General features: G+C 48.1%; 3 protein-coding genes across 3 annotated transcripts; all 3 read left to right on the top strand.

Annotated features, from left to right (window-relative positions):
- The first annotated feature begins 31,227 nt into the window (after positions 1-31,227).
- On the top strand, positions 31,228-53,922 carry LOC119842293 (WAP four-disulfide core domain protein 5). The gene is made up of 5 exons (XM_038370235.2): positions 31,228-31,421; positions 32,240-32,380; positions 51,678-51,818; positions 52,788-52,975; positions 53,768-53,922. The coding sequence occupies exons 1-4, from the start codon at positions 31,340-31,342 to the stop codon at positions 52,946-52,948; spliced, it is 525 nt and encodes a 174-aa protein (XP_038226163.1). The 5' UTR covers positions 31,228-31,339; the 3' UTR covers positions 52,949-52,975; positions 53,768-53,922.
- Positions 53,923-62,164: 8,242 nt separating this feature from the next.
- On the top strand, positions 62,165-66,905 carry LOC122456386 (elafin-like). The gene is made up of 3 exons (XM_043495482.1): positions 62,165-62,306; positions 64,154-64,297; positions 66,882-66,905. The coding sequence occupies exons 1-3, from the start codon at positions 62,204-62,206 to the stop codon at positions 66,884-66,886; spliced, it is 252 nt and encodes an 83-aa protein (XP_043351417.1). The 5' UTR covers positions 62,165-62,203; the 3' UTR covers positions 66,887-66,905.
- A 1,577-nt stretch (positions 66,906-68,482) lies between these two features.
- On the top strand, positions 68,483-77,221 carry LOC119842372 (antileukoproteinase-like). The gene is made up of 4 exons (XM_038370400.2): positions 68,483-68,672; positions 69,777-69,920; positions 75,529-75,681; positions 76,819-77,221. The coding sequence occupies exons 1-4, from the start codon at positions 68,570-68,572 to the stop codon at positions 76,821-76,823; spliced, it is 405 nt and encodes a 134-aa protein (XP_038226328.1). The 5' UTR covers positions 68,483-68,569; the 3' UTR covers positions 76,824-77,221.
- The last annotated feature ends 23,960 nt before the right edge of the window (positions 77,222-101,181 follow it).

Here is a 101,181-nt window from a genome sequence, read left to right as displayed (position 1 = left end):
CAATAATAACACTGCTAATGGACTCACCCCTGTGGGCACAGGGGAAGATGGAGTTTTCCTTGGCCATAAATGCTACTTGCAGCAGTTTGAGCTCCTCAGGAGAAATAAATGCTTACTGGTAGTGTCACTGCCACCCTGACTCAGAGCTAGTGCCTCCTTACTGCGGAGACATCAAAGGAACAACTTGTGGAGTAAGTCTGAGTGAGCAGGACGGGCAGCATCTAGCCCCCTCTCATCAGCAGTGGTGGCTTGTAACTAGTAAAGGGCCTGATTCGGATACGCTGACACCGAGCAGTACCTTACTCCAGAAGCAGTGGCGCACACTGCCATCAGAGGGGTGATTGCAGCAGGAGCAGGCACACCCCTGCTAGCTTTCATCGAATGAGTGTGGTTCAAAGGAGCAGAGAAGACATGGGCTTCAGCACAGACTGCACAAACCCGCTTAGGACCCTGAGTGTGGCCTCCTATTGCTAGCCTATGCTGAAGTCTATGCCACTGTGTCTTCCCTGCCCTTTTTAGCCATGCTAGCTAGATTAAAGCGGTAGTAGAGAGACAGCCTGGAGCATGGGGCCTTGTGCAAGGCCTGAGGCCTGAACCAAAGTCAGCAAGAGCCATGCTATGAACCAAAGTCAGGCCCTGTCCTAATGCAGATGCTTGCTTACACGTTCACTGACCAGTATAGGAACTTGGCAAAAAACACAGCTAGCATTGGTAAACCATGGGCACGCCTAAGTCCTAGGCACTGGCTGTTCATGTAAACACATTCCTGGGAGATGCTATAGGAACACATCAACCCGGAATCAGGACAAGGATGGAAGCAGGGCCGTCTTTAGGCATAGGTAGGATACAAGGCTGCATAGGGCACCTGTAAATTTGTGGCAACCCTGGGTCTTAGTGTCCACCCTTCGGCCTCTTCCTATCCCTGTTCTGACCCTTCCTGCAGGCTCCCAAAGCTGGCTGCTGCAGTCCGGTGACTCTTACTCCAGAGGGGATCTAGTAACTTAAAAGTGAAAGAGGCTTGCAGCTTGCTAGACTGGCACAACACTGAAACTGGTAAAGAGCCATTCAAGTGGTAATGAAGCCATTTAACAGGCATTTGCCAACCCCCAGGTATATACTGTCAGTTTCTGAATTTACTGACAAAAGCAGTTGTGCATTACTGTAATATTTACTAAGAACATGTCAGTCTACAGGACCTTAGTTTATAATTTGCTTTAAAAATATTTCATTAGTGTGTTGCTGCAGATGATAAAATCACATCTCTAAAAAATCCTTGGAGAGCCCTTAAAGGGACAACACCCCTTTCCTGCCAGATAGCTGGACAAACGAGTTTCCCTTTCTTTACTTCTGACTGTTTGATGAATGAGTTTTAAGAGAAACCTCTAACAAAATCAGTACCTAGTAAGATATAACATCCTTTGTTATGCCGAAAATCTTTGGAAACATATTTTTTGAAGTTGATGAAGTTTCATGAACATGTGTATTGTTATGGAGATCACACAAAGTAATCTTAAAAAGAAAAGGAGTACTTGTGGTACCTTAGAGACTAACACATTTATTTGAGCATAAGCTTTCGTGAGCTACAGCTCACTTCATCGGATGCATTCAGTGGAAAATACAGTGGGGAGATTTATATACATAGAGAACATGAAACAATGGGTGTTACCATACACACCGTAACCAGAGTAATCACTTAAGGTGAGCTATTACCAGCAGGAGAGCGGTGTGTGTGTGTGTGCGTGTGCGTGCGTGGGGGGGTGGAACCTTTTGTAGTGATAATCAAGGTGGGCTATTTCCAGCAGTTCACAAGAACATCTGAGGAATAGTGGGGGGTGGGGGATAAACATGGGAAAATAGAAAAGGAGTACTTGTGGCACGTTAGAGACTATCAAATTTATTTGAGCATAAGCTTTCGTGAGATACAGCTCATTTCATCGGATGCATTTGGTGGAAAATAGTTTTTCTTTGTGTAATGACCCATCCACTCCCAGTCTCTATTCAAGCCTAAGTTAATTGTATCCAGTTTGCAAATTAATTCCAATTCAGCAGCCTCTCGTTGGAGTCTGTTTCTGAAGTTTTTTTGTTGAAGTATTGACACTTTTAGGTCTGTAATCGAGTGACCAGAGAGACTGAAGTGTTCTCTGACTGGTTTTTGAATGTTATAATTCTTGACGTCTGATTTGTGTCCATTTATTCTTTTACGTAGAGTAATCTCAGTGTTCCCTTTTTCTAAAAGCAGTGAACATTGTTATGAACACACTAAACCTCTGTGATTGATTAATTTAAAATAATGTCTTTGTTTCAGTGAGTTAAATATGTAGTAATCTGGAATGATTACTTTATGAAGGTTTAAGAGTACATTTAAAATATAAAATCAGCTTAGGAATTCTGATTAAGAAAATGTAAAACAGAGAAGAGCTGTATCATGTATTCCTTAACATTTAATGTAGTCAGCAGGACAGCTGACTTGCCCTTACTACAAAGTTTTTGCAAATTAATCTCTGACAAACTTCAGGGCATATCAAAACACCCATGCCTGACATTTTTTTATTCCCAAGTTTAGTGCTTTTAATTAGGTACCTTCTGCATGTCCAGTCTTCACCTTCTGGCAGGCAGTGGGAAACATGCTCCATTTTCTTTAGAAAGAAATTGCAGAAGAGTGTTTTTTTCAAATGTCATTTGCTTTTTTTGGGTTCAGGGATTTGGCTGGTAGGGGGTGATCAGGGAGGGGGAGGGAAGAGAGGAGGGAGAGAGTGGGGAGAGGGCGGGGCCTGGGCAGAGTGGGGGCGGGGCCCAGGGTGAAGTATGGGCGGGGCCACAGGCAGAAGAGGTGGGCTGGGGAGCTAGCCTCCCCAAGCGGCAGCTTCTTCTGCTGCCCATGACAGCAGGTAAGAGTGGGTCGGCTCCCGCACACCCAGTGCGCACTGCAGTGTCCTTAGGCAGGGGCCATATTCACAGAGCCGAATGCATCAGCGCCGCACATTCTGCGTGAGGGAGAGGGTATGGGCGTCTCTGCAGGGAACTGTGACTCTGCCACCGTGAGGCAGGCCGAGCGGCTCAGTATCCTTTGCTGCCTCGTCCCTTCACCCTGGGCTGTGAGCCCAGGCTTCTGTCGGGCATAGGGGCACCAGGGAACGGCCACAATGACCTCAGCTGGCCATGAACACGGGGCCTCACTCTGGGACTCTGCAGCCTAGGATCTCAAAGCCCTTTGCAGCCATTATTGAATCTGTTCTCACAAGCCCGCTGTCTAGGCAGTCAATATCGTTATCCCATTTTACAGATGAGGAAACTGAGGCGCAGAGAGTGGAAGTGACTTCTCAGTGCCATGCAGTGGGCACTGGAGGTGTCAGGAATAGAACAAGAATCTGCTTTACCCACTACATTGTGCTCCAACTCAGAATCCAGCCAAAAGCATATTGCACTGTTCCCTTGCCCCTTCCCTAGCTCCTGTGTCATCTGCTATGTAACTGGGAAGTGTGAACTCCTGCAGCTGGCTCTTGTCACCATAACTAAGAGTTTCTGAGTTTAGAAGACACATCCATTCTGTTCTCTGCTTTAACCCCCACAGAGCTTTGGTTTTCAGAAAAAAACCACAGATATTCTATCAGCCAAACTAAAGACGCCTTGCAGGCAACAAAGCAAAATCTTACAAAATATGCATACTCAGAAGCAAATGCCAACAAAGCCTATAATAAATTGGAGGGTCTTATACTATGGAAATAAGGAGTACACAGATTGTTCCTCCATTTCCTGAAGGCAAAGATGAGGCAATCTATAATCTGGAAAAGTACATAGACCAACATTTAAGAAAGGCAATACAAGCTCTACTACTCTCAGAAAAAAGACCCACCTTGGCGTGTAAAAATGAGGCTGGGGTTGAATTTGGGCGAATTAAAAGTCTCTTCAAAAAAATTATTTTGAGTGATCGCTAAAGCTGAAATTTGGCCTCTCAACCAAACTTCAGCCCTGTAGACTGTGATATTACTTCAGCATTATCAATTCGTAGTGCTGAGGGAACTCTCTTCCTCCCATATGAGTGGGTAAAACAGAGTACCACCTTGAGCAAAGCTAAGGATCTTTTGTTTTAAGTCTTTATGATAAAGGAACCAACAGCCCAATAGTTAAACTTTATTCCTAAATAACTAAAAGCAGAGACTTGTTCTACAAGGTGGCCTTCTAACTTCCACTCAATTTTTTGAGGTTTCTTTCCCAAAATCATGACCTCGGCCTTATTGAGACCCAGGTCTTGAGAATTACAGGAAGAAGAAAAATGTGATAGTAACTGGCAGAGGCCTCTTGGAATTTGCGATAAAACAACTATGTCATTAGCATACAATAACATTGGCATAGAGCTACCCTTAATTTGCAGTGGAGAGAAATTATCTTCCTTTAATAGCACAACCACATCATTAATATATATATTAAAAAGAAGAGGCACTAGGCTGGCATATGCCCCTAGAAGTAGGGGAAGTGTTCATACATTCTCCTTTGACTTTAGTTTTTACCCTAACCATATTGCCCGGCTGTAGAGCACCCGAATATACAAAAGTCTTATATTGATACCCATCCTTCTTAATTTTGCCCAAAGTTTGTCTCAATTACTAGAATCAAATGTCATCTTTAGAGCTATGAAAGCAGCATACAATCTAGTACACTCAAACATAGTATATTTATAAATCATATAGGATAAAATAAAACAATTACGAATTGTAGCTCTACCAGCCCTCAGGCCAGACTGCTCTTCATATAATAAATTAGCCTCTAAAGCCCTTATTTCAAGTTTATATAGTAAAAATCTGGAATAAATTTTCCCTGTCACTTCTAACAAACTAATAGGTCTATATGAAACAGGATATTTTTGTCCCCCCCCCTTTTTTTTTTAATAATGGGAACTATGATACTAGACTTCCAGCCAGATGGAATCCATCCAGTATGATTAATGACAGTGAATAATTTAAGAAAGATTGGACACCACCATCAAGCCACTCCTGAAAACCTTCAGCTGGGAGAAACCTTTTTTGCTGGAGCTATTTTCCATTGTTGGGCTAAAATAAATGACTGCACTTCACTGTCCCCTGCTGAAGCCCAAAGTGGTAGATCAAAGAGACGCTTTTTCATTTCATCAGCTATGGTAGAATTAGATTAAAAAACTGGTTGGGGAGAATCATTAAAGACCTGGCCAAAATGTGCTATCCAGGCTTCATCTTTAATATGGAGTTCCTCAATTGGAATATATCTACCAAAACCCAATCCACCGTCTTCCAAATCATGGAATAATTTCTTGCTTTAGCTGCTGCTTCAAAATCCTTCCACAAGTATTCTTGGTTTTTATGATATAATGAACCTTTGTACCTTCTTCTGGCAGCTACTAAATTCTGAAGTAAATTGGGAGAGGAATTGCATCTTACCCTATTAGCTATACATGCCAGAGGTGGCTTGCATCAAGCCAGATGCATTTATCTTTGAAAGCATTTTTTGGATAATTAAAACCGAAATCAATTTGTTTGGAGACAAGTGGTTGTAAGGACTTTACCAACAACTCATATGATTCACAAATTTGAGAGGAATTCTATGTCTTAATAATTACATATCTGAGAAATCTAACATCAGAGTCCTCCAATATCCTAGATAATTTATCACAGATGGCTGGGGTCCATTTTGGTCTTTTATAGGGTTGCCAGTTTTGGCTGGACATACTCCTGGAGATTTCATCACATGACATCATTCCTGGAGACTCCAGGACAATCCTGGAGGGTTGGCAACCCTAGTCTTTTACAGCCACATTATTCTAAAGAGATAATTAAGGCATTTTCACCCATTGGAAATAAAATCCTCTCTAAAAAGGGAACATCATTCATAATAATAGAGAGTTGGTAGTCACTATCTGGGAAAGAAAGTATAGAGAAATCCATATAGAAGGGCCAATTAATTTTAGGGATAATTGTATAATCAGTAATACTACACCAGTTGATGAAATACAGGTAAGATGTCCTTCTCTATCCCGCACACTTCTTCCATTTACAGGTTTCAGGTAAAGTTTATTTAATAAAGCCTTTAATTTTTGTCCAGAGATGTTAACCACCTGGTCTCTAGAGTTTGGAAGAGAAAGTTAATAAATCTCCTCAATGATTTCTTCCCCTGCTACTGACTATGTTGGAGGACTTAGTTGAGCATTAAAATCTCCCAAAATAATTAGATGAGCCATTGGGAATTGAAGACCTATCATAACAAATTGCTTGTCCAAGTGCTCCCACAATGACTCAGAATAAAATGGGGAGGATACGGGGGGAAAATAAACATTTAATACTAGAAAGTGGAGCTCAGGGGAAAAAATTACAATATAGCCTGAAGGCCCTGCCACTTTGATTCCAAAGGATTTCAGGCATAAAGAAACCAAGGTGTCAAATCCTCCTGCTATACAGCCCCTTTTGACAATTGACTTTCTCCTGGGAAAAAAGATTGAAAACCAGGAAAGACTATAAATTCAGACTCAGCTAACCATGTTTCTTGTCAAAAAATCAAAACAAAAATTTCCAAAAAATTAAAAAAAGCTCCGTATTATTCATCTTATTTTTCTTCCCAGATAAATTCCAGGATAAAATACAAAAATTGTTCTGGCAAAAACTCTCCCTGGCTGGGGGAAAAGAAATCGGAAAATCTAGTTAAATATAAGAAATGGTCCCAATAGCTTCATTGTAAGAATTTGATTAGTCTCCAAATACTACGTTATTTTGATGAGTGTCGTCTGCATGGGAGATTGTGAGCATAAAGTAAGTGTGTGTGTGTGTGTGTGTTGGGGGAATCCTCTTTGAATTCTATCTCAAGACCCCCATAAAAAAATAGCACCATTTTGGGATGGGGAATGATAAAGCTAGTGGGTCTAATAGAAGAGACCAGAGGGTCAAATTCAGGAGACCCAATTAAATTAATAGTATGAAAAGTTTTAGGTATACCTGAGGAAGAGTTGATTAAACTTCTGAGATATATTTTGATAAGATCAGTAATAAGAACCTGCCTCTTCTTATAGACCCAAAGATTTATACCTTATATTATTTGAGAATGTCCCATAGAATAAGGATCTCATGAGAGTGTTTTTGACTGTAGAGAAGAAGACACCTTGGAGCCTTAGCTGTTTCCTCATATTCCAAGTTCTAGGAACTGTGTGCCAATAAGATTCCATCTCCCACCTCTCATGCACATTTTGAGAATAAAGGTGCCTTTTAATCTTAACAGAGTAAGATGGTAAGTAAAAATGAACCTTATCAACCAATAACTGATTTACATCAATATCTGTAAGGGGCTGTCTGTCTGAACATATTCCCCTTGAAAAACTAAAACTCAATGCAGAGGGCCAAACTTTTGGCATTTCCTGAGACTCAGCTATTTCAAAGATGTGTAAGGAAGGGGGAATTATGCTTGGAAGTATTTACATTTAAATTTCTGAAACCTCAGAGATCCTGTCTATGGTAAGACAAGAAGAAGAGTCTATTTCTCTTCAGTTAGTCTTTGGAGCATTAATGAAGCTCTGTATATTCCTATCCTGAGTCTGAGTCAAATTATCTATAACTTTAGGTGCTTTCTTTTCCAGATCAGACTTATCTGGGTGGGGGAGAGGGGACATCCAGTTTGCCAGTGAAACCACTCCTCCCATAATCCACCCCACCGAATTTTAAATTCAAAGAAACAATTCTTAATACGCACTAAATCCTCCATAAGAAGTTTTAACAAAGGGAAATAATGGGAACTGAGAATCATTAAAAGAAGGAACGTCATAATCCACTAAGGCTGATGATATAGACTAGTAGATTTTGCTCCCTCTATTCACAAGTTCTAAATCTGGTTTCCTTTCCTCAGACTTCAAAGAAGCAGGTTAAAAATAACTAGTGTGTGCCAAATTCCTTGTGACTAGGGGAGTGTGCTTCTTGGAGAAGAAATCAGTTCAGATTGCAGTGGATGAGGATACATAGAATGGAGGAGGAGCAAACAATCTCCAAGTCAAAGACTTGGACCTCCCATAACTGAGGGGAGGGTGGAATAAAGTTCTCAACCTTCAAATCAGGGCCATCCCACTGTTCCCAGAAGAGTGGGAGAAAGGGCTCCTTCTCAGATCACTCCAGCTTGTTCACTACTAAGCAATAATTGCTGTGATATTGCAACTCCCTATAAAGGGGAGAGGGTGAGTTCCTCTCCAAATCAATCAATGCCAACCAACTCTCAATGTAAAAGTTTTATTTAAGCTTCACAAACTGCTGCCACGGAGGAGAGACTCCACACCAATCAGGTCTCAGGCCAGTGTAGATACTACCGCTCTCAGAGCTCTCCGGGAAGGAGACTCCCTACTAAAACTCTCACCTCCACAATCTTCACCTCCTCCAGTAGACCCGGGATCCGAGGTTCACTACATCTGAGGTTCACTACATTCTCCAAGGTTACAGAGCTATATTGCTACACAGAGGAAGATGCCGTTTGTTCATGCAGCAGCACATCAACCACTCCCTGGCCAGGTGCGCTGGGCCCCTCAGGTGCTGCTCTCCCTGCACCCCTCCCCCCAGGCAGCTCCTCCTTCCTGGTGCTGAGCTCACCAGTAAGGGGTGGGTTAGCGTCTGCTGTCCTGGAGCAGCTAACTCTTCAGGCATTCAGAATACCACAAAGCAACCATGTGACTAATTATCAGGCCATATGCACCCATCTGTGTACACCCCTATGTATCATACTGCCCCCCATCTCAATCAGAGTCCAGAATCCCATTACCATAGTAAGTGATCACTTCACAAATGTAGTGATCACGCAACAACCCTGAGAGGTAGGAAAGTACTACTATCACCAGGAGGAACTGAGGCACAGAGACTAAAGGGCAGGGCTGGATTAACCCATAGGCTAATAAGGCTATAGCCTTAGGCCCTCCTATTTTTTAGGCCTACTGGTTAGACGGGGCCGTGGCTGGGGCTGGGTGAAGGGGAGCGAGCTTGCTCACACAGCCCTGCTGGAGCGCTCCTGCCAGCAGGAAAGGCAAAGCAACCCCCCATGGCTTGGAAGGAGCTCAGCCGGTAGCCTGCTGCGTCACCCCGTGCTGCAGGAACACACTGCCAGGGATCCGGTTAACACTGGTGACCGGACACTACAAATCCAGTTACCACTGGAACCCGTGGCAGCTGTGGGTGTAGTTTGAGCAGGCATTGTCCTCCCAGCCATAGGTGCCAACTTTTCTCAGTGCTCTGCCCCGACTCCACCCCTGCTCTCCCTTCTCTCTGCACCAGCCTTAAACAAACACCTAATTTGATGTAACAAGTGTGTCACTACAGCAGCCTTGGTTGGACTGTTCTTTTGAAAGATCCTTATGGTTCTTTTAAGATGCTGATTTTCAATGAAGTCTTTTTATTCAGGGGGGCAGATAACACAACAGGGAATAGCTCTGTTTTGTCAACTCCTATTCATTCAAAAGCTGAAAAGCTTTAGATTAAGTTTGTTTAATGTTTGTACGGTGATTTTGAAGAGCTAAAATAGTACAGAAGGGCTAAATATCGTGACTGGGCAACCATCGAAAGATCTGTGTCATTTCTAGCTGTTACCTTTTTCTTACAGAAAGCTTAAAACAAACAAATGCAAACTGTAGGGGGCTGGTGCACACAGAACTCATGCTTAAAAAACCTCAGGTCAGAGCTGCTGATCACACATTCTAGAATAGATAATACTTAGTCCTACCATGAGTGCAGGGGACCAAACTAGATGACCTCTCGAGGTCCCTTCCAGTCCTATGATTCTAGTCTATGATTCTAATTGTGGAAGAGCTTGGTGACAGAATGGCCTGATGTGGTGAGTCACTGGAGATTTACTACACGAACTGGGTATCAGCCCACAAATAATATTTGGATTCAGTGTGAAAACAGTAATTCATTGTCCTCAGCCAGTGCAATACTGGGAGGCAGCTTTCAGAGCAAGACAGCCTACAATACAATGCCACCCCATGTAATTTTTCCACTACTACTTCAGTGGATTTTACACCTGGGTGGTTTTCTTTTCCATAATAAAAGCTGGCTGCCTCCCAGACTGTAGTCAGAGTGAGATAGGGTGTGTGGTGTAGAGTCCATAGCTTGTGGGAAACACCTGCAGGGCTTGGCTTTGCCCTGTGCCATGTGGAGAGCTGAGGGTAGAAGCACACGGTTGAAAGAGGTGAACAGGATGGGGGATGTTACAGAGTTCATCTTCCTACAGATGAGCCCCCCAGTACCTAGGAGGAAGGAGGCCTAAGAGAAGGACAGCATAGCATCCCTTATACTACCTGGCTTTATCATAGAATATCAGGATTGAAAGGGACCTCAGGAGGTCATCTAGTCCAACCCCCTGCTCAAAGTAGGACCAATCCCCAATTTTTACCCTGATCCTTAAATGGCCCCCTCAAGGATTGAACTCATAACCCTAGGTTTAGCAGGCCAATGTTCAAAACACTGAGCTATCCCTCCCCCCAACTCTTCCTCAGAAGTATATGTTTGAAGAATGGAGTGTAGTGAGAGTAGAATAAACTTGTTAATTTTACATAAATATATAATATGTAAATAGGTATGTAGAGACATGTTTGATGACTTCATAATTGTTTTTGCAACACGTAATTCATACTTAGGCCCTTCCCTCCCACTAGCCTTAGGCGCCTCATAACCTTAATCCGGCCCCGCTAAAGGACCAGATTTTTAGAGTCTGGGAAATAGGCGCCTAAATACATTTAAAAATCTGGTCCAAAGTGACATGTCTAAGGTCACACAGGAACTGTGAGGCAGACTAGGTCTCACAGGCAGGTGTATATTCTAACCACTGGACCATCCTTCATCTGCTTAGAATCATAAGCCTACAGTCAGGTACCTAAATAAGGACCTGGTTTTAAAAAATGCTGAGCACCCCGCAGCTCCCGTTTTGAAAACCAAACCACTGACTAAGGTGTGTAACTCTGGATGTACAGGGAGCCTACCTATAGGCACCCATTTTTCAAAATCCTGCCCAATACCCTGAAGACTTGATTACTAAAATAGGATAATTAAAAGACATAAATCCAAAGATGGAACTTATTTATGTGGTGATACAGTAAAGGGCTTTTTCATTTGGAGCCTTGTTTGCGTTTCCCTGCTATGCTGACAAGGGCAACGGATGACTTTCTGATTGCTCAGGATTTGTCACCGCAGAGTGTTGCACAGATTTGAGCAACTCTGGCAGGTTGTTTGGAGACCAGTTTTATGTACTGGAAAGTTTTTCCTCCCTTCTTGGACCTGCCCAGGAAGGTGTTAACGACAGGAACAGATTGTAGTCTTGCCTGATGTGGAACTCTTGGGATCATTTGTTGCGGGAGTAACCTGAATTTCAGGTTACAGCTTTTCACATAAGACTAGAGATGGAGAAAACTAAAACAATAAAGATCCTGATGATGGATGAAGGAACCCTGCCCATACTTCCATGCCAGCTGGGAAATCTGATACACACACAGCTCCTTGTAATTTACTCTTGAAGTGTTTAAATGTGATTTTGCAATGCTATGATCTACTTAGTTTCTTGAAGCATAGAAACTAGAAAGGGAGACAAATTGGGCCCATTATGGCCCCTTGGCACCTAGGGAGTGCCACAAAGGAGCTGGAAAGCTGCCTTAAATGGGCAGCTGAGAAATGTCCCCTGTGCAGAGGACCCACTAGCTGTCGTAACAGACTTTTGGGGGTTACTGCAGCCAGCATTCATTAGGGCAGCTTTGAGGCTCCTCTAACTTGTGTCAGGGGCTGAACCAGTCCCCAGCATCCCTGGGAATCAGTGGAAAGCAAGGATGGCATATAGGCACTTTTGCTTCCATGCTGAACAGAGCTTAGCTGTACCCAAGAATCAGGCCCAGTGCGTCTGCCCAGCTCAAATGCTTAAAAAGATTAATGCCAACAACAGCTAAGACCTCAGCTGATATCAGGGTGCCAGCAGAAGCTAAACAGATTAAACGAACAGCACCATCCAAACAGGTCTGCAAATGTGTGTTGTGCATGCAAGCACACAGAGCTAACTCTGTGAGCAAAGCCACTCAGAAAAAACCAGCCACAAAATTTATCCTGCTATTTTCTCCAGGGAATTTCTAAGGGGAAAGAAAACCAGTTTTTCTTCCTTGAGTCCACAGAAGAACTAAACAATTGGGCTGTTTGACTGCGGATGAATGTGGGGCCTGTGAAAGGCACCGGCCCTCTACAAGGAAGTTCAGGAATCAACCTTTTACCCACTCCTAAGAACAATCCTTGTTTTCACAGGCGAAACACTGAACAGGGCATTAAACTCGAACTCCCATTCATGCAGACAGTCCCTGTTAATCCATTAAGGGCTTGACTCCCACAACACACTGAGCTGCCTGCCCGGCTCAGGGCAGGGGAACACTGCTCAGCACCGCAGGAATCCACAGGCAAAGCTGTGCAGATTAGTAGCTCTGTGTATCTCTGAGCTGACACCAAATTCAAAAATTAATTATTCCTCTTTGGCGGTGCATAGAAGAGTCCATCTCCCATAGGTTTTTCAATCCCAATAGGCCATTCATTCCCCAGCATATGACAACTGCTCCCATGATTGGTTAGGATTAAGGCAAGGACTCCAGATCTCCCTGATTTCATCCATATGCCCTCCACCCAGGCCTGTTCCCTCACCCAGGCCTGTCCCCTCTATGGGCAGAATCAAAAGGTGCCCTGTTGAATACAAACAAACAAAAAAAAAAAGACAGTCTGTGTTTATGTTGCTCTGAGCTGGTTAGAGAATGCTGCATCTCTGAAGTGCCAGGCAAGCGGCCTGTCCCAAAGAGAGCGGCTTTGAGAGAGGGCACAGATGGCTCATTGAGCTAACGGGAGGTTATTCAGAGATGGTGCTAGCCACAAAGGGAATGTGGGCTTGGCTTGCTGGGCGGCAGGCGTGTTTGTGGCAGGGAGGATGGCAGAGGGGTGAATTGAGGTACATCATTTACCTCAGCCAGGTCTGCCTCGGAATTTCCCTTTATGTAGCTGTTCAGGGGGAATTCAGAGCCATTCATGACCCGCTGGGCTGGTACCCCAATAGTAGGGTGATGGCCACTTTAGAAACACCTATGTAGGAAGAGAAATTAGGTAAATTAAAGCCAATTCGGACCATAGCCCGGCAAAATATCAGATGAGAACATACAGCCTGACTCTGAGCTGCCTTAAAGAATAACATGAGGCCAGTGAGCAGGGGGTGGATGTGCCATCGCAGTGCTGGGCAGCACAGTCCTCTCTCAAAGGCATGGGCAGTGGCCTGGCAGGCTTCTCCACACTTCTCTGCCAACATGCCTTACCCCGACCTGGAAGAGCCACCTCCAGATGCAAGAAGGGCTTAATCTCCCCAGCCCATGTAGCCCCTGGCCTCCTAGACAGCAAGTGGAGTGGAGCATAGGCCAGAGGGAAGGATCCGGCCAAAGCAAGTTTCAGGGATTGGCCTCCCCAAGATGTTTTGAAACCTTTAGGATGCTGGGTAAGTGAAATGAACCTTGAGGCAGCAGTACACAGCGGGGCTGGCACTTCAGCCAGGTCAGCCCCGCAGCCGTGCGAGCAGAGCAACGGGGCAGCGGCAGCACAAAAGGTGACGAGGATGCTGATGGATTTGGAGCCCTAATGATTAATCAGTGTGGCTGGCAGAAAGGTGACCTCATTCACCCCCCCATCCCCTCCATATGGGGAAAGATGGGAGTTTGCAGGGGGTGTCTAGAAGTGCTATAGTGCTAACAAGTTAGGGGCTTGATAGAGAAATTACTGGATGAGGTTCTCTGGTCTGGTCTATGAAGGAAGTCTGATTCAGATGATCAGAACGGTCCTGTCTGGTCTTAAAATCTGTGGCTCTAGAAATCTCATTATTGGACTTGTTCTTCCTCTCGCCTCGCCCATCTGCGCCTGTTTTTGACTCTCCCTTGTTATGACATGTCAATCTTACAGTCTGTGGAGGAGGGCTGGATTTGTGTTTGTTTCAGGAGTTGCCTGTAATGACGCTAATTTGCGCAGTTGAACCCCTCCATTCTCAAAGCCAGAAGCTTGTCAAGAAAATTTGCTGTTGGTTCAGACGAATAGGCCAACCTTGAGGCCTCTGGTCTCTTGTATTCACACCAGGCACAAGTTGCCACGGATTCACTCCGTCTTAGATTAACAGTCTGTAGCACACACCACACAGATTCACTCCAGCCCAGAGGGTCCCCAACTTTCCACTTCGAAAGGGCTGTTGTGAAGAATTGTCCTCCCTATTCCCCGGTGAGCGCACGCTTCAGCCTGGCCCATGGTTAAGTAAATACACAAATCAGGCAGGCTCCTGCTCCTTGGAACTGCAGGGTTCATGTTTCTCTGGGCTCCTGTGAATTACGCTCTCCGTGTTTGGATAAAGAGGCCCCTGCGCAGACCCGACCCCTGATCATTTTAAAGACAACAAATAGTTTCCTTGCTAGCCACACAGGCTGCCCCGCAGAGCAGTCTGCCTGTCAGAGGCGTGTTGACAGCAGTCCCACAGGGCTGTTATTAATGGAGTCCAGGAAGGAGGGGGACCAGCATGAGTGTACAGCTCGCTCTCCTGGAATCCTGTCTGCTTACCACGAATGTGGCAGTGACAAGCAGCCCAGAGCACTGCAGACAAAGGGACTGATGAGTCCATGGCATTCTCTTTCTTGTTTTCTGCAAACAAGACACAGTTGTGCACCCACAGACTCCAGTGCAAGGGCAATGACAACTGGAGTTCTCTGAGGGGCAGCACCCTCCCTTGTACCTGCATCACCTGCATTGCTTGAGGACTTGCCCATCCCCAGTGCAACTCTGCAGGCATCAATGGATGTGACTTATAGAGCTGGACGTCAGTGGCGTTACACTAAGGACAAATCTGGTCCAATATGTAAACAGCCTAATGAAATCCAGAGCAATAGCACATTCTCTTATGCCATCCTCTGCTCAGCCATGCTGGAGCCAGTCCTGGCCAGCCTACCCTATGCCTTAGGATGGGGCTAGTACTGAACTAACTCCCAAACCCCAGCCTGTGAGACTGGCTTGTTGAATTAGCCCCTCCACAGTCTGTCAGGTAGAAAGCTGATCTCAGGCATATGATCATCTTTGCCTTGATGGATCCTGAGACGAGGACACTGGTGAAAGTTACCATTTGTACAAACAAGTGAAGCATTTGGGACATGACAGCGGAACTAAAAATGGACTAAATGGACTGATGTGGTGCGATTTAACTGCAAATGCAGAGGGAGTTGGGCTGTTAAAAGGGACTGCACTGTTTGGGGATCCTCTTACAGGGCAGCCTTCAAAAAACAACTCTTGTCAGACTCCAGTTTGGACCCCCAAGTAGAAGCAAATGAGTCCTGAGTCTGCTCAGGGGACCCTGCCTCTCCTTTGCTATTCAGGCACTGATGGTGGGAGCCCCCAAAATGTGACGTATGCCTCCACCCAGCACAGAAACCCTGCTCAGAATGGGTCAACCCAACTTCACAACAAATCCTCACAGTCTCTTGCCTTGCTGGGCTGCCCTCCCTACCCGCAGTGGCTACTGGGACAAGAAAAAACATGTGTTATGGATACTGCACATTGGAATGAGCTAGAGGCCAGGGCTATTTATGGGGGTGGGGGGGTGAGGACACATCCCGCCATCTCCTGACCCAGCTGCACACTTGTGAGCATAGCCTTCGATTAATTGAGGGTGCAAAAGGCACAAGTCACTATTAACAGGTTCTTTGCTCAGGTAGCTATTTGAGATTTGTTACAGGAAACTAGACTGGTGAGTTACGTACAGAGAGGCACGAGGACTTTATTCAGTGCCCAAATAAAAACAAATAGTTGAAAAATAAGAAATATCAGAACAACAAGATAAGTGGAGCAAAGCAACCTCCTACACTGCACATACTCACAACCTGGGAGGCCATCAGAAATGCAGATGGAAAGAACAGAAAGTAGAGCAGGCCCATAATGGGATTGACAATAAGGTTTCCGCCATCCTGTCATCCCAATGTCCCAACTGGGGGTTGGTTTGACAATATTTTATATCCATGTTTCTTTATATCCAGATCCATATTTGATAAGGTCTCACCTCTTGCCTACGTTTCTTATTCTGGGTTGGCCATAATTAGGGTTCCAACAGTTTACGTAAACTACTATGTCAATACATTTCCCCATGGTCTGGATACGTGAATGTGGTTTCATTCCATGGTTGCATGAACCAAAAAGCCTCTAAAGATCTGCTATTTTAAGATCAATCTGTTATTTTGCAGTTTATGTGTTTATTACAAGATACATGTTGCTAAATCTTCTGACCCTACATCAAGCACTTAAGCTAATTATTTAGCCTTATACTAACTGTTAGGCCCAGTTAGGTGTCAAGCTTAGTACAAAGCCTATTTCAAATGCTTTTAAATCTCGTTTTCCCCAAGTTGCATTACAGTATAGCTTTAATTGTTTTTATTATCACTTCCATCCTACCCTATTCACTGGGGGGTGGGCGGATCTAGTACCAAGGTAACTTCCAGACCCCAGGCTGTGAGATTATGAAATTAGCCCTCCTTAGTATGTTTCGTAGAGAGCTGATCTCAGGCATATGATCATCTTTATCCCATTGGTTCCAGACACAGGGACCCCAGCTCCCAACTTCAGAGGCTCCTGTCAGTTTGCCAGGTTGGGTTTCCTGGACTTCCAGGGCCGTTAGTGCCAGACTGGGGCTCCCAGGCTCCAGATGAATGAGCGGGAGGTGTCTCAGACATTAGGACCCTCTCCAGCAGAAGTAGAAAGCATTTTTCTCTGCTGTAAATGTCATCCCAGGGTAAGAAAATCCCTCCCTTCCTCCGTCTGATGTGTTTTTCACCATTCTCTCCTTCCAGTTCTCAGCTCCCCATCCAACCAGACAGGACTGCCCTAGATCCTGGCTCGCCCAGAGAGCAGGGAGAGGTCCTCAGATCCTCCCAAAAGGGCAACCCCTCCCCGAAATCAAAATAAAATTGCCACCCATGTGAAATCAAAATAAAATTGCCACCCATGATTTACAAATTATAGTAATCTCCAGCCACTCAATCCAAAACTCCCTTTGCCTTATATGGGGGTTTTGTAATGTTAGTTGAAGGTTGAGTTCACAGCCATGAATCTCAATGAGGTTTGTGATTCATCCAGTCATTAGTACCTCCCTGTTTAACAGTATGACATAGCAGAAGGAAACTGTATTTGGGAAGCCTGTGTCTCAGGAACCGCGAAGTCAAATGACCCCAAGTTTGAATCACTAAAGCGGTCCTGCGCCTCCATGAGACATGAAAATTTTCTGAGCAATCTGAGTAACCATTTGGATAATAGAGCACTTACAAGTATCCCACTTTAAAGCATATAAAATGGCAGGCCTGGAAAACCTCTAGCTGTTTTTCTGTATTGGCGCATGTGCACTGTAAAAATACTGTTCTTCAATATCATTCTCAATTTGGGTCCACCAAAGATATAGTGGGTGCCATTCCTTCCCTTGGGTAAAACTCCACAGACTGAGACCATTTTGACCTGCATCTGAACAACATTTTGATCTCCAGGGCAGCACAAAAAACAGCACCACATAGAAACTTTTTGGAAACTGGCTATTTTTTTCAGGGCTTATAGTACCACAATTCCTATTTTAAATGGCCCCAAATTTGGGTTACTAATCCTACTCTGGGGCACACCAAATTTCAAAGGAATCTGACTAAGCATGGCGATATTAGAAGACTAAGAAAAGTCGACCTTTAAGCAGAAGTTGAGATGCAACCTTAACTATATTAGTGCTGCTGTGCCACACTAAACTGAGCATCTTACATAATTTAATGTATTTATTCTTTAGTTTTCAGCCTGGCTTCTCATGGCTGTAATGGGCCATTCTGACAGCCAGTGGTATGTCCATGTCACAGAGGACTTTGATATTTCAAAATCTGGTTTCATTTCAATTTGGATTGAAAAGCAGAAATTTCCAAATTCTCTGTGATAGAGAATGGCGCCCAGTGCCAGGGCAATCAGCCTCGTGGGCTGCTCCTTTTAGATACCAAAGCATATACCAGGGTCTTCTGGTATTTTATAGATGACCAGTCATTATCTACTATTCCTTGTCAGTAGCCAATGCTGTACTCTGCCCTGCACAAGACAAAGGCAGTGCCTGTCCTGGACAGCTTGTTGAACAAAACCATGGTAAATCAGGCCAGTTGGGGGCTGTACTGGAGGCAGTGGCTACATGGGGTGTGTGCAGAATAACATTTTCCTCTGTGTGTCTGACCATTTTTCCATTTCCCAGGCTAAGTTCCTGCTTCACTGACAGGCCAAAGGGGTCCCCAGGAGAAGAACTGACAGCTCCTGCCTGTGGCCAGGACCCCCAGGCCACTGTCATTGCTTACTGCAGGAAATCATTTCCACAATTACAGCTTGGGAATGACAGGAAGATCTGGGTTTCTGGGCCTTTCTGGTCTTAGCCTGGGGAAGAGGAAGCTTGTGGATGGCTGGGGATAAAGGTAGAAAAGAGTCTAGAAAGGTGTGGAAAGTTGGAAACTGCCCAGCGGAGGGACCGTCTGAACCACAGGATGTCCCAGACTGCTGTTGAATAATGTAAAATCTCCCCTTGCAGCATGGCAGGGCTTTTTTTTTTTTTTCTTGCCCAAGAATGGTTGGGACGGACATGTGAACCAAATTGTGAAATGAACAGGGAAAGGTCAGAATGGTGGCAGACCCCCAAGCACCTCCATCCCCTGCCCAGCCCCACCCCTGGGAGCATTTAAATCCCAGTTGGCTCAGCTCGGGGCATTCAGACCCAGCTCTCCGACAGCACCATGAAGTCAGTGGGCATCCTCCTCCTCTTGGGGCTCCTCACCCTCTAGACAGAGCCCCCCAATGCACCAGGATCAGTTTCAGGTGGTGGCTCTCGGCTCTTTGATTCAGTTGGTAAATCCAGTCCCGCTTCACCTTAAGATAGGGTGATCAGATGTCCCATTTTTAAAGGGACAGTCCATTTTTTGGGACTTTTTCTTGTATAGGCGCCTATTACCCCCCAACCCCTGTCCCGTTTTTTCACAGTTGCTATCTGGTAACCCTACCTTAAGACAAACACACACGGAGCAGGAGTGAGAAAAGAGAAGCAAAAGGGGAGGAAAATGCAGCTTCTGTCTGATGGCTGTGGGTCAGTTGCTGGAAGATCATGGCACATGAGCCAGTTAACCACTCCCATGCGCTGACCCCACTTGGAAAATGTGTGGCTAAAGTTTACTGTTTTCCTCCGGCCAGTCTGTGCTGGTGACGTTTTTATTAAGACCCTTCCCCACGTCCCCTGATGCACCAGGAGTTGTCTCCAGGATTCAGAGCCATCTTAGGTGGGTGCCTTTAGGGAGTTCAGTGAACAGAAAAATCCCTGTGAAGCCCTGAGTAAGAATTCCACCAGTCTAGGTGACAGCTGGTCACCCATCCAGAGGCCTTGGTGAGAACCAGACATTGAATGAGAGGAGCTGTCTAGGTTGAGTGGGGTTATGAACAGCAGTTGGAAGCTCCTCCCAGAGCAGCGGAGGGTACAGCTGGACAGACCCAACCCCTATGATGATAGTTTCAACCTCATAAGAATGTAGCTGTGTCTCTGTCACTGCAATGGGAGTTCATGAGTGGTGTAGAATTAAATAACTCATTGGAGGCTGGAGTTAAATGTGTGTTCGGGGGCTGACTCCAGTCCTGCCTGGCCTCATCTTTCTCCATTTCCCTCATCTTCAGGTGGCAGATCCATTGTCACTGAACTGCTCAGCACTCAGGGCCCCTATTCTGGGCTTCATTTGAGCTCATCACAGCTCATCAGATGAGGAGGATGGAGTGGGGGTGGATCTCTGCCACCTTAGTCCCTCCTGGATTCTAAAGGTGGAGGAGTGGACCCAGATAAGATGCTAGATATGCCTGTAATGAACCATCTGTGTGTGGCTGTCCCTGTCCCTGTCCCTTCAACAGCCACACTTAGGCCAGCAGCTGCAAAGAGGGCTGCATAAAGCCATTCCACTGGCCCTGTATCAGAGGAGAAATTGCGCTGTGGGGAGAGCACTGGGCTTGTGGCCCCTATATACCCACAGACCTGGCACAGACACCCTTTAGTGGAGGCCAGAACAAAGGCTAGGTTGTTTTATCAGAGTCTGATGGAGTAACGAGGAGCATTACTCATCACAGGGGAGTGCCTACCCATGGAAAGGGAACTACAGCTCTGGGCTGCAGACACAGAGCGCTGTACTGACCAGAGCTCATGCCCAGGGTCAGAACATGCTGCTTTAGCTGTGAGGGACTTGGATCCTGGCTTCCCGGCTTCCCCAGCACTTGTCACGCTGGGGACAAGCTGATGCTAAACCTGAACCTGATTAGATTTCAAATCCAATGGCCTCTCAGTCCTGTTAGACACACTCTTTGTGCACTGACCTCCCAGCAGCCAGCTGGGAGGAGGCAGCAGAGCTGGTAATGGAGAAACAAGGAGGAGGGGACAAGCATGAGAGCAGGAGCTGGGGGGCCCTGCCAGGAGGGGAAGGGAGAAGAGCCTCTCCCACTGTGAATTCTGTAATAGCGGGATCCTGAGGATGCATGCAGCAGACTTGGCTTGTGGGCAGGACTCATTTGTTATAAGCTCAGCTCTCCAGCACATACATAATCAGGTACAGCCAGCCAGACCACCTGGGCACAGCGCCTAGGCTGTCATCTGCCATGGACATTACAGAGGCTGTCAGGGTATGGCTGCCCCTAATGGGTTGCATGGAGAACATGCTCATCCTTATACAAGATACAGTCCTGTACAGCACAGAGCCGAGGAGAGCCTTGTAACCCAAGCCAGGCCAGTAGCTGGGCCCTCCTGGTTGTCGGCAAAGCCTGGCCAAGGGCAGTTGGTACAAAGCAAGATTTTCTCATGGTGCATCTGATCACTTTTTTCCCCCCAGCAGAACTCCCTGCTTCATGGATAGGCCGAGGGCATCCTGAGGACAGCGCTGACCCAGATCCCTGTGTCCTGGACTCTCCAGATCCCTGCAGGTTGTACAGTGGGGCTCGAATCGAGCCTCTGGTACAGTTAAAAGTAAACCTTGTTTATGCCTCAGCTTTGCCACTGGGGATTCCTGAGTCTCATTGTTTCTCCTTCAGTTCTCTATTGAACTATTTATTAATAATGAATTAAGGAATGGCAGGAGCCAGGGGTGGGAGGCCAGGAGGTACATCAGGAACTGAATGTGGCTGATTATTTCTGCTCCGGAGCCAGTTACTGTAGATATGGGGCCAAATGATCTTGTTACTGCCAAACAAAAATTTCCTGACAGTATCTCTAGGCAGATCTCACAAGGGGTGTGAGGTTCAAGATTTCCCTGAGATCTAAATGATCCTTCTCCAAACGTCTTCTAGTACCAGAGATATATAAGGCCCCATTCAAAATGTAGGATTCACCGAACACAAAGCCCATTAAACTGAGAGCAGTGTCACTTGTGACATATTTCCAAAAATGAATGCAAAATGAGAGAGACAGAAAGACAGACAGAAAGACAGACAGACACACACACACACAGAGCAAAGTCTCTCAGCTGGCAGCTACAAAGCAGCTCCAGGAGGCATCCAGCCATGTCCCTCTCTCTCCCAGGGAACTTCACAGAAGAAGCAGGTTTTATTCCTGGAGTACACAAAAGAATTAAACAACTGGGCTGCTTGTCTGTGCTGTGAAAGGCAAGTGCCCTCTGGTAGGGAGCTCTACGTGCTGACTTTCCCCCCATTTTTGGAACATTCCTGGCTTCCACAAGTTAAATACTGAACTGAGCATAGTCTGAAAAAGTCCAACTCCTGTTGTGCCCAGGGGCTTCCCACATCTCCGTGGGGAGAACTGCAGAGCTCAGCAAAGCTCAGGGAAGCTGGAGCCCTGAAGAATTCACAGTCACATATTGGCTTTTCCTTATATTTTCTTTGCTCAGCAGAATCCCCCTTGAACCAGCCCACAATAACAAAGGGTTGAAAATTCTCCTGAGATTGACCCCTCAGCCAGTCCCAGATAGACACATTGCACAGATACATATGCTACCAACACAAGTCGGTCCCTGCTGGGCCCAAGAAAGAACCCAACTGGCCTCCCCAGGGATTTAATGAAATGTGTGGCATGGCTTCAAGGCTCAAGTGACAGAAATAACCCAGAAGTCAGACACACAGCCAGGAGCAGAACCAACATCTGCTACCAGCCATAGAAAGGTGTTTTCACCCAGGACACCACAACTGCTCCCCTGAAAGGCTGGAATTCAGTGGGAACAACCCTGATTTTATCTCAGACCCTCCATCTGTGCCCGCCCCTTTGGGAGCAAAATAAAAACACAGAGAGAGAGAAAGAGAGAGAGGATGACTGTGTTTGTGTTACCCTGAGGCAGTTAGAAAACTGCATCTCCGACCTGCCAGACGAACGGCCGGTCCCAGAGAGAGCAGCTTTGAGGGAGGCAACAGACAGCTTGTGGAGCTATGTGGGAATTATTCAGAGATGGTGCTAGCCACAAAGAGAGTGTGGGCTTCATCTGCTGAGCAGGAGGCTCTGCCAGACCAGCTCCCCTTTCCGCTGAGGTGTGGTGGAGGCGGAAGGTGAGCTGCGATGCTTCACATACCTCAGCCAAGCGTCCCTGGGAATTTTCCTCCCTGGCGCTCTTCATGGGAAGGATCAGAGGCACCTACAAACTGAGTCACACTGGCACAGGCAGGAAATTGTAGCATCCACTGTCAACCTCTGCAGCGATGCACAGTACAGGCTATTTGGATTTAGGGGAAAGGTCCGATTTGCTAGTAGGGAAGGCAACGGATAATGCTGACAAAGCAAGAGGATCAGTTTCAGGTGGTGGCTCTCGGCTCTTTGGTTCAGCTGGTAAATCCAGTCCTGCTTCACCTTAAGATAGGGTGATCAGATGTCCCATTTTTAAAGGGACAGTCCCGTTTTTAGGGACTTTTTCTTGTATAGGCGCCTATTACCCCCCAACCCCGTCCCGTTTTTTCACAGTTGCTATCTGGTAACCCTACCTTAACACAAACACACACAGAGCAGGAGTGAGAAAAGAGAAGTAAAAGGGGAGGAAAATGCAGCTTCTGTCTGATGGCTGTGGGTCAGTTGCTGGAAGATCATGGCACATGAGCCAGTTAACCACTCCCATGCGCTGACCCCACTTGGAAAATGTGTGGCTAAAGCTTACTGTTTTCCTCCGGCCAGTCTGTGCTGGTGACATTTTTATTAAGACCCGGCTGCTCAGTATGGCTGGTAGCTGGCTAAACTGGTCGCAGCAGAGTGTTGCAAGGCTAGATTTGTCCTAGTGACTCAGCCAGGCATGTATTAGGCAGAAGGCTAAAAGGGAGAGACAGAGAAGAGTCAGGAAGAACAAGGTGGAGTTGCAGCTGTCATGCCAGGGAGGGAGAAATAGAAGACACCTTTGCTTCACACTTCAGGAGCTGCTCAGGACACAGCCAAGGAGATGGTGAGGTCATTCAGCTCCTCCTCCTCAGCTGGTCTGCTGAGGGCACCTTTCAGACTCAGGAGAAAGGAGGCAGTTCAGGCCCTGAGTCCCAGCCTGATGGTGACACTGGTTGATGTGGAGAGGCTGATGCTGCCCAAAGGGAACCCATCCCCTGCTGAATAAATTGCCAAATGCTCCCCCAAAAGAAATGACCAGAAAGCATGGCCACTTTGTGCCATGAAAAGTGTCCAGTCAAAACAATTTTCCAGTAGCCCACATGTAACCAAGTCCTCTCATCTTGAGAAGAGTCTGCTCTGTTGTTCTAACAATTAGGGAACCTCACCAGATGCCTTCAAAGGCCCTGCTCATCCATGCTCTCTCCGCTCACACCAGTTCTTTAACTCGACCCTGAAGTTCCTGACATACTTACAGATCACAGTGACGGCCCGTCGCCTTTCACCTGCTTCGGACAATTAGAGATTTCAGCCAAGGGGAGCGCTCAACCCAACAGCTCCCAGCTATTCATAAAAGCAGCAGCACAAATTAAAGACTATGAGAAATAAAATGTTACACTGACGATGGCAGCGCTGCACGTGTCATGGTTGGGAGCCTCTGGGACTGCACCTTCTGATCGGGTGTGTAGAGGGACAAATGTGTCTTTAAGCCACCTTGCTGCTCCTCTGATCTTTGAGCTGATGCAGCTTCTGGCAAAACTTAGAACAGCCAAAGAGCTGCTCTACATTGTGCAACCAGAAATCACTCTGCCAACCAAGGCTCAGTTGGAGTGCAGTGTTCTGCACCCACCCTCTTCCAGCCAGCCCTGAAACTGCCCCTCTCTGCCCCCTATGCAGAGGCTGGCAGAGTGGGTGGCAAGGGCTGGCTACATCAGCTGAAGGTCCCTCTGGACTCTTCTCCATTGGGGGAAGCCTCGGCTGCCCCTTTAGGCCAGCTTGCTGGGTGCTTTGCTCTGCCTCAATAGCTCTAAGTAGCTGGAACAAGGGCCAAGGATTTGGCTCCCAGTCCTTGAGCTATAGGACTTGCTTAAGCTAATGACTAACATGCCCCATGGGAAATCCATTCATTTTACATACCAGTGTCATCTCTGTTCACCAGCAAATGCTCAGCTTGATTAGGATGGTCAAGGGACATACAGCAGGGAAGCACTAAGTAAGATGTCATCAGCAAACCATGTAAGTGCTCAGATTTAGAGATGGAATCACTTCTGTTACCATTACACTGCATACCCATCAGCTCGGCTGGTTGAGTCAGATTTCCAGCTGCTACCAGGATGACTTTGCTACGTTCATTAAAATAAGAACAAGGCAAAGCAGGATCTAAAGAAGGCTACATTTTACACTCTATACCTGCAGGAATTTTGTACAGCAGTTAAAAGCGTGGTCCTGATTCTTCATGGCATTACACCAGTTTTACACTGCTAAGGTTTTGCTCACTTCATTGGAATTACATTGAGGTAAAAAAGCAGAGAATCGGGCCCAGTATATTGTATTGGACTTTGAGAGATCAGTGAAGCTAACATTTAAATATTTGTTCTACCACTCTCCATCTGCACAGGATTCTGATCAAGCAACTGGTCCCTCACGTTGCACCAACAGGCAGGTGTAGAACACTGATCTTCTTAAGGATCTTGCTCAGAGGGAAGCCACATCTGGTTCATTTCCCAAGGTATCAGAGTCTGTTTCTTAAAGCTCTCACAGCTTTTCTTTCACATTTCTCCCTGTCATCTTGATGGTAAGCAAGGTCTTCCATATCAGGAGTGCATGGCGGGAAGTCTTTAGGGAGAGGAAGAGATGGTGTTAGCTTGTTCCTTTCCTTCTCCATTTTGTAACATACTAAAGTGTAGAATTAATAAACACCTGAAAATATTAATCTATATAATTGCTTAAATAAATGTGTATCCTTCGAGGTAGCAAAAAGATGTACCAAATATAGTGCAAAGGCTCAATTTAGATGTCAATCAATATGTTTTAATGGTTAGTTCAACCAAGGAAAATGCAACTTTCCTCAGAAAATAACTGAAGTACAAATGGAAAAATTGATTAAAATCAACAACATAAATCAAAGCTTCCACTTGGTGATTTACATCATTATTTAATTTGCGTCCTGGGTGTCAGAGCTTGTCATGTTTCTACACCATGCCGTACACATTTTCTGGTCAGACATGAACCCTACAATTTTCCAATTAATGTTCATCCAGCATTTTGTCATGGTTTCATATTGTTGCAGTAGCAATTATTCAGATGCTCAGCCAAACCAGAGAAAACTATCACAGCCCTGGACACGAATCTCTGATGCCATCCAAATCTGCTCTCACCCATTGTGTGAGGTGCATGCTAGGGAAAAAACCCAGATCATTTCCACCTGCATGAATCACCACCATGTCCAGTAAATCCCAACCTCGTAACTCACTCTTTGGATGCTGCAGAGTGGAGAAAACATGATGCAATGGAGGCCACCGCTCTCTGTCCTCAGCAATCCCCATGTCATTGTGTACTCCTTGCTCTCAGCTGAACTTGTACATGTTTGTGATCCAGGACTTTCCTAGAATCCACATGCTGCCTACCCTGGCAGTGCAGTGCACTTATTTCTTTTCCCTAAGCAGACAAAGGTGCATGTGCTGTCAGTTCCATATCTCTACACTCTGAGCACCTTCCATTCTTTCATGTATTTATTCTACAGATTCCAGCCTGGTTTCTCATGGCTCTAACAGGCCATTCCAACAGCCAGTGGTACGTCCATTTCACAGAGGATTTTGAGATTTCAAAATCTGGTTTCATTCTGATTTGGATAGAAAAGCAAAAATTTCCCAATTCTTTGTGACAGGGAATGGAGCCCAGTGCCAGGGCAATCAGCCAGGTGGACTCCCCCAGAGCCACAAACCCTGGAAATTCAGCTTTTGAAAACTTCCATTGCAACTGCATTGAAATCAAACCGTCACCACAAAGCGTTTCAATTTCAATGAATTGGCACCTTCCAACAATAGATGTTTTGCTGGTATTTTTTTTGACCAGCTCCCCAGTGTAGGCTTGGAACATTCATACCTTCTGCTAGATTTTGTGTTTAGTGGGGAGAGCATGTAGCGAGCCAAGCACATAAATTCCTGTACACACATTAGCTAATTAAGTCTCACTAGGTGGCACCACACACCAGGACATGCAATACTAGCTTGTAATTAGGCTTTTAAGGATTATATTTTAATTGGTAAATACTCGTAAATATCAATTTCACTGTACACACACAACCAATGAGGAAAAAATCTATAATAATCAAAATATACAAATGGCCAAAGTAAGAGAAATAGTACTTGAAAACTTAGAGTTTGATTTAAGGCTATTTACTGTGTATATTTTGATCTGTGATGATGATGATTTGTGTTTTAATGGTTATAAGGGTTTAACTTTTGGAATCTCATTTACTGTCATGAAATAATTATCGCATAACCCCCTCATTGGCTGAACCCCCCCCCATCATTTCCCACATCTGTGAAAAAGTTAATTGATAAAAATAGCAAAAATCCTTAAAATTAAACATTATCAGTCAAAATATAAAAATATAAAAATTGAGTTCTACCCACCCTCCTTTTAAATACCAATGCATATTCCAGCCCTGGGCTTCAGGCAGAGATCACAGCACTGACCACACCTGATGGCCAGGGGACCAAAGTGTCACTCTATCAAAGGAGTACCCGGATACCTGGCATGTTCCTTTCCCAGTTCCCCATGCCATTGTTACACTAGTATACCATGGACAGGCTGGTCCTGATCCTGAAATGGCGCATTCACATTGTTCCCAGTACAGAGATCAGCTCAGGGCTGACATGGACCTGGAATGTTTGGGAAACTTGGTGAGTAATGGAGGCGGTAGCAGGAAAAGGAGGGGAAGAAAATGCAGCTGTGTTTTAACAGAAGTCTGCAGGGTCATGGGCTGAAAATGGTGGGACCTGCTCTGAGGAGCTGCGAGTGAGAATTTCATGAATCGAAGGAATCATGCCATCCAAGGCTTTCAGAGCACCTGGATCGGACTGGCTGGGGGATGTCCACAGTTAGAAGCTTCTCCAGGAGCAGCAGGTCCAGCATCTGTTCCTCGGGTGTAGACTTCCTCCTGATAACTGACTCTTCCACTGGAAGAATGGGTGTTGGTGGGCTGTGTATAAATAAATAGCTCCCTGGGTAACACAAAGCTGGGACTAAAGGTGCCCAGGGGCCTCAGCCCAGCGCTGCCTGAGCTCGTTTCTCCCCTAATCATGCATCTTCTGCTCATGGGAGTTCAGTCACGGAATCCCTCTGCTTACCAGCAGGCCCTGCTGAATCCAGCGAGTGAACTTCAGAGCCCCTGTCTGCAAACTACAGTGTGCACTAGGTGGCACCATGTGCTGGAGTTTAGTGCATGGTCTCTGCAGGGCTTTTGAACTCTGAGTGGCAGTAAAAGACCCAGCCATCAACAAAGGCAGTCCTAGAGTTGGTCCTCATCATGACAGTGAATATAACCATGAGCATCCAGCAAAGAGGCAGTAACAGCCAGAGACCCTGGGAAAGATGAGGCAGACTGTTGTTGTTCTGTGTCAGTTCTCCTCAGTCTTCTCCTGCATGCCTTTGGACTCCTTTCTGCCCCTCACATTGCTATGCCTCCTATGTCTTTCCTCCCCACATCCTGCCAGAGGGTCTCGGGAATGGCTGCTTATTTTATAAAAAGAAAAGGAGTACTTGTGGCACCTTAAAGACTAACAAATTTATTTGAGCATAAGCTTTCGTGAGCTACAGTTCACTTCATCGGATGCATTCGGTGGAAAATACAGAGGGGAGATTTATATACACACACAGAGAACATGAAACAATGGGTTTTATCATACACACTGTAAGGAGAAGCCCTTGAGGAATTCCACCATGATTTCAACAATTTCCATCCCACCATCAACCTCAGCCTGGACCAGTCCACACAAGAGATCCACTTCCTGGACACTATGGTGCTAATAAGCGATGGTCACATAAACACCACCCTATATCGAAAACCTACTGACCACTATTCCTACCTACATGCCTCTAGCTTTCATCCAGATCACACCACATGTTCCATTGTCTACAGCCAAGCTCTACGATATAACCGCATTTGCTCCAACCCCTCAGACAGAGACAAACACCTACAAGAAATCTATCATGCATTCTTACAACTACAATACCCACCTGCTGAAGTGAAGAAACAGATTGACAGAGCCAGAAGAGTACCTAGAAGTCACCTACTACAGGACAGGCCCAACAAAGAAAATAACAGAATGCCACTAGCCATCACCTTCAGCCCCCAACAGAAACCTCTCCAATGCATCATCAAGGATCTACAACCTATCCTGAAGGACGACCCATCACTCTCACAGATCTTGGGAGACAGGCCAGTCCTTGCTTACAGACAGCCCCCCAACTTGAAGCAAATACTCACCAGCAACCACACACCACACAACAGAACCACTGACCCAGGAACCTATCCTTGCAACAAAGCCCGTTGCCAACTGTGTCCACATATCTATTCAGGGGACACCATCATAGGGCCTAATCACATCAGCCACACTATCAGAGGTTCGTTCACCTGCGCATCTACCAATGTGATATATGCCATCATGTGCCAGCAATGCCCCTCTGCCATGTACATTGGTCAAACTGGACAGTCTCTACGTAAAAGAATAAATGGACGCAAATCAGACGTCAAGAATTATAACATTCAAAATCCAGTCGGAGAACACTTCAGTCTCTCCAGTCCCTCAATTACAGACCTGAGGGTGGCTATCCTTCAACAAAAAAACTTCAAAAACAGACTCCAGCGAGAGACTGCTGAATTGGAATTAATTTGCAAACTGGATACAATTAACTTAGGCTTGAATAGAGACTGGGAGTGGATGAGTCATTACACAAAGTAAAACTATTTCCCCATGTTATTTCTCCCCCCCACCCCACCCCCCACTGTTCCTCAGACATTCTTGTTAACTGCTGGAAATGGCCCACCTTGCTTGTCACCATGAAAGGTTTTCCTCCCCCCTTGCTGGTGATGGCTCATCTTAAGTGATCACTCTCCTTACAGTGTGTATGATAAAACTCATTGTTTCATGTTCTCTGTGTGTGTATATAAATCTCCCCACTGTATTTTCCAACGAATGCATCCAATGAAGTGAGCTGTAGCTCACGAAAGCTTATGCTCAAATAAATTTGTTAGTCTCTAAGGTGCCACAAGTACTCCTTTTCTTTTTTGCGAATACAGACTAACACGGCTGCTACTCTGAAACCTGCTTATTTTATAGATGACCAATGCTGTACTCTGCACTGCACAAGTGAAGGCAGTGCCTGTCCTGGACAGCTTGTTGTAGAAAATCACTGTAAATCAGGCCAGTCAGGAGCTGTAGTGGAGGCAGTGGCTACATGGGGGCCGTACCAGCTGCCAGGCTGCACCTGCCCAAGGGTCATACCAGGGGGTGCGCAGAGTAGCATTTTCCTCTGTGTGTCTGACCATTTTTCCCTTTCCCAAGATAAGATTCTGCTTTACCAACGGGCCAATGGGGTCCCCAGGAGAAGAACTGACACTGCCTGTCTGTGGTCAGGACCCCCAGGTCACTGTCATCGCTTACTGCAGGAAATCATTTCCCACAACTACGGCTTGGGAATGACAGGAAGATCTGGATTTCTGGGTCTTTCTGGTCTGAGCCTGGGGAAGGGGAAGCTTGTGGGTGGCTGTGGTCCATGCTCCAGGCCTTGGGGAGGGGGGATTATGAACGTACAGACTCAACAGCACAGCAAAGACATGACAAAGCCTTGCACTCTGATTCCCCAGAGCAACATCACCCATAGTCCCACTGGGATGTGGAAATGAGGCTTTCCCGCCTGGCTCTCATTGCCTGGGGAGGTGTGGATGGAGGGAGGCAGAATCTTCAGGTGGGGCTGGGTGTTCTCTCCTCATTCTGTCCCTGATGCCATACATTGAACTTTAACGAGAGCATCTTGGTCTGTTAAAAATAAACTTGTTCCTGCTTGTTCTTTCTCACTCCTTGGCCAACCTTAAGAATTATTTTCTTAACTAAACAATTGCTTCACTCTGGGCTCAATGGGCATTCTTTTTGCTTGAATGTTTGCACAATTGCTGGTGTTTTCTTTGTGGGGCGGATCTGGGAGGGGTTCCTGGATGGTAGAATTTATAAAATGCCCTGTTTCTTCCTGCCAGAACATTAACAGCATTTGGGACGTGGGAGATTCTGGTGCAAGGGATTGGATTGTGCTCATAACAAATCTTCTGTTGTTCAAGAGATGTGCATAGTCTTTTAAAGGAAAAAATCTTTGCTAGAAATTCTTTTAAATGGCACCAGATGCCCTTGTTGGGAAAGAGGGAGGGTGAATTACCAGTGGGACTCTCAGATTTCAAGTACTGTTCTGCTCTTTCCTCCAAAGACAAATGCACACAAAGGGGCTGAGAGCCAGGCAAAGCAAAGGAGAGGAATATGCAGCTGATGTCTCTGATACCCACAGCTAGGTTTCAGTCCAATTAAACCAGGCAGCTAAGTCAACCCTTACTAGACAGAGGCCAAAAAGATAAAGATAGAAAAGAGTCTAGAAAGGGGTGGAAAGTTGGAAACTACCTGGGGAGAGATTGTCTGAACCACAGGATGTCCCAGGTTGCTGTTAAATAATGTAAAAACTCCCCTTTCAGCATGGCAGAGGTTGGGGGGTTTTATTTTTCTTTCCTGCCCAAGAATGTTTGGAAGAGACACGTGAATCTGACTGTGAAATGGACAAGGAAAGGGCAGAATGCTGGCAGGCTCCAAAGCACCTCCACCCCATTCCCAGCCCCACCCCTGGGAGCATTTAAATCCCAGCTGGCTCAGCTTGGGGCATTCAGACCCAGCTCTCCGACAGCATCATGAAGTCAGTGAGCATCCTCCTCCTTTTGGGGCTCCTCACCCTCTGGATGGAGCTGCCGGCTGCCTCTGGGCAGCAGCGAGGTTAGTACAGAGGGTGGCTGTCTCCAGGCCTGCCCTGGGGCAGAGGGCAGCAGACTCCAATCCCACTGGAGGGCAGAGAGCAGGGGCTCAACTAGGGTCTGGAATTCAGTGTGTCCATGGGCTGACTCATCCCTACCTGGGTTTATTTCTCTCCCAGTCTCTGTTTTCCTGTGAGTAGGGGGAGAAATTATTTTCTTAATTAAACAAGTTCTCCGAGAAATCTGTGCCGCCTTCTGTTTGTCTACTGTGTCTCTTTATCTAATAATGCTAAGATACCATGACAAGAGGTATTATATAAAAGCCTAAGATAGATATGTACCTTGATAGTCATACTATTCTCCTGATCTGTATCAGAGCACCTAATAAATAGGCTTGGCAGAATTCAATTTCTATTTTTGAATAATTTTGACAGATAATATTGATGTTTATTTTTAAGTATTATTTTCAATGTCTTTGTCAGGCTTGGCAAAGCCCTGGCTGGGATGATTTAGTGGGGATTGGTTCTGCTTTGAGCAGGGGGTTGGACTAGAAGACCTCCTGAGGTCTCTTCCAACCCTGAGATTCTATGATTCTATGATTCTACATTTTTACAGTTGCAGAAAATTAAGGGGGGGAGGGCCAGCCAAGAATATTTAGTGATACTAGACATTCAAAAAAATAAAGCTTTATAACCATTAAAATGCAAATTGTCAACATCAAATGTGAGCATCCTAATAGGACAGTGAATGACATTGCCACTAGCCTGCTGGGTGGATTTCAATCAACAATCCCCTCAGCCAATAGCAGGTTCTTCATACTGTGGCTTTTTTCTGTTACAGAGAAACCTGGGAACTGCCCGCCAGATTACATAAAGTGCATTCGGGCAGAGCCTGATGAGTGTGCCAGGGATTCTGAGTGCGGAGGAAAACAGAAGTGCTGTCATTTCTTTTGTGCCATGCGCTGCGTGGACCCAGAAAAAGGTACAAGATACAGCTAATGCAGAGTGTATGGTCTCATACAAGGGGAGACTCTCCCCCACTCCCGATGCGCCACGAGTTGTCTTCAGGATTCAGAGCCATCTTGGGTGGGTGCCTTTAGGGAGTTCAATGAATAGAAAAATCCCTGTGGAGCCCTGAGTAAGAATTCCACCATTCTAGGTGACAGCTGGTCACCCCATCCAGAAGCCTTGGTGAGAACCAGACACTGAATGAGAGGAGCTGTTTGGGTTGGTTGGGGTTATGAGCAGCCGTTCAAAGCTTCTCCAGGATCAGCAGAGAGTACAGCTAGACAGACCTAACCCCTGAGATGATAGTTTCAACCTCATAAGGATGCAGCTGTGTCTCTGTCACTGCAATGGGAGTTTATGGATGGTGTTGATTTAAATAACTCCCCCTGGTATCTGGATGCTGGAGTTAAATGTATGTCTAGGGGGCTGACTCCAGTCCTGCCTGGACCCATCTTTCTCCAGTCCCCTCATCTCAAGTTGGCAGGTCTCCAGTCACAGGACTGCTCAGCACTCGGGTCCAACAGGGCCTGGCTTTCTGCCAACCATTCTATGTTCACTGTTCAGCTGTATTACAACAGCAAGGAAGTATGATCCTGATGGATTTCTGCAACACTACAAAGAGGCCTAGCACCCATGGAAAACTGATGTTTGAAATGCTTCAGGCTCATGCTAATGTCAGGCTGCCGCAGAAAGGGCCAAAAGGTGGAGACCATTCTCCCAGGCTGCTGTTGAGGAATGTAAAAACTCCTCTTTCAGCATGGCAGAGGTTTGGGGGTTTTATTTTTCTTGCCCAAGAATGGTCAGGACCGACATGTGAACCTAATTGTGGAATGGACAAGGAAAGAGCAAAATGCTGGCAGATCCCTGCCCAGCTCCATCCCTGGGAGCGTTTAAGTCCCAGCTGGCTCAGCTCGGGGCATTCAGACCCAGCTCTCCGACAGTACCATGAAGTCAGTGGGCATCTTTCTCCTCATGGGGCTCCTCACGCTCCTGACAGAGGTGCCGTCTGCCTTTGGGGAGAAGCAAAGTTAATATAGAGAGTGGCTGTCTCCAGGCATGCCCTGGGGCAGAGGGCAGCAGGCTCCAATCCCACTGGAGGGTAGAGAGCAGGGCCTCCACAGGGGTCCTTGTATTGTGACTCCTCCAGGGCAGCAGCTGAAGATGTCTCATTTGGAAACTTACAGGATAATACTTTGCCTTATTTGCAGCCTTTGTGCCCAAAAGCATGGGGCCTGATCTGCCAATCAGGCTTAAGGACAGATTTTAACCCTTTGATGGCTGCACCCAACGTTTTGGGTTCACAATTGCTTTTTAGACCATGGAAAGGAGCAGCCCCTTTGTCTTTGCTCTGACCCCTGAGCCCTGCTCAATCCATGGGGGCAGAAATGAAAACTCCCTGTTCTGTGGCATTTAGTCTAAACTGACAGTGAAGGATGATGTGTAACTAGGGTGACCAGACAGCAAATGTGAAAAATCGGGATGGGGGTGGGGGGTAATAGGAACCTATATAAGAAAAAGACCCAAAAATTGGGACTGTCCCTATAAAATCGGAATATCTGGTCACCCTATATGTAACTCCCCTGGGTAGCAAGGGTCTGGAATTCAATGTGTCCATAGGCTGGCCCATCCCAGCCTGGGCTCATTTCTCTTCCAAACTTGGTTTTCCAGTGAGAAGCGGGAGAAATTGTTTTCTTAACTAAAGAAGTTCTCCCAGAAATCTTTCCCCATCTTTCTGTCTCCTCTGTGTATCTATCGAATAATGCTAAGGTACCATGGCGAGAGGCACTATAGAAAAGCTTAGGATAGATCTATACCCTGATAGTCATACTCACCATCTTATCTGAGCAAACAATAAATGGGAGGGTCGATTTTCTTTTTGTGTAATATTGACAGAAAATATTTTTTTATTTTTAAGGGTTTTTTAAAAATGTTTATCTATTTACATTTTCACAGTTGTGGAGAATTATGGGGGGGTGGTCGACCAATAATTACTTAGTGATAGTCGACATTCAAAAAATTAAAGCTTCATAACCAATAAAACACAAATTGTCAACACCCACATGTAAAAATATCCAAAATAAATATCCTTAAATCAAACTCTAATCAGTTCTCAAGCTCTTATTTTTCTGATTTTGCCCATCTATAAATTGCAACTATTGATGGAAATATTTTTTGTTGGTTTGTTTGTGTACAGTAAAATCAGAGTTTACTGACATTTACCAATAAAATATTAATCCTCCAATCCTGCTAATAAACATACATACATCCAAACAGATGTTCTACATATAGACTGAGATACTAGACTTTGGGCTGAGAGGTATCATTTGTTTTTCAATGGAAAACCCCATGTCAAACAGAGTCCTGGCTTTTGTCCTGAGGTTGCAGGGATTGTGGTTCTGCATTAGCTCTTATGGGAGGGGACTCTATTGCCATGAGCTGGCCACTGAAAATGAGCTGTACAGCACAGAGCCGAGGAGAGCCTTGTAACGCAAGCCAGACCTGTATCTGGGCACTCCTGGTTTTCTGCAAAGCCTGGCCAAGGGCAGCTCAGTTTGTACAGCGCAAGATTTTCTCATGGTGCACCTGATCACTTTTTATTTTTCCAGCATAACTCTCTGCTTCATGGATAGGCTGAGGGCATCCCGAGGACAGCGCTGACCCAGATCCCTGTGTCCTGGACTCTCCAGATCCCTGCACACCTTATACTGGGAATGAAATGGAGCCTCTGGCATGATTACAAATAAACTTGTTTGTGCCTCAGCTTTGCCATTGGGGATTCCTGACTCTCATTGTCTCTCCTTCAGTTCTCTGTTGAACGGTCTATTAATAATGAGTTAAGGAATGGCAGGAGCCAGGGGTGGGAGGCCAGGAGGTACACCTGGAAGTGAATGTGGTTGATTATTTCAGCTCCAGAGCCAGTTATTGTAGACATGGGGTGAAATGATCTTGTTACTGCCAAAGCAAAATTTTCTGACAGTATCTCTAGGCAGATCTCGTAAGGGGTGTGAGGTTCACGGTTTGCCTAAAATCTAAATGGTCCTGCTCGAAATGTCTTCTAGTACCAGAGATATAAAAGGTCCCATTCAAAATCTAGAATCCACCAAACACAAAACCCATTAAACTGAGAGCAATGTCACTTGTGACATATCTCCAAAAGTGAATGCAAAGTTTCTCAGCTGGCAGCTAGAAAGCAGCTCGAGGAGGCATCCAGCCATCTCTCTCTCTCTTCCGGGACTCTTCATAGAAGAAGCAGATTTTATTCCTGGAGTACACAGAAGAGTTGTCTGTGCTGTGAAAGGCAAGTGCCCTCTGGAAGGGAGCTCTACGTGCTGACTTTCCCCCCATTTTTGGAACATTCCTGGCTTCCACAAGTTAAATACTGAACTGAGCATAGTCTGCAAAAGTCCAACTCCTGTTGTGCCCAGGGGCCTCCCACATCTCTATGGGGAGAACTGCAGAGCTCAGCAAAGCTCAGGGGAGTTGGAGCCCTGCAGAATTCACAATCACATATTGGCATTTCCTTATATTGCCTTTGCTCAGCAGAATCTCCCTTGAACCAGCCCACAATAACAAAGGGTTGAAAATTCTCCTGAGATTGACCCCTCAGCCAGTCCCAGATAGACACATTGCACAGACACATATGCTACCCACACAAGTCAGTCCCTGCTGGGCCCAAGAAAGAACCCCCCAGGGATTTAATGAAATGTGTGGCATTGCTTCAAGGCTCATGTGACAGAAATAACCCAGAAGTCAGACACACAGCCAGGAGCAGAACCAACATCTGCTACCAGCCATAGAAAGGTGTTTTCACCCAGGACACCACAACTGCTCCCCTGAAAGGCTGGAATTCAGTGGGAACAACACTGATTTTATCTCAGACCCTCCATCTATGCCCGCCCCTTTGGAAGCAAAATAAAAGGTGCCCTGTTTAAAAACACAGAGAGAGAGAAAGAGAGAGAGAGAGGGTGACTGTATTTGTGTTACCCTGAGCCAGTTAGAAAACGCTGCATCTCTGACCTGCCAGATGAACCCCAGAGAGAGCAGCTTTGAGGGAGGCAACAGACAGCTTGTGGAGCTATGTGGGAATTATTCAGAGATGGTGCTAGCCACAAAGAGAGTGTGGGCTTCATCTGCTGAGCAGGAGGCTCTGCCAGACCAGCTCCCCTTTCCGCTGAGGTGTGGTGGAGGTGGAAGGTGAGCTGCGATGCTTCACATACCTCAGCCAGGCATCCCTGGGAATTTTCCTCCCTGGCGCTCTTCAGGGGAAGGATCAGGGGAACCTACAAACTGAGTCACATGGCACAGGCAGGAAATTGTATTATCCACTGTCAACCTCTGCAGCAATACACAGTACAGGCTATTTGGACTTAGGGAAAGGTCTGATTTGCTAGTAGGGAAGGCAACGGGTAATGCTGACAAAGCAAGAGGATCCATTTTAGGTGGTGGCTCTCAGCTCTTCGGTTCAGCTGGTAAATCCAATCCTGCTTCACCTTAAGACAAACACACACAGAGCAGGAGTGAGAAACGAGAAGGAAAAGGAGAGGAAAATGTAGCTTCTGTCTGATGGCTGCAGGTCAGCTGCTGGAAGATTATGGGCACAAGCACATGGCACATGAGCCAATTAACCATTCCCATGCACTGACCCCACTTGGAAAATGTGTGGCTAAATCTTATTGTTTTCCTCTGGCCAGTCTGTGCTGGTAAAGTTTTTATTATGACCTGGCCGCTCGGTATGGCTGGTAGCTGGCTAAACTGGTCGCAGCAGAGTGTTGCAAGGCTAGATTAGAGGCGGAAGGTGAGCTGCGATGCTTCACATACCTCAGCCAGGCATCCCTGGGAATTTTCCTCCCTGGCACTCTTCTGGGGAAGGATCAGGGGCACCTACAAACTGAATCACACTGGCACAGGCAGGAAATTGTAGCATCCATTGTCAACCGCTGAAACAATGCACAGTACAGGCTATTTGGACTTAGGGGAAAGGTCTGATTTGCTAGTAGGGAAGGCAACCGGTAATGCTGACAAAGCAAGAGGATCCGTTTTAGGTGGTGGCTCTCAGCTCTTCAGTTCAGCTTGTAAATCCAATCCTGCTTCACCTTAAGACAAACACACAGAGAGCAGGAGTGAGAAACGAGAAGCAAAAGGAGAGGAAAATGTAGCTTCTGTCTGATGGCTGCAGGTCAGCTGCTGGAAGATTATGGGCACAAGCACATGGCACATGAGCCAATTAACCATTCCCATGCACTGACCCCACTTGGAAAATGTGTGGCTAAATCTTATTGTTTTCCTCTGGCCAGTCTGTGCTGGTAAAGTTTTTATTATGACCTGGCCGCTCGGTATGGCTGGTAGCTGGCTAAACTGGTCGCAGCAGAGTGTTGCAAGGCTAGATTAGAGGCGGAAGGTGAGCTGTGATGCTTCACAAACCTCAGCCAGGCATCCCTGGGAATTTTCCTCCCTGGCACTCTTCTGGGGAAGGATCAGGGGCACCTACAAACTGAGTCACACTGGCACAGGCAGGAAATTGTAGCATCCATTGTCAACCGCTGCAACAATGCACAGTACAGGCTATTTGGACTTCGGGGAAAGGTCTGATTTGCTAGTAGGGAAGGCAACGGGTAATGCTGACAAAGCAAGAGGATCAGTTTCAGGTGGTGGCTCTCAGCTCTTCGGTTCAGCTGGTAAATCCAATCCTGCTTCACCTTAAGATAGGGTGATCAGATGTCCCATTTTTAAAGGGACAGTCCCGTTTTTAGGGACTTTTTCTTGTATAGGCGCCTATTACCCCCCAAACCCTGTCCCGTTTTTTCACAGTTGCTATCTGGTAACCCTACCTTACAAACACACACAGAGCAGGAGTGAGAAAAGAGAAGTAAAAGGGGAGGAAAATGCAGCTTCTGTCTGATGGCTGTGGGTCAGTTGCTGAAAGATCATGGCACATGAGCCAGTTAACCACGCCCATGCGCTGACCCCACTTGGAAAATGTGTGGCTAAAGCTTACTGTTTTCCTCTGGCCAGTCTGTGCTGGTGACGTTTTTATTAAGACCCGGCTGCTCAGTATGGCTGGTAGCTGGCTAAACTGGTCGCAGCAGAGTGTTGCAAGGCTAGATTTGTCCTAGTGACTCAGCCAGGCATGTGTTAGGCAGAAGGCTAAAAGGGAGAGACAGAGAAGAGTCAGGAAGAACAAGGTGGAGTTGCAGCTGTCATGCCAGGGAGGGAGAAATAGAAGACACCTTTGCTTCACACTTCAGGAGCTGCTCAGGACACAGCCAAGGAGATGGTGAGGTCATTTAGCTCCTCCTCCTCAGCTGGTCTGCTGAGGGCACCTTTCAGACTCAGGAGAAAGGAGGCAGTTCAGGCCCTGGGTCCCAGCCTGATGGTGACACTGGTTGATGTGGAGAGGCTGATGCTGCCCAGAGGGAACCCATCCCCTGCTGAATAAATTGCCAAATGCTCCCCCAAAAGAAATGACCAGAAAGCACGGCCACTTTGTGCCATGAAAAGTGTCCAGTCAAAACAATTTTCCAGTAGCCCACATGTGGCCATGTCCTCTCATCTTGAGAAGAATCTGCTATGTTGTTCTAACAATTAGATGCCTTCAAAGGCCCTGCTCATCCATGCTCTCTCCGCTCACACCAGTTCTTTAACTGCACCCTGAAGTTTATTTCCTGACATACTTATAGGTCACAGTGACGGCCCATCGCCTTTCACCTGCTTCGGACAATTAGAGACTTCAGCCAAGGGGAGAGATCAACCCAACAGCTCCCAGCTATTTATAAAAGCAGCAGCTCAAATTAAAGACTATGAGAAATAAAACATCACACTGACGATGGCAGCACTGCACATGTCATGGTTGGGAACCTCTGGGTCTGCGCCTTCTGAGGGGGTGTATAGAGGGACAAGTGTGTCTTTAAGCCACCTTGCTGCTCCTCTGACCTTCGAGTTGATGCAGCCTCTGGCAAAACTTAGAACAGCCAAAGAGCTGCTCTACATTGTGCAACCAGAAATCACTCTGCCAACCAAGGCTCAGCTGGAGTGCAGTGTTCTGCTCCCACCCTCTTCCAGCCAGCCCTGAAAGTGCCCCTCCCCACCCCCTATGCAGAGGCTGGCAGAGTGGGTGGCAAGGGCTGGCTACATCAGCTGAAGGTCCCTCTGGACTCTTCTCCATTGGGGGAAGCCTCGGCTGCCCCTTTAGGGCAGCTTGCTGGCTGCTTTTCTCTGCCTCAATAGCTCTAAGTAGCTGGAACAAGGGCCAAGGATTTGGCTCCCAGTCCTTGAGCTATAGGACTTGCTTAAGCTAATGACTAACATGCCCCATGGGAAATCCATTCATTTTCACATACCAGTGTCATCTCTGTTCACCAGCAAATGCTCAGCTTGATTAGGATGGTCAAGGGACATACAGCAGGGAAGCACTAAGTAAGGTGTCATCAGCAAACCACGTAAGTGCTCAGATTTAGAGATGGAATCACTTCTGTTACCATTACACTGCATACCCATCAGCTCGGCTGGTTGAGTCAGATTTCCAGCTGCTACCAGGATGACTTTGCTACGTTCATTAAAATAAGAACAAGGCAAAGCAGGATCTAAAGAAGGCTACATTTTACACTCTATACCTGCAGGAATTTTGTAAAGCAGTTAAAAGCATGGTCCTGATTCTTCATGGCATTATACCAGTTTTACACTGCTAAGGTTTTGCTCACTTCATTGGAATTACACTGAGATAAAAAAGCAGAGAATCGGGCCCAGTATATTGTATTGGACTTTGAGAGATCAGTGAAGTAAACATTTAAACATTTGTTCTATCACTCTCCATCTGCACAGGATTCTGATCAAGCAACTGGTCCCTCACGTTGCACCAACAGGCAGGTCTAGAAGAACATTGATCTTCTTAAGGATCTTGCTCAGAGGGAAGCCACATCTGGTTCATTTCCCATGGTATCAGAGTCTGTTTCTTAAAGCTCTCAAAGCTTTTCTTTCACTTTTCTCCCTGTCATCTTGATGATAAGCAGGGTCTTCCATCTTAGGAGTGCATGTCGGGAAGTCTTTAGGGAAAGGGAGAGATGGTGTTAGCTTGTTCCTTTCCTTCTCCATTTTGTAATATACTAAAGTGTACAATTAATAAACACCTGAAAATATTAATCTATATAATTGCTTAAATAAATGTGTACCCTTCGAGGTAGCAAAAAGATGTACCAAATATAGTGTAAAGGCTCAATTTAGATGTCAATCAATATGTTTTAATGGTTAGTTCAACCAAGGAAAATGCAACTTTCCTCAGAAAATAACTGAAGTACAAATGGAAAAAATGATTAAAATCAACAACATAAATCAAAGCTTCCACTTGGTGATTTACATCATTATTTAATTTGCGTCCTGGGTGTCAGAGCTTGTCATGTTTCTGCACCATGCCGTACACATTTTCTGGTCAGACATGAACCCTACAATTTTCCAATTAATGTTCATCCAGCATTTTGTCATGGTTTCATATTGTTGCAGTAGCAATTATTCAGATGCTCAGCCAAACCAGAGAAAACTATCGCAGCCCTGGACACGAATCTCTGATGCCGTCCAAATCTGCTCTCACCCATTGTGTGAGGTGCATGCTAGGGAAAAAACCCAGATCATTTCCACCTGCATGGATCACCACCATGTCCAGTAGATCCCAACCTCCTAACTCACTCTTTGGATGCTGCAGAGTGGAGAAAACATGATGCAACGGAGGCCATCTCTCTCTGTCCTCAGCAATCCCCATGTCGTCGTGTACACTTTGCTCTCAGCCGAACTTGAACATGTTTGTGATCCAGGACTTTCCTAGAATCCACATGCTGCCTACCCTGGCGGTGCAGTGCATGTATTTCTTTTCCCTCAGCAGACAAAGGTGCATGTGCTGTCAGTTCCATATCTCTACATTCTGAGCACCTTCCATTCTTTCATGTATTTATTCTACAGATTCCAGCCTGGTTTCTCATGGCTCTAACAGGCCATTCCAACAGCCAGTGGTACGTCCATTTCACAGAGGATTTTGAGATTTCAAAATCTGGTTTCATTCTGATTTGGATAGAAAAGCAAAAATTTCCCAATTCTGTGTGACAGGGAATGGAGCCCAGTGCCAGGGCAATCGGCCAGGTGGGTTTCCTCAGAGCCACAAACCCTGGAAGTTCAGCTTTTGAAAACTTCCATTGCAACTGCATTGAAATCAAACCGTCACCACAAAGCGTTTCAATTTCAATGAATTGGCACCTTCCAACAATAGATGTTTTGCTGGTATTTTTTTTGACTAGCTCCCCAGTGTAGGCTTGGAACATTCATACCTTCAGCTAGATTTTGTGTTTAGTGGGGAGAGCATGTAGCGAGCCAAGCACATAAATTCCTGTACACACATTAGCTAATTAAGTCTCACTAGGTGGCACCACACACCAGGACATGCAATACTAGCTTGTAATTAGGCTTTTAAGGATTATATTTTAATTGGTAAATACTGGTAAATGTCAATTTCACTGTACACACACAACCAATGAGGAAAAAAATCTATAATAATCAAAATATACAAATGGCCAAAGTAAGAGAAATAGTACTTGAAAACTTAGAGTTTGATTTAAGGCTATTTACTGTGTATATTTTGATCTGTGATGATTTGTGTTTTAATGGTTATAAGGGTTTAACTTTTGAAATCTTGTTTACTGTCATGAAATAATTATCGCATAACCCCCTCATTGGCTGAACCCCCCCCATCATTTCCCACATCTGTGAAAAAGGAAATTGATAAAAATAGCAAAAATGCTTAAAAATAAAATAGATAGTATCAGTCAAAATATAAAAAAATAAAAATTGAATTCTACATACCCTGCTTTTAAATACTGAAGGCTGCAGGCAGAGAGCACTGCACTGACCACAGCTGATGGCTAGGGAACCAAAGTGTCACTCTACCCAGACAGAACCTGGATATCTCATGTGACGGGTTCCTCTCTGGGGTGCCACGTGGAATTGGGGTACCACTGAGCCCCCTGATCCATCAACCTGGACTGCTTTTTACACTGCACTGCTGTGACAAGCTACAATGTCTTCCAGCCTGCACTTTCACCAGCATACATACTGGTAGGAACACACCCAGCAGCAGTTAGAAGCAGGATCTCTGACCAGCCTGGGAAAGCTACTCCCAGTTCCTGAGGCATATATACCCTCTGGAGTATAAACCCAAAATTATACTGTCTTGCGCTGCACAGAGAACTGTACAGTATAAGCTCATAAAATTCCCCCTCCTCCCAAATGTGGAGAGAAATATGCAACAGCCTTTTGTCCCTGAGTTATTATGACTCCCACACACTGATTTAGATAAAGCAAAAATAAGTTTAACAATTAAAGATAGATTTTAAGTGATTATAAGTGAAAGCAAACTGATCAAAGCAGATTACCTAGCAAATAAACAAAACTGCAGACTAAACTTCATATACTAAATAGATTGGATATGAAGAGCAGATTCTCACCCCTAAGAGATGATACAAGCAGGCTGTAGATTCTTAAGGGGCAAGCTGTACTTGCGTACACTTGGAATCCCCAGGTGTTCCAGTCACAGGCTAAAAATCCCTTTAGCCTGGGTCCAGCACTTTCCTCTGTTCAGTCTTTGTTCCTCAGGTGTTTCCAGGAGTCTTCTTATGTGGGGAATGAAGAACACCAGATGTTGTCACTCCCTGCCTTAAAGAGCTTTTCCATATTGTGGGAAACCTTTGTTTCAAAGCTTAGTTCCCAGACCAGTCTGTTGAAAAATACTGGCATCCCAAGATGGAGTCTAGAGACATATGGTCTCATCACATGTCCTTGTAGAGTCATAGCAGCCATCACTCACAGGCTGTTTGGAGTGTTAACAGGAAGGCTCACCAGGTGGGAGATAAGCTTCTCCTAAGGCCTATTGTTTTTCCCTAATGACCATTCCCCATCCACTATCTAGAATGAAAACATCTTGGCTAGTGGGCATTACCCAGGTGTAACTACATTTGAAATACAGGTACATAGCCAATATTCGTAACTTCATGTTACATGCATACAAATAGGATAATCATATTCAGCAAATCATAATCTTTTCAATGACATCTCACATGACTTATCTTGCATAAAACACATCACAACTATGTCATAATCATATCATAATAATATCACTATGAAGAATATGGGGTGCAGTGTCACACCTGGCATGTTCCTTTCCTAGTTCCCCACACCATTGTTACACTGGGATACTATGGACAGGCTGATGCTGAGCCTGAAATGGCCCATTCCCATTGTTCCGAGCACAGAGATCAGCTCAGGGCTGACATGGACCTGGAGTGTTTGGGAAACTTAGTGTACAGTGGAGGCTGTTAGCAGGATTTGTTGTGTCAAAACCATCCAAGAAAGGTACTATCTGGCCTCCTTTTGAAAACCTCCAGTGAAGGAATTTCCACGGCCCCCCTCGGCAGTCTGTTCCATTGTCCTACTGTTCTATCAGCTAGGAATTGTTTCCCAAGATTTAATCTAAACCTGCTATGCTGCAGTTTCTCACTCATCTCTGGATCCTTTCCAGTTTTTCTACATCCTTTCTATTAGGGCTGTCAAGCAATTAAAAAAATTAACTGTGATTAATCGCTCTGTTAAACAATAATAGAATACCATTTATTAAAATATTTTTGGATGTTTTCTATATTTTCAAATATATTGATTTCAATTAGAACACAGAATACGAAGTGTACAGTGCTCACTTTATATTTAATACACATATTTGCACTGTAAAAAAACAAAATAAATAGTGTTTTTCAATTCACCTAATACAAGTACTGTAGTGCAATCTCTTTATCATGACAGTTGAACTTACAAATGTAGAGTTCACTACAAGTTCACTCAGTCCTACTTCTTGTTCAGCCAATTGCTCAGACAAACAAGTTTATTTACATTTGCAAGAAATAATGCTGCCCGCTTCTTGTTTACAATGTCACCTGAAAGTGAGAATAGGCATTTGCATGGCACTGTTGTAGCCGGCGTCGTAAAATATTTACTTGCCAGATGCACTAAAGATTCATATGTCCCTTCATGCTTAACCCACCATTACAGAGGACATGCTTCCATGCTGATGACAGGTTCTGCTCGATAACGATCCAAAGCAGTGCAGACCTATGCATGTTCATTTCATCATCTGAGTCAGATGCCACCAACAGGGTTGATTTTCTTTTTTGGTGGTTCGGGTTTTGTAGTTTCCACACTGGTCTGTTGCTCTTTTAAGGCTTCTGAAAACGTGCTCTACACCTTTCCCCTCTCCGATTTTGGAAGGCACTCAAGATACTTAACCTTGGGTCGAGTGCTGTAGCTACTTTTAGAAATCTCATATTGGTACTGTAGCAAGGCCAAGACTCACGGGTGCAGCGCCTCCCGCTGGTCATCCTGGGAATTAGCTCTCCAGCCTCCGGAGCACCCTCTGCAGGCTGGTGTCCCACTTGCCTCAGGCCCCCATGTCCCTCCCAGACCCTGGTGCCCCTCCCTCGGGGTCCTGTCCTTTGCAGTGCCCCCACAGTCTCTGGGTCTCCCCGCCCCAGGGAACCCCCAACCCTCTATCCCCCCTTGCCTCAGTGGCTACTGCCAGTTATCATCTAGCCCCCGCTCCCTGGGGCAGACTGCAGTGTAATGGCCACTCATCATCAATGGCTGTGCTAGAGAGAGACTGCCTGAGCTCCTGGCTCATAGCCTTTTATAGGGCCAGCTGTGGCCTGATTGGGACATGGCCCCAGCTGTGGCTGCCTTCGCCATCAACCTAGCCTTTGGCTCCCCCGGGGCAGTCCTTTCCCTGGGCTGTTTTAACCCCATCAGGGCCAGAATAGATGACCACCCCACTACTGGTACATTCTTTGCGTTTTGTCAAATCTGCAGTGAAAGTGTTCTTAAAATGAACAATGTGCTGGCTCGTCATCCGAGATTGCCATGACATGAAATATATGGCAGAATGCAGGTAAAACTGAGTAGAGATATACAATTCTCCCCCAAGGAGTTCAGTCACAAATTCAGCTAATGCCTTATTTTTTTAATGAGCACCATCGGCATGGAAGCATGGCCTCTGGAATTGTGGCCAAAGCATGAAGGGGCATACGAATGTTTAGCACGTAAATACCTAGCAATGCTGTGGTGCCACGCAAACACCTGTTCTCATTTTCAGGTGACATTGTTAATAAGAAACGGGCAGCCTTGTCTCCTGTTAATGTAAACAAATTTATTTGTCTTAGTGATTGTCTGAAGAAGAAATAGGACTGAGTGGACTTGTAGGCTCTTTTTACATTTTGTTTTTGAGTGCAGTTATGTAACAAAAAAAAATCTACATTTATAATTTGCATTTTCATGATAAAGAGATTGCACTACAGTACTTGTATGAGGTGAATTGAAAAATATTATTTCTTTTATCATTTTTACAATGCAAATATTTGTAATAAAAAATATAAAATGAGCACTATACGCTTTGTATTCTGTGTTGTAAATTGAAATTAAATATTTGAAAATGTAGAAAAACATCCAAAATATTTAATACATTTCATTTGGTATTCTGTTGTTGAACAATGCAATTAAAACTGCGATTAATCGCGATTAATTTTTTTAATTATGATTAATTTTTTTGAGTTAATCGCATGAGTTAACGGCAATTAATTGACTGCCCTACTTTCTATACATTGGTGACCAAAACTGGACACAGTACTCCAGCTCAGGCCTAACCACCACTGAGTAGAGCAATACTATCACCTCCTGTGACTTACGTGCTCTGCCTCTGTTACTGCAACCCAAAATTGCATTTGCTTTTGAGTAGCAGCATCACATTGTTGATTCATGTTGAGGTTGTGATCGACCACAACTCCCAGATCCTTTTCAGCAGTGCTGCTGCCAAGCCAGTTGTTCCTCATTCTGTATTTGTGTGTTTTGTTTTTCTTCCCTATGTGTAACCCCTTATGTTTGTCTTTGTTGAATCTCATTTGTTGTCCATTGCCCAGTTTTCTAATTTATAAAGAGCCCTTTGAGCTTTAGCTTTATCCTCCAAAGTGTTTGCAACCCCTTTTAGCTTTGTCTCATCTACAAATGTGATCAGCATGTCTCTATTCTTACATCCAGGTTATTAATAAAGATGTTAAATAACACCAGACCCAGAACAGAACTCTGTGGAATCCCACTTGAGACCTCCCTCCAATCTGACATCATTCCATTAATAGTTACTATTTGCTTGCAGTTGTTTAACCCATTACGTATCCATTTAATGGCTGTTCTGCCAAGCCCGCATTTCCCCAGCGTACATATCAGAATGTCAAGTGTGACTGTATCTATGAACTTAACATCTGTCCCTTTATTTCCCCCGTCTCACACATTGTCTTTCAGGGGTGTTGCCCTGCAGACTCAGACGCTGCCCAGGCAGCACTGCAAGGCCATAGGATGGCCTGATACTCTGGTTCCCCTGAGCAACAGCAGCCACAGCCCCACTGGGATGTGGAAATGGGATTTTCCCCTCCTGCTCTCATTGCCTGGGAAGATGTGGATTGGGGACAGCAGAATCTTTAGCTGGGGCCAGGTGATCTATGCTCATTCTGTTCCTGACACCATACAATGAGGTTTAACTAGAGTCTTGCTCAGTTATAAACAAACTTGTTCCTGCATTAGCATTTGTTCTTTCTCTTTTCCTGGCCAGCCTTGAGGCTTCCTCAATTGCTTCACTAGCAATGTGTGATTCTGGGCTCAGTGGGGGTTCTCCTGGTTTGACTGTTTGCACAATTGCTGCTGTTTTCTCGGATGAGTGGATCTGGCAGGGGTTCCTGGATGGTAGAATTTATAAGGCACCCTGTTTCTTCCTGCCAAAACATTAACAGCATTTGGGCTTGCAGGGGTTCTGGTGCCAAGGATAGGATTGTGCTTGTCACAAATCTTCTGTTGTTCATGAGATGTGCATAGTCTTTTAAAGGAAAAAATCTTTGCTAGGAAGTCTGCAGCTGATGTCTCTGATATCTGCAGGTGAGTCAATTAAACCTGGCAGCTAAGCCCAACTCTTACTAGACAGAAGCCAAAAAGATAAAAATAGAAAAGAGTCTAGAAGGGGGTGGAAACTGCCCCAAACAGAGGAACCGTCTGAATGGTAGGATCACATTACAACTCAAGAGATGATCAGGATACAGCTATGGGGAGGGTGATATCATTTAATTCCCACTCCTCTCCAGAGCAGGTCACATCATCTTTCAGGATGAAAGAGAAAAAAAGGTCCCACATTGGGCTTGTCAGTCCCTGGGTCCCAGCACATGGCAGCAGTGAACAGGATGGCAAGGCTGCGTGACGGGGTGGGTGTGACAGTGCCCAAAGCCCCCTGCCACACTGAGTGAACTGCCAAGTGCTCCAGAGAAAAGGACTGTCCAAAACCAGGGGCAACCATTTCTCATCAAAAGTGCCCAATCAAAACATTGCCTGCATTAGAGAGGAGCATTGGCTAGTGGCTGGTCTCCCTTAGCGGTTAATGAGCAGACTACAGCTCGTAGGTAAAGGAGATAATCCTTTAGCTCAAGCAGTAAAGGCTCATGCAGACAGTGCAAAATTCAAACCCTGTGGACAGCCAGAGGGATTCCTACTTCCAAATGATTTTCCCAGGGCCACTTCCTTCTCAATGTGGGAAGACCCTGCTCTGCTGTGCAAACACCTGGGTATCCTCACCAGAAGCCTTAAAAGGCCCTGCTCCGCCATTCCATCATGCCACACAAATGCTGCTCCCCCCAGTTTTTTAACTCCACTCTGTGGTTCTCTCCTGACATGTTTCTAAGTTACCATGACATTCCCGCCACCTTTCACCTGCTTCAGACAATTCAGCCAAGGGGAGACCGCAACCCAACAGTGCCCAGCTATTCATAGAAAAGCAGCAACACGAATTACACACCATGAGAAATAACACAGCTCCCTGAGTTTGTCAGCACTACAGGCATCATAGCTGGCAGCTCCCAGGCTTCAAGCGGTAGAATCTGGTTCAGCTAATTACTCACATACCCCCCTGCGTGAACCATTTCATTCCCATGGATTGTTTAGCAGAATTTTAAGCCAAGGTCCATTGTACAGGCCTCTGGGTGCACACACAAATCAGTAGCAAACTGCTCCATACCAACAGCAGCAGAAAATCAGTCGAGTGCAGCGCTTCTTGGGCACATGACCCTATTCCAAAGGCCTCAGAAACACTAATCCCAACCCGTCACATAGGTACTGAGAGTCTCCCATATAGCCCTGCCTGGCTAACCTGATGGGCCTGCACTGACCAGCAGCAACCTCAGACAGTGATAAACTGACAAGGGAAGAAAGTTCCAGTGACCCCCTTGCTCTCAGGTCAATTCCATCCCCCCACCCCCACCCCGCCCCCAGGATTTCCCCAGCATCTGGGGCTGCTGCAAGGCTGGCTCTGCCACGGATGGCGTTGCCTCTTGTGCTGGGGGAGTTCCCTGTGGAGAGCTTGGCACAAAGGGGCCACTGGGCAACGATGAATTGGGCCCAACAGTGCCTGGCTCTCTGCCGGCCATTAAATGCTCACCTTTAGTAACTCAGCAAGGAAATACCAGGCTGATGGGTCTCTGCCCCGCGCCTAGGGAAAACTGCTGCTTGAAACGCTTCAGGATCATGCTAATGTCAGGCAGGTGCAGAAAGGGCCAAAGGGCGTAGGCTGTTCTCCCAGGCTGCTGTGGAGTAATGTAAAAACTCCCCTTGCAGCATGGCAGGGCTTTGTTTTTTGTTTTTTTTTTCTTCCCCAAGAATGGTCAGGACAGACATGTGAACCTGATTGTGGAATGAACAAGGAAAGGGCAGAATGATGGCAGGCCCCCAAGCACTCCCTCCTCCCCCAAACCCCACCCCTGGGAGAGTTTAAATCCCAGCTGGCTCAGCTCAGGGCATTCAGACCCAGCTCTCCGACAGCACCATGAAGTCAGTGGGCATCCTCCTCCTCCTCGTGGGGCTCCTGACCCTTTGGACGGAGCTGCCAGCTGCCACTGAGCAGAAGCGAGGTTAGTACAGACCGTGGCTGTCTCCAGGCCTGGCTCGGGGCAGAGGGCAGCAGGCTGCATCCCACTGGAAAGCAGAGAGCAGGGGCTCCACAGGGGTCCTTGTACTGTGACCCCTCCAGGGCAGCAGCTGAAGATGTCCTGTTTGGAAACTTATTGGGCAATGCTTTGCCTTATTTGCAGCCTTTGTGCCCAAAACATTGGGGCCTGATCTGCCAATCAGGCTTAAGGACAGATTTTAACTCTTTGATGGCTGCACCCAATGTTCTGGGTTCACAATTGCTTTTTAGACCAAGGAAAGGAGCAGCCCCTTGTTTTTGCTCTGACCCCTGAGCCCTGCTATCTATCCATGGGGTAGATATGAAAACTCCCTGTTCTGTGGCATTTAGTCTAAACCGACAGTGGTGGATGGTGTCTAACTAACCCCCTGGGTAGCAAGGTCTGGAATTCAATGTGTCCATGGGCTGACCCATCCCTGCGTGGACTCATTTCTCTCCCAATCTTGGTTTTCCAGTGAGGAAGGGGAGAAATTATTTTCTTAACTAAACTGGTTCTCCCAGAAATCTTACCCATCTGTCTGTCTCCTCTGTGTCTCTATAGAACAATGCTAAGGTACCATGATGAGAGGCACTATGGAAAAGCTTAAGACAGATGCACATTGTGATAGTTATATTGTGCTCCTCACCTTCATATCCGAGCACATAATAAATAGGCTTGGCAGATTTCAATTTTCTTTTTGTATAATTTTGACGGATAACACTGATGTTTATTTTTAAGTATTATTTTCAATTTGTATCTATTTATATTTTCACAGCTGTAGAAAATTAAGGGTGGTTCAGCCAATAATTATTTCATGAGAATAGACACTGAGACTGAAAAAATTAAAGCCTTATAACCATTAAAACACAAATTGTCAACATCACATGTCAAAATATCCAAAATAAATATCCTTAAGTCAAACTCTAATCAGCTCTCAAGCTCTCATTTTTCTGATTTTGCCCATCTGTACATTTTGATTATTATTGATGAAAATATTTGTGTTGATTTGTGTGTGTGCTGTGAAATCGATGTTTACCGACATTTACCGATAAAACATGAATCCTCCAACCCTGCTAATAAACACACCTAAATCCAAACAGGTTTCAGAGTAGCAGCCGTGTTAGTCTGTATTCGCAAAAAGAAAAGGAGTACTTGTGGCACCTTAGAGACTAACAAATTTATTAGAGCATAAGCTTTCGTGAGCTACAGCTCACTTCATCGGATGCATTTAAATCCAAACAGACATTTTATATATAGACCGAGATAGATCCTTGGTCCTTATTAGTCTCAACTTTATTGATGAAAATCATCCCTGAGGATTGACTGCAGCTTGTGCGTTAGCTTTTGGCCATGTAAGGAGAGATGGTATCTGAGAGAGCTCAGCCCATCGAGAGCCTTGAAAAATCAAGACCAGGACCTCAGACTAGGTCAGTGCCTGGTGGACAGCTAGTGCAGTGATTGCAGCCCTGGACAGAGGAGCACTCACATTCCCATCTCTTGGCACCTTAGAGACTAACAAATTTATTAGTCTCTAAGGTGCCACAAGTACTCCTTTTCTTTTTGCGAATACAGACTAACACAGCTGCTATTCCCATCTCTGTTCTGCTCCATCACAAAGGACCTGGCTCACAACGGCCCTCCCTGTCACTACTGCAGATTGAAAGCAGCAGCATCCAGAGCTAGGCAGCATAGCCCTGTGTCCTGACTAGTGACTTTTGTTCAAGTCTTGAATTCTGAACCTCACAGGACAGCAAAGGACATTGCCTCTAGCCTGCTAGGTCAGTAGTTCTAAACCAGAGGTCCGGGCCCCCCTTAGGGGAGCTTGAGCAGGTTTCAGAGGGGCCTCCAAGCAGGACCAGCATTAGACCCACTAGGGCCAAGGGCAGAAAGTCAAAGTCCCACTGCATGGGGTTGAAGCCCAGGTCCCTGAGCCCCATCACCCAGGGCTGAAGATGTGAGCAATGTAGCTTCATGAGGCCCCTGTGGTGTGGGCCCTAGGCAATTGCCCTGCTTGCTACCCCCTAACACCAGCGCTGGCTTTTGTATTCAGAAAATCAGTTATTGTGACACAGATGGACCGTGGAGTTTATGTAGCATGTTGAGGGGGGCCTCAGAAAGAAAAAGGTTGAGAACCTCTGTGCTAAGTGACACTGCAGGGTGGATTTCAATCAACAATCCCTGCAGCCAATAGCACAGTGTTCAAACTGTGGCTGTTTTCTGTTACAGTGAAAGCTGGAACCTGTCCGCCGGATTACATAAGGTGTGTTCAGGCAGAAACTGATGAGTGTGCCACTGATTCTGACTGCAAAAAGCAGGAGAAGTGCTGTTATTGCCATTGTGCCATGCACTGCGTGGAACCAGCAGAAGGTACGTGAGAATGCTCACATTGACATTTAGGGTCTCATGCAGGGGAAGTCTCTTTCCCCATACCGATGAGCCAGGCTTGTCTGCAGGATATGGAATGATCTTGGGCAGGCGCCTTTGGGGATTTCAACGGAAAAAAAAATCCAAGTGGACTCAGAGTAGAAATTCCACTAGGTGACAGCTGGTCACCCCATCCAGAGGACTTAGTGAGAACCAGACACTAAGTGAGAGGAGCTGTGTGGGCTGAGTGTGATTATGAGTTCGTGGGTGGTGTAGAACTAAATAACTCCCCCTGGTACCTGGATGCTGGGATTAAATGTGTGTGCAGGGGGATGAATCCAGTCCTCCCTGGGCTCATCGTTCTCCAGTCCCCACATCTCCAGGTGGAAGGTCTCCACTAACAGGACCGCTCAGCACTCAGATGCCCTATTCTGGGCTTCATCTGAGCTCAGCACAGCTCATTGGATGAGGAGGATGGGGTGGGTTGCTCCCACCTTAGTCCCTCCTGGATTTTAAAGGCAGAGGAGTTGACCCAGCATATGCAAGAGTGGCCCATAAGGAGCCATCTGTCAGCAGCACAGGGAAGCCAAGAATAGCACTCAATTCACCTGTTCCTTCTCCTGCCACACCTAGGCCAGCAGCTGTGAAGAGGGCTGGCATAAAGTCATTCCACTGGCTCGGTATCAGAGAAGATATTGCCCAGTGGGAAGAGCACTGGGTTTGTGGCCCCCATACACCCACAGACCTGGCACAGACGGCCTTCATTGAGGCCAGAACAAAGGCCAGGCTGTTTTATCAGAGAGTTACCAAGTAACAAGGAGCATTACTGAGCACAGTACTCTACTATGGCAAATATGACGGCCTCTCCTGTGCACCATCCAGCAGGACAGAGAGTGAGTGATGGAGAGATACATATTGATGTTCAGTGAACCAGGTATGCTTTTTATACACCATTAATTTCTTCTGTTGCAGAGACTCCTGGGACTTGTCCAGCCATCACTGTATTTTGTCCCGTGGTTGATCCTCCTAACCGCTGTGAAAAGGACAGCAAGTGTCCAGAAAACCAGAAGTGCTGTGACACCGGCTGTGGGAAAGATTGTGTTTGGCCTCAGAATGGGACCCATCTCTCCTAACGCATCAGTCGTGAATACAGCTCTGTGGTGAGATCACACCCTGCTCCAGCTGGGCTAGGGGAGCACTTGCCCATGGAAAGGGAACTACAGCTCTGGGCTGCAGACACAGAGCATTGCACTGACCAGAGCTCATGCCCAGGGTCAGAACATGCTGCTTTAGCTGTGAGGGACTTGGGCCCTTGCCTTCCTGGCTTCCCCAGCACTTGTCACGCTGGGACGCTGCGGTCAAGCTGATGCTAAACCTGAACCTGATTAGATTTCAAATCCAACGGCCTCTTAGACAGCCCCTTTTTACCCTAACCCCATATAGCAGCCAGCTGGGAGGAGGCAGCAGAGCTGGTAGTGTGAGACACAAGAAGAAGGAGACAGGCATTAGAGAGGGGGTTAGGGGGCCCTGCCAGGAGGGTAAGGGAGAAGAGCCTCTCCCACTGTGAATTCTGTAATAGCGGGATCCTGAGGATGCATGCAGCAGACTTGGCTTGTGGGCAGGACTCATTCGTTATAAGCTCAGCTCTCCAGCACATACATAATCAGGTACAGCCAGCCAGACCGCCTGGGCACAGCGCCTAGGCTGTCACCTGCCATGGATATTACAGAGGCTGTCAGGGTATGGCTGCCCCTAATGGGCTGCACGGAGAACATGCTCATCCTTATACAAGATACAGTTCTATACAGCACAGAGACGAGGAGAGCCTTGTAACCCAGACCAGGCCTGTAGCTGGGCCTTCCTGGCTTTCTGCAAAGCCTGGCCAAGTGCAGCCCACGTTGTACAGTGCAAAATTTTCTCATGGTGCATCTGATCACTTTTTATTTTTCCAGCATAACTCTCTACTTCATGGATAGGTCGAGGGCATCCCGAGGACAGCGCTGACCCAGATCCCTGTATCCTGGATTCTCCAGATCCCTGCAGTCTGCATACGGGGGCTCAAATGGAGCCTCTGGCACAGTAACAAATAAACTTGTTTTATGCCTCAGCTTTGCCATTGGGGATTCCTGAGTCTCATTGTTGCTCTCCTTCAGTTCTCTATTGAACGGTCTATTAATAATGAGTTAAGGAATGGCAGGAGCCAGGGTTGGGAGGCCACGAGGTACATCAGGAAGTGAATGTAGCTGATTATTTAAGCTCCGGAGGCAGCTATTGTAGAAATGGGACCAAATGATCTCGTTACTGCCAAAGAAAAAATTTCGTGACAGTATTGTCAGCAGATCTCACAAGGGGTGTGAGGTAGGAACTTTGCCTGAGATCTTAACAGTCCTTTTCAAAACGTCTTTTAGTACCAAAGATACATAAGGCCCCATTCAAAATCTAGGATCCACCGAACACAAAGCCCATTGAACTAACAGCCCATTGAACTAATATTGTCCCATATTTCCAAAAATGAATGCAAAATGAAACAGACGCATCACGCACACACAGCAAACTCCCTCAGCTGGCAGCTAGAAAGCAGCTCAAGGAGGCATCCAGCCATCTCTCTCTCTCTTGCAGGGAACTTCACAGAAAAAGCAGATTTTCTTCCTGGAGTACACAGAAGAGTTAAACAACTGGGCTGCTTGGCTGTGCCCTCTGGAATGGAGGTCTATATACTGACTTTCCCCAAATTTTCATAACTTTCCCCATTCCCACAGGTTAAACTCTGAATTGTGCATAGTCTGCAAAAGTCCAACTTCTGTTGTGTCCAGGGGTCTCCCACATCTCTGTGGGGAGAACTGCAGAGCTCAGAGGAGCTGGAGCCCTGCACAATCCACAGTCACATATTGGCTTTTCTTCAGATTTCCTTTGCTCTGCAGAATCCTCCTTGAACCCTCCCACGATAACAAAGGGGTTGAAAATTCTCCTGAGATTGACCCCTCAGCCCGTCGCAGATTGACACATTGCAGAGACACATTCGCTACCCACACAAGTCAGTCCCTGCTGGGCCCAAGAACCCAGCTGGCCTCCCCTGGGGTTTAATGAAATGTGTGGCAAGTTTCACCTGAAGACAAACACACGCAAAGCAGGAGTGAGAAAAGAAAAGCAAAAGGGGAGGAAAATGCAAACCCCTGTCTGATGGCTGCGGGTCAGTTGCTGGAAGACCATGGCACATGAGCCAGTTAAGCACTCCCATGCACTGACCCCGCTTCGAGAATGTGTGGCTAAAACTTACTATTATCAATATTTTCCTCTGGTCAGACTGTGCTGGGAAAAAGAAAAGGAGTACTTGTGGCACCTTAGAGACTAACAAATTTATTTGAGCATAAGCTTTCGTGAGCTACAGCTCACTTCATCGGATGCATTTGGTGGAAAAAACAGAGGAGAGATTTATATACACACACACAGAGAACATGAAACAATGGGTTTATCATACACACTGTAAGGAGAGTGATCACTTAAGATAAGCCATCACCAACAGCAGGGGGGGGAAAGGAGGAAAACCTTTCATGGTGACAAGCAGGTAGGCTAATTCCAGCAGTTAACAAGAATATCAGAGGAACAGTGGGGGGTGGGGTGGGAGGGAGAAATACCATGGGGAAATAGTTTTACTTTGTGTAATGACTCATCCATTCCCAGTCTCTATTCAAGCCTAAGTTAATTGTATCCAGTTTGCAAATTAATTCCAATTCAGCAGTCTCTCGTTGGAGTCTGTTTTTTTGAAGCTTTTTTGTTGAAGTATAGCCACTCTTAGGTCTGTGATTGAGTGACCAGAGAGATTGAAGTGTTCTCCAACTGGTTTTTGAATGTTATAATTCTTGACGTCTGATTTGTGTCCATTCATTCTTTTACGTAGAGACTGTCCAGTTTGGCCAATGTACATGGCAGAGGGGCATTGCTGGCACATGATGGCATATATCACATTGGTAGATGCGCAGGTGAACGAGCCTCTGATAGTGTGGCTGATGTGATTAGGCCCTATGATGGTGTCCCCTGAATAGATATGTGGACAGAGTTGGCAACGGGCTTTGTTGCAAGGATAGGTTCCTGGGTTAGTGGTTCTGTTGTGTGGTGTGTGGTTGCTGGTGAGTATTTGCTTCAGATTGGGGGGCTGTCTGTAAGCAAGGACTGGTCTGTCTCCCAAGATCTGAGAGAGCGATGGCTCGTCCTTCAGGATAGGTTGTAGATCCTTGATGATGCGTTGGAGAGGTTTTAGTTGGGGGCTGAAGGTGATGGCTAGTGGCGTTCTGTTGTTTTCTTTGTTGGGCCTGTCCTGTAGTAGGTGACTTCTGGGTACTCTTCTGGCTCTGTCAATCTGTTTCTTCACTTCAGCAGGTGGGTATTGTAGTTGTAGGAATGCATGATAGAGATCTTGTAGGTGTTTGTCTCTGTCTGAGGGGTTGGAGCAAATGCGGTTATATCGTAGCGCTTGGCTGTAGACAATGGATCACAGTGCCATCCACAGCCTCAGAAACAACTCTGACATCATAATCAAAAAGGCTGACAAAGGAGGTGCTGTCGTCATCATGAATAGGTCGGAGTATGAACAAGAGGCTACTAGGCAGCTCTCCAACACCACTTTCTACAAGCCATTACCCTCTGATCCCACTGACAGTTACCAAAAGAAACTACAGCATTTGCTCAAGAAACTCCCTGAAAAAGCACAAGAACAAATCCGCACAGACACACCCCTGGAGCCCCGACCTGGGGTATTCTATCTGCTACCCAAGATCCATAAACCTGGAAATCCTGGACGCCCCATCATCTCAGGCATTGGCACCCTGACAGCAGGATTGTCTGGCTATGTAGACTCCCTCCTCAGGCCCTTCGTTACCAGCACTCCCAGCTATCTTCGAGACACCACCGATTTCCTGAGGAAACTACAGTCCATTGGTGATCTTCCTAAAAACACCATCCTAGCCACTATGGATGTAGAAGCCCTCTACACCAACATTCCACACAAAGATGGACTACAAGCCGTCAGGAACAGTATCCCCGATACTGTCACGGCTAACCTAGTGGCAGAACTTTGTGACTTTGTCCTGACCCATAACTATTTCACATTTGGTGACAATGTATACCTTCAAATCAGCGGCACTGCGATGGGTACCCGCATGGCCCCACAGTATGCCAACATTTTTATGGCTGACTTAGAACAACGCTTCCTCAGCTCTTGTCCCCTAATGCCCCTACTCTACTTGCGCTACATTGATGACATCTTCATCATCTGGACCCATGGAAAAGAAGCTCTTGAGGAATTCCACCATGATTTCAACAATTTCCATCCCACCATCAACCTCAGCCTAGACCAGTCCACACAAGAGATCCACTTCCTGGACACTACGGTGCTAATAAGCGATGGTCACATAAACACCACCCTATATCGGAAACCTACTGACTGCTATTCCTACCTACATGCCTCTAGCTTTCATCCAGATCATACCACTCGATCCATTGTCTACAGCCAAGCGCTACGATATAACCGCATTTGCTCCAACCCCTCAGACAGAGACAAACACCTACAAGATCTCTATCATGCATTCCTACAACTACAATACCCACCTGCTGAAGTGAAGAAACAGATTGACAGAGCCAGAAGAGTACCCAGAAGTCACCTACTACAGGACAGGCCCAACAAAGAAAACAACAGAACGCCACTAGCCATCACCTTCAGCCCCCAACTAAAACCTCTCCAACGCATCATCAAGGATCTACAACCTATCCTGAAGGACGAGCCATCGCTCTCTCAGATCTTGGGAGACAGACCAGTCCTTGCTTACAGACAGCCCCCCAATCTGAAGCAAATACTCACCAGCAACCACACACCACACAACAGAACCACTAACCCAGGAACCTATCCTTGCAACAAAGCCCGTTGCCAACTCTGTCCACATATCTATTCAGGGGATACCATCATAGGGCCTAATCACATCAGCCACACTATCAGAGGCTCGTTCACCTGCGCATCTACCAATGTGATATATGCCATCATGTGCCAGCAATGCCCCTCTGCCATGTACATTGGCCAAACTGGACAGTCTCTACGTAAAAGAATGAATGGACACAAATCAGACGTCAAGAATTATAACATTCAAAAACCAGTTGGAGAACACTTCAATCTCTCTGGTCACTCGATCACAGACCTAAGAGTGGCTATACTTCAACAAAAAAGCTTCAAAAACAGACTCCAACGAGAGACTGCTGAATTGGAATTAATTTGCAAACTGGATACAATTAACTTAGGCTTGAATAGAGACTGGGAATGGATGAGTCATTACACAAAGTAAAACTATTTCCCCATGGTATTTCTCCCTCCCACCCCACCCCCCACTGTTCCTCTGATATTCTTGTTAACTGCTTGAATTAGCCTACCTGCTTGTCACCATGAAAGGTTTTCCTCCTTTCCCCCCCCTGCTGTTGGTGATGGCTTATCTTAAGTGATCACTCTCCTTACAGTGTGTATGATAAACCCATTGTTTCATGTTCTCTGTGTGTGTGTATATAAATCTCTCCTCTGTTTTTTCCACCAAATGCATCCGATGAAGTGAGCTGTAGCTCACGAAAGCTTATGCTCAAATAAATTTGTTAGTCTCTAAGGTGCCACAAGTACTCCTTTTCTTTTTGCGAATACAGACTAACACGGCTGCTACTCTGAAACCTGTGCTGGGAAAGTTTCCACTATGACTTGGGTGCTTGGTATGGCTGGTAGCTGGCTAAACTAGTCGCAGCAGAGTGTTGCAAGGCTAGATTTGTCCTAGTGACTCAGCCAGGCATGTATTAGGCAGAAGGCTAAAAGAGAGAGACAGAGAGGAGTCAGGAAGAACAAGGTGGAGTTGCAGCTGTCATGCCAGAGAGGGAGGAATAGAAGACACCTTTGGTTCACACCTCAGGAGTTGGTCAGGACACAGCCAGGGAGATGGTGAAGCCACTCGGCTCCTCCTCCTCAGCTGGTCTGCGGAGGACTCCTTTCAGACTCAGGAGAAAGGAGGCAGTTCAGGCTCTGGGTCTCAGCCTGATGGTGACACTGGTTGATGCGGAGAGGTTGATGCTACCCGGAGTCACCTCCCATCCCTCTCGTAGGCTGAATAAATTACCAAGTACTCCTCCAAAAGAAATGACCAGAAAGCATGGCCACTTTGTTCCACTAAAAGTGCCCAGTGAAAACTATTTTCAGGTAGCCCAGATGTGGCCACATCCTCTCATCTTGAGAAGAGTCTGCTCTGCTATTCTAACAATTAGGGAACCTCACCAGATGCCTTCAAAGACCCTGCTCAGCCATTCTATCATCCACGCACACTCCGCTCACACCAGTTCTTTAACTCCACTCTGAAATTTCTTTCCTGATATGCTTATAGGTCACATTGACGCCTCGTTGCCTTTCACCTGCTTTGGACAATTAGAGACTTCAGCCAAGGGGAGAGCTCAACCCAACAGCTCCCAACTATTCATAAAAGCAGCAGCACAAATTAAAGACTGTGAGAAATAAAATGTCACACTGATGCTGGCAGTGCTGCAAACATCATGGCTGGGAGCCCCTGAGTCTGCACCTTCTGGTGGGGCGTGTAGAGGAACAAATGTGTCTTTAAGCCACCTTGCTGGTCCTCTGACTTTGGGGCTGACATAGCGTCTGGCAGAACTGAGAACAGCCGAAGAGCTGCTCTACGTTGTGTCAACCAGAAATGACTCCGCCAACCAAGGCTCAGCTGGAGCGCAGTGTTCTGCTCCCACCCTCTTCCAGCCAGCCCTGAAACTGCCCCTCCCCACCCCCTATGCAGAGCCTGGTGGAGTGGGTGGCAAAGGCTGGCTACTTGGCAAGGGCTGAATGCCACCTCTGGATTCTTCTCCATTGTGGGGAGCCTCGGCTGCCCCTTTAGGGCAGCTTGCTGGCTGCTTTTCTCTGCCTCAATAGCTCTAAGTAGCTGGAACAAGGGCCAAGGATTTGGTTCCCAGTCCTTGAGCTATAGGACTTGCTTAAGCTAATGACTAACACGCCCCATGGGAAATCCATTCATTTTCACATACCAGTGTCATTTCTGTTCACTAGCAAACGCTCAGCTTGATTAGGATCATCAAGGGACATACAGCAGAGAAGCACTGAATAAGGTGTCATCTGAGTAAGTGCTCAGATTTAGAGATGGAATTACTTCTGTTACCATTACATTGCATACCCATCAGCTCGGCTGGTTGAATCAGTTGTCCAGCTGCTACCAGGATGACTGTGCTACATTCATTAAAATATGAACAAAGCAAAGCAGGGTCTAAAGAAGGCTGAATTTTACACCCTATGCCTGCAGGAATTTTATAAAACAATTAAAAGTGTGGTCCTGATTCTTTATGGCATTGTACCAATTTTACACTGTTATGGTTTGCTCACTTCATTGGAATCGCACCAGGGTAACATAGCGGAGAATCATGCCCAGTAGGTTGTATTGGATTTTGAGAGATCAGTGAAGTAATTCATTATTAAAACATTTGTTCTACCACTGTCCACCTGCATAGGATTCTGATCAAGCAACTGGTCCCTCACACTGCACCAACAGGTAGAAGAACATAGATTTTGATGCTCTTTATCAGAGGGAAGCCACATCTGGTCCATTTCCCAACGTATCAGAGTGTTTCGTACAGCTCTCACAGCTTTTCCTTCTAATTTCTCCCTATCTGTCATCTTGAGAATAAGCAGGTTGTTCCCTCTCAGGAGAGCATGGCTGGTTCTTTAGGGAGAGGGAGAGAAGATGTTATGCTGTTCCTTTCTCACAGTTTTTATTTGTATGTTAGTTAATTGGCAACAAGCAGGAGTTTGCAAAGGTGAACATGTCCATGGCTCTCTCTGACACTGTTTCCTGTTCAGTAGTTGAGCTGCCCAGGAACACAGGGATGTCAGGATTGCCATGCCATAGGACGTCAGTGGTCCATGCATCCACTGTTCTCTCTGTGAGGAGGTGTAAGAAATGCCCATGTTGGACAACCATGGAATAAATGTGACCACCTTGTAGCTCTGTCTACCTACTTTCTATACTTATCCGGCCCCATCACCATAGAATCTGAAGCTGTATCTCCCCATCTTTAGAGTCTGTCTACACTAGGCGCTGGGGGTGTGATTCCACACCTCACACAGACATGCTGACTCGAGCTCTCATCACGCTAGTAGTGTACCTGGAGTAGCACACGCTGGGGCAAGCAGCAGCACAAGCTGACTGTGCCAGCCATGGGTTTCTGGCGGGTTTGTACTCAGCACGGCTAGCTGCTGTCACGCTTTGCTGCGGCCTGTGCTACCGTGACTATACTATTATTGAGATGAGAGCTAGGGCGGTACATATATGCAGGCAGGGGAATCAGACCCCTGGTGTAGACACACCTGTAATGTATTTGCCCTCGCAACACCCCTGTGAGGCAGCAAAGTAATATTATTCCCATTTTACAGAAGAGGAGCCAAAGCAGAGAGACTCAGGACCAGATTTTCAGAGGTATTTAGGCAGCTGCAGATAGTAGCCTCAGGGTATTTTCAAAAGCACCTATGCACCCAACGCCCATCGATTTCCTCTGAAGAAGATGCCAGATCTGCTGCTGAGCATGAGACAATGTCAGAGGGAACCCTAAATATTTTTATTTCAATGGGAGTGTGATGCCTAACTGTTTGAAGAGCCCTATTAGTCACCTATCTGCATCTTTATCACCTAAATACCTTTGAAAATCTGACCTTATGTGATTTGCCCAAGGCAGACAGAAAGAGCAAGATAGAGTTGAACCCAGGTCTCCCAAGTCTTCAGCGTACACCCTGATTTAATGGAAGCCACTGTTCCTGCCCATTCAGTGGCTCCTCCAGGTTTTGCATGAAGTTATGTCAAGGCAATTATTACAGCTCCACTAAGGGCAATGCTGAACTCAAAATCTTGGAGTGAATTGCTGTTCATCATCTGTATTTCAAATGATTTGTGAATCAACTTGTAAAAGAGCAGAGTGTGATCTATGCAGGTCGCAAGTCTGTCAGCTCACTTCTGGGTTAAACCTATTGCTTTAAACTCCTTGAATACGTGTGCCTTTGGGGGAAGAGTGGAGGTGGCATGCCAACAGGTGGAGGCCACTGTCGCAGGCTGCTGCTGAGTAATATGGGGAACTCCCTATTTCTGCCAGGGGCAAAACCTCTCTGAAACTAGGCAGCTACTTTGTTCTTGCCCAAGAAGGGGTGAGGCACACACGTGCACCGACTCATGAAATGGATGGGAAGGAAGGTCAGGATGTTGAAAGAAACCCAAATGCCTCCTCTCCTTCCCAGCCCCACCCAGTGGAGAGCTTAAATCCCAGCCTGGCTCAGTTATGGGCATTCACACCTGGCTCCCAACAGCACCATGAAGTTAGTGGGCATCTTCCTCCTTGTGGGGGTCCTCACCCTCTGGATGGTGCCACCATCTTGGTCTGGCACAATCTTACCCGTGCAACAAATCCCCAGAGGTAAGTGCTGAGAACAGCTTCTGCCAGCTCTACCCAAGGGGCAGCGGGCAGCAGACTCCTGTCCCATTGGAGGGCAGAGAGCAGGGAGCTCTTCAGGCTGTACTGAGGGGTCTCCTCTCCAGACAGCACTAACAGGGCTGCTCTCTTTACTGACACTCAGCACCCCACATTCTGGGATCATAATTGCTCCTGCATCAGGGAAAGGAAATGTCCTTGTGCCCTGATATGAGCCCAAAGGACACCTCACTAGCAGGCTCTGTTCAGGATTTTATACCGTTCAGATACTGAGCCTAGGAAGGCACAGAGACCACGGAGTGGGGGTCAAAGCAGTAGGTGCCGAAGTTGCAGTTTCTCCATGCGAATTTCATTAGATCGGTTCGGTCTGAGCCTGCTCAGCCACTCGGTTTCATTGTGGAAAGGTTCACAGCCAGACACCCCAGTGCATTTGAGTGTGGACTCAGTCAAATCCCCTCCTGATGTACAATGAAGTCGACAGAGCTACACTGGTTTGCCCCAGCTAAGGCGCTGGCCCGACGTTTATTGAGCAGCGCAGCAAACTCCCGTTCTGAGTGGTCAGGACTTGCAGGCTCTGAGGAGGTGCAGCCAGAGCAGCACAGACCATTCTCATGAGAAAGAGCAGACGAGCCCCCTCCAGGCTGGGAATTAAATGTGGAATTAAACACCACGGCTGGGTGGCAGGGGTCTGGAATTACTGTGTCCGGAGGATTTGCCTAGAGACCTGCCTGGGTCCTTTCCCTCCCTAATTCTCATTTCCAGATGCTGAGGCTTCAGTCACTCAAGTCTCAGTAACAGGGGGCCGATTCCCCCTGCCATGCCCCTTTTCTAGTCTTGTGCTCCTTCTGTCCATGTTGACATGGCAGCATTTTACACCTGCCTTGCAGAGTTGTGAATGACACATGGGGTGCCCAGCAGGGGAGGATTAGGCCCACAAATAGAGGCCTTTGTGCTGACAGCAGAATTTCAGAGTCCAGACTGGTCCTACTGCAGTCTGCACTCTGCGAGATAGCAGGTACCTCTCACTGGAGCTCAGCATGCTGCCCGGCATTACAAGGTGGTGTTTATACCATGCATGTCTTTCTTGCAGTGAAACCTGGGACCTGCCCAGTGGTTCCTTTCAGGTGCAAGATGCACAATCCCCCTAATCGTTGTCAATCAGACAGCCAGTGTGCCGGGGCAGAGAAGTGCTGTGAGACTGGCTGTGGATTGGGCTGTGTTCTAACTCAAAAAGGTACCTGCCTCTTTGTTTTTAGCCTGTGGGTGAAAGGGGGGTTTCTGCAAGGAGGTCTCACCCTGTCCCTGCTGAGCCAGGGACAGTATTTCAGCCCTAGCAAGAACAGATCTTTGTGCCGAAAGCTTAGTTTGTTACCTTGTAACACAGGATTTGTTTGTTAGTTACAGAGAAACCTGGGATCTGTCCACGGATCGTGAATACATGTCATATGATAAATCCTCCTGATAAGTGTAAGGAAGACCGTGATTGCCACGGCCCCATGAAGTGCTGCATGTCCTTTTGTGGGAAGGAGTGCTTTCAGCCCAACCAAGGTACCCCACTGGGCCAGTATTTCTAATTCTTCTACCATGCTTTGCGGTAAGATCATTCCCTGTTCCAGCCCATGGGGGACAAGGGGGAGAAGGGAAACTTGTCCAAGCAGGCCTTTCATGCATCCCTCACTTCAAGGGATGCCAGTTATTTTTAGTCCCAATGTTACCTTCATTCAACACAAATGGGGCATTCCTCTGCCTAATAGCAGGTGCCTCTCACTGGAGCTCAGCATGCTGCCCGGCATTACAAGGTGGTGTTTATACCATGCATGTCTTTCTTGCAGTGAAACCTGGGACCTGCCCAGTGGTTCCTTTCAGGTGCCAGATGTTGAATCCCCCTAATCGTTGTCAATCAGACAGCCAGTGTGCCGGGGCAGAGAAGTGCTGTGAAACTGGCTGTGGATTGGGCTGTGTTCTAACTCAGCAAGGTACCTGCCTCATTGTTTATAGCCTGTGGGTCTGGTTCCCCAGGGAGCTCTCACCCTGTCCCTGCTGAGCCAGGGACAGTATTTCAGCCCTAGCAAGAACAGATCTTTGTGCCGAAAGCTTAGTTTGTTACCTTGTAACACAGGATTTGTTTGTTAGTTACAGAGAAACCTGGGATCTGTCCACGGATCGTGAATACATGTCATATGATAAATCCTCCTGATAAGTGTAAGGAAGACCGTGATTGCCACGGCCCCATGAAGTGCTGCATGTCCTTTTGTGGGAAGGAGTGCTTTCAGCCCAACCAAGGTACCCCACTGGGCCAGTATTTCTAATTCTTCTACCATGCTTTGCGGTAAGATCATTCCCTGTTCCAGCCCATGGGGGACGAGGGGGAGAGGGGAAACTTGTCCAAGCAGGCCTTTCATGCATCCCTCACTTCTAGGGATGCCAGTTATTTTTAGTCCCAATGTTACCTTCATTCCACACAAATGGGGCATTCCTCTGCCTAATAGCAGATGCCTCTCACTGGAGCTCAGCATGCTGCCCAGCATTACAAGGTGGTGTTTATACCATGCATGTCTTTCTTACAGTGAAACCTGGGACCTGCCCAGTGGTTCCTTTCAGGTGCAAGATGCACAATCCCCCTAATCGTTGTCAATCAGACAGCCAGTGTGCCGGGGCAGAGAAGTGCTGTGAGACTGGCTGTGGATTGGGCTGTGTTCTAACTCAGCAAGGTACCTGCCTCATTGTTTATAGCCTGTGGGTCTGGTTCCTCAGGGAGCTCTCACCCTGTCCCTGCTGAGCCAGGACAGTATTTCAGCATTTAGCAGGCAGAGATGTTTGTGCCAGGGACTTAGTATGATGCCGTGAAACCTAGGACCTGCCCAGTGATTGAGAATACCTGTCTCAAGGTAGTTCCTCCTAATGAGTGTGTGATTAGGCTCCTGAGTGCCCCAGCACTACAAAGTGCTGCATGTCCACCTGTACAAAGGCTTGCCTTCCGCCCAGCCAAGGAACCCCCCTGGGCCAGTATTTCCAGACTTACCACCTTGCTTTGCAGTGAGATCATCACTCCCTGTCCTAGCTCATCGGGGGCGGGGAGGGCAGGAGTGTGCTGTGTGACCAAGCAGGCATCTCCCACCTCCCTCACTTTGACAGGTGCCACTCATTTTAGTCCCAATGGTACCTGCCTTTCCCACAAACGTGGCATCCCTGCTTCTTGTTGTTGAAAGTTATTTGCACAAAGAGTGATGGCACGGGGGTTACAGAGAAAGTCACTGGCATTAAGGGGATGAAGCCCACAGAACTATAGCTGTCTGCAGGAATCATTTGCGTGTGTCCATCCTTATAGGTCTTGGCAGGGTGAGAGATACAAGGGAATTGGAGCTGAGCACTCAGCAGGCAGAGATCCGTGCCTGAGGCCTGGCTATTATCCTGTTATAGAAGTTTGTTTATCCTGCCAGCTCCTCTCTTGCAGCCAAACCTGGGACTTGCCCAGTGGTTACTGCACAGTGTCTTATAATAAATCTTCCCAACCATTGTGATCATGACCACCAATGTCTGGGCCCAAAGAAATGCTGCAAAACTAGCTGTGGGAGAGATTGCATTCTGATTTAGAGAGGTACTGGTCTCAGTGTAACTGGGTCACCTTTATCCTGATGACAGGAGGCTGCAGGTAACTGTATCTGGGGACCTCAGCCTAGTTCAATCATTTTTGTGATCTCCAGGTGTTGGGTTTTCAGTCACTGGACCCCAGAGTTCACAGAGCAGAAGCTTCTCAGAAAACGGAGAATTCTAGTTAACACTAGGTGCCACTACCCACCTGCACTTATTATCCCAGCTTCCAATGCAGAGGGTGGCTCTACACTATGATCTTCCTGTGTTACAGAGAAACCTGGCATCTGTCCAGCACTCAATATAAGGAGGTATCATGGTATCCTTCTAATGCAGTTTGTACAGGACAGTCAGTGTCCAGAAAATGAGAAGTGCTGTGACACTGACTGTGGGCTGGACTGTGATTAGCCACAGAAAGACACCCACCTCCATTCATGTTTACATCACAAGTACCCAGTCTCTGCAGTGAGATCCTGCCCTGCTCCAGCTGAGCCAGGGGGCTGCCCACTGGAGAGAGTTGTACAGCCCTGGGCTGCAGGCATAAATCACTGCACTGACCACAGCTGAAGTCCAGAGGCACAATATGCTGCTTTACCAGGGAAGGACGTGGGTACTTGGCATCTTCCCAGCTTCCCCAACACTCGTTACACTGATGCTGAGCCTGAAACATCCCCATTCATGCTGGCCCCAGCAGAGAGATCAGTCCAAGGGCCATATCAGTGCATGCAGTGCACGGTGCATGTGAAACCGTTAATGAGCAGCAGAATTGTGGCAGGAAACAAGTGAAAGAAAACACAGGTTTGGTGTTGTGCCATGAGATGAAAAGTGTTGGAGCCATGTGGGAAATGCCAAGATTTTGGAATAGGACCCAGGAGTCCTGGCTCTCAGCCCCCAGCTTCCCCTCTGATATAGAACAGGATTTTCCCCTTAAGACTTCTGATTACTTTGCTTTTTTTTTCTTTTTCCCAGCATAACTTGCTTCACCAATAGATCAAGGCATCCCCAGGAGCAGCAATGACACCAGATCCCTGCAGCCTAATCTTGCTGAATTTCCCCAGGTCCAAAGCAGGAAATCACTTCATATAACTCCAGCTCGCCGCTCTATATAAAACATTGGAAAGAAAGCGGACTCTAGATATTTGAATCAACACAGAAGAACAGAGACTCAAGTCACTTAAATGAGAAGGTGATCAAAGCAATGATGCAATTCACACAAGAGGGGATTTTTAGCGAAGTTTCTTACAGTTCACCCTGAAGTCCAGCAGGATGATATACAGTTGCTCTATTGATCCAGTCTTGCAGAAAAGTTTAAGAAACAGCATGACACACAGGTGCTGGAACTAGGGATGCTGCTGCACCCCCTGGCTTGAAGTGGATTCCGCTATCTACAGGGTTTACAGTTTGGTTCAATGGCTCTCAGCACCCCCACTGTAAAAAGTGTTCCAGCACACCTGGTATGACAGTCCGCTTATCTGTACAAGGAGCATCCTATATCAAACCTGCATCTTTATCAACATTCACCCAACTCTATCTGTGAGAACAGGTTGAGAGGGAAAAGAAAAGGGAATTCCAAGTAATCCAACCCCATCACTAAAATTACAACAGAACGTTTCCCCTTTTTTGTCAAGAATGTTTATGTACAAAAGTTTTTTGTAATCTAATACTGCCTGAACGCTCTCAGATTCTTCCAAACAACTCTAGCTCCAGGACATTAACACCAGCCATGGGGAGAGTATATTTAGGCACTTTCCACATATTTCCTGTACTGTCACTTGTTACCTCCCTGCGGAAAATCCTTTGCAGAGTCAGACCCTGCCTAGGCAGCATGGAGAGACCAGGGGGAGCACTGTACTGTGACGACCCTGAGATTTTTTTATCCATATTGCTATTGTAAATGTTCCTGAAAAGAAATAGACTTTCCTGGGTGTAGATCTCATTGGCTGAGGGCGGTGCCATCCCTTCCATTCCTGCTGCCAGAACTCATTGCTCATGAGGTTTAATTAGAACCACTTGGACACATTACAAATAAAGAATTTCTTTCATACCTTGTCTTTGTTGTTTGTGGTTCCAGAGCCTGCACAATGACATCCACCCTGACTTCCACCCCCACAGCTTTCGCCAATGCATTCAGAGATGGAATCAAAGCATTGCTCCAAGCTCTTTCCCTAGGGTTTGGAACTGGGGGAAGCACTCCCCCAAGTCCAGGTGGGACCTCAAAGAGACTTAACAAAGCATGGTGGTGGGAGCCGTAGCTTGGAGCTGAGAGCGAAAGGGTTCCTGCAACCCACTCTATCAGACAATGGCTCCCGCCCAGAAGTCAATAGTTTACTGGCTTCTATCTTGTCTGGAGCAAGGTTTCTGTTGTCATCTCCATGTGAGTTTGCCCCCACTCCACATTGAAACTGTTTCTGTAGCTGGCTCTTGAGCAAGGGGAAAATTTCACTCTTCCCAGCAATGGGTCAATATCATGTTTTTCTTGTGAAAAGAGCTCCAGGAAGACACAAGAACCTGATTGTGAAATGGCACAAGAAAAGGGGACAAATATTGGCACCAGGCACCTCATTCTCTGCTCCCCCTCCCCTTTCCCCAGGAGTGAGATGTTAAATACCAGCCAGACTCAGCTCTGGGCATTCAGACCTGCTTCCTGAGACAACACCATGAAGTCACTAGGTGTCTTCTGCCTCGTGGGGCTCCTCACTCTCTGGATGGTGCCGCCATCTTGTTCTGGCACAATCTTACCCGTGCAACAAATCCCCAGAGGTAAGTGCTGAGAACAGCTTCTGCCAGCTCTACCCAAGGGGCAGTGGGCAGCAGACTCCTGTCCCATGGGAGGGCAGAGAGCAGGGGGCTCTTCACACTGTAATAAGGGGTCTCCTCTCCAGACAGCACTAACAGGGTTGCTCTCTTTACTGACACTCAGCACCCCACATTCTGGGATCATAATTGCTCCTGCATCAGGGAAAGGAAATGTCCTTGTGCCCTGATATGAGCCCAAAGGACACCTCACTAGCAGGCTCTGTTCAGGATTTTATACGTTCAGATACTGAGCCTGGGAAGGCACAGAGACCACGGAGTGGGGGTCAAAGCAGTAGGTGCCGAAGTTGCAGTTTCTCCATGCGAATTTCATTAGATCGGTTCGGTCTGAGCCTGCTCGGCCACTCGGTTTCATTGTGGAAAGGTTCACAGCCAGACACCCCAATGCATTTGAGTGTGGACTCAGTCAAATCCCCTCCTGATGTACAATGAAGTCGACAAAGCTACACTGGTTTGCCCCAGCTAAGGCGCTGGCCCGACTTTTAGTGAGCAGCGCAGCAAACTCCCGTTCTGAGTGGTCAGGACTTGCAGGCTCTGAGGAGGTGCAGCCAGAGCAGCACAGACCATTCTCATGAGAAAGAGCAGACGAGCCCCCTCCAGGCTGGGAATTAAATGTGAAATTAAACACCACGGCTGGGTGGCAGGGGTCTGGAATTACTGTGTCCGGAGGATTTGCCTAGAGACCTGCCTGGGTCCTTTCCCTCCCTAATTCTCACTTCCAGATGCTGAGGCTTCAGTCACTCAAGCCTCAGCAACAGGGGGCCGATTCCCCCTGCCATGCCCCTTTTCTAGTCTTGTGCTCCTTCTGTCCATGTTGACATGGCAGCATTTTACACCTGCCTTGCAGAGCCGTGAATGACACATGGGGTGCCCAGCAGGGGAGGATTAGGCCCACAAATAGAGGCCTTTGTGCTGACAGCAGAATTTCAGAGTCCAGACTGGTCCTACTGCAGTCTGCACTCTGCGAGATAGCAGGTGCCTCTCACTGGAGCTCAGCATGCTGCCCAGCATTACAAGGTGGTGTTTATACCATGCATGTCTTTCTTGCAGTGAAACCTGGGACCTGCCCAGTGGTTCCTTTCAGGTGCCAGATGTTGAATCCCCCTAATCGTTGTCAATCAGACAGCCAGTGTGCCGGGGCAGAGAAGTGCTGTGAGACTGGCTGTGGATTGGGCTGCGTTCTAACTCAGCAAGGTACCTGCCTCATTGTGTATAGCCTGTGGGTCTGGTTCCTCAGGGAGCTCTCACCCTGTCCCTGCTGAGCCAGGGACAGTATTTCACCTTTAGTAGGCAGAGATGTTTGTGCCAGGGACTTAGTATTATGCCGTGAAACCTAGGACCTGCCCAGTGATTGAGAATACCTGTCTCAAGGTAAAAAGAAAAGGAGTACCCGTGGCACCTTAGAGACTAACAAATTTATTAGAGCATAAGCTTTCGTGAGCTACAGCTCACTTCATCGGATGCATTTGGTGGAAAAAACAGAGGAGAGATTTATATACACACACACACACACAGAGAACATGAAACAATGGGTTTATCATACACACTGTAAGGAGAGTGATCACTTAAGATAAGCCATCACCAGCAGCGGGGGGGGGGGGGGGAAGGAGGAAAACCTTTCATGGTGACAAGCAAGGTAGGCTAATTCCAGCAGTTAACAAGAATATCAGAGGAACAGTGGGGGGTGGGGTGGGAGGGAGAAATACCATGGGGAAATAGTTTTACTTTGTGTAATGACTCATCCATTCCCAGTCTCTATTCAAGCCTAAGTTAATTGTATCCAGTTTGCAAATTAATTCCAATTCAGCAGTCTCTCGTTGGAGTCTGTTTTTGAAGCTTTTTTGTTGAAGTATAGCCACTCTTAGGTCTGTGATCGAGTGACCAGAGAGATTGAAGTGTTCTCCAACTGGTTTTTGAATGTTATAATTCTTGACGTCTGATTTGTGTCCATTCATTCTTTTACGTAGAGACTGTCCAGTTTGGCCAATGTACATGGCAGAGGGGCATTGCTGGCACATGATGGCATATATCACATTGGTAGATGCGCAGGTGAACGAGCCTCTGATAGTGTGGCTGATGTGATTAGGCCCTATGATGGTATCCCCTGAATAGATATGTGGACAGAGTTGGCAACGGGCTTTGTTGCAAGGATAGGTTCCTGGGTTAGCGGTTCTGTTGTGTGGTGTGTGGTTGCTGGTGAGTATTTGCTTCAGATTGGGGGGCTGTCTGTAAGCAAGGACTGGTCTGTCTCCCAAGATCTGTGAGAGTGATGGGTCGTCCTTCAGGATAGGTTGTAGATCCTTGATGATGCATTGGAGAGGTTTTAGTTGGGGGCTGAAGGTGATGGCTAGTGGCGTTCTGTTGTTTTCTTTCTTGGGCCTGTCCTGTAGTAGGTGACTTCTGGGTACTCTTCTGGCTCTGTCAATCTGTTTCTTCACTTCAGCAGGTGGGTATTGTAGTTGTAGGAATGCATGATAGAGATCTTGTAGGTGATTGTCTCTGTCTGAGGGGTTGGAGCAAATGCGGTTATATCGTAGCGCTTGGCTGTAGACAATGGATCGAGTGGTATGATCTGGATGAAAGCTAGAGGCATGTAAGTAGGAATAGCGGTCAGTAGGTTTCCGATATAGGGTGATGTTTATGTGACCATCGCTTATTAGCACCGTAGTGTCCAGGAAGTGGATCTCTTGTGTGGACTGGTCCAGGCTGAGGTTGATGGTGGGATGGAAATTGTTGAAATCATAGTGGAATTCCTCAAGAGCTTCTTTTCCATGGGTCCAGATGATGAAGATGTCATCAATGTAGTGCAAGTAGAGTAGGGGCATTAGGGGACGAGAGTTGAGGAAGCGTTGTTCTAAGTCAGCCATAAAAATGTTGGCATACTGTGGGGCCATGCGGGTACCCATCGCAGTGCCGCTGATTTGAAGGTATACATTGTCACCAAATGTGAAATAGTTATGGGTCAGGACAAAGTCACAAAGTTCAGCCACCAGGTTAGCCGTGACAGTATCGGGGATACTGTTCCTGACGGCTTGTAGTCCATCTTTGTGTTGAATGTTGGTGTAGAGGCTTCTACATCCATAGTGGCTAGGATGGTGTTTTTAGGAAGATCACCAATGGACTGTAGTTTCCTCAGGAAGTCAGTGGTGTCTCGAAGATAGCTGGGAGTGCTGGTAACGAAGGGCCTGAGGAGGGAGTCTACATAGCCAGACAATCCTGCTGTCAGGGTGCCAATGCCTGAGATGATGGGGCGTCCAGGATTTCCAGGTTTATGGATCTTGGGTAGCAGATAGAATACCCCAGGTCGGGGCTTCAGGGGTGTGTCTGTGCGGATTTGTTCTTGTGCTTTTTCAGGGAGTTTCTTGAGCAAATGCTGTAGTTTCTTTTGGTAACTCTCAGTGGGATCAGAGGGTAATGGCTTGTAGAAAGTGGTGTTGGAGAGCTGCCTAGTAGCCTCTTGTTCATACTCCAACCTATTCATGATGACGACAGCACCTCCTTTGTCAGCCTTTTTGATTATGATGTCAGAGTTGTTTCTGAGGCTGTGGATGGCACTGTGTTCTGCATGGCTGAGGTTATGGGGTAAGCGATGCTGCTTTTCCACAATTTCAGCTCGTGCACGTCGGCGGAAGCAGTCTATGTAGAAATCCAGGCTGCTGTTTCGACCTTCAGGAGGAGTCCACCCAGAATCCTTCTTTTTGTAGTGTTGGCAGGAAGGTCTCTGTGGGTTAATATGTTGGTCAGAGGTGTGTTGGAAATATTGCTTGAGTCTGAGACGTCGAAAATAGGATTCTAGGTCACCACAGAACTGTATCATGTTCGTGGGGGTGGAGGGGCAAAAGGAGAGGCCCCGAGATAGGACAGATTCTTCTGCTGGGCTAAGAGTATAGTTGGATAGATTAACAATATTGCTGGGAGACTGCTGAATTGGAATTAATTTGCAAACTGGATACAATTAACTTAGGCTTGAATAGAGACTGGGAATGGATGAGTCATTACACAAAGTAAAACTATTTCCCCATGAAGAAAAGGAGTACTTGTGGCACCTTAGAGACTAACAAATTTATTAGAGCATAAGCTTTCGTGAGCTACAGCTCACTTCATCGGATGCATTTGGTGGAAAAAACAGAGGAGAGATTTATATTTCCCCATGGTATTTCTCCCTCCCACCCCACCCCCCACTGTTCCTCTGATATTCTTGTTAACTGCTGGAATTAGCCTACCTTGCTTGTCACCATGAAAGGTTTTCCTCCTTTCCCCCCCCCTGCTGCTGGTGATGGCTTATCTTAAGTGATCACTCTCCTTACAGTGTGTATGATAAACCCATTGTTTCATGTTCTCTGTGTGTGTGTGTGTGTATATAAATCTCTCCTCTGCTTTTTCCACCAAATGCATCCAATGAAGTGAGCTGTAGCTCACGAAAGCTTATGCTCTAATAAATTTGTTAGTCTCTAAGGTGCCACAAGTACTCCTTTTCTTTTTGCGAATACAGACTAACAGGGCTGCTACTCTGAAACCTGTCTCAAGGTAGTTCCTCCTAATGAGTGTGTGATTAGGCTCCTGAGTGCCCCAGCACTACAAAGTGCTGCATGTCCACCTGTACAAAGGCTTGCCTTCCGCCCAGCCAAGGAACCCCCCTGGGCCAGTATTTCCAGACTTACCACCTTGCTTTGCAGTGAGATCATCACTCCCTGTCCTAGCTCATCGGGGGCGGGGAGGGCAGGAGTGTGCTGTGTGACCAAGCAGGCATCTCCCACCTCCCTCACTTTGACAGGTGCCACTCATTTTAGTCCCAATGGTACCTGCCTTTCCCACAAACGTGGCATCCCTGCTTCTTGTTGTTGAAAGTTATTTGCACAAAGAGTGATGGCACGGGGATTACAGAGAAAGTCACTGGCATTAAGGGGATGAAGCCCACAGAACTATAGCTGTCTGCAGGAATCATTTGCGTGTGTCCATCCTTATAGATCTTGTCAGGGTGAGAGATACAAGGGAATTGGAACTGAGTACTCAGCAGTCAGAGATCCGTGCCTGGGGCCTGGCTATTATCCTGTTATAGAAGTTTGTTTATCCTGCCAGCTCCTCTCTTGCAACCAAACCTGGGACTTGCCCAGTGGTTACTGCACAGTGTCTTATAATAAATCCTCCCAACCGTTGTGATCATGACCACCAATGTCCGGGCGCAAAGAAATGCTGCGAAACTAGCTGTGGGAGAGATTGCATTCTGATTTAGAGAGGTACTGGTCTCAGTGTAACTGGGTCACCTTTATCCTGATGACAGGAGGCTGCAGGTAACTGTATCTGGGGACCTCAGCCTAGTTCAATCATTTTTGTGATCTCCAGGTGTTGCGTTTTCAGTCACTGGACCCCAGAGTTCACAGAGCCCTTGAGCAGAAGCTTCTCAGATAACAGAGAACTCTAGTGGCCTCTTCCTCTGGGCCAAGCTGCCACCAGTGTCTAGTCTGATGTCCCCTCTTAGTGATAGGGTGACCACACATCCCATTTCGGCTGGGACAGTCCCCTTTTTAAGCCTGGATGTCCCAACATTTTTGGCAAAACTTGGCATTTGTTCAGTTTGCTTTTGCCAGCTGATAATCAGCTTTTTCCAAAAAAGTCAGGTGTGCCTCCCTGGGGGTGTGTGGAGGAACATTCATGGGGGATGGGGAGAAGGTGGGAAGCCCCAGGGTCAGTTCTAGGGAAGGGGAAACAGGACGGTCATCATAGGTGCTGTACCTAAGTGCCATTCCTCTTTTTTAATTTTTTTGGCTCTGCTGGTCGGCTGCAGTAAGGGGGTGCGTTGGGCGAGCTGGAGGATGGGAAATGCTGAAAGCATTTTGTGCTCTGGCCAAAAAAATGGCTAGGGCCACTGCTGGGGAGCCCTATTGCTTGGGACAATTAAAGCAAGTCTGGACACATCTCTGGTCAATGTAGAGTAAGGAACAATCCTGCCCTGCCCGGGGGGGTCTGGGTTAGAAGGGACCTTACAGGGATTTTCTCTCTCTAGGATTCTGAACCTTTTCCTGTAGTAGAGACAGGTAAGTACTGACAGCTCCTGCCCCAGCCAGCAGCCCAGGTTCCCATACTCACGTTCCATTGGAGGACAGAGAGCACGGATGCGCACACACGTAGCTCAGCTGGTTATAGGGCAGGTCCCAGTTCTTATAGTTCCTCCAGGGCAGCAGCCAGAGAGGCCCCACTCAGTGAGCTGCAGTGAAAGGGCTGCTCCCTTTAGTCACCTCTTTGACTTTGTGATTCCCACAGGGTGGAGCATGTCTTGTAAATCAAACAATAGAAGCATGTGAGACAGAATTTAACCCCTTCAAGGTGGCAATCATGTTGGGTTTAGAAAGGAAATGCCCCTGGCAGCTGGATCTGGGAACTCTGGCCCCAGGGCATCAGCCTGGAAAATGCACCTAGACAGCAGAGTGGAAGCAGGGGTTGTTCACTAGTTATAGTGCATTTCTCTTCAATGGACAATGGCATTTCTCTTCAACAGCTTTTGGAGGTCTGTTTCACCTCCATAAGCTGTTAACAAGCCTGTGGAGAATGCAGAGGCAAATACACTACAGATAGCTGAAGCACAAATACTGAAACTATGCCCCCCTCACCCCAGCTACTTGCAGCATAACATACACTGCAGCCTGCAATAACCACAAGGCCTCTGAATTATTATTATTTCAATAGGTATTTTTGGGGACCCTTTGTGCTGGGTGCTGCACAGATTTCATTGTACCTGTCCCAGGTAGCTTACAGTTGGCATGCTTTGCTGTAAGATTTGTTTATGCAGCGATCTTCTCTTAAGGGAAACCTGACACCTGTCCATACGTCATCTTTAAGTGCGCTCTGTACAATCCCCCAAATCGCTGCTACTCTGACCGCCAGTGTCCAAGATTCAAGAAGTGCTGTGAGACTTTCTGCGGGAAGGACTGTGTTTATCCTGAGGGATATGGTAAAGGTACCAGCCTAATCTTCTCTTTGGGCTCTGGACTGAGATCACTTGCTGCTCCAGCTGAGCTGCAGGGTGCCTATGGGAAAGGGCATTTCAACCCAAGGCTTCCAGCCAAGATCCACTCTGATCAGATATACCTCCAAAGGCCTCACCATTCTGGTTGGACTAGGGAACAGGCTGGATACTTGACACCTTCTTACATGCCTTTGTATTAATATGACTTTGTGGTGTCACAAGACAATAAAAGTTGGGTCCACCTGGGAAACGGGCAGAGGTGATCTGGAGGGATTCCGTTTAAGAAGCTGCTCTGGGAAATCTGTGGGATGGTGTGTCTGGGGCCAGAAAAGGGAAGGGCGACATCAAGTGTAGTAATTATTGACTGGGTTTGTGGTCCAACGCCCATGCTATCTTTAGATAACACCTCCTCTTGCCCTATCCACAAGCCTCATCCAGGATCTGGAAAGGACAATGATATCATGTGTTTTGCTCTTTACAGAAGAGTCACAAAATGAATGCACAGCATGGGTACAATGAGGGCCAATAAATGTGTTTGCTAATGACACACAGTGTGCCAGGCCTAGCTATATACAACCACGGCAGCTCTGGCAGGGTTCTGGGGGTTTCTCAAACATACACACGACTAAAGGGCTTGCAAACAATTTAAAGGAATACTATCCAATTCCTGTTGACTACAAATGGAAGAGCCAGGGATATGATACCAGGACGCTCCCTTGGGCTGGGAATGGGGGATTAATGCTCTCTCATCCCTGCTCCATGGAGATAGGAACAGGGTCAGAAGAGGCTGCATGAGGAAATACGAACATGGAGAGTTTACTCTGCCAAGCAAGTTAGCTTGGGATTCAATGCCATCTGCAGGGCAGCAAGTTTGATCACTCCTCCCCACATCCATGGGGTAACTAGGCTTTGGGGATACTGTGCCCCTTCTTGGGGTCCACTGATTTGGCAGGTGGAAATCTCCCCCTCCCTCCCCTGTATCCCAGGCTGGGACAAGGCCATGGCAGTTGCAGGGCTGGGCTGGATCAAACTGGGTTGTGTTCGTGGGAGCTGGGGCCAAACCAGAGGCTGGGTTTGCACAGCCCAGGATTTCCTGTTGAACCCACTGATCATTTTCCCTTTCTCCAGCATAACTTCCTGCGTCCCGAGGGCGTTCCCAGGAGCAGCCGTGACACCAGCTCGATGAGCCTGGCCTCACTGGGGTCCCACAGACCAGCCCCAGGAAATCAGCTTGCACAATGCCTGCACTCTTAATCCGTCTCATCTTTAGCACCAGCCACGCCACATGTCAGGGGGGCTACCATGGAATTTCAGACCCTGCCCACCTAGCACAGAGAGGACTGGGCTGGGGTCTCATCCCGTGAGGGACCTGAAGAGCATGATTCACAGTCCCTGTGCAGCGGCTCTTTCCCTGTGGTCAAGGAGAGGCTTTGGGCGGGGCTGGGGGGGTCTCTTTCTTCTTGCCCTGACTCTGTATAATTTGGTGTCCCTGGCTCCTTGTGCACTGTAACAAATAAAGAAGCTTGTTCACATAGCAGTTTGTAACCTGTGATTCTGGTCACTCCATCTCCTCCTTCACCTGCAGGTTTCTCCTCTCACTGCTTCTGCCCCTTCTGTCTCATTGATCAGGCACATCTGGATGTGGCCCAAACTCTTCTCCCTGGTTCCTTGATGGGGGCTCAGATGTTGCCAGGCTCTGTGTGTGTAAGGAGGATTCTTCCCCTGATGCCACTTCTCAGGCCCCCCTTCCCCCTCCAGTGAGCTCAGAGCCAGGATCCTAGCACTGGTCCAGGGTCTTTCCCCAGGAGCAGCCCCTGTTGGTTTGGGACGTTGATCCATCTCTTTCTAAGAAAACCTTTGGGACCCTTAAAACAAGGCAAAGAGGCTCTGAGCCACAGCAGCGTCATGGCCCCCCTGAGCACCTTTCCAACACAGGGCAAGGGGAGCTGCCCCTCACAGGGTGGGCTAGAAGCCACTTCGCTAATGAACTGAGTCCCCATCCCAGAGCCTTGGAGTCATGCACTGAGGTTGGGTTTGGCAGATGTGCCACTGAACTCCCAGGGCTGCCCATCCTGCCCTGCGCCACCATAGCCCTCAAAACTGCCAGCCTCAAAACCCTACCTTGGCACTGCCAGCCCACTAGTGCTGATGAGTCCGAGAACTGTCTATTCAGAATGAGCTAGGATCATCCCAGGTGCCAGCTGTCTCCCTGACTGCAGGGGTACAAGAAGCCATACCGGGATTATCTGTATTGACCCATCAAATCTGTGTCAGGACTCCAGGCAGCAAGGGGAGGTGAAGCTTCTAGGTGGCAGGTCTCCAGGGAAAGCAGGGGGACAGGAAGCAGAGTCTGAGGGATAACACGCTTTCCCTGGTCTACCAGAGTTCCTGGATCAGTGATGGAAGAAAGTGACTACTTCTGTCATTAGTTACTGTTGTCACAAAAGACATGGGAATGGGGCTCTAGATGTTACTTGGGAGCCCTGCAGTCCAGCTACTCCCAAATAAAGCATGCAGAGATGTCAACAGGCCACTCTACCTTGAATGGTCCCTTACAATATGTGCTAACTACTTATGCTAAACAATCTGTTCCGCTTTGCATTTTGCTGCAACGCTGGGAGTTCCTTTCCCAGACCAGATTTGAAAGCTTGTTTCTCTTACCAACAGAAATGGGTCCAATCAAAGATATCACCTCACCCACCTTCTCTCCCACATAAAGCAGATATTTCAGCTCCATCCTGCCCTCTTGCTGCTGGCAGTGGATTCTGTTGTTTATGATTCTTGTAACAGCCCCAAATAATACTGCTTAGATGGAGACGTTCAGTGAACAGGAGGCTCTGGACTCTTTTGGTTGTTCCATTTCAGCAGCTGTATTTAGTTGCATGAATAATGCCCAGATGTGTTTCCTGCTGGTGCTGTACTGGTAACTGCCTGTCAGAGGGCAGCAGGGCCCCTAGAACCAGAGATCCAGCGTGGTCCCCTTTTCACATTCCAAATCTCTCCATGGCATATGCAGCCACTTTCTAAAGAAAGCTCAGGAAGCTGATTTCCATCCAGCACCCAGAAAGGCAGCCTCATTTGAGGTTCCTGCATCCAATGATGTTTGTGAGTTTCCTTCCTATTTGTCTCTGCTACAATTGTTAGGCCAGACTCATTCCTACTCTAGCACAAAGAGCAGCATCACTAATGTGCTGGTTGCAATGGACAAGCAGGGGTCTGGGGATTTGGTGCGCAGGCCTCCCACCCCAGAGAAGATCCCATCAGGCATCAGAGGCTAATGAGCTCACAGGGAGGAGCAAAAACTGCAGCAGAGAGATGTATCCCAGCGTGCTGCCCCAGCAGATAGCAGAGCCTACCATTAAGAGGTTGCAGGTCCCCAAACATCTTCTGGAGAAGGGTGGACTCTGCTTAGGGAAGAAGCAATGTGACCAATCTTGCTGGGTTTATATAAATCTGGCATGCTCTCCTGGGACTAGTTCTGTTGCCCCTTTGACCAAGCAGTAACCGAATTGAAGGCCTGACAGAGTGGTTTCTGTTTAGATTTGAAATTGATGACCTAGATTTGTGGTATTTTCTTTGTGTCATTTCTTTACTTACAAAATGTACACAAAGCCCTAATGCCCTGATCTGTGATAAGAAGTGCATCCGTGCAGGCAGCCCTCTTTTGGACAAATCCCAGGTACAGCACCCTAGAGCCTATTGCACAAAACATGAAATTGACACATTGTTGGGAGGTGAGGAATTACCCCATTGCACAAGAGCCACCAGTAAAAACAACATGATCTGGGTGTGGGGAGAGGAGAGGGCAAACCTTACCCTGAGATGATGCTGGAGAGACTCCTCCATGAAAGTCTTGCTCAAGACAAGACGGAAGCCACCTAATTATTGACTTGTGGGAAGAGATCCTTGTATTATGAGTAGGGGCTAGCCCCACAGCCCTGAGCTCTGTCCCAAGAATGAGCTGTTTTGAGACTCTGCCTCTCTCCAGGGGCTCTCACAGACTCACAACCCAAAGTAGACCACACCCCACGCCCGTCCCGCTGCTTAACACACAGCCTTCTTCCAGCCACTGGGTTCACATCCTAGGAAAACCCATAGCTCTATAAGCTCCTTTTGAACCACATGGACTTCCAGCCTCAAGCTGTCCCCTCCTTTGTGTGCAGCTGATTTGCACTAACAGAAGGGCCTCAGCTATGCCCACTTATGGGCATGAAGGCAAAGGCTTTCACACACCCACTCTCCTGAAGTCTGGGTCATCTTTGTATCCACAACCCCGAAGGACAAGCCACGAACGCCTCTTTGGTAACAGCATAAGGTCAGGCTGGAGCTCTCAGGTCCATGCAAACCCAAAGCTCCAAGGGAAGCTGAAGGACGGTGAGACCCCTGTGTGCTGAGAGCACTGGGGTTAACACAGCCTACCCATAACACAAGGCTCTCTTCCGACAAGTCAGTAGTTCAGTGCCTGCCATCTTGTCCGGACCTGTGTTTCTACAAAAAGAAAAGGAGTACTTGTGGCACCTTAGAGACTAACAAATTTATTAGAGCATAAGCTTTCGTGAGCTACAGCTCACTTCATCGGATGCATTTGGTGGAAAAATTCCACCAAAAAGGCCTCCCGCTGGGCTGCTCTTTAGCAGTCTGATTCGCTCAGGGATTAGGGGAACTCTTTAGGTGGGGCTGGGGAAGGGAAGGGAAGGGGGGGCTCTTTATTCTTTTTCTCTCTCATGCTGTGTAATGGGGCTTGGCTGGGGCTTTGGCCATTGTATCAAATAAAGATACTGGCTCATGCAGCAGCTTTATGGGTAAGGTGATTTATGCCTGTTTTTGTTTGCAGGTTCCTCCCCACTCCGTTCCCCGGACTCTCTCCCCTTCCACCGCTCCCTCCCACCTTGAGCATCAGGCAGATCCTGACAGCACACTGTCAGCTGGGAATGGTGTGACTGAATAATCTCCAGTAGATCCCAGTTCTCCCTGCTGGGAGTTCTACTGTCTCCTGGGGAGGAATTCTCCGACGGCTGCTTCGTCTCAGCTCCCAGTGAGCTCAGGATCCATAAAAGACTATGGTTTTGCACTCTTTAGCTAGGGTTTCAGATGGGCCAGGGGAAGAGCAGCCTGCATTGGTTTGGGATTGCTTGGGTGTCCTCTTAAATGTAGTGAGCAAGCTCAACCTCCCCACTGCCACCTCCCCAGGTGCAACTTTTCACAGGTTCAGCAAGAGCACAACTCCAAGACAAGTTAGAGAGGCCTGAGTCCCTGTCCCAGTGCCCCCGAGTGCCGCCCTCAGGTTGGTAGATGTGCCACTGGGCTGACTACACTGTCTATCCCACCCTGCCCCGTGGCACTAAGTACTGCCAGCCTCAGAAACTCATGGGGCAGGAGAGGGTAGGCAGGGTGCTGTCAGAGCACTGTCAGAGCAGAGAGGGCCAGCGGTGTACGTGTATTAATGTTGAGCCTGAGATGATCAGACACAAGCTGGAGGCGGCAGCATCCCCTCAACAGGGAGTGGAGCAGGTGGCAGAAAACTTAAAAAAAAAAAAAAAAAAAAAAAAAAAAAAAAAGATTAATGATTTTTTTAATTAATGATTTACAAGCCACTGGCAATTCTTTGGGGTCTGCCCACTGACTATGGAATGCCTGGGGTTAGCAATGTTGTGACAGACGGAGACCTGCAGGCCTGCCACTCAAACTAAAGCAGAGGCTTTCATCTCCCTCTGTCATCATCATCCCCCACAACCAGCAGTGGAGTATGGTGTACATTACTGTGGGGGCCATTACTTTCCAGGCCCTTTAATAAGAGATGCTGAGAAGGATCCAACCAGTGAACAGGAGAGCTTGGGGCTCCTTGGGTTGTTCCATGGGAGGAGCTGCTTTTAGCCATCTGTATAATGCCCCCTTGAGAGAGCCAGGAGGCAGCAGGGCACCAAGAACCAGAGAGGCTAAAGGATCTGAAAAAAGAACAGGAGGACTTGTGGCACCTTAGAGACTAACAAATTTATTTGAGCATAAATTTGTTCATCTCTAAGGTGCCTCAAGTACTCCTGTTCTTTTTGCGGATACAGACTAACACGGCTGCTACTCTGAAACCTGTAAAGGATCTGATTGTCCAAAAGCTCTCTGGGAGTGATTAGGCTCCTTTCTAAAGGAAACACACCAAAAAACCCCAACAAGCCTGGTTGCCCAGGAAGCCACCCAACACTTGGGGGAAGGCACTGCCTTGTTACCTGAGGTCTCCTTTCCCAACTTGCTAAGACTCCCTGCCACACCCAGAGTTTCTTTTGTGCAGACTTGTTGCCCAAACTTAGATCAAATCAATGAAGAAGCAGTCCCTCAATTCCCCCTACAGCTCTCATAGCTTTACCGCCATCCTTTTAGTTCCCAGCTTTTTTCCACCTTCCCCCTAGTCCCAGAGGACTCAGACAGGACTAGAACCCCCTGCTCCCAGGAAGCACAAGCCCTAGATTCATTCTCTCAACCTGACCCCTCACCACAACTTGCTTTTACTAAACCCAGGTGCCCCCTTTTAAAGCTCAGAGTCAGCTGACCAGTCACAGCTGCAGCAGCCCTGCTCCCTTTTAAAGGCTCAGTGTCAGCCTATAACACCATGGTAGATGCACCTGCACTTGCTGATGTTTGGCTGTCCTCATTCTATTAGACTCTGCTGTGATCATTATGACAGATTGAGTGCTAGTAGCAGCACCACATGATACACTGTAAGCAGTGGCCCAGCAGTAGCAGGGGGATATAGGTAGGCAGGGCTCTCACCCCGGAAAACACCCCCTTAACCATTGGAGAGGAGGGAATTACCACGAGGGATCACCTGCCCAAAACTGCAGCAGGGAGAAGCGAGTGGAGTGGCTGCCCCAGCAGATACTGAGCCTGGCATTGGGGGACACCCTAAAACCTCCTGAGACAAAGAGCTGGGCTGCGCTGAGCTGAGGAGCAGGGTGGCCAGACTTGCTGGGTTTGCATGAACCTGCTGTGCTCTGCAGAGGTTAGTTCTCACATTCACAAACCCAGAGCACCAAGTGACACTGACAGCCTGTAATACCCGGGCAGCTGAGAGCAGAGGGGTCCCTGCAGCCCTCACCATCAGATAAAGGCCCCTGCCCAGAAGTCAATAGTTTACTGGCTTCTATCTTGTCTGCAGCAAGATTTCTGGTGCAGCGACTCTCACAGGCCCCCTCCAAGTTTGCCCCCACTCCACATTGAAACTGTCTCCGCAGCTAACTCTTGAGCAAGGGGAGAATTTCACTCTTCCCAGCGATGGATCAATCTCATGTTTTTCTTGTGCAAAGAGTTGCAGGAAGACGCAAGAACCCGGTTGTGAAATGGCACAAGACATGGGGACAAATATTGGCATCGATCCAGGCACCTCGTTCTCTGCTCCCTTCTCCTCCCTACCCCCTGGAGTGAAATTTTTAAATATCAGCCTGACTCAGCTCTGGGCATTCAGACCTACCTCCCGAGACAACACCGCAAAGTCTCTGGGCATCTTCCTCTTTGTGGGGCTCCTCAGCCTTTGGGCCAAGTTGCCACCAGCATCTGATCGGATGTCCCTTCTTAGTGACAAACTGGAGGAGTTCAGAGAAAAGCAACTGAAATGGTCGGGGGTGGGAGATGGGGTGAGGTGGAAAGTGCTAAACCCATAGAGCACATAGATCCAGCCCCACTGAGCTGTATGCACTACTCTCAGTGTGTGAACCCAAGGAATGTCAGGGCACAATCAGAGTATCACATGGGGGCACTGAGTGGGGTGAAATGGAAATTCCAGGGTGAACATTAAGACATTCCTTCTGGCTGTGAGATGTATCAGACTGTGATGAGTCGCCCAAGAAAAGGGGTGGGAACTGTATGGTTTGGGACATTTAACACTAGACTGGACGCATCTCTGGTCAATGTAGAGCAGGGGTGGCCAACCTGTAGCTCTGGAGCTGCATGCGGCTCTTCAGAGGTTAATATGCGGCTCCTTGCACTGGTGCTGACTTCGGGGCTGGAATAACAGGTACCAACTTTCCAATGTGTGGGGGTGCTTCCTCCTCAACCCCTGGCTCTGTCACAGGTCCTGCTCCCATTCCACCCCTTTCCCCAAGGCCCCTGCCCCTTCCCCTGAGCCTGCCATGCCCTTGCTCCTCCCCCTCCAGCACACGCAAAACAGCTGGCGGGAGGCATGGGGAGGAGGGGGAGGCACTGATTGGTGGGCTGCCGGAGGGCAGGAGGCACTGGGGGCTGGATGGTGGGGGAGCTGATGGCAGGCTGCTGATGTATTACTGAGGCTCTTTGGCAATGTACATTGGTGAATTTTGGCTCCTTCTCAGGCTCAGGTTGGCCACCCCTGATGTAGAGTAAGGAACAATCCTGCCCTGCCTGGGTGGTCTGGGTTAGAAGGGACCTTACAGGGATTTTCTTTTCTAGGATTCTGAACCTTTCCTTGTAGTAGCAACAGGTAAGTACCGACAGCTCCTCCTGCCCCAGCCAACAGCCCAGGGCACCTACTCACAGAGGACAGAGAGCACTGATGGGCACAAAGGTAGCTCAGCTGGTTGTAGGGCAGGTCCCAGTTCTTATAGTCCCTCCAGGGCAGCAGCCAGAGAGGCCCCACTCAGTGAGCTGCAGTGAAAGGGCTGCTCCCTTTAGTCATCTCCTTGACTTTGTGCTTCCCACAGGGTGGAGCATGACCTGTCAATCAAACTGAAAGGCATTTGTGACAGTATTTAACCCATTCAAGGTGGCAGTCATGTTGGGTTTAGAAAGAAAATGGTCCTGGTAGCTGGATCTGGAAGCTCCAGTCCCCTGCATCAGCCTGGGACACGCACCTAGACAGCAGAGTGGAAGCAAGGGGTGTTCACTAGTTATATTGCATTTCTCTTCAATGGACAACTTGTCTGTTTCACCTCCACAAGCTGTTAACAAGCCTGTGGAGAATGCAGAGGCAAATACAACTACAGATAGCTGAAGCACAAATACTGAAGCTATGCCCCCCTCACCCACTACTTGCAGCATAACATACACAAATAACCACAAGGCTTCTGAGTTATTATTACTTCAGTTAGTATTTTTGGGGACCCTTTGTGCTGGGTGCTGCACAGACTTCATTAATATTATGCTGTGCTAGAAGATTTGTTTATGCAGAGATCTTTTCTTGCAGGGAAACCTGAAACCTATCTTGCCTTCATCTTTAAATGCGCTATGTAGAATCCCCCAGATCGCTGCCACTCTGACCACCAGCATCCAGGATCGAAGAAGTGCTGTGAGACTTTCTGTGGGAGGAAATGTGCTTACTCCATGGCAGTGGTTCTTAACCTGGGATGCACACACCCCCTGGGGGTGCGAGATGCCCCTTCTGGGGGTGCGAGACATGCCAGATTTTTTTTAGCAGGTAAATCATCAAAAACACAAATTAAGCACAGGTATGTAAGTACTACTACTTTGTTTCATCAGACCTATGTATTTATTAACATTATACATTTTTTAAGGATTACTGTAATATACAAACAAAAAATATATCTAGGTTTAAAGAACTGACCTATTTCAACGATTTTGGATAAGGGGTGCGAGAACATATTTTTAGAACTAAAAGGGTGCAGGCTGCAGTAAAGGTTAAGAACCACTACTCTAGGGGATATGAAGGTGCCAACCTAATATACTAGTTAGATTTCCTTTCTCGGGGCTCTGTGCTGAGATCACTCCCTGCTCCCGCTGAGCTTCAGGGGGGTATGGGAAAGGGCATTTCAAGCCCTGGCTTCCAGCAGAGATCACTCCACTGATCACACCTGACCTCCAGAGGCCTCAAAATTTTTACCAGGGATGGGGCTGGGAACGTGGCACCTTCCCAGTCTCTCCAGCATTCCTTATGCTGGGATACAGGGGACAGTCTTGTGTAGTGCCTCAAACGTCCCCATTCACACTGTCCCCAGCACAGGGAGCAGCTCCGGGCTGAGATGAATCCAGCTCAGGGTCCCTGGGCACAGCCTGGGAAAGAGGGCATGTAACAGCATCAGTGGCAGGAGATGCGGGAAGGAAAATACTCCTTTCTATTAAGTAAACTCTATGGTCTCACAAGATAAAAGTTGGATCCACCTGGAAAATGGGCAGAGGAGATCCCATTTGAGAAGTTGCACTGGGATATCCAGAAGATGCTGCATCTACTGTGACCAGAGAAGGAGGGGAAGATTGGGTTTACTGTCCAGTGGCCATTCAATCTTTAGATACAACATGATCAGAAGGGGTTAGAAGGGAGGGGCTAATAACTTGGAGAATTTAGTCTGCAGAGCAAGTTACCTCAGGATTAAGTGCCATTCCCAGAGCAGAAGTTTGAGCCCTCTTCCCCCTTCTTGGGGTAACTGGTCTTTGGGGATGCTCCATTCCCTCTTGGATTTGGCAGGTGGAAATCTCCCACTCTATATCCCAGCCTAGGACAGACATGACAGCTTCTGGGCTGGGGTGAGTTCCTAGACATTGGGGCTGTACCAGGGACTGGGTTTTTACAGGATTTCTTCTTGGCCCTCTGAACACTTTCCCTTTTTTCAGTAACTTCCTGTGCTCTAGATGGACCGAGAGTGTCCCCAGGAGCAGCCCAGAGACAGATTAAGGTTTCCTGGGGCCCTGGGCCAGAGCAAGTAGGGGGCCCCTCCCCACCCCTTCCACCTGTGGCCCCGCCTACAGCCCCATCCCTTTCTACCCCTTTCCTGGGCCCTGCCCATTCCACCCAGGGGCGCCCCCCACTCCACATCCTCCCACTGGAGCCCCACAAACCCTTTTTCTCCTTTCTCCCCCCCCCCCATCCTGCGGCCCCAAGACTAGAGAAGCTCTGTCCCCATGCCACAGCCCTGGGGCGCAGCAGGGAGTGAGAGCTTCCTCCAGTCCCAGGGCCACAGCAAGGGTTGGGGTGCTAGGGCTTCTCCCACCTCGCCTGCCCGGTGCTGCTGCTGGGGAGTGGTGGTCAGGGTGGTGGGAATCAGGGTGCAGGGACTTCCCCCGCCCAACCTGCCCGGTGACCAGGGCTCTGGGCTTCCGCCGCCCAGTGGTGGATTTTTTCTGAGGCCCCACAGCAGGTCCAACCCCCCCTGGACTGTGATGATTGGCTTACACACTGCAGTCTGCCCCAGTGTGCGGGGGCTCAGTGCTGACTGGCAGTAGCCAAAGACTGAGGCGAGGTGGGAATAGTGGGTGGGGGTTCCCCTGGGAGGCCCAGAGACTGTTGGGGCACTGCCAGGGGGCAGCACCTCAGGGAAAGGGGCACCAGGACCCGGAAGGGACACGGGGGCCAGCGGCAGCGAGACAGCGGCTTGCAGAGGGTGCTCCGGAGGCTGGAAGAGCTAATTCCCTGAGAGACCAGCAGGAGGCGCCGCAGGGGTGAGTCTCTCACCATGACACACACCCATCCTTCATCAGGGGAAAAGCTCTGTATGTCAGACCCTGCCTGGGTAGTACAGAGGGAGTGGGGAGGCCTCACCTTTTAATGCTGCTGAGCAGTATGATTCATAATCCCTCTCTTGTGACTCTCCCTGGCTGGGAACGGGATTCAGGCAAATTAATGGGTGGGGCTGGAAATCTCTTCATTCTCTCACCCTCCCTGTAGTGGGCCTTGGCTGGCATCCCACGCATTGTAGCAAATAAAGCAGGGGTGGCCCGGAGCTACATGCGGCTCTTCAGAAGTTAACATGCGGTTCCTTGTATAGGCACCGGCTCTGGGACTGGAGCTACAGGTGCCAACTTTCCAATGTGCTGAGAGGTGCTCACTGCTCAACCCCTGGCTGTGCCACAGGCCCTACCCCCGCTCCATCCCTTTCCGCACCCTCCCCTGAGCCTGCCATGCCCTCACTCCTCCCCGTGCCCAGAGCCTCCTGCACACCACAAAACTGCTGATCAGGAGGTGCAGGGAGGGAGGGGGAGGTGCTGATCGGCGGGGCTGCTGGTGGGTGGGAGGCACTGGGAGCAGGTTGGGGGAGGTGATGGGGGCGCTGCTGATGTATTACTGTGGCTCTTTGGCAATGTACATTGGTAAATTCTGGCTCCTTCTCAGGCTCAGGTTGACCACCCCCTGAAATAAAGACACTTGTTCATGCAGCAGCTATGTCCTTTGATATTCAGGTGACTAGAAAGCCAGCAATTGCGTCACATCCCCCCTTCTCTCTTGCCTTTTGCTGCTGACGGTGGATGCTGATGTATCTTACAGTTGTATCAGCCCCCAGTAAAGCCTGAGCAATGGTTACATGTCAGTGGAGAGGAGGCTCTGGGGGGTCTTTGAATCCTTCCATTTGAGAAGCCTCATTGAAGTGCGTGAAGAATCCTCCCCAGGCGAGAGCTGGTTGTTGGTGCTGGACTGGTAGCCAGAGGGCAGCAGAGCTTTGGCCTGCAGCACTGATTCTTTCTAAGGAAGCAAAAGAAACAGATTCTCTAAACTGCTATTAGATGAGGCCTGGCATGGTTGCCTCAATGTCTAGGTGAGTGATTGTTTGGCCCCAGTAATAAATCTAGCTGTTCACAATAGCCCATTTCAATCCAGTGCTGTGATGCACACAGTTTGCCTGACAGAGATGGTATCCTGGGGTATCCTGGGGTGGGCAGAGCCCGTGGAGGGGACATCCCATCCAGCTGAAAGGCAAACTGATAAAAGGAAATACTTTTGCATACAATATAGAAGCATTGGAGCTTACCGCCACAAGGTACGACTGAGGCCAAGAGCTTAGCAGGACTCAAAAAAATGACTGGACGACATTTATCTAGGTGCTCAGAGCATCCACAGATACATTAGGGTAAAATCTACAGAAGAGATAAAGACAGGTTTCAGAGTAGCAGCCATGTTAGTCTGCATCCGCAAAAACAAAAAGGAGTACTTGTGGCACCTTAGAGACTAACAAATTTATTTGAGCATAAGCTTTCGTGAGCTACAGCTTACGTCATCAGATGCATGTTCTCTCTCATGCTCCAGGGCAAATAACAAATCTGTAACTGCCTAAGGTTAGGAAGAAATGTCCCTTATGGGCGGGTTATTCCTTAGGGCTAGTCTGCACTGGCAGCGCTTTAATGTGGCTTGTGTGGTCACAGCAGAGCGCTGGGAGAAACCACCTCCAGGAGGGGCGCAGCTCCCAGCACTGGGGCACTGTCTACACTGGGACTTTACAGTGCTGAAACTTGCTGTGCTCAGCGGGGTGGTTTTTTCACACCCCTAAAGGAGAAAGTTGTAGCACTGTAAATTGCCAGTGTAGACAAGCCCTTAGTTACCTATGCTTGTTGAAAACTTGGAGAGAGTTCAGAAAAGAACCACAAGATTTATTCAAAAGGATGGAAAAAATGCCCTTTAGTGAGAGACTGAAGGAGCTCAATCTGTTTAGTTATCAAAGAGATCAAGAGGTAATTTGATCACAGTCTATTCAAACCTTCACAGGGAGAAAATCCTGGGTACTAAGGGTTCTTTAATCCAGCAGAGAAAGACAGCCCAAGAGTCAATGGCCTGAAGCTGAACGCAGCCAAACCAAATTAGAAATTAGGCTGTTTTTTGTTTTAAATCCGTGACAGTGATTAATCACGGGAACAAAATATGAAGGGAAGTGGTGGATTCTCTGTCTCTTGAGGTCTTCAGATCAAGACTGGAGGCCTTTCTGGAAGAGATGCTTTAGCCAACCACAAGTGACTGGGCTGAGTACAGGAGTAACTGGGTGAAATTCTCTAGCCTGGTTTATACAGGAGGACAAACTAGATGTTGTAATGGTCCCTTCTGACCTTGGAATCTACAGGCTCTCATACACCTCCTTCTGGAGTAACTGATCTGGATGTTCCCCAGGTCTGATCCAGCAGGACAATTCCTATGATGGTTGAGAGTAGCTGGGTATGATTTGCATACAGCTGATATACTGTTCATAGATCACAGAATTCTCTTCTCTCTCAGGAGTAGCTATTAAACTGGCATTTCCATGCTGTTGGTTAATTTGATAGCATTGCAATTATGCTTTGTTAACAAGATTAAATGACTAAGAGGTTTGATTAAGCCAGAATTCCAGGCCTGGGATGCATCTTTGCTGATAACGCTTTTTGTCACTAGACAATCCAAAATTAATGTTAACATGCTAAGCCAAGCATTTCATTTGCATCACAGGAGATAAGCTTATGTCAGCGCTGCAGTTAGACTTCCCTCTGGTAAACAGGCACCCAGGCTGAAAATTGCTGCCCGAGGTCTTGGAATATAGAGACTCAAGGGAGCAGGTCTTCAACTGGTGTAAATCCTTTCAAATTGGCTTTAAGGGAGCTATGCTGATTCAGTCTGGAGTTTTGTTGATTTACACCTGTTGAAGAACTGGCCCAAGGTCCTCAGTTGAGATATCAGGTCTCTGAATGTTTCCAGGCACAGGAACACAGGATATTGGGCCATGTTGGGGTTTTCAGCCATGGAACAGCTTCCTTTTAAACAAGGCTCTATCTCAGGATATGGGGACTGATTTGAACTGCTGGGCAGCTTTCAGCATGGATGGCCCTACCGCCTCAATCGTCTACTCACCTTCCAGCTGGTGGGTGTGGCCAGTTTAAATGTAGTCACTTCTGGAAGTGGGAAAACACAAAGTGATTCGCAGGGCAGCATCAATGGCCAGCCCTGTGATGTTAGTACTGAAAGCACCACCCCCTCCACAACAGGAGGGAGGCCCATTCGTGAGATAGTGTGCGGGGGGAGTTTGCACTGCCACTGCCCATGCAATAAAGGCCTTTGGTTTCCTGGGTTCTCAATCCAGCCCCTTTCACCCCCAGGGCATTTCCTTGAGAAGAACCCAAAAAGTTCTACAACCGCCCGATCAAACCAAGCTCTCCAGAGCAGGAAGCTACAACTGATTTCCAACCAACTGCCTCTGCTGCTCAGGCCCATTGTCATTTTGTGTGTGAACTATTATCATCTAATGATCCTAACCTACCCAGGTTAGCCACTGGGCCCAACTGATCTGCCTGAGTTAGCCACTGGGGCCAGCTAAGTGTATTGACAGTGCAATGCCTCCATCTCTTCAGGGAGCTTGGCATGTTTAAAACTCTGCATGGAACTCTAAAATGTCAAAGAGGGAACAATCCAGCATTGGCGGTTACTGGATTTATGGAGTCTTTTTCATCTCTATTTTCTATGATCCTCTGAGGCATGATTTGGAAATGGCCCTGGTATTTGGCCTGGGAGCTATTTCTGATTCATGATATTTTCCCTACATTTCCTGTCCCCTCTCTCTGATCTGCCATTTCTGGTTTCTTATCATTTTAATGAGAGTTCTGGAAATGGAATTGCTTGAGGTAATTCTGAGACCATTTACAATCATAGCTGTCTTAACAAATCCCACTGCTTCACCTCCCTGGAAGCAGCTTCCTTCCTCTGTCCTCTACCTTTTCAACAGCATCCTGCTATCTCACTGGGTCTGATAGTACCATTAGCCAATGGGGAGCCAGCACAGGGCTAGGCAGTTCCTTAACAGCTGTTTATGCTCATTTGCACGACCACCTGCAGCTAAAGCTCTCTCTGGCCTTTGCATCTGGTGGGCTAGAGCTGGAGAATCCACTGAAATGAACATACGGAAGATAATCATACTAATAAATGACATTTCAATAGCACTGTTCAACCCAAAGGCCCCCGGATCACCAAGGCTCAGAGTAAGGAGAGAATTCCGCCAGCCCCGCTTCCAAACACACGTCAGGTATACAGCAGAAAATAAGTCTGGTGGCATCAAGACTCAAAGGGCCTGTCTACACAGCAAAAAAAGAGCTGGGGTCAGCGAGTCTCAGGGCCTGGGTCAATTGATTTGGGCTTAATGGGGCTAAAAATAGCCCCATAGACATTTGGGCTCAGGCTGAAGCCTGGGCTCTGAGACCCAGCGAGGTAGGGAGGATCTTGGCATCCAGGCTCCAGTCTGAGCCCTGGCCCCTACACTGCTATTTTTAGACCCACAGTGCAAGCCTGAGTCATTGAGTCCAGGCTCAGACTCTCTGTCACAAGATTGTTGGGTTTTTGCTGTGTATATGTACCGTGACAAGCCTTCTTCAAACACACATGGTGCAGCTCCAGGGCCACAGGAATCCAGATCATAAGGATATTATTTATAAAGCCCCTGCCTGGGAGCTACACAAACAATTCAAAACATCCAGACCAAAGAGATGCAAACATCCATTAACCCTTCACAACATATAATAACTCGCCACATAGCCAGATATAAACAGTGGTGTGGGAGAGGGATGGACAGTCTTGAATATGCCTCAAATGCCTCATCATCTTTCCATTCATCGTGGCTCGGTAAAGATGAAGTTTGTCTGCACGTCAGCCCCCATCACTGTAGGTTGGCTCCTCTTTGTTCTGATGACAATGTGGAACCTGGAGATACATGAATCTATGGACACCATAGGATCCTGTCACAATGAACATTATTTAAAGGTATTCCACAGGCACCATCTCCTCCTCCAAACACAGAGCCCCGCAGCAGGCCATATTGGCAAGAGGCCAGGAACTTGAGGGACACAATGGATTGGAACAGAATGGAGCTGACATCACCCCATCCATATTCTTAGAGAAGAGCAGAGACTATGACCCAGATTCTCAAATGTATTTAGGTGCCTGACTTTCACTGGAAAGAGGCACCTAAAGATCTGAGGCTCTGTGGCTACTGGCCCCATGCAATGGCTACCTGGGTTGCTCAGATCAAATGGGAGGCTTGCATGCTGCCATCTGCAGTCTCAGCACAGATGATAAGAGATAAGAATGACCACTGTGCTGGCCTCTAAAGGTGAACCAGGGGAGTCTCCCTAGACCCAAGGAGTTTGGAAGACAGTCACTAATGTGACATGGCCCTCCAGCTAAGCCTCAAATCCTACCGTTCCCAATGACACCATTGCCCGGTGGACCAGCATGAGCCTGAAGAGAAAAAGGACACCAAAGAGAATGTAGGAATAGTGGTATGTCAGCATTTAACTTTTCATCATGATTGTCATCATTTACACCCAAAGCCCTTAGTCCGATTCCCCCCATAAATTCTCTTCCCTCTCAGGCAAGTCCACCGTTTCATAGGGAAGCAGACTCCAGTCTGTGCCCAACCGTCTACACACTCAGTACCTTTTTAACAAGGTGATCACCTCTCTCCTGCCTCTTTCCGGAGCTGATTTTCCCCCTTGGCAAGTCATCAGCCTTCCAGGTTTCTTGGGTGTTGTGTTGTCTTGGTTCCTTAGCTGTCTCTCTTTCTGCAATGAAGTGGACCAGGTTTATATATTCCCCAAGTCTCTCCCACTCCCAGAAGCCTCTGAGAGGATTTGTTAATTGCAGTTAGCTGCTTGGGGTTTTTTACTCTCCGACCATGTGACAGTTCACTATCTCACAAAAGGATAATAGAAGGCATGATGGTAAGATATATAAGCTATTGAAACAGCGAGTTAGACCAGCAGTAAATCTGGGAACTGTCCCATCTCCCCTAGTGTTTCACTATTACAAGGCCAGGTACTTGGAGGCAGATGGAGAGGTGAAACATGTAGCTTAAGGTTGCAACCCAGACCCACATATATGTGTTTAGACTGCAATCTGTAGTAAAAGGTATGTGTTCAGATCAAAGCCTAATCTGTGGCAGCATCAGCCAGGCCTTTGGGAGAGGCTGCCAGGTTATTTGTTGCTGAGTATACTATCTCCAGAGTGAGCTGGGTTTGTGATGTGAAATCGCAGCTTGCTTCAAGAAATGAAAATGAAGGAATATATTTTTACAAGGATCAAACATCCCAAAGACAGGATCAGGGCTAATTTGAACTGAAGGAGACATTGGAGTTGGAATAATGGGCCACAAAAACTTTGTTCCTCAATCATTGTCTTGACAGCTGTGCTTGTCGTGTATTGATAAATCAGGGAGATGCAGAGAGAACCAGACTCCAGCTAATTAAACAGACAGCGGCTGAGTAGAACAGCTTGCAACAAGGTATCACCTTCAGCGGATTCCCTGGCATTTCTAGCCAACAGGAAAACAGCAGCTCAGGTAGCTTCACATACCATGGTGATGGGCATGGAATAGATAGATCTGTTTAACCCACATGCATATATTTTTAGAACTCATTAACCCTTCATTTGCTGGATATAAAACACTGAGAAAAGCACACAGCTAAATGTAGTCATACCAGAATGAGTTCCCCTTTCCCTGACTCCTGTGTGTGACTGCACAAGTGCATAGAAACTAAGGGCCAGGTTCACCCATCCACTCCATTAGCTTTGTGCCACTCCAGATGTGCAGGCTGAGTCAGTCCTGTGGGTGTGTGAGACCTGGAATGGCCTTGTCAGGTGCATGGTGAGAAAGCATGGATTCAAATACTGCTTCCTGTTTCGAGCTGGCTGAACAAACCTTCGGAGCTGGGGAAACAGGAAAAGGCAAATATTGTGGTGAAAAAGTAAACCACTTTTCGTTCTCACTTTGAACTGTTGGTAAAAGTGAAGAACAGCTTTTGTTCTTTCCCCACTCCGAGACTGGCAAAGTAACACCTGATAGCTGGCTTCATGCCCACGAAGGCCCGTGCATGCTGCAGGTGAACAGCTGGTTGCTGCCTGGAGTGTGTACTGTAAAGACCTTGCTAAATGCAGTGTATTATATGTGTGCCTTGTTCCCCCCAACGCACCACAGCTGTCTCCTCTAGCTCAGCCTCTTCCAAGTCAGCATGAGTGGTTCCTCCTTGTTATGCATTCCTGGGGCCTTTTAAAGGTAACTGTGCAATCTGCTAGTGTGGAGATGAAGCACTGTCGCTTAATCGGAGACCAATGCACACGCTGAGAATGGAAATTGAAAAAGCTTCAAATCCAGCTCTTGAGACGCATTACTCAGTGGCTGCTGCTAGTCATCCTCCTTCATATTTCATTATTTTAATGACCACATAAAACCCTTTGGAATAGCAGCTTTGATAATGCACACATAATTGCCTTGGTGGAGCAGAGATCCTGAATTGTTTCAGCAGATGGGGAGACACAAAAGCAGAAGGGCTGGATCCTCTGTTAGGTTCTCAGGAAATTTAACACCAAACTCTTGGGGAGTAGCTGCTCTTGTTGTATGTGGCTGCAGAGAGGACAGGACATTCTCCAAGTTGAGAGGCAGGGCTCTGGCTTGCAGGGAGCTGAGGGCTGTCATCAGCACCGGGTAGTAGTTGCTGTTGTGTTAAAGTTCTGTAATGTTTAACTAAAAATGTTCTGAGGGTTAAATACAAGCTCTCTGTGTGCTAAAAAGAACAACATGCCTGAGTGTCAGAAACTCTCCTGTAAAATGGGCGTGCTGATAATCACCCTCTACTGGGCACGCTCTCAAGATGAAGCTGTTCATGTCTGTAATGTATTTTCCAGAGGCTAAGTGCTCTTTCAGTGCTGAGCATTATTAACAACCTCATGTGTCACAGGTGGACACAGAAGCCTGCACTCAGGGCTTTGCTGGGAAGGAGGATCCATCCTTATCCGTTCTGTATTTGTTTCTCATTTCCTGGCATCCCAACATTCCCTGTGATCTGCAGTGGTTTGGTTTAGTCTTTTTTTAATTATTATTATTTTGCAAAAGCTTTTCAGATTCCTTTCTCACGCACCTGAGGCCATGCAGGAATCTGGCACCTATGGGACCTTCTGGTCAGCACTAGATCCAGTTCTCCATCCTTTGACTGCCCCCTGTTAATCTCTGATGCCATTAACAGGTAAGAAGGCAAAGAAAATGAAAGGGCTGCAGCCACAGGTTGACCCTGTGACCCTATCCTACTTCCCTAGCTTGACCAATCTACAACAAGAGGGAAAAGGGTCAGTTTGCTGCAGCTGATCTGCTCTGCTCTCTCTCTGTCTCACATCTCTTCCTTTCCTTTAGCAACATGCAAAAAGGGGAACAAGTCACTTTATTATCAAACCACAAGAAATGCATCAAAGGGACAGCAAGAATTTGGCTTCATCCCACAAAAGTAAGGGGATGCCGGGAGAAGCTGCACCCTATGGCCTAGCTCTCTGATAGGGCTGGTTGAAAACTTTCTGTCAAAACTGTTTTTCAACAGAAAATTGGGTTTTCAACTCAATGAAATTTGTCATGAGAAGTGTCTGCTCTCCATGTGACTGCCAGGATGCACCACAAGGGTAGACATGGTGCATCATGGAAGATGTAGTCCAATCTCTAGAGGTGACTGGGAGCAGGAAGCACCTGAACTACAACTCCCATGAGGCACTGCAGCAGCATTGCAGAATGGAAATATTCTAGATTTTGATGAAGCTCAAAATTGCCCATGGATAAAATCCCCATTGTCTAACCAGCTCTACTCATTGCTATTGTGAAAAGCCCTGTCCTTGGCTCCAACGTTTCCTGGCAGATTTCGCTAGCCTCAGAGGCTCACTGTGACCCTCCATGTAACCCTTCTCTCTCTAGAGACAAGGGTCACAGTCTACTGAGCCATTTTCATCATAAGCGAGCAAGGGAGGTGAGAAGTTTTCCTTCCTTGCACAGTCTCTGTTGTCTCCCAGTCTCAGTGATTAATCAGGGGTAAAGGTGGGGGGAGGGGGCCCAGGCCCACCCTCTACTCCAGGCTCCAGCCCAGGGACCCTAATAGTATCAACTATGGTAGCTGACCTTTTAGAAACATGACATGTACAATTCCCTGGGCTACTTCCCCCACAGCAGCCCTCACTTCCTCAAGCACCACTTCACCCTTACCTCAGGGCCTCCTTTCTTGTACCTGATATGGTGTGTACTACTCAGTCTCTCCAACAGCACAACTTCTTCCCACAGCTCCTGACTTGCACACCCACCTGACTGACTGGGAGGCTTTTAATTAGTTTCAGCCAGCCCCTGATTGGCTTCAGGTGTCCCAATCAACATAGCCTTCTCCCTGCCTTCTGGAAAGTTTTTAATTGGCCCCAGGTATCTTAATTGACCTGGAGCAGCTGCCATTTCACTTATCCAGTTACCATGGATTTGTTTAGCCTGGAGCGAATCTCTCTCTCTCCCCCCCACTGCTCTCCCATAGCCTTCTAGCTTGGAGGAAGGTGGGAAGCTGCTACTCCTGCTGCTACTAGGCCCTAAGCTCTCCCTGCTGCTCCAGCTGCTCCCCTGGCTGGGCCAGACACCCACCCCCCTGTTCTCTGCTACCTGGCTGCTGGACCCCCCCCCACTCTGGGGGCTGCCACTGCTGCAACTGCAGCCCCGGGGGGGGGGCTGCTAGCCCACTCCCCAGAGAGGAGGAGTGAGGGACCCCAGCCACTGCTGTTGTGGATACCACCACCACCACCACCACCACCTGAGAGGGGTCCATTCTGCCTGCCTGGACTACCACCTGGAGTTCCTGGAGCTGCTGCTGCTGCAGAGGCCGCTACCTGGAGCTGCTGAAGCCCGAGGAGGAGAAGAAGAGGATCATCTGCCAGTGGGGCAGCACCTAGAGACTTTGCAGACCACCGTGGAGGGGGCCCTAAGACTGAGTAATTTCAAACTGTGCTCTTGTGGTGGGGGTTTTGACTGTGTTTGTAGGGACACAGGGGGTGTGGTGTGGAGCTGCCCCCCGATCCATCTGTGTGTCCCCCCCAACCCCCACCACTATTACCACCACCGCTGCCCCCTCCACCACCCCCACTGGCTGTATACCATCTGCCTCAGCTCCTGCCTCTGGACTCAGCTGCTTGCTTGGCTTGCCACGCCCTATTTCCACCCTTTGGGCCAGAAGCAGCAGCCAGCTAAAAAAAAGACTTGTGCAAGTGCACATGGGCACATGTGCCCCCCCGGACTGCCTAACCCCCAGCTTTGCCCTTTACTACCTGCCCCATTTGCCACTTGCTTTGCCTCCTCTTTTGCTCCAGCCCCCCTTACTAGCTTCAGTTTGTTTGCCTGCCCCGCCCATTTCCTTCTGCAGCCTTTGTTTGTTTGCCCCGCCCCAGCCTCTGAAGCTAGCCCCTTGGTTTCCCTGTTCTACCCCCAGACGGCTTAGCCCCTCGCTCCATGTGCCCATGCCCCCTCCCATGCGCTTGTGCAACTCCCCATTTCAGTTGCAACCCTCTTCACTGCACCTTCAATGTTGTTGAATCCTGCCCCCCATAGTGCACCAAGAGGAGCCGGAATTTCCACCTTGTGTCGGTGACTGACCCCTAACCCCTGATTGCCCCCCGTCCAGCCCACCCCTTTTGGCGCCCTCCTCCCCTGCCTGCAGCCTAGCGGGGAGGAGTGGTCGACCTGCTTCCCCTCTCCCCTCCTCCTTTTGATGTCCTCCCTTTCCTCCTTGCTCATGATGGCGGGGGATGAGACGGGTGAGACCTCTCCAGTAGCCCGAGCTCCCCCTCCCCCGCCTGCCCCTCTGTCACCCCCCCAAGCTTCTACGTCCGCTGCCAAACCATCTGCCATCGCCCCCGCTGGGGCACCAGCAGCGACGGGCACCGGGGTGACCTCCACTGCTGCCACGTCTATCACCCCCTCAGATTTGGGGGGAGTCCTCCCAGCCGGCGGGAAGGGCCAGGGGAAGAAGAAGGGGAAGGGCCCCGCTAAAAAGACCAGGCCCTCCATGGCAGGGGCTGCCCCCGATGCCCCGGCCCCATCTCCAGCTGGGGCGCCCCTCCCCGCTGTTCCCTCCACCAGCTCTGCAGGTGTCCCTCCCCCGGCCCCTAGAGCATACGCCCAGGTGGCGGCAGCCCCCCCGCCTGCCGCTACATCATTTCCCAAGCCCACCGCCTCCGCTACCATCTATAGCGGCCGGGGCCCCTTTCCCACCATGACCAGGAAGCACGGCGTCCGTTGCCTCCTGGTGCCCGCCTCACCCCACGTGGAGACCTATGTGCGGGCATTGGCGAGGGTGGTGGGGCCCACGGCCATTGTGGCGGCCTCCAAAATGTATGGCAAGGTTGTCTTCTTCTTAGCATCGGAGGCCGCCGCCCAGGAGGCGGTGGAGAAGGGCCTGGCGGTGGGGGGCGTGTTCGTCCCTTTAGAGCCGCTAGAGGACCTGGGCGTCCGCCTGGTCCTGACCTCCGTCCCTCCCTTTCTCCCCAATGCCGCCCTGTTACCCGCCCTTTCTACCTTGGGAAAGCCCATCTCTGTCATCAGCCCTCTCCCGTTGGGCTGCAAAGACCCCGCCCTCCGTCACGTCCTCTCCTTCCGCCGGCAAGTGCAGCTTCAACTGCTGCCGGCGGCGCGCGACGGAGAGGCACTGGAGGGGTCCTTCCTAGTCCCCTACCAGGGGGCCCGTTACAGGGTGCATTATTCCACCGGGGAGGCCCGGTGCTACCTCTGCCGGGCGATGGGGCACGTCCGGAGGGACTGCCCCCTGGCCCGGGAAGAAGGGCCATCCAGGACCCCCGAGCCCCGGCAGGGCACCGGCCCCGTCATCGCCGACGCCCCTGGCTGCCCGGCACCTGAAACCGCCCCTCCTCCTTCACAATCCACCATTGCTCCCGCTCAGGCCCAAAGGGCACCTCCCCCACTATGCCCAGACGAGCGGGAGAACCCCGCCCCCGCTGCTTGCAATCTGGCGGGGCCTGTGGAGGAGGGTGCGGCAGGGACAGCGCCAAGCATGGGAGAGGGCCCGCCCCAAGGGGAATCTTCCCTCCCTTGTGCTGCCCCACCGTTACCCCCTCGAGTCCCTGAGCCATCGCCTCTGCCCCCTGACACAACCCCTGCTAGCCAGCCCCCGGATGATGCCATGGAGGGCTGGGCCCTAGTCCAGGGGAAGCGGGGCAAGCGGAAGGCTCGAGCTCCGCTCCTCCCATCTGATGCGGAGGCCCCCCGGAAGACCAGGAAGGGGGGCACCGATGCCGAGCCTTCCGCTCTACCCACGGGTGTGTTCCACCCACCAGAGCCGGCTGGGGAAGACGTGGCAGCACTGGAAGACGGTATCTCCCCTCCACGGGAGTCCCTCCCCTCCAAGACCCCCGAGGCACCATCTGAAACCCCAGTGTGCCCCGAAGTAACCATCGCGTCAGGTGCCGGCGGGGAGAATCCTGGGGTAGCGGAAAATAATTTCCCCTCTATATATGAGGAGATCGAGGCCCTGGGTCTGACCCCGGTCACCCAGGGGGAGGACGATCCTATGCCAGCGGGCCTCGATCTGGGCGACTTCTTTCCAGCCCCCCTTTCCCCATACTCCCTCCCCCTAACCGTCGCTTCTGCTCCCACCTCCGAGGAGCCCCTGGACTCCTCCATCAACCCGGCTGCAGAAGGCACCCTGCTGAGAGCCACCGAGCCAGTTGAGGCGACGGCCAGTGCCACGCGGCTGGAACCTGAGCCACCAGGGGCATCCCTCGCTGGTGAGGAGCATTCGACCTCCTTTCCGGGAGAGGACCCTACAGAAGAAAGTCCACCTCCTGATGCCGTGGCTGCCAAATCCACCAGACAGCTTGCGCCCGGCATCGGTGAGAGCCCTCTCCCGACCCAGACTCTCACCTCTACCCCTGCCCCTGCCCTTCTCCCGCCCACCTCCCGAGATATTATTGCCACCCCTGGGACAGTCTCCTTCCCCTTTCCAACAGATGACTCCCAGGGAATGGCCTTTGTGTTTGCCCGTCCCGACCCACCAGGGGCTGCTATCCTCCCTCCGCCGCCCCCTATCGCCCCAGCATTCAGGTCAACCCATCAAGAGCCCCGTCGGGGGTCCGCACCCTGTCTGCCCGTCCCGCTGGGCCAGGGGGCTGTACCAAGGGCCCCATCGGGAAGCAACCAGACCATAACCCCAGCCCCCCATGCGCTGCGAGAGGAGTTGCGGGAGTTCCTAGAAGACGTCCGTGGCTCCCGCAACAAAGTCCAGCTTGCCCTCCAGCGATGGGGGGACTTTAATCAAATCCTCCGGGCCGCAAGGGCCCTCATGGGGGAGGGGAAAAGGACCGGGAGACAGGGCGCCGCGGCCTACCAGCGGGTCCGCCACTTCCGTGACTCCTTACTCACCTACGGGGTGGGTCACGGACTGCTACGCGGCCCGCCGGGAGCCACGAGCATCCCTGCCGGCGAGGATCCCCCCCAGCCCTCCTCATGGCACCCTTTACCATCGCAACATTGAACACCCGTGGCTGTAAGATGGGTCTCCGCAGGTCCCAGGTGCTCTCCTTCCTTCGAGAGGGGAGGTACTCTGTGGTTTTCCTGCAGGAGACCCATACGGATCCGACCGCCGAAGACAGCTGGCGGCTGGATTGGGGGGACAGGGTCTACTTTAGCCACCTCACAGTTCATACGGGTGGAGTGGCGACCCTGTTCTCCCCCGACCTACGGCCCGAGGTGCTGGGGGTCGCCGAGGCTGTGCCGGGTCGCCTGCTGCACCTCCGGGTCCACATGGAGGGGCTCGTAGTCAACCTCGTCAACATCTATGCCCCAGCAGCGAGCCCGGAGCGGCTGCAATTCTATCAGCAGGCATCCGCCTTCCTCGGCACCTTGGATCCTCAGGAGTGCCTGGTCCTGGGAGGGGACTTTAACATCACCCTTGAGGAACGGGACCGCTCGGGAACCGAGAAGAGCCCGGCCGCCGTCGCCGTCCTCCAGGAGATAGTCGAACACCACTCCCTGGTGGACGTCTGGCGCGACCACCACCCGGATGACACTT

This window comes from Dermochelys coriacea, chromosome 13, assembly GCF_009764565.3.
Source record: "Dermochelys coriacea isolate rDerCor1 chromosome 13, rDerCor1.pri.v4, whole genome shotgun sequence".
Lineage (NCBI taxonomy): Eukaryota > Metazoa > Chordata > Testudines > Dermochelyidae > Dermochelys > Dermochelys coriacea.
The sequence above is the reverse complement of the archived record's forward strand: the minus strand, read 5'-3'. Positions and strand labels throughout refer to the sequence as shown.

What these genes read in the sequence shown, in the direction of transcription:
- LOC122456386 (XM_043495482.1), top strand. Translation starts at nt 62,204, where the DNA reads ATGAAGTTAGTGGGCATCTTCCTCCTTGTGGGGGTCCTCACCCTCTGG. An exon ending in CGTGCAACAAATCCCCAGAG is followed by an intron (nt 62,307 to 64,153) that starts GTAAGTGCTGAG and finishes TCTTTCTTGCAG; the next exon opens with TGAAACCTGGGACCTGCCCA.
- LOC119842372 (XM_038370400.2), top strand. Translation starts at nt 68,570, where the DNA reads ATGAAGTCACTAGGTGTCTTCTGCCTCGTGGGGCTCCTCACTCTCTGG. An exon ending in CGTGCAACAAATCCCCAGAG is followed by an intron (nt 68,673 to 69,776) that starts GTAAGTGCTGAG and finishes TCTTTCTTGCAG; the next exon opens with TGAAACCTGGGACCTGCCCA. An exon ending in CTGCGTTCTAACTCAGCAAG is followed by an intron (nt 69,921 to 75,528) that starts GTACCTGCCTCA and finishes TCTTCTCTTAAG; the next exon opens with GGAAACCTGACACCTGTCCA.
- LOC119842293 (XM_038370235.2), top strand. Translation starts at nt 31,340, where the DNA reads ATGAAGTCAGTGAGCATCCTCCTCCTTTTGGGGCTCCTCACCCTCTGG. An exon ending in TGCCTCTGGGCAGCAGCGAG is followed by an intron (nt 31,422 to 32,239) that starts GTTAGTACAGAG and finishes TTTCTGTTACAG; the next exon opens with AGAAACCTGGGAACTGCCCG. An exon ending in CTGCGTGGACCCAGAAAAAG is followed by an intron (nt 32,381 to 51,677) that starts GTACAAGATACA and finishes TTTCTGTTACAG; the next exon opens with TGAAAGCTGGAACCTGTCCG.